This window comes from Pholis gunnellus (genome assembly GCF_910591455.1).
Source record: "Pholis gunnellus genome assembly, chromosome: 8".
In the NCBI taxonomy this organism is placed as follows: Eukaryota; Metazoa; Chordata; class Actinopteri; order Perciformes; family Pholidae; genus Pholis; species Pholis gunnellus.
Window position 1 is genome coordinate 5,370,034 of NC_136534.1, and position 103,528 is coordinate 5,473,561.

Below are 103,528 nucleotides of genomic sequence, written 5' to 3' on the forward strand. Positions count from 1 at the left end.
GATGTCTTGCAGTGTTTATTTTATAAAACACACATCAGTCATACAAAGATGACATAGAATTTCATGCATTCTATTTCAAGCTGACTCAAACTCTTTTTTCCACACAGAAGACGAAATAATCGCTTCTTTATTAGTCTGCATTATAGATGACATGATAATAAGATGCAAAAGTAACCGTACTTGACCGCTAACACAGGAATTGACCTTGTTGTATTTCTTATGTCTGTTATTGCACTCTAGGCTTCGACCTCTCTGCTTTTGGACCAGGCCTTTGCTCTGCTTAAGGGAATGTATCGTCACATATTGTAGATAACTCACCTTAAATGACATTGATCAAATTAAATGACTCAAGTATTTTAGCCCAGGAACAGCATAATGTCTTCTCTGAAAGCATTTTCATAGGCGGCACATTTCAACACTTTGTATTCAAGATTCGGGGGTACGTTTTCTAACTTCCCTGTCAATCACATACCTCATTAAATTAATCACCACGGCAATTTCACCCGACTAACACCAAAACGTCCCCTTGTGAATCTCTGGCCCTGCCTGAGTTCCTTCTGTCATCCTCTCTCCTGTTTCAAAAAGCGGTTTCCTTTATGTTTGTTGTTGTTTTTGCTCGATATCATCTTCACGCATGGTGTGAGCCGACTGCCTGTAAAGCTAACATGTACTAAAGGTGGAGATGGGTAAGGCCACTGCTTGTGTACACTAGGTCATGAGCTAATCCAATAGTTGTGTTACATGTATAATAGTGTGGGCTGGCAACAGTGTCAGTATTACATGGATGATAAGAGGTAATTGCCCTGTCATAACAGCTGCACCAAAGGAGGAGGCGTCACGGTGGGATTGTCTTGGGAAAACCACACCTAGCCAAATGTAGTCATGTGGTTGTTTTTTTTGTTGCGTTTATTGTTGCATGTGACATAGTCATGATGACTTGACAGATTATCTCATAGTTAAACACATCCTGAAGTTGGCGGTGTCAGAGTCTTTCAGTGTAGAAGCAAGTCAGGTTGAACTGTCAGGAGTCGGCACGATACAAACAGATGTTTCTTTCGACCCTCTACAGTAACAAGGTAATGTTAGTAATAGAGAAAATAGAATGTTCTGTTGTCAATAAAGTTGTCTTAATTTGAATCACTTTAATACAGTTATAGGGTTCGCACTGTTGTTGTTAAATGTTTGAAATAATTGAAAATAGAAAGTTAAATTTAATATTCTTTATTAAGATAAAGGACATCAAATGTTTTTAATCACATATTAACAAGGACATATTTAATAAAAACAAGAATAATACAAATGAGTGATAATGAGTCGTACTCATTATTACCTAACCAAATGTAAACACAGAAAACAATGCACCAAGTCAATGTTTCACTCTCAAGGCTGTTGCTATGATGCTTGCTGCTCTTTCTGGCTGTTAGCTGTTGTGCCGAAGAGAAAGTGTGTCTTTCATCCATGAGGCTCAATCCTTCCTTTGTAAAGTACCCGGCAACAGTGTTGCCACTTTAGAATGCCAGTTTCCAGCCCCAAAAACAGCCCAAATCATAACTTTTTCTTCATACCCATACAAAGCTTCACATCTGCATCAAATGACCAGAGTTGTTAGATAAATAGGCAATCAAAACCCACAAAGAGTGCAGACAACCAAATACACAAATTCCCATGTCAATGTCAGTGATGATGACCTCAAGGAAAGTAAGTCGTCCCTTATCCCTGACGACGATTAAATACAACTCATGAAAATCAAATGTTTCTCAGATTAAATGAGATTCCATTATATTAACTTTACTTACGTTTCTCCAGCGCTGTTCAGCGGACAAAAGGACTTCCTGGAGCATCCAGATGTTTCATGACTATAATCCTTCATCCGGTTAAAATATATGGTTAGAAATACAAAGCATTTTAACTTGAGCGTCCAGAGGAAGAAATTCTTGAGAAGGTGGAGCTGTGTAAGCAGATAATTACTGACAATAGTAGAACCAGGAGGACAGTATAACACAGTTGTAATAATATCAAATATGTCTATTTGTTATGAGTTAGAATTGTTGACAAAAACGTAACATTTGTGTGAACTTAAAATGTTCTTGTAGCTGCGTACTACATTCAAATGTAAAGTGTTACCGTCTGATGAACAACAGAAACTGGCAAATGTCATGTAACTAATTCCGAGGGTTACTGCGTCTGTCTTAATGTCCAGCCTAAAATCCTTGTATGAATGGGATGGTGTTTGTAAGATGACATTTGGCGTGCTTTTTTATTTGGTGTGTTTGAAAACTTAGTCACAACTGATTATTCTTTCATTAAATTGTTCCAGGCACGTTTTTTCTTCAAATACAAAGTGTTAAAGTAGGAGTTTATCCTGAAGTATGATGCTGCTAATAATTCATCTTTCTTCAAAATTATCTTAATTCACTATACTTTGTGAAGTTGTTTTATAAACATAGTAATATGGCACAATAGTTGTTTTGTACAATTCTTGGCCAGCTAAGGCAGCGCCATCACACTAGTCAGGCAATTTACTGTTTTTTCTTCAATGAGATTGCAAAAGTCTCATTACCAAAGATACATCTTAGTGTTTCAAACAAATGGGAATATCAGCTGTAAGTATGTGTTATACAATGCTGTTTCAGATCTTTTGTAAGATAGTTAGCAAAGAAATTCGTGGTAGTAACGCAGTGTTAAAACCATACCTAGTCTCCACACACTTGCGGAGAGGCGCATTATTCAGCAGAGCTGCACTATGCGCGCTCTCGCGAAGCTCGTGCACTGCTCAGTGGGCAGGCAGTGTACGCCCTGCTCTGACGTGTCAAAACATTTTTTGGATTTATAAATTAGATTCATTCGCATTTGTTTTAGAAATAATTACATACATTGACTGTCGTATGTGTGCTGTACATTTTGGCGGTTGCCTCTTGATATACAAAAAAAGTATTTGTTGTAATTTATTTTACGCGGGAGGTCAAAGGTTACTAACAAAATGGCTGCACTCACTGGAGCCGCGAACACAATTCCATCAGCAGCCGGATAGTGAGGGGATATTTGGATGTTTTGATCCACGGCGACCGCAGCACTCATTATTAGGACATTATCTGTTTTGTACTATCGACTGCTTGTCATGGCCGACTTATATTTATGGATACGTCCATTGTGTTTGCAATAAAAACACCGTACAGCAATCTCCGGGTGAAACGACCGAATATAAAGCAGTCATTACAGAGGGTCGGACGTTAGTATAGTTACAGTGCCGGTTTTTTAATTTGTCTGCGAGCCTCGGTATTCCGTTAACGTCTCATGAAGCTAACGTTTTTGTTAGTTTCGCTTTACCTTGGAACGCAACTTTTTTCTTTTTAACTTTGTTGTACTCGGAGCTTGCTGAATCTTGGCAAAGTAACGTTAAACCAACACGACTGCTGAGAGGAAAGCATCGCGGAGCGGTGTTGTGCCATGTTGAAACTACAGTCAAGACGCAACAACACGCAACGAGGATGAACAGGAAGAAGGATAAAGCGTTTGAGAGCCCTCGCCCCTATAAATTATGAGTATTCGTTGTACAATATACTATAAACATTTACTTCATAAACCTAAAGATTCTCAGTAAATGAGCCAAAATCCAATGTCATACTGTAATCCCCTGTTGAAATACCCCAACCACCACTATTATCACCAGAGGCATCCATACTGTACCTGCAGCAGACCGTGAGAGTGTTACTCTGGGAAGGATGGAGGGACATTTATATACTAAGTGGGAGTGTGGGGCAGAGACAGAGACATGTAGAGAGAAAAATTCACACGCCGCCGTTCAGTTCTGCTTGAAAGAAAAGCATATAGAATATTGGTGGGCTTGTGTTTGTTGTGTGGGCTGGTTATTGAAATAAAGGCGAGCTTGGGAGCGGCCGCGGCCCGAGGTGATGGGTTTGATCGTGTCACTCAGACAACAAAAGTCATGTCTTCAAATTGTCAAGCTGTCATGCTCGTCCCTCGTCCTCCCATCCTCTGTCCTCTCTTGATGTCTTGCAGTGTTTATTTTATAAAACACACATCAGTCATACAAAGATGACATAGAATTTCATGCATTCTATTTCAAGCTGACTCAAACTCTTTTTTCCACACAGAAGACGAAATAATCGCTTCTTTATTAGTCTGCATTATAGATGACATGATAATAAGATGCAAAAGTAACCGTACTTGACCGCTAACACAGGAATTGACCTTGTTGTATTTCTTATGTCTGTTATTGCACTCTAGGCTTCGACCTCTCTGCTTTTGGACCAGGCCTTTGCTCTGCTTAAGGGAATGTATCGTCACATATTGTAGATAACTCACCTTAAATGACATTGATCAAATTAAATGACTCAAGTATTTTAGCCCAGGAACAGCATAATGTCTTCTCTGAAAGCATTTTCATCGGTGGCACATTTCAACACTTTGTATTCAAGATTCGGGGGTACGTTTTCTAACGTCCCTGTCAATCACATACCTCATTAAATTAATCACCACGGCAATTTCACCCGACTAACACCAAAACGTCCCCTTGTGAATCTCTGGCCCTGCCTGAGTTCCTTCTGTCATCCTCTCTCCTGTTTCAAAAAGCGGTTTCCTTTATGTTTGTTGTTGTTTTTGCTCGATATCATCTTCACGCATGGTGTGAGCCGACTGCCTGTAAAGCTAACATGTACTAAAGGTGGAGATGGGTAAAGCCACTGCTTGTGTACACTAGGTCATGAGCTAATCCAATAGTTGTGTTACATGTATAATAGTGTGGGCTGGCAACAGTGTCAGTATTACATGGATGATAAGAGATAATTGCCCTGTCATAACAGCTGCACCAAAGGAGGAGGCGTCACGGTGGGATTGTCTTGGGAAAACCACACCTAGCCAAATGTAGTCATGTGGTTGTTTTTTTTGTTGCGTTTATTGTCGCATGTGACATAGTCATGATGACTTGACAGATTATCTCATAGTTAAACACATCCTGAAGTTGGCGGTGTCAGAGTCTTTCAGTGTAGAAGCAAGTCAGGTTGAACTGTCAGGAGTCGGCACGATACAAACAGATGTTTCTTTCGACCCTCTACAGTAACAAGGTAATGTTAGTAATAGAGAAAATAGAATGTTCTGTTGTCAATAAAGTTGTCTTAATTTGAATCACTTTAATACAGTTATAGGGTTCGCACTGTTGTTGTTAAATGTTTGAAATAATTGAAAATTGAAAGTTAAATTTAATATTCTTTATTAAGATAAAGGACATCAAATGTTTTTAATCACATATTAACAAGGACATATTTAATAAAAACAAGAATAATACAAATGAGTGATAATTAGTCGTACTCATTATTACCTAACCAAATGTAAACACAGAAAACAATGCACCAAGTCAATGTTTCACTCTCAAGGCTGTTGCTATGATGCTTGCTGCTCTTTCTGGCTGTTAGCTGTTGTGCCGAAGAGAAAGTGTGTCTTTCATCCATGAGGCTCAATCCTTCCTTTGTAAAGTACCCGGCAACAGTGTTGCCACTTTAGAATGCCAGTTTCCAGCCCCAAAAACAGCCCAAATCATAACTTTTTCTTCATACCCATACAAAGCTTCATATCTGCATCAAATGACCAGAGTTGTTAGATAAATAGGCAATCAAAACCCACAAAGAGTGCAGACAACCAAATACACAAATTCCCATGTCAATGTCAGTGATGATGACCTCAAGGAAAGTAAGTCGTCCCTTATCCCTGACGACGATTAAATACAACTCATGAAAATCAAATGTTTCTCAGATTAAATGAGATTCCATTATATTAACTTTACTTACGTTTCTCCAGCGCTGTTCAGCGGACAAAAGGACTTCCTGGAGCATCCAGAAGTTTCATGACTATAATCCTTCATCCGGTTAAAATATATGGTTAGAAATACAAAGCATTTTAACTTGAGCGTCCAGAGGAAGAAATTCTTGAGAAGGTGGAGCTGTGTAAGCAGATAATTACTGACAATAGTAGAACCAGGAGGACAGTATAACACAGTTGTAATAATATCAAATATGTCTATTTGTTATGAGTTAGAATTGTTGACAAAAACGTAACATTTGTGTGAACTTAAAATGTTCTTGTAGCTGCGTACTACATTCAAATGTAAAGTGTTACCGTCTTATGAACAACAGAAACTGGCAAATGTCATGTAACTAATTCCGAGGGTTACTGCGTCTGTCTTGATGTCCAGCCTAAAATCCTTGTATGAATGGGATGGTGTTTGTAAGATGACATTTGGCGTGCTTTTTATTTGGTGTGTTTGAAAACTTAATCACAACTGATTATTCTTTCATTAAATTGTTCCAGGCACATTTTTTCTTCAAATACAAAGTGTTAAAGTAGGAGTTTATCCTGAAGTATGATGCTGCTAATAATTCATCTTTCTTCAAAATTATCTTAATTCACTATACTTTGTGAAGTTGTTTTATAAACAAAGTAATATGGCACAATAGTTGTTTTGTACAATTCTTGGCCAGCTAAGGCAGCGCCATCACACTAGTCAGGCAATTTACTGTTTTTTCTTCAATGAGATTGCAAAAGTCTCATTACCAAAGATACATCTTAGTGTTTCAAACAAATGGGAATATCAGCTGTAAGTATGTGTTATACAATGCTGTTTCAGATCTTTTGTAAGATAGTTAGCAAAGATATTCGTGGTAGTAACTGTTGAGGGGAGACCTTTTCAGGGGAGAGACAGGCCGCTGGACTTCTGCTGCTACTAACTTTCTGCAGCAAAGTCACACCAAAAATGAACTGGATCAGGCTTACAATCAAAACGTATTTAATAAACAAGAGAAGCTAGAACAGTTGCAAACTGAATTACTCTATCGGTATCAATATGTCCCTTGGGGCAAAGTCCTCACTTGCCCCACCCAATCGGCCAGCTCAGCTGGTCAACCACAGAGTGGTGACGGTGCGAACAGAACCCAAAACTCTCTGGAACTATCCTATATTTAAAAGTCTCTGTCCGAAAGTTTAAATGTCCAGTATCAGCCTCTGTGATTGGCCGAAATACAATAAACCCCTAATGGCTTTGGCTGTTATCAGCTCAGTGTTTGGTTGAAGTCGTCCGGACTCGTCCTGCTCTGTTGGTCATCTGTCCAGCTCCTCTGTGTCCCCTTTGATGTCCATGGTAATGTCTCTGGTTCTTGACTTATTCCCTTATATGGTCGTGAAGAGCCTGTCCTCTGCATTCCTCACTGACCCTATCTCCCCTGATCTCTCTGCCTCATGGCTCAGAACCCCCATACCTATGTGACTGTACTTTGGTTCAATACTTCCAATGATTATGTTTAAGACTCCTTCAAGTAAACTTATTGCAAACCTATAATATCTTCCATAAGTAAATATATTGTGACTCTTAACATAATTTACATTCTTATCATTGTGACAATTTTATTCACCACTAGGGGTGTTATTAATTCTACTAAATAATGCTTTTAATACTTAAATTCTTCACATAACGCAGTGTTAAAACCATAACTAGTCTCCACACACTTGCGGAGAGGCGCATTATTCAGCAGAGCTGCACTATGCGCGCTCTCGCGAAGCTCGTGCACTGCTCAGTGGGCAGGCAGTGTACGCCCTGCTCTGACGTGTCAAAACATTTTTGGGATTTATAAATTAGATTCATTCGCATTTGTTTTAGAAATAATTACATACATTGACTGTCGTATGTGTGCTGTACATTTTGGCGGTTGCCTCTTGATATACAAAAAAAGTATTTGTTGTAATTTATTTTACGCGGGAGGTCAAAGGTTACTAACAAAATGGCTGCACTCACTGGAGCCGCGAACACAATTCCATCAGCAGCCGGATAGTGAGGGGATATTTGGATGTTTTGATCCACGGCGACCGCAGCACTCATTATTAGGACATTATCTGTTTTGTACTATCGACTGCTTGTCATGGCCGACTTATATTTATGGAAATGTGCTTCAAATGTGTGTTTTAGCCCTATTAAGATAAAGGCTCCTCTAGTCTGTCCTGCGTTTGAGCAGTGGCAGCAGCTGCGGCAGGCAGAAATGGGTCACCTGAGGACGGGACAAAGTACGATGTTGGGCGTATTCCAAAATGTCTGAATAAGCCAATCAAAAGTGAAGAATGTCTATAGAAACAGACTAAAAGGTTAAAACCTGTAATGGTAAAAAATATATATCAGTATCATGAAATGGTTTAGAAACATTACGGCTTAGAAGAACAGAGGTAGAGATATTTAGCTCTGTGTAAACATGGTTTAGAAACAGACCAGGTACTAAGTGTTTACTTTAGAGGGCCATAAAGACAGACACAGGAAGGTGAGCAAGGGTTCACATTGGGGGTTCTTCCCATTCTGGGGATGTTTAGGGTCACGTAAATGTATCTGACAATGAGATAAAGGGAAAATGGAAGACTGATAAGCCAGCGTGAGACATCCTTGACTGATCTAAAAGCGGAGACTGTTTCTGCTTTAGTATATAGTATGTGAAGATTTGAACTGATGTTGAAGAATGCTTCCAGCAGACTCTGTGTGAAGAGCTGTGTTGGGTATTCTCCCTCTTGCAAGAGAATAAATGGAACAAGACAACTTTGAATGATTTGGAGACTTGGATTATTTTGATTTGCGAATAACACTCTCTTCTCCCGATTAACAAAGAAATATTCTACGACAAACCCCATGGTATTCCATTTACAAAACAGTTGGGTCTCCATGGTGGAGCACATTGGTACAGTAATTCTAATACCTTGAATTGTGTCTGATTTAATGACAGCTATCATAACAGAATACCAAGGATGTCCACTTTGCTGCGCCGGTTCCCAACCTGGGGATCCTGACCCCTACTAAGAGTCGCCAAAGCTTCACAGGGGGTTGCGAGGCTTTCTTGATTTTTTAAAGAACTTTTTTCATTAACTATACAGTTGGCCTATCACTGTCATGTCTGTGAGAAAAACTCAATGAAATTGTTATTTTTACAGTTGTACAATGGCCAATTAAGTGTGTATGATTGTTATATACATAAATAATACAAAGTAACAGAGAATTGTATAAAACATTTCCAAAAATAACGGTAAAACTCTGTAAAAAGCTGTAATGCCACATTCACAGAAAACAATCTGCAGTTATTACATTCACTAAGTTCACAGTTGTTCTGTACGGTTATTGTTACACATTGAATACAATGTGAAATATCTATTTAATATGTAACCTAGTCACAATGAAAGAATAAGGGCTCCCTGCTGCATTTACTACCAGTGCATTGCACTACTTTCCTGAATTTAGTTCATCTTCAACACTGCTACTGTGTGTTCAGGGACATCTAGTGGCCATTACTGGAAAATACAAGGACAGGCAAAATATGACTGCATTACATCAGACCCGAAGTTAATAACAATTTAGTTGATGTCATTCGGTTTTCTGTTGAGATTAAACATTGCTGAGATGATGTTTCACAACTGAGTAAGAGGTGTGCGAATGATGCAGATGTGGAGACCAACAGTCCTACAGACCTGCATCACGCTGCATGTGAATTAAATCTCTCTTAAATATTCCGCTAAAAAACGTGTCACATTAAAGAAGACAAAGCTGGAAGCTGCTGTTTCACTGCGACTTCAAACACATCAATGTGTTGGGGCTGTGCTTAACGTTAAAGTAAAAGCAGATGTTTGGAGAAAAGGAATCACACCATTACACATTTGGCTTGTGTAGAAATAATCAATACAGACCATAACAACAGTGATATAGGGTTCCTTTTTAGCATCCCGAACTACATGCAGGCACATCATCATTTAAACCCATCACTTGGTCACTGGAAACCCACCTCGTGCATGTAGGGATCGACGAGGATTTCAAAGGGCCCCACGGCCAGGGAGATGTTGGGGGCCGCGGTGGGGATGGGGAGGACATAGTGGAAAGTCTTCTTCCTCATGTCATGGGTGTAGATGGTCTCGACCAGGTCGCCGCACGACACGGCCACCATAGAAGCGTCCACGGTGAACTCCAGCTTCCACGTACACAGCTCTGAGTAGGAGTCCACACAGGGGAACCAGAATCTGGGGCAGCGGACAATATGATGAGCTTTGAGCACATGCACGTAAATGAATGCACCAACCACTGCTATTATGGGCTTTAATGGTAGACTGTGATGGTCAGCTATTAAATGAGAGAGTGGACAAGAGTGTAGGAAATGTCCAAAGAGAAAAGGAGTGAAGATACTGAGCTTAGAGTTGTTACATGACGCACTACAAGGCTTTATTATAGTGTACTTAAGGTGTGTCATTATTTGACTCAACTACTGTAAGTCAATGTTAGAAACTGTTTGTAGACCTGGTGGAGTTCTGGTATCCAAAGGAGAACACATGAGCTCCTCTCTCCGCCATGCTGCCTTCCACATCAGGAACAACGAAGTGGAGACCTCCTTTTGGCTGGTCCAGGGAAAACTCAATATACACCTTTAAGACTTTCAAATCTGGAGACACAAAAACACAGATATATTGGTGTATCGGTCACATTCTCACGGCTCCTTTCTTGTCAATAATCCAAGATTAATTTCATTTGGAATTTCATTTCTTTATAGAAATCTGGTGAAGATGATGGCATTTTAAAAAGGGACAGTAAGTTATGAATTAAGTTATGTTAGTCTTGGTTTGGCAAAAAAAGAAAACACTTCTGAATCCTCAACTTTTTTAATTTTTGTTTGTCTTACCATCTCCTTGTTTCCAGATTTTTTCCTTGATGACCAGCTCCCCGTGTCCTGCATCGGGGTCTACAGCACTCACTGCTGTGGTGTATGCGCTGGAGAAATAGTTGAGATACACACAAAATGTACACAAAATGGTCATATTGCCACCACGGTTTCTCATAAACTAGCCAGAAAATAATATTGGTAATAATCCTGTAAATCCAATTTGCCAGTTTACAAAGTATAGTGTCTAGTGTCTAGTGTCTAGTGTACACATCATCATATCGCCCAAACCTAAAGGCAAAAGGACTAGTAAATAAATTCACTATTACTAGTTATTCAGGCATGAATATTTGGAACATGGTTCGGTGCCTTGGAGCTGATGAGGCAGAAATATAAAGAGAGCTATTGTGCTGCTTTAAATCTGTATAAAGGTTCGTCATAGTCTCAGTCAATTACTTTTATCTGGTGTTCTCTGCCTTCACTTATCCATACAACTAGCTAACGTTGTTACCATTGTTTACTTACTTGTAAAGTAAGTACACAAAGTAGATTTGACAGTATCTATTGCAACACAGAAGGATTTCACTTGTAGAATAACAATTCAAACAGGGTTCACTGTTTTCTAAAGGTTATTTTCCAGGTCATTTTCAGTGATGATCTAGCTGATGTGACAGACCGACTACCACGTTCCTCTCTCATGGAAGTCTGATTAAAAACAAGTGCAGTCTATGGATATAACTTCTCTATAAAATCATCTCTGACATGCTTAGAAATGATGACAAATTGATTATAAACTGATGCAAACACACCTGCAGATGTACTGCACTTCACTTTGTTGTGAAGCTACCTCTACAAAAGTTCAATATTTCACGATAAGGTTTATTTAACATTAACTTTGCATTTGAAGAGACGATGCAAGCAATATAAAAAAGTACCATTAGCCAGTTTTAGGCGATGATTTGGACTCCCATTCATTGTTTTGACCTCTGATTCCCATTCATTATAATCAAACTCTCTCAACAATGCCCAACTCACATGTGAAACCATTGCTCCGAGCCACAGTTGAATCACAAACCTTAAAACATTTACGAGCCAAAAAATCTAGCAAGCATGTCAACTTTAGCAACTGAACAAAACATGCTAATCAATTTAACAATATTCAACTGTTCAAAGCAACTTTATGTGAAGCCATCCAACCTGCATGTGCTACCATGGGACGTGTGTTCACAGCGTTTCCACAACATAGCAGCCTGTTCAAAGCACTCTCATCCATAAAGTACCATTTGAACGTTAATATGATCCTGAACATAACTCAGCCCTTTCAGATGGCAGTGTTATCCGTTTTGGGGAGCTCTGATAGATTGCCTACAGTTCATTCTCAGGTGAAGGAAAATAGGACAATGTTAAAATAATCTTCCAAGATAACAAAAGATTTCCCAGGACAATTTTACTTTTTGTTTCATTTTCCATGATTTTTCAATGACAATTGGTCAACTGGTTTCCATGAAAAGTAGAAACCTGACGAAGCCCATGACACAAATTACAAGCCAATGTTTTCGGAACTCCGTACAATCCGAACACTGAAATGTGCACCGACATACTCACTGCTTGGACTCATGCACTGCAAAAACTCCTGCTCTAACCAAGACATATAATCTTATATCCAGCCAAAAAGTCTTATTGATCTTATTTTGAGAATAATATACCAGGCAAGAGCAGATTGTGTAAGATAATTTAGCTTATTTTAGGAATATTTTTCCTTTCTTTTCTTACTTAGTTAGTATATCTTAAAGTTAGTTATTTTTTATGTACATCAAGCAGAATTACTGTTAGAGACAGCATTTGAGGTATTTTAAGAGGATTTATAGCTGTTAGACTCGTTTCAAGACCAATTCAATATTGTATTTATTCCAAATACTGCTGTTGTGTCAACAACACATTTATTTACAAGCCGTAACAAATCATTTCATCAGTATCAAGTCACCACACACCTTACAAAACTTACAGTATGGTTATTCCTTTCCAGTTTTAAGTGCAATTACATCATCAAGGTTATATTTTGTCAAAACATACAAATTGTTTTTAAAAGTGATTGCATAATATGATGTATAATCAACTAGCTTTTCAGCATCTTGGAACTCTGTGGCCTGTGCAAGATTAGGTACAGCAACTTCAAATGCCAAAAGATATCTATTCCAACCCAGAGTCTCGTAAAGGCGATATTCAAAACAATACAATAAACTGTCTATCACATAAATGTTTTTAATAAGTCCAAAAACAGGTACTGTCTCATTTGCATTAGTAATTATCAAAGACTGTTCACGGATGTACTTGTTACCATTGAGAATCAGCCACTTTACACTGACTGCATGTTGTATGCCATCGATCCCCAAAAAATCTCTTGTCTTTTCTGTGATGTAATCCATATTTGTCACTTCTGAGACAGGACCCAATTCTCTCTCATGAACAAAAATTGGGTGCTCAGTGCCCATTTCATTTTGACAACATTCAAAAAGCTGATTATGGTTAACAAGTGACTTACAGACATTTTTAAAGTTCGATTTTGACACCATTATACAGCAACTGTAAGTCTTCATACATTTTTTGCAAAACAACATCAACACTGCACTCATCAATATTAGTAGCTTTTGCTATAGCAAGGAGTCTGATTGCAGCAAGCTTTGACCTAAACTTGGAGTCTATCTTTCCTAAAGTATAATAAACCATCAGTAATTTATTCATTTCAAATTTTCACTTCCTGGCGGGCACGAGTGGCCTTGCTCATTGGCTTGGTCGATACCAAAGGAGAAGTAGGGGGGGTCATTCTAAGACACAGTGTAATTTACATATATATTTATGCAATTCGGCGATGAAAAAGCGGATTTGAATCACATATATATCTTACAACATATGTTTGATTTGTTTGATTATCATTTTGTCATATTTTCATTTAAACTGATATATTACGCACATATGTCCCCTCTACTCCCGTGGTCACGTCTGTCGTCTGTTACGTTGGAAGAAACCGCCACTTTGGATTAAATCCTGCCACTATGAGCCAACTTCTCCTACAACCTGGCACGAGACAAGGTATGCTTTTTCATTAAAAATATATTTAATTTGAGTTATTACGAAAGCAGCACCCTGGTGCAGCGATACTTAAGCTAGCTAGCAGCTAGTGCTGCACAATGCAGGGAGAAATGTTGCTAATGCTAATTAGCAAAATGTGCTATGCTAATTGCTATGCTAATTTAACGCATGGCCAGCTATATTCACTTGGCTAACACTAGCTCTCCTAAACTTATATTGCAACAGTTTTAAGAGAAAACGTTACTCAAGCTCTCTGGATAACTGCCTTACATTAGTGACCAAACACCGTTTTTTTTCTTCAGTCTGACTTTGACTTTGTGCCATGCCAAACGTCCTGAGTAAAAAAAAAAAAGAAAGAACATTCTGTCCCTTGCTGAACTGTGATGTGAAACAACAACATATTTGTTAATAGCCTCTCTAACGTTACATCAATTCAGCTGGCAGACTGCATTCAATGTGCATTTTTTTCAGTTTAATTCACATTTTTTGAATGCACCATTGCATGTGGCAGACACCGCGGCCATTGATGTAGGCTAATATGTTGTTTTCATTCTTATTAATGTTATAACTGTTACTTTCTTGCAGACGTGCATGCACTTAATCATTAGGGTTTGCGTCTTTGTGGTGCTATACACATGCATTGAATTAACCAGGTTATTATGTAGATACATTCATAAATAATTTGTATTTTGATAGCACTTTTAAAATTAGGTCCTTACCTGCAAAATCGTATCTGAGCTTGTCGTTTTGTAGAAATAAGCAGGTTTTTTTCATGGTTGTATAATATATTGTCTTATTAAGTTATGATTTTCTTCCCCACCAGATAAAGGAGCTAGCAGAGGGACCGAAAGAGAGGGGACAATCATGGATAAACTGGATGATGTCACAGCATCAATTTTAAATGGTATGCTATGTCTAGGTGTTAAAAGCTGCTTAATAATGTGTGTTGTCAGATAAGTAATTAAATACACTGATCTCAAAACAAAATTATTGTAAACTTTCTACAAATGTCACCAAAACATCAAATGTCTAAATTGTATTCAATTTACTCTTAGGCATGGACAAGATATACTAGAGGATTTAGAACGTATACTTTCACCTGTCATGTTAAATACCAGTAAATTTATCATTTTAAAAATTATTTTTTTTATTTATAAAAGCTTTTAATGATTGTACTGTCTTGTAGCTGCCAATATTGACGAGGCCTTGCTCCACACCCTCAGTCGTGATGATTTGAGAGACCTTTTTCCTGGGCCGGAACACTTTCTCAGGAGGAAACGAGTTTGGGCTCTTATTAACCCAGAGGTAGCTGGTTACCTACTTTGCTCTAAAATATCTAGCACAACATGTGGTTTCTAACTGAGTCTGTTGTTTAACTTTTGTACGTTGTACTTTTTGTTTTTCTCTTGTAGAATGGGAATGTCCCCTTAACAGACAAATCTGGCCCTGGTGAAGCAGGAACAGTGTCTTCACCTAGAGGAGTGCCTCCAATCTGCCCCCAGACATCTTCTCCTTTGGTGATGAAAAGTCCAAAGAAGACCCTACAGCTTCCCAGTCCTCCAGAATATGTGGTCTATACAGACAGTGAGTTGGAACAAGCTCGCAAGCACTACTTTGAGATGGCCCGCACTGGCAGAGAAGGGGACTGTGTCATGTCCAAAGAGCTGAGATGCAGACTGGTGAGGAACACCGTCACCAGCATGATTTCCATCTTGAGAGCCAGTGAGCAAGGAAAGGAGGTCCGGTACCCTTCCAAGCATGAAGTCACTTCAATGGCTAAAAGACTTGGTGAATATTACCCAATGCTACAGGATAAAGACAAAACTATGAAGCATGTAAGTGATTTAAATTTGTGGTAAATATGTTTGTTTATTTATTTATTTTGACTGACATGGTTTATCTGTAACATAAAAAGAAGGCATCTAATTATAACAAAAATGTTTTTGTTTTTTTAACCACAGGTGAGCATTTACAACAATCTTCACAAGAGGCTGCAGAATGTGAAGTCCCCACAAAAGAGGCAGGGGCCCACACCAGAGAGGGGCCAGCCAAAGAAAAGGTGTCGCATTGACTTCTCATCGAGTGACCGAGAAGAAACTGATGCAGACTCAAGTGGTGCATCAACGATTATTTTGCATCAAACATCTGGGAGCAGTTCTGATGACGGCCACAGCTCACGTAAGTTGGAATTGTGTAATTTTGACAATAATATTGGGCATGAAGACTAGGAAATGTTCTGACAGTTTTGGCTATCATGGTATAATACAGACACTGATATTTTTTGTTTAACTCTGATTTGATATATTTAGCTGTTACAGATGATTTCTCATTTGATTTCATCCATTTGGCTCTCTAAAAAGCAGAAAGGGCATATGTTGCTTAATGTATAACATGCATAACATTGCTTTGTGTCTGGTGGGGATTTACAGTAAGGTGGTTTTGTTTATCAATATATTTTGCACTTTAAATGAGAGATGCAGTGATTGCAATTTCTTAGGAAGCAAGTCTGACCTGCTGATTTAGATTTCCTTTCTAAGAACTATAATTGACAGCACACAAACATTGTTTTACTTTTCTTTATTGGAGAAATGTATTGTATGTTATCAATAAAACATAACTAATTAAATCACTTAACTAATTTTCTTCAAAATTGCATTAGGATATAGGTCATTCAGTCAAAATAAATGTCCTACACAGATATCAATGGGTTACCTGTCATGACTGGTTGTGCTAAAAATAAAACAGCCAATTCCAGTCACCTGCCAAACGATTGGTGCATCTCTAATTTGGTTAATTGTTACACTTGCTGACTGAAACCTATATTATCATTCAGATTGACATGTTTGATACCCATTACTGATTTGTGTTCTCCATTTTAGCTGAAAAAGACAGTCTGATCATGCAGGCCAGACATTATAAAACTCTGCAGGAGATGTTCAAGAAAACAAAACCCAACAAACATGCGGTCAACCAAATCCTTGACCTCGAGTTTGAAGCAAGAAGAGCCTTCATCGACAGTGATGTCATGAAAGAAGAGGACAGGCCAACAAAGATCCTCGATGCCTACCCGTGTTTTAAGGATCTTCATCACGTAAGCAATTAATTTGTTATTTTAGCTCATCAAAAAAACAATAATTGTTGCAGGTTTTAACACTTATTGCATTACAGGTGATGAGTGAGCTGCGACGAATCCTGGATAAGGACAACAGCACATACATAGATGAAGTAAAGAAGAGATGGGAAGACTTCTGTGCCAAGGTGCAATTTTACGGTGTTTCGAAGAAAGTGATGAAGTCGCCCATGAACCTGGATGCAGGTACGGCATTTTGCTGTGTCTCTAATATACTGTGTAGCTTTTTCCATGGGTGTGATAAGGAAAAAATCATAGATTTGGAGTGCTTTTTGAAACTAGTATAGATATTTTTCTAGATGGGTGCGCTAGATATTGTGTATGTTGCCAATATGTTATGCTGAATAAATAAACCCAAAATGATAATACTCTTCATGGTAACAAAATAACAATGTGACCAAGATGAATCTCATAATAGCCATGATTACAAAGGGGAATTTTGAGAAAATTTGTATTTGTTCTGTTCTAGTGGAATATGCCATAGCTCTGTTCAGGGCACTTCCCACCCTCTTTCCTTCACCAACTGCACCACCGAAGAAGTTGGGAAATGCCAGTGAGGCATTGCTTCATGTCCTTCAGGTGAGAGTTTGTTCACAACAATTGTTGAACAATCAAGGGGCGTGTCCACAAAAAGGGCTTTTTGAGCCACCACTAGGAGCGCTAGTCTTTCCAGAGCCATTATTTGATTTCATTGACAGATATGCTTTGGCTTTTTCTTTTGGGCCTGTATTTAAAACAGAAGGTTTGCTTTCATATACCACCATAGTTGTGTCTTATGGTTTTTCTGTTGTACCCTTAAAGAAATTTCTCAGGTTTTTATTCTTTCTTCTTTTGATTAGCCAACAGAAGATCCCACCATCTACCTTCAGAAGAGACCACTCTCCACCCTTGTTTTGCTCTTTGATGGGTCCCGCTGTCTTGTCACATTTGGAACCACTCCCATCACCACATTTGCCAAGGAAGACCTTTGTGAAGGTTTGCTTCATCTGATGGCTTACTACTACACTCTGCATCTTACCTATCCAAAGTGTGTGGCAACCCTCCTCTCTGTCATTCAGACAGAAATATTACAGGACTCTATTCATGAGCAAGACATGACGACCTCATACAAAAAAGCCATGGCAGAATGGCAAGATTTTATTGGGAAGTAGAGGTGTTCAAGGTGTTAAAATACAACTGGCACCAACAGTTTCACTGCCCTGGTACTTTAAAATCTAGTGTATGAGGGTGAGGGGTAGTAGTGTGTATTGGAGAGTTTGTCAAGAGAAAATTCTTCCTTTTTGTTCAAGTATTCACATGATTGCCTTTTTCTGTTTCTTTAATCATCAAAGCATGTTTTGTGCCGCAAATGTTGCACTAAAAAGTGTTGTTGAATGTTACTAGATGCCAATGACGGTTAACTAGGTTTACAAACGTTACAAGTGGTGGTATGAACACAAAAGTTGAAACTGTTACAATACTTTTTTCTGTATCGGAGTATCAGGTAATCATATTCAGTGTTCAGTAACGATGACACAATGAATAATGTAACAACACATAGCCATAATTACCTCAAGGTTATATCCAATGTTTTCTGTTGCAATGCCTTCGTAATTGTGAATACGTACTATTTTGAAAAGCAACAAGTGTGTTAAAAGGCACTGTTTCAAAACCAAATCTAAATAAATTGTTGTTGACAATGATCTGTGTGCTTTATTTTATTTATGCTTGGTCTCATTTTAAGCTGGACAAGCTAATAATGAACAGTCTTGAATTAAGAGAAATCATCTTGTTTAGTGGTTCTGTTTTTAAGAACTTTTCACTAAAATTAAGAAAGGAAAAAACACTGAAAGAAGAATTGACATCTTATTTTGAGTTTATTTGACTGCTTGAAATGAGTGTTTTACCACTCATTTCAAGAGATTTATCACCTTTCTAATGCCTAGATAATTTTTCTCATTTCAAGAAATCTTACCAAGTGTAATTATCTTACTGCACTGGCAGATAATTTCACTTGTTTTTAGTCTTTAACTTCTCAAATTAGGTGTTTTTTTACTTGTATTTAGATGGTTCATTTTTGCAGTGTGGTGGCACACCTCCAGTGTGGGGTCGTTGTAAATGAATGGGGCTTCGAGTTCATTGACCCGGACCCTGTAGATGCGGCACTGTTTACTGTTGAGCTTGATCCTGTTCAGGTTGACCACTGTGGGGAAGATGGTCAGCTCAACAAAGCCCTAAGGGAGGCAAGAGAGAAGAAGAAGTTGGTTTAAACAGTTGTCATTAGCAGCTGAAGTGATTTTCGGTGTCTGGATTAAAACCCCAAGATGTACAACGTTAAACCCCCAAAATGTCCTAAACACCAGTATCTGTGCTGGCTTTATCACAGCAGCAAAGTCTCTCCAAGCCCTTGTGACTTTGGTTTCTCATAATTATGGAGGACTGTAACACAGTAACAGGCGCCTAAATAATATCTAGCAAATACAAATTATGAACCATTATTTAAAAACACGAGTTATCAGTGTAATACGTTTTTAATAGATGAAGTAATTCTTTGTAATTGCAGTTCATAATTGTCCCGGTTGGAATGAGTGTAAATAGGAGTAAAGTTAGGCGGACAACAAGAGGGAACACTACATTGTTGAGCAGTTATCTCTAACAATAAGCTATAGTATAACAAGGGCTGCAGTAACATTAACTGGATAGATTGAAACTTGGTTTTATATTAACAACTGTTGTCTCTCACCACAGCAGAATGACTGAACGAATTAGACTGCAGAGGCTTTTTACACAGTTTTCGGTGTAGCGTAAGTTAACTCGTGTACTCACAATGACAGACTTCCTCTGGAAGTTGAGGCTGAATGAGGCTTTTCGGTTCCTCGAAGCAAGTTTGGAAAAATCACCATAGCAACACATCCATAAGCTTGAACCTGCTCCAGAGCTGGCTTGAGCTAGATCAGCTGGATAAGCTGCCACTCCCCCGGAAAAAAAGTGTCAGCTCCCTTCCTCAGAGATCCCATCGATGAGGAAGCGATATTAGTCAGATTAGCGCTTTATAGGGAGAGTTCTTCGAGATCGCCAAGATCCGTTATCACATCATGATGACTTCCTGTACAAGTGCTATCGATTCTGCCGACAAGGAATCATTTCTTTAAAGACCTTCTCGAGCCAGACATTGAACACCACACGCTGCAGCCGAGCATTGATTGTCTCACAGACTGGATGCAGCCTCGCGCTGTTTTGCGAGTGGTTCAGGTTTGTACAGTGTCGGTGATGAGAACATCGGGAAAGCCGCTGCATGCCGTGTTGTTCATAAAGTTTATTTAGCGCTTAAGGAACTTATGGATGTGTTCATTACATTACCATGGCACATGTTGTATTGACTCACCATTCTGAATATTTTTTCTGTGCTTAGTGTTTACTTGCTCCCGTGTCCTCTTGATGGCTGGTTGAACTACATGATGGTTGAAAGCACTCATAATGATATGACAGTATTATTAGTACACCATAGCATAGTGTAATGTTCCACTTACGAGTTGGAGACAGAGTGAAGTCCTTGCAAGAGGTTTATTAACACAAACCGTAACAATAGTGCCGAGCAGCTCCAGCCAACATTATCCGTCTTTTCAGTCTAACAACACACTCTGGAACCTAAAGTCTCACTCTTAACTATTTCCCATCCCAGATGGAACAACAAAGTCTCTGAACCGTCCCGGCGGCCTTCTCTGTCTTCGCGGCCGGCCCGCCTGGGGGGTTGTGTCCAATGGGCCAGGGGGAGAGAAAGGGAGCGACTCAGATTCTGGTGGGCAGCTTCTGCCCTGGGGGTCAGGGAACCCAGACGTGGGTGTTGTGAGGTTCCTGAGTGCTGGTGACACAGACGCCGAAGCCCCCTGCGTTATCCCAGGGGCGCTGTCCGGGGAGTGGGCAGGGGGAAGAGGCTGCGGAGGAGGTCCACGTGCCCCCGATGCCAGTGGGGAAGAGACCCCTCTGTAAGGGGTGAGCCTGTCTCTATGGATCACCACTCTCCTTCCCCTAGGAGGTAGCTGCACCCTGTAGACGACCTCGCCCACCCTCTCCAATACCCTGCAGGGGCCGGCCCATTGACTGTCAAGCTTTGGGCACCGGCCCTTCTTTCGCTGGGGGTTGTAGACCCAAACCAGGTCTCCCGCCTCAAGGTGCTTTCCTTTTTCCCTCACGTCGTAGTTGCGTTTTTGTCTCACGCCAGCACTCAGCTGCTGTTTCCGGGCAAAAACGTGGGCTGACTCGAGGCGGTCCTGCAGCCTCCGGGCATACTCGGGACCGGGGGACGTGTCTGGGGACTCAGGTGGCCGTCCAAAGGCCATTTCTGCGGGGGTGCGGAGCTCTCTCCCCAGCATGAGGAGGGCGAGTGTACAGGATGAGGACTCCTGTACCGCAGAGCGACACGCCATTAGCACCAAAGGCAAATGCCTGTCCCAGTCACGCTGGTGCTGAGAGGTGAGGATGGCAAGCTGCTGGCCCATTGTGCGATGGAATCTTTCCACCAGACCGTCACTCTGGGGCCGCAGGGGGGAGGTGCGAGTCTTGTGCATGCCCAATCTTTCACACATGGCCGCAAACACCCGAGACTCGAAGTTCCTTCCTTGGTCGCTGTGTATGTTCTCCGGCACTCCGAAATGGCTGAACATGCCTCCCACCAGGGCCTCCACGACTGTCTCTGCCTCCTGGTCTGGGATGGCGTACGCCTCTGGCCATTTCGTGAAGTAGTCTATGGCGGTGAAGATGTAGCAGTTGCCTCCGTCTGAGCGAGGCAGCGGACCCACCACATCCACCCTTTCCATCGGTGCCCCCACTGGAAACTGCTGCAGTGGAGCGTGGGAGCAACCTGGGGGACCCTTTCTTGCCATACAGGGGTCACAGCGGCGGCAATAGTCCTCCACGTCCCTCCTGCACTGTCCCCAGTAGAAGCCTTGACGGAGGCGACGGAGTGTTTTAGAAACACCAAAATGTTCAGACCCTGCAGCTCCATGCATGGCTTCCAGCACCGCCTCCCACAGGTCCTTGGGGACCACCATCTGCCACCTTTCCTCCCCTGTTGCTGGTTCCTCCCACGCCTGCTGCAGCAGGCCCTGACTCAGGCGCAGAGATCCAAACTGAGACCAAAACCCTTTGGTTGCTTTGGAGGACACTGCCACCTCTTCCCACGGTGGCCGCCGCTGTGCCTCCACCCACTGCAATACCGGCTGTAAGTCTGCATCCTGCACCTGGTGTTGTTTCCACTCTGCCCAGTCCACTGTCTGCAGCTCCCGGCATATGAACTCCTCCACCCGTCGAACTGCTGCACAGCCTGCTTTCTCTTCGCACAGTTCTTTCTCGCGGGTCTCCCTCCGCTCGCAGTAGTGGCACCCGTCTGCGGCACATGGGCGGTGTGAGAGTGCGTCTGCATTAGTGTGGCGTGCTCCTGCCCGGTGCTCCACGTTGAAGTCGAAAGCCTGGAGGTCCTCCAACCACCTGGCCACCTGCCCCTCCGGCTCCTTGAATGTCATGAGCCACTGCAGAGCAGAGTGGTCCGTCCTCACCGTGAATGGCAGGCCACACAGATAGTACTTGAAGTGCCTGATTGACAGCACCACTGCCAAGAGCTCCCTGCGGGTGACGCAGTAGCGCCGCTCAGCTTTGTTGAATCCCCGGCTGAAGTACGCCACCACTCGCTCTCCCTCGGGTCCCGCCTGGGACAGCACTCCTCCGACGCCCACCCCGCTAGCATCCGTGTCCAGTGTGAAGGGCAAGCTGGGGTCGGCTGGGGCAAGCACTGGAGCCTCACTCAGGGCGCATCGAATGCTGCTGAACGCCGTCTGGCATTGCTCCGTCCACGAAAAGTCTCTGTCCTTCTGCAGCAGCTGAAACAGGGGCGCAGCAGTGCAAGCAAACCCTCGTACAAACCTCCTGTAGTACGAAGCCTGAAAAAAAACAACTCTTCACCTGTTTTTGGTTGGTGGGAATGGGCCAGTCGGCGACTGCCTGCACCTTTTCCTGCATGGTGCCGATGCCTTCACCCCCTACCCGGTGTCCCAAAAAAGATACCTCTCTCTGCATGAAGTGGCACTTATCCGGGTGCAGCTTCAGACCTGCTGCTCTGATCTTTCCCAGCACCACCCGTAGCTATGCCAGTGCATGCTCGAATATGTTACCATGAACCAGGATGTCGTCCAGGTAAACCAGGCACTGCTGACGGGGGACCCCTTCCAACACCTTGTCCATCAACCTCGCGAAGGTGGCAGGGGCATTACAAAGTCCAAAACTAAGGACATTGAACTGCCACAGTCCCCGTCCGGTGCAGAAAGCTGTTTTGGGGCGGGCGTCCGGGGCAAGTGGCACCTGGTAATACCCACTGCGGAGGTCCAAGGAGGAGAACCAAGAGGACCCAGAGACCAGGTCCAGAGACTCGTCAATGCGGGGTAGTGGGTAGGAATCCTTCTTAGTTACTCCATTTACAGGCCTGTAGTCAGAGCAGAGTCGCCAGCCGCTGATTTTTTTTGGAATCATGACAACTGCTGCTGCCCAGGGGCTATCAGAAGGCTCGATGAATCCCACCCGCAGCATGCTCTCGACCGCTTCATCACAAGCCTGCTGGCAAGCCAGCGGGAGGCGGCGTGGGCGGCACTTGATAGGTCGCGCGTCCCCTGTGTCAATCTCGTGCTGTACTAGATGAGTTTGCCCTACCTCGTCCTCACTCCTGGCGAAACTGCCTTGAAACTCTCGCAGAAGCTGCCACAGCTGTTCCTGCTGCTGAACTCCTGAGACTGCTACTGGGTGCCGGGCGCCGCCATTGTTATTTCCATTGTCCGGAGAAACGGCAGGAAACGTTGATGAGGGAGCCATCCCAGCGCCTCTAGCCATCCTCACAGCAGACTCGCTCAGGCGATCCCTCACCTCACTTGAAGCTCTTGTGAACTCTCTGGCTATGTCCTCCGACCACCCGCACGCTCCCTCCTCCTCCATGTGTCTCCTTTCCTTCTTCACCTCCGTCCTACCGACACCATCCATGACCAAAAGCAAGCTAACTGGCTAGCTCACGAACGAAGCTAGGTTAGCTCACGAACGGATTTGGCGTTATGTCTACGTCGCTTCCCCCTTTTGAAGTAGGACGGGCACGCGCAAGGATCCTGATGACTGACGTCTGGTTCGAATTAACGAGACTGTTTGAGCGCGGATCAGCGTTTGAGGAACCGAGATAGCCTGATGTCAATCATCGAGTTAATTTAAGCTGGATAATATGACATTTGATCTGACACCAGTGTAATGTTCCACTTACGAGTCGGAGACAGAGTGAAGTCCTTGCAAGAGGTTTATTAACACAAACCGTAACAATAGTGCCGAGCAGCTCCAGCCAACATTATCCGTCTTTTCAGTCTAACAACACACTCTTCTTCGTTGGTTCCGGTCTAACGACCTTGCTAGCTCCCGACACAGAACAGGTAACAACAGCAACAGGTTACTAACTGTAACAGGGTCGCTACAATATCATTGTTGTAGAAAATGATTAAGGTGGACTCATGATAAGAATAGAGAGAATTACACACAATTTATTTTTACTGCTTATTATGAATAATACATACACACGTCCGCCCATACACAGATTCGCACACGCATATTCAAACTCCTATTCTATATAATCTACACATACATGTATATACACATATATATATATATATATATATATATATATATATATATATATATATATATATATATATATAGTACATGATACATAAGCGCATACAGTACATCCTCATAAGTATCTATTAATTCGTATCAATTAGATACTCTTTGGGCTTGTTTTTATCTACTTATTCTGAAAGAGTTGAGATCATTTTTTTCGCTATAGATCTCATTGGATGATGCATTCCATTAAGCCTACTGCCAGCAGGCACATTTAAAGAAATATCATCTGATTGATTGGGGTGATGAGGCACTTAAAATTAACCTATACATTTTCCCAACACTTGCGCATTTAACGACGTCTGCGATATTTTGCCATGCTTCTTGTCTAGCCCTCGCAGCGTTAGATTTCGCCATGATTATGGTCTTGAATTCCTCGTATGTGTTCATGATCATCTCCTGCTCGTCAGCGGAGAAAAAATAGGCTCTTTCTTTGAGTTTATTTGCCGTTGTACTGTTAGAAAATCATGGTTTCGGTGATCGACGCTTCCCCCTTTTGAAGTAGGACGGGCACGCGCAAGGATCCTGATGACTGACGTCTGGTTCGAATTAACGAGACTGTTTGAGCGCGGATCAGCCTTTGAGGAACAGAGATAGCCTGATGTCAATCATCGAGTTAATTTAAGCTGGATAATAGGACATTTGATCGACTTAGTTGAACCACGTACGAGGAATAGGGCCCAGGTGGGGTGTAAAAGCAACGACAGAAAAACAATGTCAACATGCGATATGAACTCAACTAGATACTACCTCTCACTCAACAAGCAGAGAACTGTTTGTACTTGAAATAACGTCACTGCCTGCAACAGTTAACGTATGCAAATGCTACTAATGTTAAGATAGCGTTACGTTAGCTTTACGTTACTGTAGTTTAGCTTATTTTACCGGCCTTCTTGGCCACTTTTTGCAGGATGTAAAGGGTTCTGACTCGCGTAGACTACCATGTGCTCTTGCAGGCTAAACTTTTCTTATTAGCTGTCCAATGATGAGGCTCGTAGCTCGTAGTTAAAAGTAGTTTTATTCCATGTAAAAAAATAAACAAATTCCTTATGCAATAACTGGAGTACCAAAACTTTGACCTTCTGCTGGCTATAACTAAAAAGTCTATAATCTGCAGAAAAATTGTTGCTCCACATCCTGCTCCATCAAAGCCTAACTAGCACTGAACCCTACTGAAGACATTTTGTCACTGTATTCATCTCATTCTGTCTGAACTTAAAGTTGTTGGCTTTGTTTTTCAGTACCAACCTGCTCCACAGCGCTATGATCAGACCAGACACCGCTGACTCGCCCTGTCTGGCCCAGAAAAAAAAAGAAGAAAATCCATTATCGAGCTCTGTGAATGAGCTGGCGAGCTGGCTCAGCAGTTCTTTGGCTGTTTCATCTCCAGGATGTCATGGTGAGACTCAACACAGTGAGGCGTAAACAGCATTGAATTCATTCATCTAAAAATAAGGCCTTAATTAGTCAGAAGTCAGAAGTAGGCTTTCATAAATTGTTTTTCTGATATTGCAATATAAAATGTGACACAGTGACAAAACACCAATCAAACAAGTGTACGAGACTTATTCCAACAATTCCTGCCCACACGTTTGCATGCACACGATGGCCTACATCAGCTGTTGGTCTTAAATTTGATTCCGCGTGGCATAAAAGAAGTCTAAATAGGTGTTAAATCTAACTTGCCTTAACATTTTTCTTCTTTTATTTGAAACACAAGTGACAACACTTGAGTTATAAACAAAACATTTAAAACCGTAAAACTAAAACGCTTTCAAAATGGAAGCTTCAAGGTTCCTCAGAACAATGTGTTCAATGTTGAAAGTGGTGCGAATAAATCGCAGCCTGACTTCGGTAAGTGCAATATAAACAATTTAGAGAACCCCACTAAAGACATGTTTTAAATTACATTCTTTGGCTTTTTGTCTCTTGTATTATATTATTAGTGGGCAAATACATCGGATGTGCATGCACAATGTTAATTCTGACAAAAAGTAAAGTAGATCTATAATCTTTTTTTTATCAAGAAAATCCTGAATGAGTTTGATCTCTAAATAAAACATTTCTCATCGACAGTTTGACGCAGATTAAATACAGTTTCTAATTTAGTTGCACCTTCCTTCAGCTACTAGATATAGTCAACAGTTAGTCTCAGTTATTATGTAATCATTGTAGCTGTGTGACACTGCGACCTGATAGCCGAGTAGTTGGGGCGCAAATGCCCTGAGCAGCGGGTCTCAGGTTCAGACTGTTTGCTGCATATCACTCCCCTACTGTCTTTCCCCACACGTCTGTCTCAACTATCACTATCAAATATAGGATTTAGATGCACAAGAAACAATCTTAGAATAATCATTAAAAGTCTTATATTAAAAAAAGGTCACCACGGTTGCTGAAAATGTTTGTTTAGACGCGTGCCCAGGAACGAATTCCACTTCCAATATAAGCAATTTATTTTCTATATAAACAGAGTTCATGCCTTTCTCTGCTGTAATCCATTTTCCTTTACATAAACCAAAATCATAACATTTATATTCATTCAATGTGGAACGGTCAAAAACTGTTTGCTTCCTTCAGTTCAGCAACACCTGTATGCAATGACCACCTGATCATATACCTGGCTGTGCCCCCATTCACACCAGAACTACGCCCCCATGTGGTGGGAGGTTGTACAAAAACAAAAACAACAAAATGGCTCTTACACACCAGCCCCTAATTGGTTCTGGCAGCAGACAAAACAATTATGTATACGTTTTAAGCAGTGGCGGGCCGTCAGGGCCTGCAAAGCCTTCTCTGCTGGCCTAAACAGAATCACAAAGTTATAGCTATTTTATAATTTAATATTTTTTCTTAAATACATTTAATTTTTTCTTATATGTCTTATAATTTATAAAAATATTTTCCCCATTATCTTATTTTCTCATTGCACAGCTATGTGCTCCTCAGTTGCTCTGCTTCCAGTGCAGCTTGTTTTAAGTAGAGCTTTTATCCAATCAGGTTTCACCTCTGTGTCTCTAGTAAGAAGAGAGGCCCCAGCCTGCAGACTCACCCAGTGCTTCCATGTGCAGTTTAAGTTGAATGGGGACGATATTGTTGATTGACATAGTCTTCAACCAATCAGATCTTTAGTTTAAGATTCATAGACGCACCAGAGCGGTTTGCAGGCGTACAGTTACGTCAGCATTACTGCAGCTCAGAGTCCAGATGCCTCTCTTCCTTAAGGTGCAGAGTGTGCTGTGATTGGTCAGTGGGCGGGCACGTGACTATGTGCGCGCAAGACATAATGCTTGCTAGCAGAGCTTTGGTTGTAGCAGACAGAGTTTAAGTGGGAATATTTGAAAGACATTTTACCTAGCTTTGTTTTTTTAAGTGATTTTCTGCCAAATGTGTAAATCTGTGGGATTCCACAATCACTTTTTAACGAGAAGAACAGGATTAGCTACTGTAAAAACTAAAAAATATATATGAAGAGTGAAAATTGTGGAGTCGAATGCAAAAGACAAATATTTTTTTCACAAGAATCTGAAGCTGCTCTTCACTCTAGCGGTGACATCACACACTCTAAGCTGCGCAATACACACCCATTATAACGGCAGAAAAGGACTGAAAAAATCATAAAAGTTAAAATGGGACAGTTCAAAAAGTATAAAAGATATAAAAAAGGTTATAACATACAATAATAGCTTAATATTTTCTCTGTATTTTAAAGTTGAAATGGTGTCTGTAGCTGAAAGTATGATGATGTAGAAGGATTTGAAAGTTGAAGAATTATTTGAAGTATTTGAAAATATTCTCCATAGAAACCCATTCAAAAAAAAGTTGCAAAAAGCTTAATAATTCAAAAAGTTTAAAGATTAGAAATATGAAGAGATATAGCATAAATGTCCTTAAAGAGCTGAACATTTTAATAGTTGAACGGTTTCTGTAGCTTAAAAAATGAAGAAGAAGAAGCGTTTCAAAAAACAGGGGACGGAAGAAATATAATAAACGGAGGAATAAAGAATAGGATAACAATAGTTGGAATGCTTAACAGCATTCCAACAATAAAGAGAAACAGGATAACAATACTTGGAATGCTTAAAAGCATTCCAACAATTCAAGACTTAGTCTCAGTTGTGATAGCTAAGAAAACGGCACCATTTTGTACCTTAATTTTTTCAGTAATAATAATAAAACAATTACATTTAAGTCAAATCAAAGCAGAAGTTATTTTGAGACACATATCATATAGAGCAAGTCTAAATAATAATACATACACATATATATATATATATATATATATATAAAATACCAATTTAGAGAAACCCAACATTCCCTCATGAGCAAGCACTGGGGCAACAGTGGCAAGAAAAAACCTAGAGAGAAGCCTTGGGCAGAACCTGGCTCTGGGTGAGTGGTCATCTGCCTCGACCGGTTGGGTTGAAAGAGATAAAGAGATAGAGACAGAGAGATACACAGAGACAAAATATAAAACAATAAATAAAATAAGGAACATTAATTTGTACAAATGCAACTCTGTAATCCCCAATTTCAAGTATCTTAATGACCTGCGTTTTACAGTATATATATTTTATTAATATATAACAATCGTAATGTTGTGTTAATGTTTATATTATTATTATTGTGTAATTAAAAATGTTGATACTGTGGCAATACTGTTAAAACATTCATGCCAATACAGCCACATTAATTGACAGAGAGGGACAGAGTTTAAATACATACAATTTGGCATATTATAGTAACTAAATGTCAACATAGAAAACATACTAAGTTCACACAAATTATTACAGTAAAAATCAGAATCCATGACTTTGCTGTCAGGCATTGCAAACCACAGAGAACCACTGTGGTGCATCCAGGTGGTTGGAGTAGAGGGGCGTTTGGGAATAGTGCAGTCATCTTGCTTTTTTTCTGAAAACTGAATAGCACTGTCTTAAATATAAATATCCATGCACTTGCCAAAACAGGAAAAAAAAGACCCAAAAAATGAAATGCCAGTTTTCAGTTATATTAGCTAGTGTTACCTCAGTGTGTTGTGTTGGGATGCAGCTTCTTCTGTAGTCCTCTCAAAAGCTGCTGTTTCTTGGGTTCTCACTGATGATGCTCTTGTCCCTCACTGGAATTGCTGCTGTCCTCATTGCTGTCACCCTGTATTCTTCTGGTTTGTAAAAGATACAAAATGGCATAATCAACTTCCATTTTTCAATTATATGCCTTGAAAAACAAATCCAAGTAGTGGCAAGACTATTTCCTCTTATTTTAGGAATTTTACCTCAAGTCTTGGGTTTAAGAGCTGCTGTTGTCATCACTTGGGTTGTCATTTCTACTTCTGCTGTCCAATGATGTAGTCTGGATGATTCCTCTTGATCATGTGGTTTCTAGTGTGAGAAAGACAATTTTCTGATGCTAGATATCTTAAGCAACTATTAAGAAGAACATCTAATCAAAAGAAATGCAACTCTTCAGTAATATTTAAGATGATACCTCAAGCTTTGCATTAGAACGCTGATTCTTCACTGGAGATGGAACTGCTGCTATCTTTACTGAAGTCCTCACTGAAAATCCTGCTTTGGTTCTCTGGAGCTGCTGTCATCCTTGTTTGGGTCATTCACCTGGTTTCTGATATATGAAAATAAAGAGAAAGTAATTTATAACATAGGAATTGAGTCATTTATAAACTCACTTTGGTCACTGTTGTGGTTATTGTTTTCTATAGTAAACGGAAAGAAAAAAAAACAGTGAACAGCAAATCCCAGTTCTTTATTATTCCTAGGAGTTCTATTATGGTCGAGAAAAAAGAGCACTTAGCTTTACGCTGTTGTTCTCCTTCTGCATGCAACCATGATGGTTCCTTCTCTGGGCTGCATCTTCCTGACTCGAACTGCTGTCCCTATTCTGTCTGCATCTGCATCCCTGGAACTGTAGTCTATCCTCACTGTAGGTAATGCTGTTGTCCTCAGTAGAGCTGCTTCTGCCATGTCTCTTCTTTACCTCACTTTGTTTTAATTCCTTCTTACATAGGCATGCTCATATTTGTTTTCAATGTCCTTACAAATGCATGATCATTTTTTAGAACAGTTACAGAGAATGTTCCAGTCAGTAATGGGGGCATAATTAAACAGAGTTGCTTTGTTAAAAAAGCAACTTTGTTCATTTCCAGCCAATACATACCACTGTGACACCATAGACCATTTGCATTGCACCCAGAGAAATGCCACATTTTGAGTGTAACGGTGAACTCAAAATGTAAAATAAAATAAATAAACATTTTACTGGTTTGTAAATGCGCCTTTGTCAGCCAATACAATAACCAGATAAACAGCTCAGAGACAAAACATTAATCATTGTAAGTGGCTGGAGCCACTGCAATAAACATGATTTGAAATGCACCCACAGAAATGACACCTTTATAATATTTTGGCACTTTTAACAACATAATCAGTAGTATGCATTGGCTGGTAAGGTGATCACAGATTTAGAACACAGTAAACTGGGCTGTGATAACTGTAATAGGTTTGCAATACACCTGATTGGAGGCAGGTATGGGGTTGGGATATGTAAATGTGATCAATCAGTGTCTGCTTTTCAGTTGTTGTAGCTGTGACAAGTTGGCTATAGCCTCTGGACTGAAACAACTCTTGGATAGCCTTTTTCCCTTTACAGAGAAGATCCTCATTAAAGTCCCCACAAACGATGACAGGCTGCTGATTCATCATGTCCAGAGTGTCCAAGAGGCTTTGCATGTTTGGTAAAAACTTGTCAAGACTGAAATTTGGTGGTCTATACACTGCTGCAATCACTGCTCTGACTGGGGCCCCAACTTTGACAACTACAAACTCAAGGTCAGTCACATTGTGCATGTACCGCCGAAGCTCTGCTTGAATATGGCTCTTACAGTACACTGCAACTCCACCTCCAGCTTTTGTTGCCATGTCTGGATAGTTTGTGTAGGAAACATGCCTGCTCCGTGTAAACATGTTGTATCCTTCCAGCTGGAACGTTGGAGCAACAATGCATCCGGACAAATGTGTTTCCGTTATGCATAACACATCGGCAAGTCTGAGTTCATGGTGACACTTTATGTCCTCAATGTGAGTCTGAAGTCCTTGTGTGTTGTGGTGAATAACTGTCAAACTTTGGGCCGTTTGCTCTGCTGATTGCACGTGTTGCAAGAGCGGTCTTGAACTTTCAAATGACGCTTGTCTCATATTTTGCAGTGCAGCTGAGATTTGAGGATCAGCGTAGATTTTCTTGTCAACAAAGTCTGTGATGTACAGTCCTTGAAGAGAGGTTGTGCGGCTGTACGACATTCCAGGCTCAAACACGCTCTTCAAGCACACCACTGCTGATTGCATTATCATGCTTTGCACTTTGTGAGCTGTACATGCAAAGGCCAGCTTCATTGGAAACTGCCTTCGAACCACTCCTTTCTTCATGTTTTCTTCACTCCGCTCTATGTACACCAAGTTGTCTGTGGCCCCTTGTATCTTTTTGCGGAATCTCTGTCCTGCAGTTGGACTGTCTGACTGAAGAACAATCAGCTTCAATGTCATTCGTCCATTTTGCTCGGCTGTCACGATGTTGGCAATCATTCCAAAAGTCCCATTAACGATGCCATCCTCCACATCCAGGTTTCTGATCATCATAACACGTACTCCCTGTGCGGCTTGTATACAATCAGGTAAATGCATCCTAGCCGCATTATTTCCCCTGTAGTCGGGTCTTTTGTGTAGTCCTCTGCCTCAACTTTTACAAAGTCAGAGTGGAGGGCAGCTACGGTTGCAGAGTTGTGCGCATCAACCTCTTTGTTTGTTGCAAATATATGAAGGACATTGAGTAGAGAGTCTTTGATGTCAATGACAGCCTGGGTGAGCAAAGCTCTGTCATTGTCGCTGAGTGCATCGGTCTTTTGCTTTACCCTCATCCTGTTCAGGAGTTCTGCGAAAGCAAGATAATCTTTCTGGCGCATGATCTTTCAGGTTGACCATTTGAAAGTAGTCTTTCCAAAGGTCAGAACTTTTACATAAACCTGATAAAAAAGGTTTCTATGTTGTTGGGCTTGATCAGAAGAAGGCCTTTGATTACATCTCCAGAGATTACCTCTGGGCTGTGATGAAGTCATACGGCTTCCCCGATGCCTTTATTCACATAGTAAAATATCTGTACGTTAAGTCAAATATCTGTGTAAATGTAAATGGAGTTTTAACTGAAGTCTTCTAGTATAGAGAGGAGTGAAGCAGGGCTGTCCTCTAAGTGCTGCTTTATACATCCTCGCCATAAATCCTCTCATTAAAAAAATTAATTCGGATCATCTAATCTCAGGTTTAAGTGTAGGTCTATGCCCAAAGTTACAGCCATTGCATACGCTGACGACATTACTGTCATCATAAAAAAACAGTTGGAGATGGATGCTTTAATAAACTGTTAAAGTTGTCAAGACATAGATTTGTTTTGTATTTCCCTTTGTGCTCACTAATATGCAAGAATTAGCTGGTACAGCGACCATCCTGTAGATGGAACAGCTGCTGCCACTGTCCACCGTTTGTTAGCAGCAGGCATCGATCTCACAATAAAGTTCTGTAAACTACAAGTGTGGCTGAAGTTTTGTCCTCTTTAGACTTTTTAGCCTGACTTGATGGCTAGATGGCTGGTGGTATTTATGCAAAAACCAACAAGTAAATGATCCTACTATCAGGGTTACTCTGGTATCTAAAGGTTTCTGCATAACTGTTCATAATACTGTGAGACAGGGTTTTGAAATTCTTGAAAGTTATGGTGATATCCATATGTAAGTCAGACACAAACACATTGTTGGTTTTGGTCTTTTCATGGGATTTGTGCGCTCTAAGAAAAATACAGGAAATCACCGGAGTGATCCTTCAACATCTATGTATTAGATTTTGTTCAAACACGACTGTTTTTGTCTGACAATCAGATGAACAACTTATTATTCCACATATTGTGCTGTTGCTTTACTGAAGGCAGTGTGTAGACTGTAAAAGTGTTCACCCTCTCTACCACTAGATGGCAGTATACGTGTGTTTAAACCATAGATGTATTCATATATACCTGTGCCTTTGTTAATTATCTAGGTTATTGATACAGATGTATTTATTGCTGATTATTTCATCTGATATTTGGTGTTTAGGGTTCATTTTCAACCTAGTAGTACACATGTATTTACTTGTTGTTTTCATGTCATGGAAGAGTGAGCATGTGTAGTTCATGAAGCAATAAATAATGACAATTGAAAAATAAAGAGACGTTTGGTTCAATCGTATTAAATACTAAGCATAATTTACCTGTCCTTCACTCTGGAAGACACATTCAGGGAGATGGACGAGTTCCAGGAAGACCCACCTCTCTTCTTGGAGGAGAACAGCTGGGAGGGGGAGGACTCAGAGTTCACTGACCCTGCTCAACCATGAACACTTCAAGGTCTGCAGAGCCTCAGTTTAGTCCCTGATTCATTTATTACAGGGCCAAGCACAGAAGCAAAGTAACAGATAGCAGGCGTTCTTGTTTCTGTCTTGTTTTATATTTTATGTCTATGGCAGCTAATAAAAGCAAATGTCAAGAAATGTAGGTTCACATTTTCAGTTCTATAAAACAGTCTAAACTTGATGGTAAAAATGTGAAAAGAGGAAGTAAACAGTCTATCTGTGTTGCTTTATAACACGATGAGGCATGGGATTAGTCAGAAGTAAATAAATTAACAATGTACCTGTGTGCACAATTACAATAGTTTCCCTATCAAATTCCTGGGGCTCCACATTACTAAAGACCTCACTTGGTCCCTGACTTCTGACTAATTAAGGCCTTATTTTAAATGAATGAATTCAATGCTGTTTACGCCTCACTGTGTTGAGTCTCACCATAACATCCTGGAGATGAAACAGCCAAAGAACTGCTGAGCCAAGGCCTGGGCCAGACAGGGCGAGTCAGCGGTGTCTGGTCTGATCATAGCGCTGTGGAGCAGGTTGGTACTGAAAAACAAAACCAACAACTTTAAGTTCAGACAGAATGAGATGAATACAGTGACAAAATGTCTTCAGTAGGGTTCAGTGCTAGTTAGGCTTTGATGGAGCAGGATGTGGAGGAACAATTTTTCTGACCGCAGATTATAGACTTTTTAGTTATAGCCAGCAGAAGGTCAAAGTTTTGGTACTCCAGTTATTGCATAAGGAATTTGTTTATTTTTTGTTTACATGGAATAAAACTATTTTTAACTACGAGCTACGAGCCTCATCATTGGACAGCTAAGTTTAGCCTTCAAGAGCACATGGTAGACTACGCGAGTCAGAACCCTTTATATCAGGGGTCTCAAACTCAAGGCCCGCCATGTCATTTTATGTGGCCCGCGAATCCGCCAGCAAAAAAAGTACAAAAAAATAAAATAATTAAAAGTTAGACTTGATAATGAAAATATCCCCATAGTCGAAATTATGAGATAGAAAGTAAAAGTTATGAGATAGAAAGTCATAATTATGAGATACGTAAACACACAGTCATAGAAGCAGCTCTTTGGCTGGTTACCCTACATTTGAAATGGAAATGTATTGTGAGTACATTGAAGACGACTTTAAACGTGGCTTTACAACACATGAAATACTTCACGTGGGATTGTGCAAACACACCCTTGAAAGGATTTTAAGCATTGAACAAAGTTATTATAATAACTTGTGTTTGATATTTGTCTTTGCTATTTTCTTTAAAAGTTTGATCGAGTAATGTGGGTTTCTTAAACCTAAATTAAAAGGATTTAAGTTATAATAACAGAAATGTGCTTAAATATATTTTTACATTTATATAACTGCATGTACAATATTGAATAAACAATAATCAAATGCAGAGACAGTTATTTACCAATATGTTAGGAGTAGTTACATTTACACGGTCTTACATTTACAACCGGCCCTTTGAGGTGATGCCCCATGATGCTGATGTGGCCCAGAGTGAAAGTGAGTTTGAGACCCCTGCTGTAAAGCGTCGAAAGAAACATCTGTTTGTATCGTGCCGACTCCTGACAGTTCAACCTGACTTGCTTCTACACTGAAAGACTCTGACACCGCCAACTTCAGGATGTGTTTAACTATGAGATAATCTGTCAAGTCATCATATGTCACATGCAACAATAAACGCAACAAAAAAAACAACCACATGACTACATTTGGCTAGGTGTGGTTTTCCCAAGACAATCCCACCGTGACGCCTCCTCCTTTGGTGCAGCTGTTATGACAGGGCAATTATCTCTTATCATCCATGTAATACTGACACTGTTGCCAGCCCACACTATTATACATGTAACACAACTATTGGATTAGCTCATGACCTAGTGTACACAAGCAGTGGCCTTACCCATCTCCACCTTTTGTACATGTTAGCTTTACAGGCAGTCGGCTCACACCATGCGTGAAGATGATATCGAGCAAAATCAACAACAAACATAAAGGAAACCGCTTTTTGAAACAGGAGAGAGGATGACAGAAGGAACTCGGGCAGGGCCAAAGATTCACAAGGGGACGTTTTGGTGTTAGTCGGGTGAAATTGCCGTGGTGATTAATTTAATGAGGTATGTGATTGACAGGGACGTTAGAAAACGTACCCCCGAATCTTGAATACAAAGTGTTGAAATGTGCCGCCTATGAAAATGCTTTCAGAGAAGACATTATGCTGTTCCTGGGCTAAAATACTTGAGTCATTTAATTTGATCAATGTCATTTAAGTTGAGTTATCTACAATATGTGACGATACATTCCCTTAAGCAGAGCAAAGGCCTGGTCCAAAAGCAGAGAGGTCGAAGCCTAGAGTGCAATAACAGACATAAGAAATACAACAAGGTCAATTCCTGTGTTAGCGGTCAAGTACGGTTACTTTTGCATCTTATTATCATGTCATCTATAATGCAGACTAATAAAGAAGCGATTATTTCGTCTTCTGTGTGGAAAAAAGAGTTTGAGCCAGCTTGAAATAGAATGCATGAAATTCTATGTCATCTTTGTATGACTGATGTGTACATTATAAAATAAACACTGCAAGACATCAAGAGAGGACAGAGGATGGGAGGACGAGGGACGAGCATGACAGCTTGACAATTTGAAGACATGACTTTTGTTGTCTGAGTGACACGATCAAACCCATCACATCGGGCCGCGGCCGCACCAAAGCTCGCCTTTATTCCAATAACCAGCCCACACAACAAACACAAGCCCACCAATATTCAATATGCTTTTCTTTCAAGCAGAACTGAACGGCGGCGTGTGATTGTTTCTGTCTCTGCCCCACACTCCCACTTCGTATATAAATGTCCCTCCATCCTTCCCAGGTTAACACTCTCACGGTCTGCTGCAGGTACAGTATGGATGCCTCTGGTGATAATAGTGGTGGTTGGGGTATTTCAACAGGGGATTACAGTATGACATTGGATTTTGGCTCATTTACTGAGAATCTTTAGGTTTATGAAGTAAATGTTTATAGTATATGAAGTAATAGAGTCCCCAGAAACTATGACTGTGGGTGATGAAATGCAGTTCATCGCTATCTGTCTACTACAGGTAGTTTCTCAACAAACAAAGATATATGGTTGTTTAGCTTTGATGTTTTAAGCTTGCTAACTTTGTCCTAAAAGCATGGAAAAAAATATTATTTCTCCATTATTTTGACTACACAGTGCAGGTTTTGTTAGTACTAAAATCAGCAGTAGACATGAGCATCTGAAAATGGAATCGTGAGCGTTCTTTATAATTATTTTTCTTTGTCTTTGGATGTTTTGTGAAATGTTTCAGGATGTATTTGCAGTATTCTAGACCTGGCATGTATTCATTTGCAGTACCCTGTAAACCAATAAGGGCTGGGTACAGTTGTATTAAAGATAAAATAATACAAATTTCAATCATTTCTTTAAGAATAGCCTACGCATTTCAACTGCAGGGCCTTACTTTACCAATACAATACATATATCAACAGTCAAGGCTGCAGTCACAGCTGACTGTCAAATGTTTTAAATAATTGCTTGTAGTGACATCTCATACTTTATTACAGATTCATAGGCGCCATCAGGTAACCTTAGTGCATGTTTTTGTTCACATTGTTACTGTAAAGCAGGGGTATTCAATTAAAATTCAACGAGGTCCAGTTAGAGAGACTTTCCTCATGCAAAAGTCTGGAACATCACAGTAATGTCTAACTTGTGCTATGATTTAGTCCCATATGTATTGAAGTAGCCAACAGTTGTAATAACGTCTGTCAAATCAAAAATCAAATAAAGAAAGTTCAATTGAATAATATCTCAACAATATTAATTGTTTAACTGGATAAATTATAAATAATACATAATCTAATAATAAATTAATGTTCTTCTCTCGTTTCAAGTAAAATAAGGGATGCATTTAAGATGAAACCACATAAAAGAAAGGTTTGAGTACTTCATTTAAGAAAAATGAATTGAACTGAATTGCCCTGCAGCTTTAAATTCAATTCATGAAGCGTGAAGTGATGTCACCCAAAAAAGCAACGATATGATATTCTTCTCATCTTCTAAAAAGAGAAATTTGTTTGCAGAGACTTTATCTGTGGTTATTGAAACCACTTGTTTCAGCTCTATTCCTCTCTGTTAACACCATTGTTGGGAAGTGAATGAATGTAGTAGGACTCTGATCATATTGGGCTCTTAGATTTATTTTCTGTTCTTTCATTTTGGATGTGAGTGGGTACGTTTGCTGAAAATATGTGTGCTTTGTCTCATAGTGGCGTTTCACATTACAGCTTTAAATAATCGTTCAATAATTTGAACATATGAGACATACTGTTTTGAACTGTCCGTTGGAAGAATGAACATACAAGAGTCTGTCCATTCTTGGTTCAGGACTCTGGTCTCTGTCCACATTTCTCTTTTTGGAGAACGTCATGAGAAATGACTTCTGACTCACGCACTATTCTCCAACTACTCGGTCTCTCGCCCCGTCTCCCCGTGTGTGTAAATCTCACTGGAGTCGGGAAACTTATCGTAACACATATTTGATTGGCTGAGCAGCATCACGTGATGTGATTTACAACGCATGTAATTGGTCAGTTTGTTTCCTGGACCGCTGAACGAGTACCGTAAAAGCTGGAAAAGCCAGTTAAAATAGAAGCGCTCCATCAAAATGTAATAATTCTCAATTATCTATCGGTTGTAGGTCCAGGTCCAGATGCTACGGCGTCTGGGTCCGGACTCGGACCGCGGTCCGCCTATTAGTGACCCCTGTTGTAGAAACTTCTGTCTGCTTCTCTCTCCGAATGAAACTTCTTCCGTGTGTGCAGTTAGTGACAGTGTGGGCTCCATGGTAGCTTTGACAGCTTGACGGAGCAGTAGCAGAAGTAGATGCTAACATCAATCTGATTCTTAGCGTGATATTGAAATGCTTCTGGATCATGTTTACAGTAGTCCATTACAGCAGTCTTGGGACCTGCTTTATGCAAACTAAATCGAATTGAATTTTATCTGCTGCCATTAGCATACTCAGTGCTTGAGTCCTCATTATGTAATATTATGTGTTTTGGTTTGAAATGTATTTTTACCATTGTATATGTCTCTCTTTCTCTATCAGCTATGGAAATAAAGCCTCTCTCGGTGTGTTTGGCTGTCTGTGCGGCACTGTTGGCAGGTATTACAGTGGGGAGGCTGGCAATATTAAGGCTCGCTCTTTAGTCATGCTTTATTTAACTAATGCTTCTCTTCTCTCTTCTCCAGTATGTCATGGTTGTTCTACAGGAAAGGAGTTCATCACCACATTTCTTCCTAACTTCCAGGATTCCAAACTCAAAGATCAAAGGCTCCACTTGGTCCTGACTGCTCAGGGCTCTGAAGCCAATGTTCACATACAGGTTAGAATCCTCTTAATTTAAGGAAGGGCAAGAAGAGCCAATCTGTTTTAATATGGCTCATGAATGTTTAACCAATCCAGACCTATTGATCTGCAGGTAGCTTCAGTGAAATTCAACGAACAGCTGAGACTCTCTGCAGGTGAAACCCGCTGGGTTTCTGTGCCAGGTGGAGCCGAACTGCGGAAGCAATTTGTCAATGCCAACTCGGCGGTTCGAATCTCATCTAGTGCCGCGATCTCTGTGGTCTCTTTCAATCGTGGCTTTGCCACAGGAGATGGCGCGGTGGTTTCCCCACTCGAAGAGCTGGGTACTGACTACATTGTGTTCACACCCAAACCATATAGGGTCCTGGACAGTCTCTTTGCTATCGTTAATGGCAATAAACAGAACCAGATCAAAATCAAACCAACTTTCCTTGTGAAGCTAAGAGGCGGGACTAAGTGGCAGCCTGGGGAGACGGTGACCATTAACCTGGCACCCTACGCGTCCTACCTTGCACGAGGTAGAACAACTTTGACAGGCACGCGGATCGGGTCCCAGCATCCTGTAGCTGTCTTAGCAGGCCACCAGTGTATGTCGTTGGGTTTTAGCTGTGAACACGTGTATGAACAGCTCCCCACTGTGGCAAACCTGGGTAAAGAATACATGGTACCCACTTCCAGCAGCTCTGAGGCCATCAACTCTGCAGCGATAGTAGCGGTTGAAGACAACACCGTGGTGACACTGCACACACAGAAACAGTTGAGTTCAATATTAATCATTGTAATATACTGTTGAAGCTACAGCCAAGGCTATTATTGTCTGTCTTTCTGTCCATCTTTCCATCCAATGCTATCTCCTAAAAAATTACGTTTCCATACAACTAAACTGCATTCCTAACCACATTTTGAGGCAAATGTATTTAATCCTGATTACAGTCCCAGTTTTAACTTTAACACTTAGTTAATATTTTTAATGAAGACAAAACGTTTCAGAAGACTACTAAGCGACTGGGTTATGTTTAAGCAACACAACTACGAGGTTAGGTTTAGTAAAATATCATGGTTTGGCTTAAGATGAGTACGCTATGGACGTAAATTTAAATAAGTCAACATTGACTTTAACAAGGGGACACAAACTGCAGCCTCCTGGGTGTGAGTCCTGTGTTGACCCATCCAATCCTTTCACGCCAATCTCCTTTCTGTGCAGACTTCTGTCAACTATGATTGGAAACGTATATTTGATATGTCAAACAGACACTAAATTCGGAAGAAGATACCTGTCCCTTGAAACACAATTGCTTGTAGGCCTATGTGTTGCCAAAATGGTGACGTTTTTAGCTTTATTTTGTCTGTTTGGTCTGTGTATCACGCCATCATTCAATTATTTCATTCAATCTGGGAAAAAAACCGGGTCAGAATCCTTTTTTGGGGGGTTTGGTTGGATTTAAAAAAGAAAAATGACAGCGTCTTTTCTTGTTATTGTCTTTTTGGATGGAGTCTCTCAGTTCTCATGAAGATGGTTCAGTTGTTAATCACTTCATCTTAACATTTTCTGTTGTTTGGTGAGCACATATTTGACCACCTGTTATCACAGGATCAAAATGCCATAGTTGGGTCAACTCCATGACAACTGAGCAAACTTCATCACATGTGATGAAGGTCACAGCAAAATTTCCAGTAAGTTTGTCACAATGACAATGACACAACAAATGACCCTCCCCTAAGTCCTGCCCCTTGAACGCAGACTGGCCAATCATAGCGTAGCATTACAGAGCTTGATTAAGTGTTGCAATATATATTTATATCATTTTAAACAGAGAATCAGCTCAGGCCAGGCTATCGGGAGTTCTTCCACTGCTCCCGATGGATTCTGGCCTTGTCAGTGAGTGCAGTTAGTGACAGTGTGGGCTCCATGGTAGCTCTGACAGCTTCACGGAGCAGCAGTGCAGGGCGTGGCTTAGCAAATGGTCAATTATTTGATATGTTCCATCTTGTACTGACTATATTATAAAAGACATATCAATATGTTATGAATGTTTTTCCTCAGTTCAAAACTTGAACGACACTTATCTAACTAAGTAAACATATCTCCACCAACAGGGAGCTGAGTAAAGTTGGGTTCTTCACCATCACTAGACTGACCTCAAAACAGCCACTGGTTGTCAAGAGCAACAAGAAGGTTATGGTGCTGCTTCTCAGCGATAACGCGCCGAATGACCCTTTTCTAATAACGCTGACCCCTACCTCCAAGCTTGCCACCAATTGGGCTGTGGAGACAATGGATGGACTTCAAAGCACTATTGCTATTCTGTCAGAGACGGAGGGGGCCGGCAGTGTGAAGGTGTGTGTGAAGAAGGGACGGTGCCAGTCACCTAAGTGGAGCACGATCTCGTCAGACAAGAAGTGGGTGTGGTCCAACGTTCCAGTGGGGACAAAGCAGAGTCATGTGACTGTGGAAGGGGACGCCCGTATGGCAGTCTACGCCTATGGCGGGAAAGTACGCCATGCATATGGCATTGCTGGAGTTTGTTCTGAAGGTACACACACATTTAGATCCCTTTACACACACACACACACACACACACACACACACACACACACACACACACACACACACACAATAGAACGGAAGAAGTATAGGGCCACATGGAAAGTTTTTTTTTTACTTAAGTGTTTAAAGTCAGAATTCTAAAAACTAAACTCAGAAATCATTTACACTTTTCACATGTTGGACTAATCTTCTTCCGTACAGTGTATTTATGGCTGAAAGTGAAGAGATATAGTAATACATTTAATGATGACACAATAACATGTATCTGCTTTGGTGTTGCATGTATTTCTATATGAGGTGTTTGTATTTCCTGTAGACACCGTCCCTCCTCCACCTCCCAAGGATCCCTGTGAAGAGGTGAAATGTCGTGTGAAGGAACAATGTGTGAAGGGAAAATGCGTCCATGTTTCTACGGCAACCTGCCATGCAACCGGTGACCCCCACTACTTGACATATGATGGCCGACGCTTTGACTTCCAGGTAGGATTGGGACGGCTTTACCAATCATCACCAGCTATTCACTATAGATTATATCTCTATTTTGACTTGTTACATTCTATTGAGGCCGACAGGGACACACTGGACAGAGACCAACTCTCATGAGCTGAACTTCAACGAGGAGTATCCACATAAAATGTGGCGTAACTCATCTTTGAAAACTCCGCTGTAGAAGCAGTGTTTCTTAACTAGCAAACAAAAGCACAACTGAATTAGGCTTCTAAAGTGTCATTTAGGAGTAGGACAATATGACATGTACAGTGAGCTGATTTATAGGCCAGTAGATGGAGGTGCTGCTAAAGCACACACCACACCTAGAAACCAATCAGTTGCAGTACGGCATGAAAGTATGAACAATACAATGGCCGACGCCCAAATACACATCACTGTGTAGATGTATCTGTGGTGCAGTTTTTGTACACATACACATTCATCTCTGACAACACTATAGTCAAAGCTTTTCTAAACAAAATGTTCAAGTGATTATGAGAATGATTATGAGATTAAGGACGTGTGCACACCAGCCTTGTTTAGTCAAGGTTGAACTGAACCCTGGAGCGTTTACCCCTTTGGTGCGGTTTGTTTGGGTTGGTGTGAACGACAGACTCAAACTCTGGTGCGGAACAAACAACCACTCTCTGGTCCGCCTCGACGGGTGGTCTTGGACCCCTGTCAAAGTGAACTCTGAATATCCGCTGTGAACACCATTTGAACCAATCACAGCAAGCGTACCATTTATGTGTCATTACATTGGATAAAAAGGTTTTCCTTTTCCTGTTTTGGTGACTGTTGAATTGTAGCCTATTTTCGTTTGTGCTACCAGTGTTATGGAAGTGAGTCAGGAAGTGTAATAACACTACTCGTTACTTGGGAATAATATTACAGTGCCAAACACTGTTTACTAACTATGAATGTGGTGAATATACTGTTTCTCAGACCACAGACGAGACAATAGTTTGTTAGCTAGCGCATCCCCGAGGTTCTGCCGCCTCACTCTCCGCTGCTAGGAGACTACTTCGATGCCAGCGAAGCAACTCTTTTAGAGGGATCCCTGCCGCTGGCCACCAAACAGCTCATTTTCTCTAACCGGTGTAGCACAAAAGCATGGTGGAATTAGCAAGCTAGCTAACAAGCTAAGCGCTCAATGAGTAGAATGTAACATCTTTGCTTCAACCACTAACCCGTCACAGCGTAGGAAAGCACATCACACGCGTCAAGGCAACTCTTGAGCCGTACGATGAGCAGACATCTCCATCATGACATTTGTTAAGAATTTCTGGACCGTTTGAGTTTTGCCTTTGTGAACACAAACCATACCAGTTGGAAAATTTAAAGAATGTATTATGATTGCATTGGCACGATTCAGGAACCGGACTTTAATGTCATGTCATAGCGATACATCGCCTAATCGGACATGCGTCAAAACATACATCACACCGTGTGGAACCTTTTTTAAACTGTGTGACATTCAAAGAACTTTCAAGATTACTGTTACTGCATTGAGCAAAATGCCTTTAATCGGCACTGTATCAGGTTTTGTTTTATAAATGTCGTCCTTTTTTCTTTGTGATAGGTGCCAAAAATATTTATAATTGGACTTTGCTTCAGTTGGCCAATCACATTCATCTTTTTTTCAGGGTACCTGCACTTACATTATGACAACAGTTTCAAAGTCGGCATCTGGCCTTCAGCCTTTCACTGTGACGACCACAAACAACCACCGAGGTAACAGTCGAGTTTCATACGTGAGGACCGTAGCTGTCAGTGTTCACGAGCAGACCATTACCATCTCCAGTCAAAGAGGACAAGTACAGGTAACAGATCTGCTGTCATCTACTGTAACAAGCAGTGAATGTAATAATCAATGTTCAAATATTAAGGCAATCACTATACTATAACAAACTATACTACATATTCATACAAAACAACCTTATTAGTCAGATATTTCACATTTAAGGGTAAATTCATTAGTAGAGTTCTGCTCAGTCAGATTACTGAATATGTGTCCAACAAAAGACTTTCATCAGCATTTTAGAACATCTGGCTCGAGAAATTGTAGATAATAAAAAGGAAACTAACTAACTAAGTTATGTTTTTGTTTTAATAATAATTTCTTATTGCAATTTTGAACACACAAAGTCAATGGGATTCTATAGAGAGCTGAAGTCCAGCCATCCTCAGAACTAGCGTCTGTTTCATTTGCTACACAATCCTTTACTTGTTTTGGGGACAGTTCTCCCCAAAATTAAAAATACGTATTGTTCCTCTTACTTGTAATGCTATTTATCAATCTAGATACTTTTCATGCGACTTTCATAGTTTTGAAGATATCGGCCCTAGTGATGTCTACCTTCACTTCTCTTTTCAACTTTGTGCATATTATATTCTATAATTCTATTCTATTATATTGTGCATATGCTTCTGACAAGTTTCCCCCTGGGAATGAATAAAGTATCTATCTATCTATCTATCTATCTATCTATCTATCATATGCAGTGTTACAGACAGTTTGTTCTATTTAGTGTTTTGTTATTATTTTCAGGTGAATGGAGAACTTCAGTACTTGCCTGTCAGTTTGTTGGGCGGCAAGGTCTCTGTAAAGCAGAGTGGAACCTACGCTGTACTCACCACTGACTTTGGCCTGACTGTAAAATATGACTGGAACACAAGGCTGTACATCACAGTGCCATCTTCCTACTATCAACACCTCGGAGGCCTCTGTGGAAACTACAATGGAGACAGGAGCGATGACCTGCCTGAACCAAAAGGTGAGGACGGGGACATAAAGGGATAATACTGTAGGAGGAGAGATGGTTGGGTGCAACAAGTTGTCTCATGTGGCCAAAATGTAATTGCCAATATCTAATAGAGGTGGAATGTACACTTTCTTCCGAAAAGTGTTGAATTGGTGAACAGTGCCAGGTAGCATGGGAGGGAGTGATGGAGGAAGCTGCATCAAGAAACTCTGGCTGTCATGATAGACTGTAGATAAAAAGGGGAAGTAGTCACTGGGACGTCATTCATTGGTTTGTGGACTGGATCCTCCGGTTTGCCATTTTGGCTGTCGCTATCTGCTTCTTTGGCCGTCGCAATCTGGAATCTGGATGCGCCAACTTGGTTTTTGGCCATTAACCACTTGGATTTTGGCCTCGTCATCTTGGATTTTTGGCAGTTGCCATCATGGTATTTCGCCGTATCAACTTGTTTTTAGGCCACCACCATCTTATTTTTTTGAGTACAACCGAACGCTAAATGAGGCGTATTAATGTTACAATTAACTTTCGTAAACTGAAAACACACTGAAAGGGTTAAAGATCAAGGACAAAAACTCGTACAGCTCCCAGACTGGACAACGCAGACCTGTCAATCACAAGGTAGCCACGCCTTACTTTAATCTAAATGAGAACATAATCTACTCAATGAACATCATGCCTCCGCGACGGTGTTATTAGTTGTAACCTCCATATGAGCGCAGTGCAGCGCCGGCCATGAGCTAGCCAGTGGGGCAAGCTCATACGCACTAACATGCACTAACAGCACGCATGGCTGGCTACGTAAACAAAGCAAGGAGAAACTCATTTTACAACTCACACAGAGATAGAGTGACTTCATTCTCTACTCAGGTAGACATTACTCCACTATATATTTTTATTTTTTTTAGATACTTTATTGATGAGAATGCACATTATGACATACAAGAAAAAAGTATTTTCATTTTTTGTGTATGTTAGTGAGTTTACAATAGTAAAGAAGAAAATAACAGTAAAGTAAAGCAAACAAACGGAAATAAATAAAGTAAAATAAGATAAGATTAAAAAAACAAATTAAATCAAAACACCCACCCACACTTATGGCCTTCACGTTCGTTTACATAAAGTTTGTGTAGTACAGTACTGTAAAACTATAGTTAAGTAGTTAAGTTAAGTTACAGTTAATCAGACAGATAATCACTATATCTTTCCATAGATAATAAAGTGGTTTGATGTTATATTAATGCTCTGAATATTGCATAGAAACCTTTAAAAGACGTTATGCCAAAATAATTTAGATCCAAAGGTCTGAGTTCGGCTGAACGCCAGTCATTAAATTGCTCACTCACCCGGAAGTCCAAATTTGAATTTATTTACATGCTTTTCTGCATGTTGCTTTCTGTTTTCTTGCAGGCTCCAGTCTCTCTGCTGTGCTGAAGATGATCCAGAACTGGAAGACCGATACCTCCGATCGGTTCTGTAATGATAACTGTGGCGGTCACTGTCCCACTTGTTCAAAAGATCAGCAGGCCCACTTCAGCAGGCCCAACCTCTGTGGGATTCTGACAAAGTCAGATGGGCCATTTTCAGCCTGCTACAATAAGGTCGACCCCTCTATGTACCTGGAGAACTGTGTCTACGATGTCTGTGTTAATAAAGGTGAGCCAATATTTGAAGATGTTTTCGGGGCAGAATGCACACTAAAAATGTAACATTAAAAAATGCAAATTGATTGAAGCCATGCTGTCATGTTGTCATGAGTTCCTGTGATGTTAATGTGTCTGTGTGTTTGTCCAGGTGCCAAACAGATTCTCTGTGATAACCTGAAGAGTTATGCTGATGCCTGCCTGTCAGAGGAAGTGAAAGTCAACCCTCAGTGGAGAATGGTTACCAAATGCCGTAAGTTGCCAAGCTAAATATTTTTCCTTTGAAGTGCTTTATTAATTTATCATGAACCATTCAGTGAGGTTGTGGCAGAGTGTGGCAGTGGAAAGCTACATCAAAAGGAGTGAGTGACTGCACGTTGCCTATATGGATGAAAGAAGAAATGGAGATAAAAATGTTGATGTGGTGTCATGAATACAATTAATGTTAATCTAAATGTTAACATGGCACACAGATTAAAAAGAACATTTAAAAATGGCACTTCATATCAAAAAGGATGGCGATCCCGTCAGCCCCCAGACAATCTAATATTTACCTCAAGACATTATCTGAAAATATTGAAGTATGACACCTATACAGAAAGTTATATTTATTTTACCCGAGGTTGGTGCTGGAGGAAATGGGGTCTTTCAAATCGGGCTTTTGTGTCGCAATGATAATGTTTTTCCCACCTCCTCCAGCTGTGCTGATGTTCAAACTAGATTATGGAAACACAAACTACAGGTTGGGGACATAAATGTGATTGAAGATTGATCTGTTGAATAATTAAAGTGTTCATATCACTAAAAATCTGTTAAACTAACGTAAAAATATTGACATTGTTAAATAATTGTTAGGTGTTGTGTTATTGGTTTAGACAGAGTATTGGTTCTCACAGATAAGAACATTGATCTCCAACCCCCCCCCCCCCAGTCCTTTCTTGCCCCAAAGGTAGCCATTATGAGGCGTGTGGTTCCCCCTGCTCTGCCTCCTGCATGTTCCCAGAAATCGAGAAGCTGTGCAAAGGCCCCTGTGTGGAGGGGTGCCAGTGTGATAAAGGACTGGTGCTAAGTGGAGACAGGTAACAAACAGGCAGCCTTTAGTTATTTAATATTTGGTGAATTGTATGCATGAATAACAACATTTGGCCAGGTTATGTTATGCTATTCAATATTCATACCAAGACCAATATTCATTGGTTTGAGTAGTTTTGAGTAATCATAATCTACTCATTGATTAACCAAAACAGGCCTTTCCAAAAGAAACAGGCTCTTTGTGTTCTTGACATAATCTAAAATGTCTTCCAGTTCTTTGGAAACCAGCCAGAAGGAGGCTGGCCTCCCAAAAATTACGCTCACATACAACTTAATTGCATTGTCAATTGCGGTTTGAGGGAAATGTATTTTCTCCCTGATTACGTTTGTTTTATACATATCACAAATACATTTCTAAGAACACAGGACTTAGCTTAAATAACCTAACAAACATACTTATTTTAAGTCAAACCGTGTATTTTTACTAAACCTAACCATGTGATGCGCTTTGTGTCGTTCACAACGTTAAGCATACGTTTAAAAACGGCAAACGTTGGACAGAAAATAACGCCCATGTGACATTTCAAGGACTCTGGGTGTTAATGCTTCACAATAAAACACGGCTTGTTAGTCTACTCAGGAGAACAACCTGCCTGATATCAACAATAACATTTCAGTAAAAATATAATAAATAATATTTGTGACACCAAGTGAAGTGTGCTAATTAGCAACACTGAACCATAGAAGACAAGAACACGGGCAAGGTTTCATGTGTACGTATGTGCCGTTCATTTAATAATTGTGTGTGTATGCTTCAGATGTGTTCCTGTGCATAGCTGTGGATGTCAGTATGAAGGCAGATATTACCCACCAGCCACCACTTTCTGGGGTGATAACACCTGCACCACTAAGTGTAAATGCCATGAAGGGAAAGCCAAGGTTGGTGTGTGTGTGTGTGTGTGTGTGTGTGTGTGTGTGTGTGTGTGTGTGTGTGTGTGTGTGTGTGTGTGTGTTACTCAAGAACCCTGTGTCATCACAATTACTGTGTGCTGTTCTTGTTTTCGTCTCTTTCACTGTGATCTGATATTCTGTTATCTCATTCTGCTGAAGTGTCAACGAGTCACCTGTAAGAAGACTGAGCACTGTGCCTTGAAGCGCGGTGTCCGGGACTGCTACCCAACATCCCATGCGACATGCAAGGGCTCCGGAGACCCTCACTACCAAAACTTTGATGGACGCCGGTTTGATTTCCAGGGCACTTGCACCTACATCCTGTCTCAACTCACCAAGGGATCAGACCAGGACCTGGAGCCGTTCCAAGTGCTGGTCCAAAATGAGAACCGAGGCCGCAACAAGGCTGTGGCCTACACCAAGTCCGTCTCTCTCACTGTATTTGGTAACTTCACTGTCAGCATGAGTCGTGCCAGTGTGGGGGAAATGCTGGTAAGATTGGTCTGTCCACAGTACTTACCCTAGTCCTCCTCACCAATCACTCTGTAGTGTAGTTACAGTAGACCACTGTAGTATGGGACAGCCCAGACAAAGCATTTGACATTTGAAATCAATTCAAGATTTTTCTAATTCTAGCCCATGCCAACCTCCCGTATCCAAACCATGATTTGTGAGGTCTGAACTCATTTAAAATGAATCCTAAAAAAAGGAGATGTTATGCTTACACTCAACCGTCTGCTGCGAACGTTTTCTTCATTACCGCATTGCATTGTGGGATATGTGTAGTTTCCATTGTTGGCATTCTGTAATATTTTACTGGACGTAGTATGCAATTCACATACTATTGGTTTCTATGCTAAGATTTCAGACAGATTAGAAAACAGCATGGTAATATGGAATTTCAGACGCAGCGCATGTCAATTTTCATGTTCTTAATCAATAACTTGTCATTTCTGGGCTGTAAATATTATCTAAAGCGAAGCACATTTAAAAACAACAAATGCTCTTATTCACCTTCGTACACAACACAAACACAAGCCATTATATAGCTTATATATCTTTTTATATATATATATAATTACATGTACACAGTGATTCTGTACATGTGTCCATGCTCTGCCCTTAGGTGAACAGTCAGTCAGTGAACCTGCCTTACTCCACTGAAGACGGCAAGCTCTCCTTGTTCCGGCGTGGCTACTTCGGCTTTGTTAGGACATATTTTGGTTTGACGCTCAGGTTCAACTGGAAGGCCTACGTCGGCTTGACTCTACCCAGTTCATACTCTTCTGCTACAGGCGGTAAGTTAGGGGGTTGTTTGGTTAACTCAAATATGTTTCAGCAATCAACACGTGACGGCAGCACTTTGGTTATAAAGCAAACAAGGCAATGTGGTTCCGATTGAGCCGATTCATACGGTTACCCAAGAAATACGGTTCATGGCAGTTTATGGCAGCAGTTTAATCACTGGGGCCTGTATCAAGAAGCCCAGGGTAGATCACCAGGGCAGCCGGGTTGAGTCAGCATGGTAACCTATGCTGCATGGCTAACCTGTTAACCTGCTTTCAAAAACTGTCAACATACCAAATACTGCCTTATACTGAAGGCATTTACATGCGTATTCCATCAGTGCATCTCAGGCCGCTATGTGTCGATTGTTGGAAATAAAAGTATACCTATACGCTCCAACAGCGTCCTACTCTTAACTATTCTAAATGCTCTAACTGTGACTGCTGTGGTTGTTGCTTGTTTCTCTGTATCAGGCTTGTGTGGAAATTACAATGGAAAACCTGGCGATGACTTACTGAAACCTGATGGCACCCAGGCTAAAAACGTGAACGCCTTCGGAGACAGCTGGAAGGTGAGAATGGGGATCTTTGTGAGAAAAATCGACCTGAAGAACACAGTTAGAAGCAGAAAGTGGGCACAGTTGTACACATTGTGTGTGCGGCTCCATCTCCAGCTCAATACAGCAGATCCAATAGTGTCTGCACATCTGGTGGACTGCTGGGAAGGAGAACAAAGTCACTCCTCAGTAATCTAACCGCCTCTTGCTAATAGCCTACCAATTAATACAAGAAGAAAGACATCTCATCATAAAAACACATCCGGCCCCATGTACAGGCATTGTCAAAACAGACTTGAAAAATGGGAGCCTATTCTTTAAACATCAAATAGTATTTTTATGTTGTTAGTAGTTTATTCATTTTTCAAGCTGAGTAACACTTTTGCATGTCTTTGACCCAGGCAGGAGGAGACTTTGGCTGCACTAGTGACTGTCCTGGTGGTAAATGTCCAGAGTGTGAGCCTGCGATGATAACACGTTACCAACAGCCGCGCTACTGTGGCATCATCGCCGATAAGCTGGGACCGTTTGGGTAGGTACTGCATGCTGCTGAGCTGGGAAATAAACAATTTATACTTCTGCTTAGTATTAAAGAAAAACTAGATGAGGCCAGGTATGATTAATGTCCAGTGGAATGAATCCAGGGTTGTTAAAAATGTATATTTCTTTTGTTTATTAAATGGTGTCTATACATACTGTGCCCTTCTCTGTCTCTGCCCACACAGAAAGTGTCACAGTAAACTGGACCACTCCTCCTTCCTCAAAGACTGTGTTTTCGATTTGTGCGTGTACCGAGGCCACGCCTCCGCCCTATGCAACAGCCTATCAGCTTTCAGCACCTCTTGTCAGGATGCGGGAGCGAAAGTGGGGAGCTGGAGAACCGAACAATTTTGTCGTAAGACACGCACACACTCAACCACAGTCTCTGCGAAAATCAAGAACTACACTGCCCATCCATCCATCCAAGAGTAACTTGTTCGGAATTCAGACTATGCACTAACCTGGCAACCTCACAATAAGGACAGGAATTGTGGGGTGTTGCCTGCAGTCTCTGGGCCCTACTGATGTTGATAAAGACAAATCCTTCTAAAAATAAGTGTATTAGGGCCATTGTAGGTAAAAAGGGTCAAAAGACAATGTTTATGACCTTCGCCTCGTTCAGAGGACATCAGTCAGAGAGGACAAACTCTTTATTTTATCTTTTTTTATCCGATTATCCATTAAAATAAAAACTTACAACAGGTCTAACATTAGGATTAAGTACAATTCATACCGATGTACTGTATCTTTCAGGACCTTCGCCTCCCTCAGAGTCCATCCTAACCATAATAACACTTTCTTTAGATGCAAAGAAATTCAGACGGCGGCTGGTGATAGGAAAGTTTGCCACTTTAATCTTCAATCTTTTTTTAATCTTTAATCTTGTTTTCTCTAAATATCACCCCCTGTCGTGCTTTCTGGACTGGATGCAGGCCTATAGAGATAAATCAGATGTTGATCTTCTCAACTGATTCTGCGAGAGATGGCAAACAAGCATACTTCCCTAAATGTCACTGAAATGTTCTCGGTTAGTGAGTGGTTATCCAAAAGTCCCAATGAGGTCCCAAGCATGTTTGTAATGTTTGTGAGCTGCATAATTGCATCAACTTCATCCTGATCAACTTGTGCATCTCTCTGCCAGCTCCATTGTGTGGCGCGAACAGTCACTACGAGATGTGTGCCCCCCCCTGCCAGCTGACCTGCAGCGGCCCGACACCCCTACTGGACTGTGACGACAAGGCGCTCTGCATAGAAGGCTGCGTGTGTGACGACGGATTCATGCTGAGCCACGACAAGTGTGTACCTCTAGCAGAGTGCGGCTGTCAGTACGAAGGACAGTATTATAAAAATGGACAGGTACTACAGCTGCAACAGTGTCAAATGAAGCTCCACAGCTTCTGTTTTTAACACCGTTACTTCTTCTTCTGCCACCACTGTTACTACCGCTGATATGTCTGGTCGGCTCTCTGCTCTTTTTCTCAGGTGTTCTATCCTGGAGTGTCATGTGATTCCCGTTGCGCGTGTTCAGACGGTGGACAAGTACAGTGTGATACGAAATTCCGCTGTTCGGCCAATGAGATGTGTGTTGTGAAAGGGGGCGCGGCCTCCTGTTCACCCAGGAGCATTGGTTCCTGCTCTGTGAGCGGGGTCAGGATCATCAGGTCCTTTGACGGACAGGTAAACAACATTTACACTTACACAACGTGTCTAATCTATTTGATCTTTTTCAAAAAATATTTGATTGTTGAAATAGATGATTTTATAGAGAAAACTTTTTATATTTTTAATTATCATTATTTTCTATTTAAATAATGACAAAAAATAAAGTACACGTTTAATGTCGGTCCTCCATCATCACAGTTGGTCAGAGATGTCATGACAACTCTTTCTATGTTTAAAAATACTGTATATCCAAATCTAACGGTGGCGAGTCATGGTTTTGTCTTCGACACTTCCTTTGGTTGTTTTACAAGAAAGGTGTACCACATCATTTTAAAACACATATGGGAAATTTTGTTCGGAATATATCAGCTGATATAAGCTTATTGCAGATATATATATATATATATATATATATATATATATATATATATATATATATATATATATATCAGTATTCAGGCTGCTCTCGTTCACTGTTCGTACTTAAACTTACAAAAAGTAATGGACTGTAAATCATACATAAACCATGTAATCATGAGCAAGGATGTGCAGAGCTGCCGAAGAATAAAGAGTGACAAAGTCCGCAGATGGGGGAGATTGGGGGGGATGGGCAGGTCAAACAATCTCAGGACGTTCACCAATGAGACCGCTGATAGTGTCCCATGTGAAACCAAGTCCACGATGACTTATTTTACCCTACTTTTGTTAAGCAACTTAAAGACGTAACTAACGCCGCCTACATAAGTTATGAAACAAACTTACTTATTTTACATAACAAACATACTTATTCAAACACAAACCACAATCTTTCCCTAAACCACAACCAAGTAGTTTTGTAGCCTACACAGGTTCTGCACTGATTGCTCGTATTGCTGGACATTCGTACGCACGAAGAATGAAAAATAACTTTTGAATGGTCGTACGAGGATACGTTGCGTCATTAGAGTATTAGATTTCAACCAAGTGGCAACCCCCATAACTGGAGTCATACGTATGTCAAAGTTTTTACAACAATGTATCAAATGCCAATGTGAAAGGTGTCGCGAACATCCACAGACAGTTTATTAGTTCAGATTGTGTTATTGACATTTCCGTTTTATAATCTATGTCCAGAGACTGCTCTCAGGAACTATAGGTCACTTAATGGTTGAACTCTCAATATACCATGTGTCTGGACAGAGTCAGGTAAGACTTGGGGTCAATCTTGACCCTACAATGTTTCATGCTCCAACCTTTCCAGTTGAGCAGAAAGACACAGAGACATGTCCAATTGTACTTCAACGACTTAAAGAAGAAAAGTTTTGACGCAACATGATATGTTATGCCCAGCTAACTTATGTTTAGCAATAGGAAGAGTTCCTTGACATATGGGTTTTGAACTTCCTGTTGACCTCTCTCCATTCTACTGACTTTCAGCTCACTGTTTCGCTGTCTGACCCTAAACTTTACCTTTCTGATTCACTCTCACCGCTCCTCTCGCGTCGACAATCACTGTGCAAGTTCTGACGAAACCTTGAATATCTTCTGTTTCATCCTCTAGGCTTATCCTCTGTGGGGAAACTGTTTGTTCAAATTGGCAGAAGTGCAAGAGCAGGAAGGAGGGATGGACGCCTTCTCTGTGTTTGTACGGCAGCAAACCAGTAAGGATGGCAAAGTCTCTCGCAGTGTGGAGCTCAAGGTTTACGACATGAAAATCACTATGGAGACCGGGGTTGTTTGGGAAATCAAGGTATGACTGACCAGTATTAGATCACACTGTCCAGCAATATGCCATGGTACTACATTTGTCTGATAACATTAAACCTCATCTGGTAACTTTGTCAACATAATGTTCTGGCCTTAATGGAAAAATAGCTACGTCTTATTCATTTTTTAGTCCATTTGGTTGAAATGTAGATCTTTCTAATGATGCAGCATCTACTGAGGTGGGACAGAGCTAATGTGATGAAATAATTTGTACCCATCTATGTCTCAGGTCGATGACATCAGAGTCTCCCTTCCTGTATCACTGGCTGATGGACAAGTGCGAGCATATCAAAATGGCATCAACATCATCATTGAAACTGACTTTGCTCTGAAGCTGACCTACGACAGTGTTGCGGGAGTGTTCCTACAAATCCCGTCCACCTATAGCGGCTCGCCACGTGGTCTCTGCGGCAACTATAACGGTAAGCCGACTGACGACCTGACATTAACAGCAGGCAAGAAGCCAACAGACACATCAGCAGCCTGGGTCGTAACGGAGGACAACACTTCTTGTGACACGGGCTGTGGTGCCAGTTCCTGCCCTGGGTCAGGTGGACAGAAGAGCCCAGAAGCTGAAAAGGCCTGTGACATCATCAAAGCCCAGCAGGGCCCATTTGCAGGTTGCCACTCAACAGTGACGCCAACTCCCGACTACAATGCTTGTGTCAGGCAAGGAAATATCTCTAATGTCTCTAAGTGTTGCATTGTACACATTAAAGGGCATTACACACCAGGGGCATTTTTTTCATCCGATTAATTCCCTTCACTATAAGTTTTAGTTTAATTTTTTTCACACAGGACACAAATATTACGGGGCGAAAAAGCACCCATTTTTTCCAGTGCAAGGTTTTTTTCTGAGCCTTCCCGCCGCAAATAAAGGCATCAACCAATCACGTTGTGTGGTACTGACACATCCAAAACCTACCTCGTGTTCAACAACACAGAGGCTCCGTAGTCCGAACCAAGACGGTAAACTCTATATCTCCTATTAACCTTGACAAAGGCAACGCAGACCAGCTCCTTCTATACCTTTCACAATAAAAGCCCTCAACATATACAGCTGTTTCCCAGGGGGAACTAAAATTCCCTCCGAGCATTTCGCTAAAAGAAAACTCAACAAAATAGCTTACAGTAGCTCCGGTTATACAACTATTTAGCTCAGACAGACTGCGAGACGCTACTCTGACCCTGGTAGTTGGTCCTTTGCCTGCAAGAAATGAAAATTGAATTTGCATCGCTGCTGGTATGAATAGTTTCAATGCAAAGTATTTGCAGGAGAGTATTTTGCATTGTTGTGTTGTTTCTTTGCCTCGCCCCCGATGTGTAAAAGCCTCAACTGTGTTTCCAGCTTGACGTTACTGTGACTCAGCATGATGTCTTTGTTTCTAGTTCCCAGACTCTAAACACTCCTTTAGCCCTTTTTCACGGCAGGAACGTAAAAACCAGTAATCTCACTGTAGCATCCCCAGTGTTGTTGTTGCTTATATTTGCAGATTTCATATTGCATTCTTAACACCGGCCTGACACTCTGGGCCAATCAGTGGGCCAGGCCACCGAGAATTATTGAATACTAAACAATTCCGTACATTTCTGTACCACACTGTTTTCCAACATGGGATTATTAACAACATTTCAGGCGCACTGACTTTCACTTTTACCTGCTATCAAAGTGGTTTAGTTATTCTGGATAAGCTATTTGCTGTCTGATCATATGACTTTTGACTTTGTTTCTTGACCCCTCCAAGAATTGTAGCGGTTAGGGTTATTATTATGATAGAAATGGGAGACAAAACTGCAAAAATTAGATCCAAAATCAGAATTATCACCAAAAAAAGATTTTTCTGATACGACCGTTTCTGGTGTTTCCTGTAATTAAATGAAAGTTTGTTTCCAGGGAGATGTCCACAGACAAAGGGGGCGCGGACATCCTGTGTCGTCACATCCAGAATTATGTTACAGCTTGTCAACTTGCTGGCTCCAAGATAAGCAAATGGAGGAGCGACACTTTCTGCCGTAAGTCTGATCTGATTGGCTGATGCTCGCTGTTCCTAAATGTGACTTATCTTATTGTTTGCATGTGTTTATTCTCCCATGCTGCATTGCACGGTGGACATGAGATGCAAAGTACAACAACATTGGATGAAATACTTTGTGGAATGTGTTTTCTTTTGTTAATTTGTTATCTTGTCTTTTTTTTAAATGTTGTGTTTTCTGTCTTCTTCTTGTCACTCTCAGTGTCTTTAATACATAAACCCTCGTTTAAGGAGTACTACTAGATTATTTTTAAAGTGGAAGTCTGAAGTGTAGATTGTGAAGAGGAGAGGGGCCAGTACAGTTCCTTGAGGTGCTCCGATGTTGCTTATCACCACCTTGGAGGCACAGCCATGCTCTCCGACATACTGTGGCCGGCCAGTGAGGTAGTCCGTGGTCCAGTAAGCAGTGTCAGGGAGCAGTTGAATCGAGAGAAACTTTCCCATCAGAAGGGGCGGGGCTGGATGGCGTTGAAAGCACCGGAAAATGTGGGAGGCTGGCTTGCTGCAGCCTGTGACGCGTTTCATCTGCTAATCTAATACTTATCATATCTACTAATACAATGGCACATGACTAAATGTGCCAAATTACAACCTTCAACTTGCGGATTATTAAAAACCAGAACTCTGCTACAATTTATGAATTTTAGGCAACAGAAATCCTAATAAACCTCCTCAATACTGAGCCTCCGGACCTTGTTTTTTTCTTCTTCTTGCAGCTGTGAAGTGTCCAGCAGGAAGTCACTATGAGCTGTGCACCTCTTCCTGCTCCTCCACCTGCTTCTCTCTGCAGGAGTCCGGGCCCTGCCCAGTGTGCCAGGAGGGCTGCCAGTGTGACGGCGACCTCATGTCCGATGGAGTCCGCTGTGTTCCAGTAGAGGAATGTGGCTGCGTGGCGGATGGACGTTATTACGGGGTAATCACCGTTGTCCACGTCAGCTTCTTCATCGTAACGCTTCTTCAGCACAATATAGTAGCTCACTAATATCTAGTCTGTTGTCAGTCCTGGCCAACAGTGCTCCTGAATTCAGTGATTCCACCACATAGCTGGGTGTGGGTCAAATATTTGGGTGATTAAAATGAATATTTCAAATGAAATGTTCTACACAGCTCACCATTATTACCATGTGTCAGTGACATGAGGTGAGGTGAACAGGGTAGGTACTGCGTTTAGAAAGCAAGTACCACTACTACAGAAAAACAAGGTCCAATGATCCCGGGTTAATACGATTATTGATCTGCACGTTTATCTTAATAAGATCTTCTAGCATACCAGTGGCCATTTATTCTATCTAATGCATAAGTGACTCTTTTCAGACGGGTAAATCAGTATTACTGGAGGACTGTTCAAAGCTCTGTGTCTGCCACTCTGGACAATTCAACTGCAGCTCCACAAGCTGCCAGGAGGCCGAGGAGTGTCGCAACAGGGATGGAACCGTTGGCTGCTACTCTACAGGTCAAATACTTGCTGAGTGACTGTGATCTTTTAAAGCTGGGGTTGGCAGTCGTCTTCAAAAACTATTTTGTCCGACAGCAATCAATATTCAATAAATGCTCTGACAAAAAGAAACACATGAAAAATCGGAAATCTGTGGCTTTCCTCTAAGTGTAGCGCTATTTATCAATCTAGATTGTTTTGGTGTGAGTTGCAGAGTGTTGGAGTTAACTGCAGAAGAGATGTCTGCCCCCTCTCCAATATAATGGATTCATTCTTTTGGCTTGTAATGCTCACCACAAGCCAAGATAAATGATCTTTCCAGAAATCATGACCAGGTTACTCACAGTCATTATTTCTGGAAAGAGACATTGCTGTTGAGTTTTTCCATTGTACTTTTTGGGTGCTTTGAACACCACAAGCCGAGTGCCACATCGCCCCGTTACACCGGAGAGAAAGCAGACATTCTCCAAAACTAGTCAACTCACACCAAAACAATCTAGAATCTAGATTGATAAATAGCACTACAGGTAAGAGGAAAAATATGTAGTTTTGATTCTGGGGCCAACTGTCAATTTAAGTTACTCTTTAAGATAAAAATCCACGACCTACCCAGCCACCTACTTTCATTTGCAACTGTTCTGCTTTAGCAATTTATGTTCCATGGGAATGTTCAATGCCACTGTGGGAAGTAGTGCGATCCTCACATTTTCAATTGGAACAAAAGCAGGGTGAAAAGCCTGCTGTCGTTGAGAGGGACAACATTTGTTGAGTCATTCAAATGGAGATAACAGTGCAAACTTTTAGATTCTCCAGAGACAAAAACGTGTTGTTGTTTTTTAAACATCTTCCAAGAGCCAAGACCCTTTTGTTTTGTTCACCCATGTATGTTAAAATGTAAAACCAATATTTCTCTCAACTTGAGTTATACATTTTTAGACTCATAATAATAATTGATTAATGCTGATACTGTATGTGTTCCAGACCCTTGTGCGGAAGTTAAGTGCAGGGTGAAGGAGCGCTGTGAGGTGACAGAGGGCCAAGGAGTGTGTGTTCCTGTTTCCAAGGCCTCATGCTGGAGTTTCGGCGACCCGCACTACAAATCGTTTGACGACTTGAACTACTCGTTCCAGGGAACCTGCACCTACGTCCTCGTCAACACCACAGGTTCGCAGTTGCCTTAACACAGAGATATCTATTTGTTTGCTCTGCTCGGGGTTCACGCAGCACAATAGTTTGCAGCGCGTCTTGCGAGGAGGGAGTTGCCAGATATTTCTCAATACATTGTATTCCAGAACCTCAGTATATACAGTATGTACGTGATTTGCAACTTATTCATTTAAAGGAAATGAAAGGGCCTCATCATTACAAACAAACAGAGACCAGGTCACACACTTGATCCTTTTTAGCTTCGACGTTGACGTCACCTCTTGGATCCACTGAGAAATGAGAGGTTTTCTAAAGGGACTCTGGCGCTTTGAGACACTACCCCTTTTGTCCGCAGGGACCGCCAAAATCAACACGAAAAGAAAGTTCCCCGTAGTAGCTTTAAATGTCCCGGTTATCGTCAATACACGTATAAAGTGACACCCAAACCTGCAGCCCAGTGCAGCAGCTATGCGTAATTTCACGGGCGTTTTTGCATTCAAATTACGACAAAATTAACATGTATCATTGCTTGATTTTATTATCGCCCCATTGTGTTCCCTTGAATGGTCTACTACACACACACACAAACACATGAATAATTAACTTTTACACTTTTTGTTAACTAGGAGGCTACTTAAAAGATTGTTGATTTTTTTAGATTGGTCAAAGAAAAAAACAATGTTAGAAGTATAGTTTCAGCGACCGTTATTTGTTATAGCAGAGATTTATATGACGCATTCGCTGGAAACAGGAATTGCACGAGCACCATTTGATTTCCTGTTACAGAAATGCCCATTTATCTGTTAAGGTAGCAGTTTCTTTACGTCAAGATGGAAGGGATGCTGATGTAGTGTTGCGTAATGAATATTTCCAATCAACCAGCCAACATTTGCGAACTAAAAGACTGCATCTCACATTAAGCAGTTGTTATAAAGTTGACACGCTGTCTTGCTAGCGTTAACATGAATTATTCTGACTTTCTCAGGTCTTGACCCCACCCTGCCATCAGTAACTGTGACCACCAAGAATGAGCTCCGTGGGAACCCTGAAGGCTCCTTTGTGCGTTCAGCCATGGTGGAGATGTTGGGCCACCAGATAACCCTCCCAAACACCGACAGAGGCTTCATATTGGTGGGTCTTACTTCAAAACATGGCCTGTGTCAACACCACCAACCTTTCATGCACAATTCTTAGTTACACTGGAAATCAATCGGATTCAATCTTTTTCATTGACACAATTATATTATTATATTATTTGTCATATTAAATGTTTTTTAAACCTATTTTGGTTGTGCCAGCCATCATTGCAGTAAGTAATGATGGCATTGTACTTTCTAAAATACAGTTTCTTGTAATCGTTGGGAATACAACAACTCACGTTAGGCGTGACGTTGGGTTGACAGCTAGTGAATTCGAGATGAACAAGGGTTGCATGTTTGGAAAGTAAAACATGTAGGTGGCTGTTTGTTAACACAGCATTCAGAATTCTCCACTCCTCTCCAGCTAAACGAGTGAGGGAGATCGAGAGATAGAGTGTTAAAGGTAGTTGAGCGAGCTAGAGAGTGAATGGAGAGAGGGACAGCATTCGTGAGAACAAAGCCGCAAATCAGAAGAATAAAAACCTTATTTTCTGATGAGGAAGTAAACACATCCATATTGACTCACAAACCTGTGGGAAGGTGCCGGATTTTAAATGAATGCAGCCCAAGGCACGCTTTATCTTGCTGTGGCCAGTCTGCTCTTTCTGTGCCCGTCAAATCATTTTGCAGATATTCACATGTAAAGTTTCAACTGGATGTTTTTTCCAAATAAAAAAATGTGCTTTGTCTGATGGGATACCATATTTCACCACCTTATATACGATTGGTTTAATAACTGCCTTGAGTATATTTTAAGCCAGCTCTTTGAGGCGTAAAATGCCCATTTTAACTTTTATTTTAGTTCTTTGACAACCAATTCCCAATTTGCTGTTGATGATATTTCAATTAATGAAATACTTTAGTTTTATTGACATTTACTTTTAAGGATGGCAGAATATTTTGTACATGCCCAAAGTCCTTTAGTAGGTGGCAGCAGCGCTAAATCATCATCATCCAATAAACATTTGATTTCATCACCACCGTGTCTCTCCCTCTCTCTCCAGGTGGACGGTATAAGGACGGAGCTTCCTGTCATTCTTGAACAAGGCAGCATCTCCATAACAAAAGCTGGAATTAGAGGCACACTCCGGAGTGATATTGGCGTCGAAGTTACTTTTGATTGGTCCACACTTGTCATGGTGTCCCTCAGCAGCAGCTACTATGGTAATGTCGCTGGGCTCTGTGGCAACTACAACGGCAACAAGGAGGATGACCAGACAACCCTTGACGGCAGGCCAGCTGTTAACGTGACACATTGGGCAGAGACATGGAGCATCGAAGACTACGACCCATTCTGTTACCATTACTGTGAGGACGTGTGTCCTCAGTGCTCGGAGAAGGACCGCATAAAGTAATGTTATAGTAACATTGAGTTTTACAGTAACTTAAAGGTCTCATTTTGTTGAAAACGAGATTTCCAGGTCTTTTTGGATTGTCTTTTGGACACACAGACAGTATTCAGAAAGTGTGCCAATGAGAGCAGACTGGTGTTTTTGGAGGGTGGCTTAAAGAGACGGGCGCTAAAACAGAGATTTTCAGACAGAGGGTGAATACCGGTATATTCAGACAGACGGAATGAGAAAAATAAGGTGTTTTTTTAAACATTAAAGCATGTAAACATGCTCTAGTAGAACCCCAACATACAAGTATGAACCTGAAGATTAGCATATGTCTCCTTTCAATAACCAGTATTCTTTTTATAGATGTCCCTGTTGTGTTAAACTGATTATAACACAATATTTTTGGGGAATATATGATGAAGGGCTATGTGTAGATTTTTAAAATTTAGACTACGTCAAAAGATTATCTGCTACTTTCACTTAACATCTGATAATTAGCACTAAACCCAAAGCACAGTCAAAGTCCTGCATTCCAAATAATACTTAGTACATGCGTTTTAGCATCAAAATATACTTTAAGTAACAAAAGTAAGTCATTATGCAGAATGTTAATAAGTGATACATTAAAGCTACAGTTGGTAACTTCATTAAAACATTGTTTTTAACCGTCACTATATCCTGACAGTAGTACATGAGACGGATAATGGATGTAGTGGAGTAGAAGATTACAGTAGCATTAAAATGGAAATTCTCAAGTACATGTACCTCAAAATTGTACTTAAGTACAGAACTTGAGTAAATGCACTAATTATCACATGTACTTTCATATGAGTGAGCTGACGATAAACCCCTTTGCTCCTCCTCAGGTACACTGGTCCAGAGTACTGTGGGATCCTGAGCGACAAGAAGGGGCCTTTCTCTGGGTGCCATGGTAGCGTGCCTATAGCAGAGGCTGTGTCAGACTGTTTGTATGACGTCTGCATCAATGACGGACAGAGAGAAGTACTGTGTGAGGCCCTGAGCAGCTACATGGCAGGGTGCCAGGAGGCGGGAGCGTCTGTGTTGCCATGGAGACAACTGGGCAACTGCCGTGAGTTTACACAATACACACAATACATGTATGTAGACTGAAACACGACACTCACCTCAATGTTGTAAATGAAAACTATATATACTGTATATCTTTATTGACTAGAGGTCCTCACAGGTGCTTTCAGTTGACCCGGCACAAAAGTCAAGATTTGTCCAAATTATATTTAGTCTAATAAAATTGTTATATTAAGGGCCCCATTGTATAGCTGCAGGTCTGTGGTCTGTATAGCAATATGACTGATACCCATGTGGATCCAAGCTGATTCTGCATCCTTCCATCCTGTTCTCTGGTCCTTTTCAGATGAGGTTGTTTTTTTTAATTCGTGAGCATCCGTTACAGGTTGTCCATTGGTTTCCAATGGTTTGGTGCTGAGATATTTAGAAATGAATAGGATTCTGGATTAATGCATGGCATAAATAAATCTGCATGAATCTACAATCTAAAAAGGTCAAAACTTGGATAGAATAGTTTTAAATGGTGTTTTGAATGTGCTTCGGCTCGAGAGGTCCCCGTGTGGGGATAGCCCCACGCTCCTTCTCTCTGTCCGTCCATCTCCTAAACTCTTGTTGTTGTGCCTCCAGCTGTTGCGTGTCCAGCCCACAGCCAATACAAGCTGTGCGGCCCGGCGTGTCCCCCCAGCTGTGGTGCTCAGCCAGACGTTTGCCCTGAGATCTGTGTGGAAGGCTGTTTCTGTGACCCGGGATATGTGCAGAGTGGTGAAAAGTGAGTATAATGTCCCCCCGTTCCTGACTAATGTCTTCCGTACTGACCTCGTCCCTGCGCTCAGATTGACATCCTTTTGTTCCGGATGTCTTTGCTTCTGTCAGGTGTGTTATCAGGGAGACGGGTTGCGGCTGTAGCCACGACGGCCGTTACTACCAACCGGGTGCGACGTTCTGGGCCGACTCGTTGTGTGAGGAAAAATGTGTGTGTGACGCAGCGACACAAAAGGTGAAATGTGAGCGGACCAGCTGTCGAACCGGAGAGAAGTGCGGCGTCGTGAACGGGGTCCAAGACTGCTACCCAGTCAGCTTTAAGACTTGCAGCGCACACGGAGATCCGCACTTCTCCTCCTTCGATGGACGCAAGTTCGACTTCCAGGGCAACTGTGTCTACAGGCTGGCCAGTGTGCGTGCAGACACCAAGGGTCTGACGCACTTTGAGGTGAGCTGAGCACCAAACAGTACAGTGCACCATGAAGTTCTCCACCACACGTCCACTGGGCCGCTTCTTTACATTTACACAATAGATTGTACAAATCGAAATCAACATGGAAACAGGAGTTTGGTTTGGGAAAATAATAATAATAATTTATTTATATAGCACTTTGACAGACAATGCAGCAAAAGCAAGGCAATAATAACAATAACAGAAAGCTCAGTGAGACAGTCGATACGATACAAATCAATTGAAAAATAAATACAATAAATAATAATTATAATAATTTAGTAAAATAATTTAGTAAAATCAACAAATAAAAATAAAACAGAAAAGCTACGACACCACATAAAAGCCAGGCTATAAAAATGTGTTTTATAAAGGGATTTAAAAGAGATTCTTCAAGATAAGATTTCTTTCTTCAATAACTGGCATATCACTGACACACTTTAAAGTACATTTTTATGATGATGCTTTTGTACTTTTTAGTGATATTTTACATGTAGGAATTTTCCTTGTAACGGAGTATTTTTAAATGGGTTAAATAACATTTCTGCTTTTACTTTCGTTAAAGATCTGAGAAAAGACTCCTGTCTTGTACATCGATGTCAAAAGAACAAAGATTTGCATCATATATCCTAACTAAATCCTCCATTGGATTTGTTTCGTTTTCCTCCTATCTGTCCTCTCTACTCCTCTTTCGGTGAATTGCAGGTCATCCTGGAGAATAACAACCGTGGCAACAAGAGAGTGTCATACGCTAAAGTGGTGACTGTTAATGTCTATGGCAACACGTACACGCTGTCAGTGGACTACCCAGGCAGAGTGCTGGTGAGGGACACACACACACACACACACACACACACACACACCTTCTCTGAGGGGTGCAGTGTGAATCAAACATGGCGTACATTTTTGCCTGACGTTGCTCTTGCGATTTGTTTTGACTGTGTGGTTGGGACGTTTCTGTCTGTGCCGCTGTGTGCCCACATAAACTATCATGCGGCGCATGTGTGACCTGCAAAAACATGGCCGTACAAGGCCGATCAGCTGAATTCCCTCATGTTTACCGAGGTAATAAATCAAGTGAGAAGTAGGGTCATTTTCTCATAGACTTCTATAGAATCAGACTTCTTTTTGCAACAAGAGGAGTCGCCCCCTGATGGCCAGTAGAAAGAATGCAAGTTTCAGGCACTGCAGCATTGTTCACTTTTTGGACCTGGAGGTTGCTGCCTGGTACTGACAGGGATATTTAAAAACAGTTGGTACTGCCCTCTGTTGGACAAACAATGTCATGATGACAATGTTTCCAAATCACCTGAAACATACTGTATCTGTGGCATTTCTCTACTGACATTTCCTGTTACTTACCAATAAGCTAATATTGCCCCCAGCATGGGAAGCAGAAGTACAAATACAACCCATAACCCAGTGTGTGTGTGTGTGTGTGTGTATTTTCTGCAGGTTAACGGGCTTGAAGACAACCTACCTTTCACCAATTCATCCAATCAGTTATTGGTCCAGGTTTATAGGAGACACAGACTGGCTATCCTTGAGACCAACTTTCTGAAGGTATAAACACCAAAGCATACGCCGCCATTTATAAAGTATCTATCAAACTTTTTAGTCAACCTTTGTCTTAACTTTAATGTGATTAGGGCCATCAAAGCATATTGCATTGTTACAAGTACCGTGAGTACCTCGGCTGCATGCGTAGCGTAAAAACAGTAGGTCAACACTTCTAGTATTAAGAACAATTTAGTTGTGAACACATTTTGGATTGTAGCACGTTCTCTTATAGTCCAAGTGAAACGGATGTTAGAGCGTCTTCAGCTTCTGTATTGTGACCTATGACCCAGTGAACACTGTATTTGAGTGGTGTTCAGTCACAAGAGGGAATTACATCATATCCTTTGCATTTGATTGGACCGTTTCAAAGTGGGCGGGCTTAGAATGTACGGAGCTACAGAGGACTGTGGCTCCTCAGACACCTCCTTGGTGCTAAAAATTGCAGGTTGATTGATGGACGAGTGTCATGATATTATTGAAGAAATGGAAGAAAAGATTAATGGATTTTTATTTAAAAATACACTAAGAAAATATTTTTCGATAATTTTTTTGCATACAGTACGGGGATGTGATCTTGATGGACTAAAAGGGCAGAACACAAGGCCTCTAAAAGTAATGTCATAATTTACCCTGTTACAAGACATTTTAATACGATAAGGAAATTATTTCCAAAGGTATGGATGATGAGGACTTATAAATGAATGTGTTTATATAATCTTATGAACATGAGTTCTTAAATATTTTCAAATCGCTCATTTAGGTGCTTAAAGGGAAAGTTTGTTGATTTTTAATCAGCTTTGTATCTTTAAGAATGTGTAATACATGCAAATGAACAGTGTCTAACTCCCCTCCAGATTAAAATTTGAAAAATGTTAGAGACCTCCTTAACGGCATTCATAGTTCACTGCTGTTGGTCCACTGTCTGTTTCAGTGATGTGTAGTGGTACTCTTAATGCTACCTGCCAATATGTCTCAGCTTGAACTTTGATCTAATTTTCCTTTTATATTCACATTGTTAAAGGTCTCCTTTGACTTTGCGAGTGCAGTGAGGGTGGACCTGGCGACTAGTTATCACAAGGCAACCTACGGCCTTTGTGGAAACTTCAATGGTGACGCTGCTGATGACCTAATGTTGCCTAATGGGAAGTTGGCTTCCAACGCCAATGAGTTTGGACAGAGCCAGTGGGTGGCGGACGTGAAGGGCTGCTCCCGTGACTGTAAGCAGCTGATGCTGTGCTATTTATCTTCACTATTGTGCTCTGCATCTTTAAGGCCTTTTTTAGGGCCATTGTAGGTAAACAAAATAATTATTATGGAGTTGGGGGAGGAGGTCATATTTGGAGAAATTACCGAGATTAAATTAGTTAATTTTGAAACACCTGATGCTGAAATGAAAGAGAAACACCTTTGTTTAGTCAAAGACAGAAGTTGTAGAGGAATATTGGTATTTATTTATGTTCATGAAAGAACATGAAAGAAAACGTGTATATTTATCTTTCAGGAACTTTCCTATTAACCATGGACTGTATTTCAGAAGATATTAACACCTACTTTAGGAGCAAAGAAATTCTGTTTCTTTTCATACATTTATGAATTTATAATCTTGCAAAGTTTGTCCCGTAAAATTGCCACTATAATCTCAGAGAATGCCCACATTTCTTTTTTTATTAAGTTTTGTTTACACAGAATATATCCCCCTTTACCCCGTCATACTCACAGACATGCACCTCTTCATGAAAATATATGCCAATTTTACACATCGGTGTCATATCAAGTCACGATGGCAATCTTACTCGGGTGGAGCTGGTTGGAGGGGCACTAAGGGTGCACAAATGATCTGCACTGCCGTTCACACTATGAATGGATTCAGTTATAAGGTTAAAAAAGCATTCTGCAAATAAACAAATTTTACACAATCATTAGCCATTTCAGCTATCATTAGTTATCATTTATGTAAAGATTAGCATGGTGCTCACCGACCTCATTCATTGCATACGGACTTCATCAATGGCAGATGATATCAGCTGTTTGAGTGACATGTCATGTGACCATGTCTCTATTGATGCCTTTGTGCTGCCAGGTAAAGACTGCGCTCAGCCGCTCCCCCCCAACTTCAAACCACCCGCCTACACGTCGGTCTGTGATGTCATAACAGCAAAGGACGGACCCTTGGCTGACTGCGTAGGCCGAGTAGATTCCAAGCAGTACCACGACGACTGCGTCTATGACATGGTGCTTAATGAAGGCCAACAGGACGCGGCCTGCAACATCATCAGTGACTACGTGGGGGAGTGTCAGAGAAACGGAGGCTGCGTGAAGTCATGGCGGACGAGGCGCTTCTGCTGTAAGCGCTCTGTGACAGATGATGTGACTGTTCTTGTATTTGTGTGTTCGTGATCTGAGTGCTATTCTGTGTGTGTGTGTGTGTCACAGGGATGCAGTGTCCAGCTGAAAGTATGTATAGTGTCGCTGCTACTGGATGTCCGGTCAGCTGCATCTCTCGATCTCCACCTGCCAAGTGTGAGGCCCCGCCCAGCGAGGGCTGCATGTGTAACCCCGGTTACCTGCTGAGTCAGGTAATCCTCTACACTGCCCGGCCTTCTTCAATTACAGTGACACACGACTTTCATCAAAGAAGGAAAGACCAAGGTTCTCTTCTGGCAAAAAAAGTTTAAAAGACTTGAATCAGATTGCTGTTTCGTGGATAAAATGCTAAAATTCACAGTAAGCCTGCCCTAAAGCATACCCTGCTTTATGGTCTATTTGACTCTAAATGGACCATCATTTACTCAATGAACATCATGCTGTATTATTAAAGAAGACTTGAAACTAGAGATTGAGACCATAAACTCATGTTTACAATGTTTCAGTGAATTAATAACAGAAGTGCATAAGTGGATAGTGACTCGACCAAAACATATGACCCGGGAAACATTGACATTTAGGACGTTTTGGGGCAAGATTAAGATATATCTTGGCTAATTTATCATTGGAGTCATGTAACCAATGTACTATTTGGAACCGAATTATACTGTGTGCAATACAGAAAAAGAGGTGCGAATACGCAAAGTTGTATCTTCCAAAACTTCTCCCAGAATAGTTTCTCCAATATCCATTCCTCAGATAGCTTTAGTTTGATCCCATGTATACCGGATCCTTTTTTGAATTACATCTTGTGTTTTGGATATTGCACCCTTACTATAAGGGTCAACATAGAGAACTGAGTACGTTAAGTCTTTTGGAAGACTGCTGGGACAGCATGTAAAATAAATGTACAGGTAAAGCTGTGGACTTAAAATAATGAGATTTGGCAAACTGCGGTCCTGGCACAGAGATGCAAAACTGTTTCAACAAAGATTCAGCGACTACATTTAAATTTAAAGTCTGGGTTTTGATATTCCACGGCGGTCAAAAATGAAATTGGGGTTTAACTTCATATTTGCCAATACCTAAGTCTGGCAATGTAGGCTGCCCGATAGTTGCATTCAGAAGGGCCTTGTAACACAGTGACAGTGTACTGACTGAACTTTGACCTTCCAGGATCGCTGCGTGCCACTGGCTCAGTGCGGCTGCAACTTCAACGGTCAGTACATTGTGTCTGGTGAGAAGTTCTACGCTGACTCTGACTGCCAGTACCAGTGTATCTGCGTCGGTGGGATGGTGGTCTGTAAGCCCAAACCCTGCAATGGAAATAAAAGCTGTGGAGTGCAGAAGGGAGTGAGGGGTTGCTACACCGCAGGATAGAACGGGAACCAACGTAGAACTTCATCTTCTCTTCATCTAAGAATATATCCAGCAATGTTGTGTTTATACTGTAAGCTATCTTTATAATTCTAACAGCTATATTCAGGTACACAAGCTACAGATAATCTAGTTATTCTGGCAAAATTCTTCTATCTATATTCTTCATAGGCCATTTTATATCTGGCTCACAATATAGCACGTTTTCTGCAGTAATTCACTAAGCAGTCTAAATGAAATAACCGCCTGCTAAAGCCTATTTTTTAAAGTGCAATCAAATAATCAAGTATTTTTAAATTATTGTTCCTAAAACAGTTTTGACAAAAACTGAACATTCATGTAGGAATAGGGGTGTATGGTATGCAACAGTGATTGTTGTAACTGTGGATGATTACAGTATGTAATGTTTGTAAGTCACTTCTAACACATATACAGTACATTTCAGTCTTTACTAATCAATTGTTTTCTAATGATCATTAAACGCATGTCCGCAACTTCCCCGTCTGTTGTGTCTGTGATTGACCCACATGCATATTGACCATCACCTTGCATCATTTCTACTCTATTCTAAACATGATACGCTGATACTGATCACTGAGCAGGTCCACTGTTATGATGAAGACACCTGCAGTGCTGGTCCTGAGTACTACAAGTTACACGCTACTTTATACATGTGCTTTACTACATTTTAGAGGGAAATGTACTTGCCACTGCTATATTTGACATGATGCATTTTTTTTAATCGAATAAAGGCCAAATACGTTAATTCCACATTAAAGCGGACAAGTCATGAGAACTCAATTATTCCCATTAGGCTAGCAATGAAATGTATTTTAAAATTATTTCATGGATTTCCTCATCTTTAGAGGCAAGATTCCTGCTGTATTTTCAGTGCCAAACTATGTTTTGTATTAGATACAATAATTTCTGAAAGTGAAGGAATTTTAGTCTGTGCTGGAGATTGGAACACAATTCTAAACTACTCTATAGATACGACAAGTACAAAAAGACATAAGTCCTATTGGTCAAAAGACCTCAATATTTTAATTAAAGAGACGGGTATGTTCGATTTTTGGAGGAACCTCCATGCACTAGAAAAAGACTTTACTCACTACTCAGCTACTCATCAAGTGCATTCCAGATAAGACTAGTTCCTAATGAACACTACAGACAGACACAGGGTGAAGGAGTGCTCAACAGGATCAGCAGACGTGTCAGATCACAATGCAATTTACAAACTATTTACTTGAATAACAGACCGTAGAGTACATTATGGAGACTAAATATTAGTATTTTAAATAATGAGACTGTTGTAAAGGAGATTAAGAAAGAAATTAGTGACCGCATAAAAGATAACAAGAATGGCCTGGTAGGCCCAACCATCGTATGGGACACGGTTAAAGCAATAATGAGAGGGAGACTAATTTCAAGAACAGCATACTTAAATAAGATGAAGAGGACAAAATAAAATTAGAGAAAACATTGAGAAGACTAGAGAAACAACAACAAAAAGATGGGGACAAAGGATTGTCAAACCAGATAAAAGAACTAAAAACATCTTGAATGACGAATTAGAAAATAAACTGAGATTCACAAATCAAACTTCTTATGAATCGGGCCCGAAAGCAACAAAAAAACTTAGCCAGACGCCTCAGGAAACAACAAATTATATATTCAATACACAAGATCAGAGACCCCTTAACTAATAAGATAACCTACGAACCAGAAGAAATTCATAAAACTTTTAAAGATTACTATGAAACCTTATACTTACAGCCTAAGATTGTCAATGACGATAACATTAAACAATACTTGTTGTAATACAATACTACATTTGTAAGGTGGAGAGAAAAATGAATAACGGCGGTATGTACACTCATAGAGGGAAACATTTTTAAAACTTTTGAAAAACTCAAAGGAGAATTTAATTTAGCAAATGGGGACCTGTTCAGATATTTACAGCAAAGACATTTCTATGATACATAAATTAAAAAAGGAATGTCAGCAGATTGAAGTGTTGACAGGTGCATACAAACAAACCCCCTCAAAGATTGTTTCCAAACTGTACAGGAGTTTACAAAAGCGAAACGGAAGAAACACACGATATGTAAAACTGAAATGGGAACTAGAATTGAACATGAGTGATTGGCATTCCATGTGTAGAACGCAACAAACTTCCACTAGCTCTAAAAGATGGAGGGAATTCGGTTGGAAGAATTTAATCCACATTTTTATTACACCCCATATAAAACATAAACAACTGGGTAAAGAGCAGCCATGCTGGAGACAGTGTGGCAGATGAATGCCAATCACTCACATATTTTCTGGTCATGTATAATGTTGAGGCTGAAACTGGTGGAGGAAGCGCAAGGCCGCTGCTGTGTTTACTTCTTTCTGCGCAGGCGCATCATAAAGTAACTCGATCCGGTCCAAATTCAAAACAGTATTTAATTAAACAATGACGACTGTAAACTGATGATGACAATTATAATCTATAATACACTATCGATAGTATGCATCTCGAGAGCAGAGACCACGTGCAACTCCCCTCACAGGCCCGACCAAGTCGGATCCTGCAAAGCGAACTACCATGGCCCGGCGCACGTCCTCGCAAACAGTCCTTTTATGTCCTTTGATGGTCGGAAAGTGTCCCAAATCTGTCGTAAAACACAAAGGCCGTCTTCTGGGGTCAGTGATTGGCTTCCAATCGCTCTGACGCCTCCTTCATCGATCCACTGCTCATCTCAATGGCTAGACCTTGTGACATCACCTCTGACATCACCTCTGACCTGGGACCGCATGGTGTTACCCAGGAGTGCTCTCTGTTTTATGGCCGTCTGCTTCCCTTCAGTTGTCTCCGGTTCTCCTCCTCCTTCCTTGGCCATTTGTCCAGCACCTCTGTGTCCCCTTTGATCTCTCTGCCTCATGGCTCAGAACCCCCATAACGATGTGACTGTACTTTGGTTCAACACTTCCAATGATTATGTTAAAAGACTCCTACAAGTAAACTTATTGCAAACATATAATATCTTCTATAAGTAAACATCCTGTAAACCTATATTACATTCCATAAGTAAATATATTGTGACTCTTAACATAATTTACATTCTCATCATTGTGACAATTTCATTCGCCACTAGGGGTGCTATAAATTCTACTAAATAATGCTTTTAATTCTTAAATTCTCCACAATAACAATAAACATTCTTGGACAGAGTTATTCAGATTCTTGAGGAGATGTTATGCTACAAGATTCCCAGGGACCCCCGGATTGTATACCTGGGATTGATACCTGGCGACGTAATTCAAAAGAAGGACATCTATCTCTTTAAAATTCTGATACTCGCAAGTAAAAAGGCCATCACAAGGAGTTGGTTGAAAAGTGACCCTCCAAGTCCAGGACAGTGGCTGGACATTGTAGAGGAAATATACTCTATGGAAAAATGTACTCATTATCTAAGGTTCAAAGCAGGGATCCATGATCAACGTTGGGGAAAATGGACTGAATACAAGAGAAAAGATGGGTAGTGTTCTCTGCTGGTCTGAAAAGAACGGATCAAAGGTTGTAAAGAGTGAATGGTGACCCCCTTTTACTTTTATGTCGATTTTTATTTTTGTCATTAAGGATGTGTTTTTCAGTGAAACAGCAACTGAAAAAAAATAAAAAGTAAAAAAAAACAACTATGATTTGTAGTTGCTGTAATGTGGACTTTATCACATAAATTGGCCAACATGATCCTAAATCAAGGATCATATTCACAGGGACGTCTGTACTGTGTTTTTGTGAGGTGATGTTTTATCCAAAGTCTTGCATGGACATTTGTCCTGGATGAGGTAATAGATGGGTCCCACCTGCAGCCAGGTCTCTAAATCTTCCTCTCTCTTGCCCAAATCAATAGAAATCCTCAAGCTCTGCTTGGTGTAGTCCTGAGATTTACGAGATGATCTGCAATCCGGAATTGAGACTGTTTTGGTCAGAAACCAAAGACGTTGTGGAAGAGATGGAGAGAGAATCCCCGGACATCTAAGGGCATCACAGACCTGTTATTGCTGAATCTCGTGAGGCTGAACGCCACTTGTCCCTCTAAGCGTGCATCACACCAAATGCATCACACCAAACGCGATCGCCGGGGACTATTTGTGTTCACGCGATGAACGCGGATGAACACAAATAGTCCCAGGCGATACCGGCGGCGCAAATGACGCGATGAACGCGATTCGCGCTGCGTTTGGTGTGAACACACCTTAAGAAGCTGGACGCCGACCGCACGAGGCCGCGTAACTAGTCAGCATGCCGGAGTCTCGTTCGTTATCGGAATGAACCAGACAAATCGCTCCACCGACTAAGAACGGCCATGCACCACCACCCACAGAATGGAGAAAGAGCATCAATCTGCCAATCCTCTCCATGTCCGGGCCGGGTGAGGTTTCCCCGGCCGTCCCTCTTAATCATGGCCCCAGTTCAGAGAAAAACCCACAAAATAGAACCTGTAGCCACACTGGTCATGAGAGAGTCCACGCTTCTTCCTGATGTTCACGTTTATTATTGTCCTCTCATGGAACACCGGGAACACTAGAGACACAAAACAGCTTCATGTACAAACAACAAAGAAACAAATACTCGTGTCTCTCATCACCTACAAGTATAACAGTACTTTAATGAGTGAACTGAATAAACGTCACCGTGTTCTGGTAGACCAGCAGTAGAATAACAGACGGGGAAGAAAAAGTTCGCTGTTTTCACCCGCCATTTCTCACCTTTCTGAGCTCCGCTTAACTTCCGGTTTAATGGTCACGTTACAAAAACAAAAGCTCGTCTATCATAAGTAAAACAACGGCAAAACGGTTACGAGTTTAACACAAGGTACCCAAAATGGCAGTAAATGTAATGTATTATAATTGCAGAAATAAACTAAAAATAATACAAATCGCGTAAATCAATTTCTGGTGTTGTCATGGCAACGTTCATACGCCGGTCAGCGTCAGCTACAGAACCGGAGTCCTGTTCCGTTATTCCAGCTGCTGTGAACACTCACACATCTCCGCCACGTATTGAGTGGCGTAATAATCGCGCGACACAACGAATCGATAATGAAATTCGTTGCCAACTCTTTTAATAATCGATTTTTATCGATTTTATCGATTCGTTGTTGTAGCCCTAATATGAACCCAATAGAGTAGCTTAAATCACCATTCAATAGGCAGCTTGCACATTAAAGAGGACTTTATGTATGGAGTTCTGTGCTCTAAAACAGAAAAAATGGTTCCCGCTTGGACAGAATGACTGAAGTCCCCTCTTAACCTGAACATAATGACACTGGTCCCCTCTTAAATAGTATGGAGTGACGCTCACACTCCTACACTAGTACAGAAACAGACAATCTTTGTGTTGTCATGTGACACAGTTTGATAAAAAAACTAGCTCTTGATCACTTTTTGCTTTCGTAAAGATAATGGTTACTGCTCTGTCTTTGCAGATAGAAACAAATAATTTGCCAGAGAACCTTTATTGAATCGTTTACCTGCACACAGACATTTTGAAATAGGCAAGAATGCTTGCAGACTGCTGGTAACTGAATGCATGTTTGTGTGCATGCATACACAGTCTTTATCCATTGCCACTGACAAATAATGAATAAATAAAATAAAAACTCCGTCATTATAATGTTAACTCCTATTTCATTTAAACTGTACATGTTAAGGAAACATTTCTGACAATTATTTGATTCACATTAATATAGACTATTTTGTCTCGATAAATTCCAGCAATAAAAGATTGTATCCACACAGTGTGTGTTGTCCAGAGCATTTATACTATACACAATTTAGATTTGACTAGTAGGTCCCTTCTTGCACTGTTAAGACTGACAGAAGCAACATCGATATGCAATAATGGATTAATAAGAAGCAAATTAGCACAGCAAATTATCCGTATTAAAAAAAGAGTAAATCAGTATGTTTAATCTGACCTTGCTGACCTATTCATGAATTAATTTAAAATGAATGCCCTGAAGATGCCAAAACAGCAAGTAGTAGTCGACGCATGATTCAAAACCTGGCTACGACTGGCTTATTAAGAGCAAATACAAAATGAAATGTAATCCACAGGATGAAGGGAAGTCTTTAAAATGCATAATTTACCTTTCCAAACAGGTCATAAAAATGACCAACAATTCCACAACAGAAAATGAATTCCCTACAAAGAAAATTACACTTCCTCTTGTGATCAATTTTTAAATGTAACTTCAAAATGTTTTATATGATCAAATATTGATTCAAAATGATTTGAAGCTTCTCATGTCATGGTTGAGAAGACAACTTTATGTCACCTCTAATCCTCTCTGTCACTCATGTAAAATGTCACTGTAGCTGAACACTAAGGTGTTAACATACATTCATGCTGATTTGACACTTAACTTTGAGATCATAAAACCTGCCTACGTTTGGGTTTTTAAAAGCCATTACAAAATGAAATCTAATCCACAGGAGGAAGGGAACCCCTTTAAAGTGCATAATTCACCATTCCAATGTGGAGAATTACAGTATTAAGAAGCATTATTTAGTAGAATTTATAGCACCCCTAGTGGTGAATAAAATTGTCACAATGATGAGAATGTAAATTATGTTAAGAGTCACAATATATTTACTTATGGAATGTAATATAGGTTTACAGGATGTTTACTTATAGAAGATATTATATGTTTGCAATAAGTTTACTTGTAGGAGTCTTAAACATAATCATTGGAAGTGTTGAACCAAAGTACAGTCACATAGGTATGGGGGTTCTGAGCCATGAGGCAGAGAGATCAAAGGGGAGATAGGGTCAGTGAGGAATGCAGAGGACAGGCTCTTCACGACCATATAAGGGAATAGGTCGAGGACCAGAGACATCAAAGGAGACATCAAAGGGGACACAGAGGTGCTGGACAAATGACCAACAAAGGAGGAGGAGAACCGGAGACAACTGATGGGAAGCAGACGGCCATAAAATAACAGAGAGGACTTCTGGGTAACACCATGCGGCCGCAGGACAGAGGGCAGGTCAGAGGTGATGTCACAAGGAGACAGTGTTGAGGCTGAAACTGGTGGAGGAAGCGCAAGGCCGCTGCTGTGTTTACTTCTTTCTGCGCAGGCGCATCATAAAGTAACTCGATCCGGTCCAAATTCAAAACAGTATTTAATTAAACAATGACGACTGTAAACTGATGATGACAATTATAATCTATAATACACTATCGATAGTATGCATCTCGAGAGCAGAGACCACGTGCAACTCCCCTCACAGGCCCGACCAAGTCGGATCCTGCAAAGCGAACTACCATGGCCCGGCGCACGTCCTCGCAAACAGTCCTTTTATGTCCTTTGATGGTCGGAAAGTGTCCCACGCTGTCGCAAAACACAAAGGCCGTCTTCTGGGGTCAGTGATTGGCTTCCAATCGCTCTGACGCCTCCTTCATCGATCCACTGCTCATCTCAATGGCTAGCCCCCTTGTGACATCACCTCTGACATCACCTCTGACCTGGGACCGCATGGTCTTACCCAGGAGTGCTCTCTGTTTTATGGCCGTCTGCTTCCCTCCGTCGTCTCCGGTTCTCCTCCTCCTTCCTTGGCCATTTGTCCAGCACCTCTGTGTCCCCTTTGATGTCTCTGCCTCATGGCTCAGAACCCCCATAACGATGTGACTGTACTTTGGTTCAACACTTCCAATGATTATGTTAAAGACTCCTACAAGTAAACTTATTGCAAACATATAATATCTTCTATAAGTAAACATCCTGTAAACCTATATTACATTCCATAAGTAAATATATTGTGACTCTTAACTTAATTTACATTCTCATCATTGTGACAATTTCATTCACCACTAGGGGTGCTATAAATTCTACTAAATAATGCTTTTAATTCTTAAATTCTCCACAAATCCCCCCTAATTCGCTGTTCACAGCGAATTAATCAATTCCCTGGAATAACACAATCCCTCACAATTGAACATTAAACAGTTGTATCCATCAATGCATCATCAACTCATAACTGGTTGCCCTGTATATCTGTTTCACTAATTGTCGATCTATCTCTGCAGGAATCCACTTGAACATCTGCATTAACAATTCTTGAGGCTAATACATTCTAAAGCATTTCTAACAGTTCTCGTGTAGCATTTCTAAAATAAGTACAAGCTGTGTAGGGAAAAGGATCATTCTTTACACAGGTGTCATGATGTGTAAGCAGAATAGGTGTTACAATTTACATGCTGAAAACAGTAGACAACACATTGTGCCTCTAAGGCCACATAGTTCCAGGTGTTTCATCGTCGTCCAACGGTGGTGAATTTGCTTTTCACTCGTGTCAATTTAGTGATACATCAAAATTATAACCTGCACTGTACAGTTACCAAAATAAAAGTATAAGATTCAATCTCCTTCCATGTCCTATCTTCTATATTCCTAAAGTCCTATCACTGAGTTAAAAGACTTGGATTTTAGCTCTAATTTAATTCAAAGGTTGCGATTTTTCATGACGTTACCAAATACAAAATGTGGATCTATCTTTACAACAAAATCAAAAATGACATTACATACCCCCCTTTGCCACACTATCTCTGCTGTAAACTAATTTAGCGTAACAATGGAAGCGATCATGTGGCAATTGTCTAGGCTTATTCATTCACAATTTTATAATAATTGAATATCACACGTAAGGAATATTTTTGCAGGCACACTTAAGGCACAATTCTACAGGCATCAGCTGCAGAAATTCCTGTTCAAGAGAAACAAATCTGTTATGCATCTCCATCTTTATTACTGTTGTTTATCAAGATCCTTTGTGCTTTTGAAGTCAGTGTATTGAGTCTGACTTGCTGCCAGTCAGACATCACAGCATTCCTCGGCCTCGTAACAGAACACTTGTTGAATCTCCCCCTCTTACAACTCAGATTGTGTGGGAGACAGAGAAACAGAGACACAGCAGTACTTTTTGTCCAATACACAAATTTTAACCATTATAACATAACCTTTCCACTTCTCTAAGTCATACTTCTTCTAACCTTCCTCTAGTTCACGTAACATATGTGCTGTGCAGTGAAGTGAATCAGCCTGCATGTGACATTCCAAACATCTTTACCTTAATAGTTAACGTGACTTGTTTTAACTTTCCAAATCCTTCAATTTCATTCGAATACATGCGCTATGTGGATATGAGTGTTGTTTGTCTAGTTTCTAATGTGTGTATTAAATGTACGAGTTTGTTATTTAAGAATCTAAAGTTAACTCACCCTCTTTGTTGTATTGTGTGCATCACCATCACTAGGGGTCCACTCCGCTTGCCTGCTGCACCCCCCCAGTCTGATTGCTGATTGTCGATCCTTTCACCCACTCCTTGTTCATGGAGGATGAGCAGCCTCTTCTTTGATGTTCAAGCTGCCACTTTTATGGCACCCAAAGTCTTCAGTTGGTGTGTGTCAAAGTCTCAAAGTCTCCATCTTTCAGCTTCCTGTCATGGCCTCTCACCTTATCAGCTGAGCATCCTTGCATCTGTGCTGATGAAACTTCTCTGTCCATGTCACACAATTCTCTTATGTGATGTTTTCCAGGCTCATGGATGGCGGAAAGTCGTCGGTCAGGGCTGACACTGTAGATCTTGAATGAGTCTCGTTCATCTTCTTCATCCTCGGCATGTTGAGTGGTGTCGTCCATGTTGTTTGTGGGTGGGGAGCGTACGGCAGCGAAGTGGAATCCCAGATCAGGATTCACTCGACCATGTACCTCGACTAAAAAAAACAAACAAAACAAAAAACTACCCAAAGTTCAGCAGTAAAAGTTAGAATACATCACTAATCTGTAGTTGGCTACAATGTTGGGATCAAATTTAAAAATGACAATCCAATTCTTAGATTATCTGTGTGTGTGTGTGTGTGTGTGTGTGTGTGTGTGTGTGTGTGTGTGTGTGTGTGTGTGTGTGTGTGTGTGTGTGTGTGTGTGTGTGTGTGTGTGTGTGTGTGTGTGTGTGTGACCACTGCATTCGTCTCTCTCCACCTATGCTTTCCAGTTTACATTTCTTTCTTTCCCTCTTGGACATCAATATATTTGTATTTGCTTCACCTTTTTCTCTGCTCCAAGCACACTCAAAGTTGATCACAATTTTCCTTAGGCAAAAACTGCCTTTTCAAGGAACCCCAATTTGCTTCCCTCCCAATTATTTGATTATCGAAACATTATTATGAATATTACCAAAAATATTCTATGTCCCAATTCTGTGCACTTTTAAATCCCAATTTGACTCAAAAAACAAACAAACAAAATAAAACAAAACCCAAAACAAAACAAAACCCCAAAATGAACAAAACCCAAAATAAACAAACCAATTTTTTATCAGAGTCAATTTTCCAAATTTCAGTATCTCAAAGAAATCTGATTTCTGGCTTTAAATTAATTAAGCACCCCCCTTGGTACTCCTAAGTCATCTTGGCAAACTTGGCTATAAAATGAGCCTCTCGCCGAAGTTGATGTAAACATTATGCAGGCTAGGAGCGTTCAATAAACTCTCTACTCCGTCTACCCTCGAATCTCTATTCTGACTGTAGCCCTGACTGAGTGAAAAATTAAGTATTTTTCTATTTTTCATTACAATTAAAAATTGTAAAATTAAAAATTATGAAAATTAAAATTATGAATTAAAATAAAAAATTACAACTGCTGGAATCAAAGTCTAAATCAACTATGCAAGTTGAAATATGAATCAAAGTTAACAATTGTAGAATAAAATTGAATTAAAACTGAAAGTCAAAATATTGGATTAAAGCTAAACGTACCATCTGAAGTTAAATTATTGAATTGAAACTAATTTCCAATCGAACAAGTACATGTAAAATCATCTACGGTAGTCTAAAATGCTATATTGATACTAAGCAACAATTGAAGTCACTATGCAAGTTAAAAGATTATAGAGTCAAAAACAATGAATGCTACAAGTTTGTCATCAAAAACTTACTTTTGTAATCGATCTACCAATCTACTGGGTGGCGTATTGTAGTTAACTATTTTGCAGTTCTAAACAGATTTCATCTCTAGGTTTTCTGGGTAATGGAGTTTTCTGTAATCATCATGCAATTACTCATCCAAACCGCTAGTTGTGCAGAGTTCTCTTCTTCTTCTATGGTTTTTCAACCGGATGTGACCGGAAACAGCTTGTAGCTAATGCTAGCAGCTACCTCGCTTCGTCTTCTAACGAAACAAGCTAAGCTAACTGGCGAAAACGTTACACAAAGCACCATAGTTTGAACTCAATAACGTGCCGAATTCACACACTATATTTCTGCTAGACCGTGCTTTGACTTCTCCACATGCACCGGTTATTTTATAATCTCCTCGTTTATCCAACTATCTATAGTAAGCACCGGAGCAGGCCTTTAGCTCCCGGCTTCAAACAATTCATTCACACCGTACGTTACCCTTTCTTACAACACAACTTTCAACAACACTACAACATTTATCACAAAATACAGCCGTTACAAATCAATATTATGTACAATTCGCCCCATTCATTACCTATTACCAACCCCCAAATTAGATTCCCCTGAACTCAGTCATTATAGCGCTTTTTAAGCGATTGAGCCTCAGTCCAAAGTGCAAAATCCTTTAGCGAACTGGTCCCTAGAACTCAGTTATTATTGCGCTTTCGAGCGGCTAGCCTCCGTCCAGATAGCTAGCCCTCTGGCGAACTGTTCGTCTTAATCCCCTAGAACTCAGTTATTATAGCGCTTTTTAAGCGATTAAGCCTCAATCCAAAGTGCAAAATCCTTTAGCGAACTGGTCGTTTTAATTCCCTAGAACGCGTTATTATAGCGCTTTCGAGCGGCTAGCCTCCATCCAGATAGCTAGCCCTCTGGCGAACCGTTCGTTTCGGCTTCTTAAGCTCGTATACAATTTGTACCCTTCCCGTTAGAGTCGTCGTTTCATCAATCACACGACACACTCATGAGACAATGAAACAGCCGTCGCTAATTCCACGTAATCACTCGCAATACGTGCTCAAACTCAATTCACTCGACACTCAGAGCCGCTTATGCCACTCGTATTAGCCCGTAGCTATCTTAGCTTCTTCAAAGCTTGCGTTCTCTTGACGCTCCGTTCTCTTGACGGACCGTACTCTTGACGGACCTCACCGGTAGGATTTCGCAACAATATTTAGAGCCCGAAGCTCATAGCGTTAACAACACTAGTTAAATAAGTATTTCAGATTGCAAATGCACCTCATACAGTATTACAGTCACTCTAAATTTCTACTTTACCGGCTTGCGTTCCTCCTCGTGTCCAGCATTCAGGAGACATCAATCGTGGGACACTTTCGCCTAAGTTTCCTAGTCTACCTATGCAGATTTTTATTAAAACGGCTCTGCGTACCTTTAGTTCGTGCGCACTTCGAAAGTGTCCACCGATCCACGTCTCCTCAGCCTTCTCAGAATTCCATTTGCCCCACGTTGGGCGCCAAATTGTTGAGGCTGAAACTGGTGGAGGAAGCGCAAGGCCGCTGCTGTGTTTACTTCTTTCTGCGCAGGCGCATCATAAAGTAACTCGATCCGGTCCAAATTCAAAACAGTATTTAATTAAACAATGACGACTGTAAACTGATGATGACAATTATAATCTATAATACACTATCGATAGTATGCATCTCGAGAGCAGAGACCACGTGCAACTCCCCTCACAGGCCCGACCAAGTCGGATCCTGCAAAGCGAACTACCATGGCCCGGCGCACGTCCTCGCAAACAGTCCTTTTATGTCCTTTGATGGTCGGAAAGTGTCCCACGCTGTCGCAAAACACAAAGGCCGTCTTCTGGGGTCAGTGATTGGCTTCCAATCGCTCTGACGCCTCCTTCATCGATCCACTGCTCATCTCAATGGCTAGCCCCCTTGTGACATCACCTCTGACATCACCTCTGACCTGGGACCGCATGGTCTTACCCAGGAGTGCTCTCTGTTTTATGGCCGTCTGCTTCCCTCCGTCGTCTCCGGTTCTCCTCCTCCTTCCTTGGCCATTTGTCCAGCACCTCTGTGTCCCCTTTGATGTCTCTGCCTCATGGCTCAGAACCCCCATAACGATGTGACTGTACTTTGGTTCAACACTTCCAATGATTATGTTAAAGACTCCTACAAGTAAACTTATTGCAAACATATAATATCTTCTATAAGTAAACATCCTGTAAACCTATATTACATTCCATAAGTAAATATATTGTGACTCTTAACTTAATTTACATTCTCATCATTGTGACAATTTCATTCACCACTAGGGGTGCTATAAATTCTACTAAATAATGCTTTTAATTCTTAAATTCTCCACAACAGCCACTGAGATGAGCAGCGGATCGATAGAGGTGGGGTCAGATCAATCTGAAACCAATCACTGACCCCGGATAACGGCCTTTATGTTTTGCGACAGCGTGGGACGCTTTCCGCCCATCAAAGAACATAAAAAGAATGTTTGAGAGAGAAAGTTTCAGTTCTCGGCAATATTCGTTTTTCAGCTAACTGACCAGGTCGGATCTGTGAGTGAAATTGCACGTGGACTCTGTTCTCGAGAACATTACCATGCATGGTGTATTTCAGATTGCATTTGTAAAACATTAGGTTGCAATTGAGTGCATCATTTTGCATTGTTTACCTTCGTGGTTGCAGTTGTATCTGCTATCTTTTTATTAAATTACTATTTTTGATTTTTAATTGGATCCAGTTCGTTTTTGATTAGTCTCCGTTGCTGGAAGTCAGCAGCGGCGAAAGTTTGCAGCCTACCTCCTCTCGTGAAGTTCCAGCCTCAACAAATTTGGCGACCGCGGCAGGACATCAAGCAGACCTGGACTGGACTGAACGAGGACGTTGACGGCGATACCTTCCGGGCCCACATATAAACAGGTAAACAGAACCTTTTTAATAAAATCTGTGTAGGTAGTTATAGGAAAACTTAGGGAAGGTATCGTGGCCGGCGCCTTGGACAGCCAGACGAGAGGAGTTAAATTTAGAGTACTGTATGGATTACATCTGCAATCTGAAATACTTATTTAACTAGTGTTGTTAACACTATTAGCTTCGGGCTCTAAATATTGTTGCGAAATCCTACCGGTGAGGTCCGTCAAGAGAACGGTCCGTCAAGAGAACGGAGCGTCAAGAGAACGCAAGCTTTGAAGAAGCTAATATAGCTACGGGCTAATAGAGTGGCTTAAGCGGCTCTGAGTGTCGAGTGAACTTCGGTGAAACGACGACTCTTAACGGGAGGGTACAAATTGAATACGAGCTTAAGAAGCCGAAAACGAACGGTCCGCTATAGGGATGCACTTTGGACGGAGGCTAACCGCTTAAAAGCGCTGGTATGACTGAGTTCTAGAGAATTAAAACGAACGGTTCGCTAAAGGATTTTGCACTCTGGACGGAGGCTAATCGCTTAAAAGCGCTATAATGACTGAGTTCTGGGGAATCTGATCTTGGGGTTGGTAATAGGTAATGAATGGGGCGAATTGTACATAATATTGTTTTGTAACGGCTGTATTTTGTGATAAATGTTGTAGTGTTGTTGAAAGTTGTGTTGTAAGAAAGGGTAACGTACGGTGTGAATGAATTGTTTGAAGCCGGGAGCTAAAGGCCTGCTCCGGTGCTTACTATAGATATTTAGATAAACGAGGAGATTATAAAATAACCGGTGCATGTGGAGAAGTCAAAGCACGGTCTAGCAGAAATATGTGTGTGAACTCGGCATGCTATGAGAGTTAAAATACGGTGCTTTGTGCGTAAACTGGAGATACGTTGTTGCCGGTTAGCATAACTTGTAGCATTAGCCTATTGTTCTCTAGCTGCGAGCTGGTTCGAGACACATATTTTGAAAAACCATAGAAGAAGAATCCGTAAACATCGCCATCTAGCGGTTTGGATGAGTAATTGCATGATAATTACAGAAAACTCCATTACCCAGAGGCGAAGTTGATTTAGAACTGCAGAACTACGCCACCAGTGGTTGGAATGAGCTATTGTTTTGAAACTGAAAATAGTTGAAGGAAAGTACGCCATCTAGAGGATTGATAGATGAATTGCAATTAAGTGTTTCGGTGATAAACTTGCAGCATTCATTGTTTGTGACTCTATAATCTTTTAACTTGCATAGTGACTTCGACTTTGATTCCAACATTTGTAATTTTCTATTTTAATTCAGAATTTTTTATTTAATTTAATTCAGAATTTTAATTTTCATAATTTTTAAATTTTTAGAAAAAACTTGATTTTTCACTCAGTCAGGGCTACAGTCAGAATAGGAGATCCATAGGATAGAGATAGTTGAGAGGTAAGGGAACGCTCCTAGGCTGCATAATGTTTACATCAACTTCGGCCGCAGGGGTGTTGGAAAGACAAAGACAGGAAGTGCTGAGAGAGAAAAAGGAGGTGTATAGTGGAGCAGGAAGAGAGAGAGTATGAAAGGAATAGACAGAAAGAGGGAGAAGAATTAAGAAAACAAGAACGCGCCAGAAAAAATCTACGACTGCAGATAGAGGAAAGACATAGAGAGAGTAAAGAAGAGGGGAAAAGATGGAGTAACGGAGAGGAAGATCTGACTAAACTCATGCAGTGGCTGCTGAAAATGAAAATAGCGGAGGCCGATAGAGAAGCAAATCAAAGGAAACGGGCAAGGAAACAGATGGCAGTAGCCGAGGCTCAGGCCTCGCAACGGCCTCAACATCTAGCAGCACCCCCGACCCCATATCCAGCAGTCCCGCCCCCTACAGTGGTGTACAACCGACCACCTCCACAGTACAGTGGAAGAGGACTTCAGCAAGGGGTGTGTGAAAGACCCGCAAGTAAAGATACATGTTACATATGTGGAAAAGAAGGTAATTGGACAGGACTCTGCCCACATAAAAGGAGAGGAAGACAGTCCAATGCACCACCACGACGGGCTCCATTCCCACCACAACATCAGCAGTACTCAAGACCAGGGCCCTATTCCTCGTACGTGGTTGAACTAAGTCGATCAAATGTCCTATTATCCAGCTTAAATTAACTCGATGATTGACATCAGGCTATCTCGGTTCCTCAAAGGCTGATCTGCGCTCAAACAGTCTCGTTAATTTGAACCAGATGTCAGACAACAGGATCGTTGCGCGTGTCCGTCCTACTTCAAAAGGGGGAAGCGTCGATCACCAAAACCATGATTTTCTAACAGTACAACGGCAAATAAACGCAAAGAAAGAGCCTCTTTTTACTCCGTTGACGAGCAGGAGATGATCATGAACGCATATGAGGAATTCAAGACCATAATCATGGCGAAATCTAACGCTGCGAGGGCTAGACGAGAAGCATGGCAAAATATCGCAGACGTCGTTAAATGCGCAAGTGTTGGGAAAATGTATAGGTTAATTTTAAGTGCCTCATCACCCCAACCAATCAGATGATATTTCTTTAAATGTGCCTGCTGGCAGTAGGCTTAATGGAACGCATCATCCAATGAGATCTATAGCGAAAATAATTATATCAACTCTTTCAGAATAAGTAGATAAAAACAAGCCCAAAGAGGATCTAACTGATACGAATTAATAGATACTTATGAGGATATATGTAGGTGTATGCACGTATGTATCATGTACTATATATATATATGTGTGTATATACATGTATGTGTAGCATATAGAATAGGAGTTTGAATATGTGTGTGCGAATCTGTGTATGGGCGGATCAGTGTGTGTGTATTATTCATAATAAGCAGTAAAAATAAATTGTGTAATTCTCTCTGTTCTTATCATGAGTCCACCTTAATCATGTTCTACAACAATGATATCTATGGTGTACTAATAATACTGTCATATCATTATGAGTGCTTTCAACCATCATGTAGTTGCAACCCAGCCATCAAGAGGACACGGGAGCAAGTAAACACTAAGCACAAAAACATTATTTAGAATGGTGATCAATACAACATGTGCCATGGTAATGTAATGAACACATCCATAAGTTTCTTAATCGCCAAATAAACTTTATGAACAGCACGGCATGCAGTGGCTTTCCCGATGTTCTCCGCATCACCGACACTGTACAAACATGAACCACTCGCAAAAAAGCGCGAGGCTGTGATACAGTCCGTGAGACAGTAGATGGCGTGTGGTGTTCAATGTACGGCTCGAGAAGGTCTGTAAATAAATGATTCCTTGTCGGCAGAATCGATAGCGCTCGTACAGGAAGTCATCATGATGTGATAACGGATCTTGGCGATCTCGAAGAACTCTCTCCCTATAAAACGCTAATCTGACTAATATCGCTTCCTCATCGATGGATCTCTGAGGAAGGGAGCTGACACTTGTTTCCGGGGGAGTGGCAGCTTATCCAGCGGATCTAGCTCAAGCCTGCTCTGGAGCAGGTTCAGGCTTATGGATGTGTTGCTATGGTGATTTTTCCAAACTTGCTTCGAGGAACCGAAAAGCCTCACTTATGTAATCTCATCCTGGAAATTATCCGGCTAACTCAGTTAGCCACGTACGAGGAATAGGGCCCAGGTCCGCCAGGACTACCTGTACCTCCCATCATCAACAGACGCCCAAGCTGCCACCAAGGCGTTGGGACGGCGCTGACCAATAAGATGAACTAGAGCGCTAATTAACATGAGTCAAGTTTTGTTTTCACAGGTGGCGAACACAGAGGTAGCCACTGATGGGAGAAAGCAGGCTCCTGTTCTATTAAGGTACCGAGTCGAACCATCGCAGAGACTCGATTGAACATCGCACAATCAATATTTTGAATCTGAAAGCATACAAGCAGAGGGGTTAGATGGCACTAGAAATGATGCCTCCCCCACAGCTTAAACAATGACATCCATTCAGAAACCTAGATTCAGTGGGTTATGGAAGTCTGTTATTATTTTTTAAGTTCAGTAGCAGTAGTTTCAAACTTAGTGTGAGAAGCTAGAAATAACAAACAGAACCATAGATCCAATGTTGCCTAGTAATTGGACAGGCACATGTGCATTTGTGCAACTTATATTGCCATTTTATATTTTACCTGTAAATGACACGACTTATGAAGAATTAATTTCCTCAAGCACACAGGTCAACAGAAGATCCAAAGAGATGCTGAAAGCCCGAGAGGCTCATTTTACAGCCAAGTTTACATTGATGACTTATGAGCACCAAGGGAGGTGCTTAATTAATTTAAAGCCAGAAATCAGATTTCTTCTGAAGGGTCTCAATCAACAAAAATGTCGATTGGATTAATTACATATAATATAACCAACAGCGTTTTGTAAACTTCACTAGTGACGCCATATTAGGACTTTACGCACAGCTAGAGAAAACTAGTTTAATGGCCTTGCAGAATAGGACGGCATTAGAATATGATTCTAGCAGAGTTTGCAGAATGTTTGGATCTGCCTGTTGTACTTCCATTCCAAACAACACAGCGCCTGATCATCTTCACTGGGATCTAAAGGACCTGATTCAGTCCAGAAAGACTTCTAAAACATCCGGTGAGATACTGAAATTTGGGAAATTTACTCTGAGAAATTGTTTTGTTTATGTTTTGTTTTGATGTCAAATTGAGATTTAAAATTGCAAGGAATTAGAAAATAGAATTTTTGTAAAAAGAGCAGACAAAGCTTCTCAGAAATCTCCTTCTCTATCCCTCACTTTACAGGATGGATCCTGACCTCGACGCATGTCCTCCACCTGGTCCAGCAGCACAGCAAGGACCACCCACACCAAGCCAGCCTGCCTTCAACCCATCTCCAACCAGCCCTCCTGCCAGCAACCTCACAATCTCCTCCATCGCCAACCTCATGCACACGCCATGTCCCAACTAGGCAGCCCAGATAGTCCTTGTCCTTCGTGGATGCTGTTCCATCCCTTGCATCCGTGGACTTCTACAGAGGCTTATTGATACTGCGCTCAGTGAGACAAACATGTAGGGCAATCAGTTAGGTGTATAAGATGAGGATGAATTTGAATTGTTGATGGCTACTGTTTAGTTAAGGGAACACACCCTCGGACCATAAAGGACCACCTAGAGAGGGATTGTGTAATTCCAGGGAATTGATTAATTCGCTGTGAACAGCGAATTAGGGGGGATTTGTGGAGAATTACAGTATTAAGAAGCATTATTTAGTAGAATTTATAGCACCCCTAGTGGTGAATAAAATTGTCACAATGATGAGAATGTAAATTATGTTAAGAGTCACAATATATTTACTTATGGAATGTAATATAGGTTTACAGGATGTTTACTTATAGAAAATATTATATGTTTGCAATAAGTTTACTTGTAGGAGTCTTAAACATAATCATTGGAAGTGTTGAACCAAAGTACAGTCACATAGGTATGGGGGTTCTGAGCCATGAGGCAGAGAGATCAAAGGGGAGATAGGGTCAGTGAGGAATGCAGAGGACAGGCTCTTCACGACCATATAAGGGAATAGGTCGAGGACCAGAGACATCAAAGGAGACATCAAAGGGGACACAGAGGTGCTGGACAAATGACCAACAAAGGAGGAGGAGAACCGGAGACAACTGATGGGAAGCAGACGGCCATAAAATAACAGAGAGGACTCCTGGGTAACACCATGCGGCCGCAGGACAGAGGGCAGGTCAGAGGCGATGTCAGAGGTGATGTCACAAGGAGACAGCCACTGAGATGAGCAGCGGATCGATAGAGGTGGGGTCAGATCAATCTGAAACCAATCACTGACCCCGGATAACGGCCTTTATGTTTTGCGACAGCGTGGGACGCTTTCCGCCCATCAAAGAACATAAAAAGAATGTTTGAGAGAGAAAGTTTCAGTTCTCGGCAATATTCGTTTTTCAGCTAACTGACCAGGTCGGATCTGTGAGTGAAATTGCATGGACTCTGTTCTCGAGAACATTACCATGCATGGTGTATTTCAGATTGCATTTGTAAAACATTAGGTTGCAATTGAGTGCATCATTTTGCATTGTTTACCTTCGTGGTTGCAGTTGTATCTGCTATCTTTTTATTAAATTACTATTTTTGATTTTTAATTGGATCCAGTTCATTTTTGATTAGTCTCCGTTGCTGGAAGTCAGCAGCGGCGAAAGTTTGCAGCCTACCTCCTCTCGTGAAGTTCCAGCCTCAACACCAAACATAAAAATGACTAACAATTCGATCGCAAAATATGAATTCCCCAAGGAGAAAATTACACGTAATGTACACTTGTGATCAACCTTTAAAATGTAACTTCAAAATGTTTTATATGATTAAAGATTAGAAAAAGTAAACTTGTTACTAATACTGCAGTCTGTGATATAAGTGCATGCATCCAATTTACTTTTGATTGTAGTTAAAACATAATTCTCATTTAAAGTTGCCATGATTATTTTTATAATATTGGTATCACAGAGAAATGTTTAAATACTAATAACATTAAAGTTTACTATCCATTTTTTAAAGAAACAGTTTTTGTGGTTAAAAAAAGACTCATTAGGTGAAATAATAGGTGCATGCAGCTCCACTATATAGTGAAGTCCCCTCTTTGATAGGTAGACATCACTCAAAGATGCAAGTCCCCTCTTAGCAATTTCTTTAAAAAAAATTAAAAAGTAATATACTGGTTAAAGACCTTAAAAGTAAATTTGCTATTCCATTTTAGTATTTTTAAAATGACCAAAAACACAAGTTCCCCGACAGTCCACTGTTGGTAAGGTACGCGTGTATTGGTGTGTGCGCGTGTGTTTGCAGAGCCAACAAGAGCTGATGTGCGTGTTCTGGATCAGATGACAGTAACTAACATATCGGACCAGGAGGCTCTGGATGACTTCCTCAACTCCACTGGATCATCACTGACCTCAGGTAACCCCGACTCATGCAGCTGTAGGGATGGATATTGTTCGGGTTTTATTAATACCACTAGTATTATCGAAGAGAGTCAAGATTTAGTTACTCAGTGAAATAAGAGTTTTCTTCTCCAACAGGTCCAGACCACGAGTCCTGCTCCTCTGAATCTTCGAGAAGCCAATCAACCCGAGCCCCTCCCACAACCAGCCAAGCATCCAACCAGGACGCGGAGTGGGAGCAGGACAAGGAAGCGGCCAGTGAGGAGAGTGATGAGCCTCTGGTGCAGTCGGACGAAGAGGAGGTCCAGCCGGACATGTCGTTGGTCGGCTTACAGGATGTTGGTGCAAGAAGGGGCTCCGACGAGAGCGACCCTGCAGGGGACCTGTAACCTAGCAACCAGGCCCTTGAATACTGGGTAAACACTAACTGCCGTTACCCCTCTGGTGCCCTCTTGATTTGACTTGACACGGCTCCCATCTCCAGCCAACATGAGCAGCACTTCACTGCTCCTTTCCTCTGAGGTTTCAAACGAAATCGTGCCCTCTAACACAAATGCTGTGTTCAGATGTTAGGGACAGTTGTGCTGAGCTGTCACTCAGTAATGCTCACTAACTGAGACATCGTCCATTCACTGTTTACTCAAAGAAATTGATAAAAAAAAAATAGAGATGTACCGATACCATTTTTTCCTTTTCGATTCTGATACCTGAACCTACGTGTCAGTCGATACCGAGTACTGCTCAGATACCAGTGCGTAAATATCCAAAAAAGTGAAACAGCTCATAATTCCCTCTCAAATACATATTTGTGAAAACATCTCCTACAAACAACTGTCTTTATTCAATTTCTAGTCAAAAACTACATTTTACATTTTGAACACATCATACTTACGTTATTACATTTGCCCAAATCTAATTTCTGAATAGAGCTTGAACGCATCATGATGTTACTCAATGCAACCTCCGATCAGCTAACGTGTATTAGCTCTCCTCCTGCCGAGTTCAACACAGATTTATTGTTCACAATGTAGCATTATCAGAGAAAACATAGAGCGCACCAGTGTTTAACCAAAGGTGTGAAGTACTAGTTTGCACTTGTGCAGTACTGATAAGGATGTACACATCTGTAGCGATTGACATGTGTTGTTGTTTCTCTGTAGCTTGAATGAGCTGATAACGGGTCATCTGATTGGTGCATAGTGTTACGTACACACCAATACCTGATCCAACATTTTAGGCTCTATAGGAGACATTTCTGAGACTGGTATTAAAATTGAACATGACAGTTGCCACAGTGTCGAGACGTTATTTGAGTTGTCGAAGGCCTCAATCTGGCTGTATAACACCACAGTATTCACATGTACAGTAACCTCTCATCTGTTTTAGGTTCAGGCTAGTGCTGTGCGGTGTGACCAAAAGTGTATATCGCGGTATTTTACAGAATTCTGGCGGTACCACGGTATTTTTCCTCTCACATCAACGCATGATTCATAGAGCGTTTACTTATTGTTGGAATGCTGTTAAGCGTTCCAACTATTGTTATCCTGTTTCTCTTTATTTTTGGAATGATTTTAAACATTCCAACTATTGTTATCCTGTTTCTCATTATTGTTAGAATGCTGTTAAGCATTCCAACGACTTTTCCCTTTTTTAAGCTACAGAAACCGTTCAAATATCAAAATGTTAAGCTCTTTCAGGAGAGGAGTGATATGACTTTTCATATTTATAATCTTTAAACTTTTAATTATTCAGCTTTTTGCAATCTTTTGGATATCTATGGAGAAAAATCTTCAAATCCTCTTAAACTTCTTCAACTTTCAACGCCTTCTTCTTACTCATACTTTCAGCTACAGACACCATAGTTCAACATTTCAACTAGAAGGGTTTTCAGCAGTGCAGTGTAAATGCTTTCAGGCTAAAACATTTTTCAGACAGGTAGTCTCCCATTTCTGTATTTTCAGCAATTTGTAATCTTTAAACTTTTTGAATTATTAAGATTTTTGCAATTTGTTTTTGAATTGGATATCTATTTTCAGCAATGTTTTTGCAATTAATTTCAGCTTTCAACTACTACTACAACAAATATCACTACTGCTGATATTTTTTAAACCACAGAAACCGTTCAAATATTAAAATGTTCAGCTCTTTCAGGAGAAGGGTGATGCTGACTTTTCATATTTGTAATCTTTAAAGTTTTTGAATTATTAAGCTTTTTGCAATTTTTTTTTAATTGGACATCTATTTTCAGCAATGTTTTTGCAATTCATTTCAACTTTCAGCATTCCAACGCATTTTCAGCAGGAAATGCATTTTCTAGTTCAACTATTTCTTCCGTACACTTCATTGAAACGCTTCTGCTTCTTCATTTTTTAAGCTACAGAAACTGTTCAACTATCAAAATGTTCAGCTCTTTAAGGACCTTTATGCTATGATTTTTAATATTTCTAATCTTTAAACTTTTTGAATTATTAAGCTTTTTGCAACTTTTCTTTGAACGGGTTTCTATGGAGAATATTTTCAAATATTTCAAATAATTCTTCAACTTTCAAATCCTTCAACTTCCTCATACTTTCAGCTACAGACATCATTTAAACTTTAAACTGTTGAGAAAAACCTGATCTATTGCTGCATAATTCAGCTTTTTGATATCTTTTATAATTTTTGAACTGTCCCATTTTAACTTTTATGATTTTTTCAGTCCTTTTCTGCCTTTATAATGGGTGTGTATTGCGCAGCTTAGAGTGCGTGATGTCACCGCTAGAGTGAAGAGCAGCTTCAGATTCTTGTGAAAAAAATATTTGTCTTTTGCCTTCGACTCCACAATTTTCACTCTTCACATATATTTTTTTTGTTTTTACAGTAGCTAATCCCGTTCTTCTCGTTAAAAAGTGATTGTGGAATCCCACAGATTTACACATTTGGCAGAAAATCACTTAATTGAGAGGAAAACCAACTTTCTGCTCCATAGAGAGCAATGTTAAATCTGACCACTCATTTCTCAAAGAAAGCAGACGGTACCAGTTTTGTATATTGCGCTGGAGCTCACATTTTTAACACCACAAACATAAAAAACACATCAGCGCGTTCGGCAGAGTCTTATCTTATCCATATTTTATTGATAAGTCTCATGGTTTTGGTATAAAGGGCATATGTTCAACAGGTAGTTTTGTTGAAAATCACTGTTCACTCTAATCTCTCACACAGGTGCTCCAATCACCAACCAGGACACACATCCACCCAAGCACACAGGTGTTTCTATGAGCTCATTAGTGATGTTTATAAACACACAGAGGCACTGAGACACACACGCACACACGACTTGGAGATATGCGTGATGCAGCTCAGCCAATCAAATATGGGTATTCTGACAAGTTTCCTTATTCCAGTGAAATGTACACACACCATGACACAAGTGGGCGAGACGAGGAAAGACTTGACAGAGCAGGTCTCTCAGTCTGTCACTCTCTCCCTCTGTCTGTCTGTGTCTCACTCTCTCTGTCTGTCTCTCTATGCACATGACTTGGAGGGATTGTTAGACGTCCTTTCTGTCTGTCTGTCTTTCTCTCTCTCTCCCACTCAATCAGTCCATCTAACTGTCTGTCTCTCTCTCCCACTCACTCAGTCCATCTAACTGCCTGTCTCTCTCTCCCACTCAGTCCATCTAACTGCCTGTCTCTCTCTCCCACTCACTCAGTCCATCTAACTCTGCCTGTCTGTCTCTCTTTCCCACTCACTCAGTCCATCTAACTGTCTGCCTGTCTGTCTCTCTCTCACACTCATTCACTCAGTCTCTCCCTCTATCTTTCTGTCTCTCTCTCTCTCTCTCTCTCTCAAACAGTCATTCAGGTGTTAGAGATTTTGACAGGACTTTTCGGAAAGGGGTGATATGACTTTTCATATTTGTAATCTTTAAATCTTTTGAATTATTCAGCTCTTTGCAATTTTTTTTAATTGGATATCTATGGAGAAAATCTTCAAACCCTGTCAAACTTCTTCAACTTTCAAAGCCTTCTTCTTCCTCATACTTTCAGCTACAGACACTATAGTTAAACATTTCAACTAGAAGGGTTTTCAGCAGTGCAGTTTAAATTCTCTTGGGCTTCAACATTTTTCAGACAGGTAGTCTCCTATTTCTGTATTTTCAGCAATTTTTAATCTTTAAACTTTTTGAATTATTAAGCTTATTTGAATTCTTTTTTAATTGGATATCTATTTTCAGCAATGTTTTTGCAATTCATTTTAGCTTTCAGCATTCCAATGCATTTTCAGCAGGAAATGCATTTTCTAGTTCCACTATTCCTTCCGTACATATTTTGGCACTTATCTCCTTCAACATTTTTTAAGCTACAGAAACTTTTCAAATATCAAAATGTTCAGCTTTTTCAGCTTATTTCTGCTATGACTTTTCATATTTCCAATCTTTAAACTTTTTGAATTATTAAGCTTTTTGCAACTTTTTTTTTAATGGGTTTCTACGGAGAATCCTTCAAATACTTCTTCAAGTTTCAAATCCTTCAACTTCCTCATACTTTCAGCTACAGACACCATTTCAACTGTCTCTACGCACATGACTTGGAGGGATTGTTAGACCTCCTGTCTGTCTGTCTCTCTCTCCCACTCACTCAATCCATCTAACTGTCTGTCTGCCTGTCTCTTTCTCACTCTCTCACACTCATTCGCTCAGTCTCTCCCTCTAGCTTTCTGTCTGTGTCTCTCTCTCTCTCTCTCTCTCTCTCTCTGTGTGTGTCTCTCTCTCATACAGTCATTCAGGTCTTTTCCCCTTTTTAAGCTACAGAAACCGTTCGACTATCAAAATGTTCAGCTCTTTCAGGAGAGGGGTGATATGACTTTTCATATTTGTAATCTTGAAATCTTTTGTATTATTCAGCTTTTTGCAATTGTTTTCAATGGGATATCTATGGAGAAAATCTTCAAATCCTGTTAAACTTCTTCAACTTTCAAAGCCTTCTTCTTCCTCATACTTTCAGCTACAGACGCCATAGTTAGACATTTCAACTAGAAGGGTTTTGCTTATTTGAATTCGATACCTATTTTCAGCAATGTTTTTGCAATTCATTTCAGCTTTCAGCATTCCAATGCATTTTCAGCAGAAAATGCGTTTTCTAGTCAACAAACACTGTTAACAGAATTCTTGTAGCATAGGTTAAGGATTGTGGTATTATTGCCAGTTAGAAACTTTAATAAAACACTACAGATGTTAGACTTTCACACCTATCATTTCATGCGTTCTGCTCCATGAAGTCTTTCTTTGTCTCTCCCCCCTGTGTCACGGTGTGGGTACATCGCACTGGAATCAGGAAACGTATCAGAATACCCTTATTTGATTGGTTAAACTGCATCACGTGACGTGATTTACAACGGATTGGCCTGTGTTTTTCCTGCACCGCTGAACAAGTGCCGTAAATGCTGGAAAGGAGCGTGAATAACTCCGCTGCTTTAAGGCAAAGGCCCGCTACCCACTGAAAACGGGTCCGCGACTACCCACCAGTTGAGAATCTGTTCTACAGGATCGTGACGAGCGGTGAACAGCTGTTTGTGTGGCGTGTCTTCCGTCCCTCCAAGTACAGCTTCGTATCACCCTCTACGTACCAACGTACATTTATAACAAATACCACACATATTACACGTAATCAGCGTTGCATATGTGTCAAACTCTATCGGTGCATCTCCGGTCTGTCTATGTTTATCCTGCATCGCTGTTCTGTAATGTAACGTTACTGGAGGACGGAGCCTTTCCCAGCTGTTAGCAGACTGTTGTGCTAGCAGGCGAGTGAGCTGTACCCAGCATGCAGTTCGGCGGTGAAATTTTATAAATGTACAATTATTAGTGTTACAAATTGTTTATGTGTCACAGACTTTTGTGTTGTGGTGTTTTGCTCTGTTAAAGAGCGTTAGTTGTGGGTTGTTAATTGTTATAAAGTTATGACCATGACTAGGGGTCCGTCTCAATACAGATAAGATAAGTAGCTCCACCGCCACTGGAAACGAAAGAACGTCATCTATAACAGCCTATTGAAGTCAGTCAGCGGTGTTGTGGCTATGCATCGGTATGTGGAAATTCATATAGTACGTGAAATTGAAACCGGCATACCGCCCAGCACTAATGGTCAGCATAACTTATTTCTGGTGTTGTAATATTGAGTTTTACAATATTGGAATAAGTACTTACAGAGTATGTCGTTACCGTGAAGCATCGTCTTCAACGTTTACTAACACATTTTGCTAACGCTACTCGCTAACATGCTAACGCTAGCTAGCTGTCTCGCCCGCATGGTCAGCATAACTTATTTTTGGTATTGTAATGATATTTAGGTTTACAGTATTGGAATAAAGTAGTTAAAGTACTTACAGAGTATGTCGTTAGCGTGAAGCATCGTTTATTCCGTCAGCTCGTTCACTTCACTCATCAACTCAGTAGGAGCTGCTCAAATCGTGGCGTGTCTCCAGACTTATCTTCTCTAACAAAAATAAACAGAGTCCGTGCGCATGTGTGTTACAGCCGAAAACACAGACTTATTTTGCACGAACATACAAGACAGAATGTGCTCTTCTCTCATTACGACGTCCTGGGAGCTTCTTGTTGACAGCACAGAGTCTATAGTTCCATATTTATGACGTTTTATATGAAACATTAAATGTGTTGAAATCACGTCTTCCTGTAGACCACATATCAACGGACAGCGTAATATCATTTTGGAGAAATATGTTTAAAGTAACCAAAATCGCGTCTCTTTCAACCTACAACTGAACAAACCATCAATATTTTAAAAGAAATTGGTGTTTTGTGACACGTTGATATTGTAACCGTAATTTAGCCGGTTGAAATTACGGTGAAAATAGGTCTAAGACGTTCAGACCCGATTTAAACGCGATTTAAACCAGATGTCAACGTTGAAATCCGGGTTAGTGCTCACTGGGACTATTGTGCTAGCAGGCAAGTGAGCTGTACCCAGCATGCAGTTCGGCGGGGACATTTTATAAATGTACAATACATGTATTATTAATGATTAGTTAAAGAGCGTTAGTTGTGGGTTGTTAATTGTTATAACGTTATGACCATGACTAGGGATTCCTTTCAATCCTCCTAGCGCACTCCCTGGCACTTTCTAGGTGCCCCGATAGCTCGTCCTCAGTTTTACCACTGAAGGTCACCCACAGGAAGGAATAATGCAGGTCGTACAACGGTAGGAAGTCCTCCTAGAAAAAATAAACAAAAAAAATAAGAGCAGCTGGCTCTTGATTGGCTGTATGTATTTGGTAAAAATAGGTAACGGGACAGCCAAGTGAAAATAATAAAAACACACAAATTCACATATGACAGCCAAATGCTATTAGTGATCAGAGTTGTGTTCATGAGCTAAATGAATCAACTGACATGACATGAATCAACTGACATGACCACATGTCCATGACCACATGACCACACTTGCGTCAACCCACATTTTTTTTTAGGCACATGAAAAGAGAAGTAACAAGTCAATAAGAATAAGATTCACATCAAATGATGATGGTGCTAGTGAGAGATAAATGGATTTTGGACTAACTCATTTTATATTGTAACGTGTGTTATAGTTAAAACAGCCAGCAGGTGTCACCATCTCACCACTGTTGTCTGTGCATAGTATTCACGCTTCATTGCAAAGTTTCTCAGAAGAAGAACAGCAAGAGAAGAGTGTAACGTGCAGTGATTTTCAACCGCTGCTGAGAGATCGCCAGGTGTGCCGTGGGAAAATGTCCAATTAATTAATGTCCACTTAATGAGTCAAAACAAAAATAGTATTTAGTTGTTGCAAATACTTTGCCAATATTGTGGCTGGCTAAGTAATAATACTCTTCCATGCCAGTGGGGGGCAGTAGGTAGCGCAATAATGACCTTGTTAATTTGAACCGGTAGAATGAACCGCCGGGAGAGGTTGTGGTGACAAGACGAACAGCGACGGAGAAAGATTTGAAAAGGAAAAATGCAGACTCTGAACTGGGCCCTGGACAAAATAACCCAGATGAAAAGCCTCGTAAGGATCAACGCATTGAGAGACTTGTCATTAAATTGTCAGCATATATCCGGCCCTCGGTACCACGGCCCGCCAGAAAATATCATTGTTTATCATAACTGGCCCGCCACACCACAGAGCTCCGGGACGAAACGTGGCGATGTTAGCTTGCTTTTTGTGCAACATAACGAAGCAGCTCACTGCGCTAAACCTCCAGCTTCAGGGACGGGTGTAATGCAGTAAAAGTCTCCACCGCTGTGTTACCGACTGCGCATTTTGCTGATAACTGGGCGCACTTAGCACGGTGTGGGAGCCATATTCTATTTGATGTTGCATGTTTGCTTGTGTTTGCATGTTTAACTTTGGTCGCATCTGTTTCTGCATTGAATGTTACAGGGATGTTATAGTTTGTTATGGGAGGTATGCGTGGGTGTCAGTCTGCCATAACTTTGGTGACACTTGGCGACCGTTAGTGACGGTTGGTTTTAAAGTGGACAGTGTCTCCGCCTGTCACGCGGTAGACCCGAGTTCGATTCCCCGACGGGGAGCCGACTTGGCGACCGTTAGTGGCGTTATTGTTGGTTGGTAGTGGGGGAATGACAACAGTTAGTAACGTTTGGGGAGTTTTGGTAGTATCTGAAGAAGAATGGAGCGGCACAGTTTTCCGACCGTGTCGGAATGTCGACCGTGTGTGACGGAATGTCACCGTCACCTTCCACGTTGATGAAGGTGGATGAACCTGTGGATCCTGTGCGAGGTAATCGGGATAACTTTAGGAATAAAGGAAGTTGTTCTCTAACATATATGGATTGGATCAATAAAACACGTATTGCTTTCCTCTACGAGCGGTATCTGTCTGAGATTTGTGTTTAGGACCAAAAACACGCGTCAACTGAAAGTTTACATTCTGAGAAGGTTTGGATACTACACACGGGTTTCACTCAGCAATTTGCCAACATTGCAGCTCAGAATTTTAAATTTGAACTGCTCAGCAATCTGTTTATAGTTGAAGTGGAAAGAGCACCTGTGCACATCCAAATGGAGCTGATAGGCCTCCAGTGTAATGACACTCTCAAGGCAAAGTGTGACTATGTGGGCGCTGCACAGTTTCCAAGCTTCATCCCCGAAACGATAACTTAACTCCGCCTACATGCTGCTCAAATATTCTGCATGATTGGAAGCACATACCTGTGTGAGCAGCTTTTCTCTGTGATGAAGATGAACAAAAATCCACACAGGAGTTGTCTCACTGATGCACAACTTCACTCCACATTGAGGGTTTCCACAGAACCTAACCCCAGATATTAAATAAAATATGCCAAACATCTGGCTCTGGTACGTATGCACACGAAATAATGTAGCCTACCTAAACATGTATTCTTTGTCCAGTAACCCTTCTATCCTGTTTATTAAATGGTGACTCTATTTGACCCTCAACGTAGTCCCAATTTTTAGTTTTGGCCCTCTCTGAGATTGAGTTTGACACCATGGCATATATGTTGTATTATATGATAAAAGGTGTCATTTTGTAACGTTTTTGGTTATTGGTGTGCCGCGGGATCTTTTTAATGTATAAAGTGTGCCGCGGCTCAGAAATGGTTGAAAAACTCTGACGTAGAGAACTGGCACCCTCATTAAAACATTTGTTTAAACTGTATTCAAGGTGTCTGCTGCTGTTCTGTGGTGCGCCCATGATGACGGGAGGGCAACAGGGAAACTATTGTAATCGTGCACACAGGTACATTGTTAATTTATTTACTTCTGACTAATCCCATGCCTCGTTGTGCAATAAAGCAACACAGATAGACTGTTTACTTCCTCTTTTTACATTTTTACCATCAAGTTTAGACTGTTTTATAGAACTGAAAATGTGAACCTACATTTCTTGACATTTGCTTTTATTAGCTGCCATAGACATAAAATGTAAAACAAGACAGAAACAAGAACGCCTGCTATCTGTTACTTTGCTTCTGTGCTTGGCCCTGTAATAAATGAATCAGTGAATAAACTGAGGCTCTGCAGACCTTGAAGTGTTCATGGTTGAGCAGGGTCAGTGAACTCTGAGTCCTCCCCCTCCCAGCTGTTCTCCTCCAAGAAGAGAGGTGGGCCTTCCTGGAACTCGTCCATCTCCCTGAATGTGTCTTCCAGAGTGAAGGACAGGTAAATTATGCTTAGTATTTAATACGATTGAACCAAACGTCTCTTTATTTTTCAATTGTCATTATTTATTGCTTCATGAACTACACATGCTCACTCTTCCATGACATGAAAACAACAAGTAAATACATGTGTACTACTAGGTTGCAAATTAACCCTAAACACCAAATATCAGATGAAATAATCAGCATTAAATACATCTGTATCAATAACCTAGATAATTAACAAAGGCACAGGTATATATGAATACATCTATGGTTTAAATACATGTATACTGCCATCTAGTGGTAGAGAGGGTGAACACTTTTACAGTCTACACTCTGCCTTCAGCAACAGCACAATATGTGGAATAATAACTTGTTCATCTGATTGTCAGACAAAAACAGTCGTGTTTGAACAAAATCTAATACATAGATGTTGAAGGATCACTCCAGTGATTTCCTGTATTTTTCTTAGAGCGCACAAATCCCATGAAAAGACCAAAACCAACAATGTGTTTGTGTCTGAATTGCATATGGATATCACCATAACTTTCAAGAATTTCAAAACCCTGTCTCACAGTATTATGAACAGTTATGCAGAAACCTTTAGATACCAGAGGAACCCTGAAAACAACTCTTGCACAGACAATGCTTGATAGTAGGATCATTTACTTGTTGGTCTTTGCGTAAATACCACCAGCCATGACCATTAGATCAAGTCAGGCACAAAAGAAAAAAGTCTAAAGAGGACAAAACTTCAGCCACACTTGTAGTTTACAGAACTTTATTGTGAGATCGATGCCTGCTGCTAACAAACGGTGGACAGTGGCAGCAGCTGTTCCATCTACAGGATGGTCGCTGTACCAGCTAATTCTTGCATATTAGTGAGCACAAAGGGAAATACAAAACAAATCTATGTCTTGACGACTTTAACAGTTTATTAAGGTCACTTCCTATATACAGAATTTCTCACAGATTGGCCCGAACTACTGCTGGGTGGTATACCGTCCCCGTACGATATGAATTTCTCATATACCGTCATACCGGTGCACTGTCGAATCAACAACTGTCATTCTACAACAGGTGGCAATAATAGGCCTACATTGTTCGCCACAGATGGTACTAACGTCAGAGCTAGTTGTATTAACTGTATTGAGAGGGACCCTTGATTATAACTTTAAAACACAACAATTAATAACCCACAACTAACGCTATTAAACAGGGCAAAACACCACGACACAACAGTTTGTGACACATAAACAATTTGTAATACTAATAATTGTACATTTATAAAATTACACCGCCGAACTGCATGCTGGGTACAGCTTGCCAGCTAGCTAGCACAACCTTCTATTAACAGCTTGAAGAAGCTCCGTCATTACAGTAAGGCTGCATTAAAGAACAGAAATGTGCGATGCAGGAGGAACAACGAGAGACTGGAGATGCACCGATACAATTTGTGCCCAAGAGAGGAGCTGTGTCTGCTGTTTGGAGGTTTTTCGGGTTTGAAAAATCCGACGTAGATCAAAAGACGATACATTGCAAACTTTGCCGAGCCGCTGTCGCTGCCTCTGGTGGCAACACTAGCAATTTATTTCATCACCTCACCCGAAAGCATGTGTTGGAATACGAAGAGTGTATGCGGTTACGGTCGTCAGATTTGAGGCCGTCAACCAGTAATATCAGTGCGAGTGAATCAGTGAAGCCAAAGGGTTAGACATCCCTTCACGAGGCATTTGCTCGAGGCACTGCTTATGACAAAAAAGCAAGTGGTGGCGTGACATTACAGACGTTATTAGATCCACCTCTGTAAGGACATGGTCCCGCTACAGAAAGTCGATAAAGACGGGTTCAGAGCAATGGTTAAAACTCTGGATCCAAGGTATGTGTTACCGGGGCGAAAGTACTTCAGCCAAACTGCGATCCCAAATTTATACGAGCAACACCGAAGCAAGCTGGACGCGGAGCTACGTACAGTCGCCTACTTTTCCACAACAGCGGACCTGTGGTCAAGTCGCACAATGGAGCCATACCTCAGCATTACGGTGCACTTCATCAGTGATGACTGGGAGTTGCGCAACCACTGTTTGCAAACGTCGTATTTCCCGGACGACCACACCGGATTGATAATTGCACAAGGCTTGAGAGAGGCGCTTGATTCCTGGAGACTGAAAGAGGAGAGGCAGGTGGCCTTAACAACTGACAGTGGAGCAAACATCGTGAAGGCAGTCCAGCTGAATGATTGGAGAAGACTCCAATGCTTTGGACACAGGCTTCACCTTGCCATAGGTAAATATGAATATTTGTATTAATTAAACAATTAGTTTTTTTGAAGGAATTATATTATTAATAGCCTAAAAGTAGTAAATATTTAAAATGGTGTGATTTTTTCAAAAATGGATGGTGTTTTTATTAACGTTTGAATTAGCAGAATATAATATTTCTTAAACATTGTGTTTGTTGGTTTTACAGAGAGAAGTGTAAAAGATGCCCGCATAGAACTTGCAGTCGGTGTGTGCAAACAAATTGTTGCTGCCTTCTCGTACTCCTGGAAGAGGAAGAGGGACCTGGCCATTGCTCAGGCTGAACTTGGCCTGCCAAAGCACCAGCTCAAAACAGAGATGCCTACTAGGTGGGGATTGCGACAAAAGATGATCGAAAGAGTGACTGAACAGGAGAGAGCGATAAATCAGGTGTTGAAAGCTGACAAGAAAACAAGGCACTTGGTGCCCAGCTGGCAGGACATGGATGTGCTGGAGCCAGTAAACAAGGTGTTGAGCCCACTTCAGGAGTTCACAGATGCCTTGTCTGGTGAACGCTATGTTAGTGTCTCATACCTCAAGCCAGTACTCCATCTCTTCAATGAAACCATTCTTGCTGAGGGAGAAAATGACACTCAACTGACCAAGGACATGAAGACAACCATTCTAACCTACTTGAATGAAAAGTACTCAGATCCTGGCACAGATGACCTGCTAGACATGGCTTCGCTTCTTGATCCCCGCTTCAAAACTACCTACATCAAGATTGAAAAGGTTGATGAAATCAAAGCTAGAGCAGTAGATGAGATCAAGTCACTGCTGACAGAGCAACAGGCAGACACCACTGGCACTTCATCAGCTCTCCCAAAGGCTGTAGCAGCAGCAGCTGAACCTGAGGTCAAAAGAAAAAAGAGTTTGGCCAGCTTTTTCAAAAAGCAGGGCAGCAGCACAGCTCAGAGCAGAGCAACTCTCTCAGACGAGGAGATCAAAGTGGAGCTGAGAAGCTACCTGAAG

General features: G+C 41.0%; 3 protein-coding genes across 3 annotated transcripts in view; 2 read left to right on the top strand and 1 right to left on the bottom strand.

Annotated features, from left to right (window-relative positions):
• Nucleotides 1–7,994: 7,994 nt before the first annotated feature.
• On the bottom strand, nucleotides 7,995–10,836 carry LOC306700384 (transcription initiation factor TFIID subunit 2-like; the record flags this gene model as incomplete). The annotated part of the gene is made up of 4 exons (XM_079165392.1): nucleotides 7,995–8,051; nucleotides 9,816–10,047; nucleotides 10,322–10,463; nucleotides 10,701–10,836. 4 exons carry the CDS (start codon nucleotides 10,834–10,836, stop codon nucleotides 7,995–7,997), a joined length of 567 nt encoding a protein of 188 aa, XP_079021518.1.
• A 26,084-nt stretch (nucleotides 10,837–36,920) lies between these two features.
• On the top strand, nucleotides 36,921–69,799 carry LOC306699672 (IgGFc-binding protein-like). Its single transcript, XM_079164369.1, has 36 exons — nucleotides 36,921–36,927; nucleotides 39,165–39,221; nucleotides 39,308–39,441; nucleotides 39,538–40,181; nucleotides 41,523–41,959; nucleotides 42,290–42,453; nucleotides 44,109–44,285; nucleotides 45,014–45,239; nucleotides 46,635–46,880; nucleotides 47,019–47,120; nucleotides 47,799–47,946; nucleotides 48,718–48,838; nucleotides 49,010–49,342; nucleotides 49,977–50,148; nucleotides 50,611–50,708; nucleotides 51,095–51,225; nucleotides 51,419–51,588; nucleotides 52,375–52,589; nucleotides 52,716–52,910; nucleotides 54,436–54,624; nucleotides 54,871–55,310; nucleotides 56,536–56,654; nucleotides 57,391–57,587; nucleotides 57,989–58,127; nucleotides 59,091–59,273; nucleotides 60,241–60,386; nucleotides 61,399–61,745; nucleotides 62,601–62,824; nucleotides 63,409–63,550; nucleotides 63,655–63,991; nucleotides 64,700–64,816; nucleotides 65,450–65,557; nucleotides 66,576–66,771; nucleotides 67,635–67,898; nucleotides 67,988–68,130; nucleotides 69,095–69,799. Exons 2-36 carry the CDS (start codon nucleotides 39,167–39,169, stop codon nucleotides 69,296–69,298), a joined length of 7,263 nt encoding a protein of 2,420 aa, XP_079020495.1. The 5' UTR covers nucleotides 36,921–36,927; nucleotides 39,165–39,166; the 3' UTR covers nucleotides 69,299–69,799.
• Nucleotides 69,800–102,070: 32,271 nt separating this feature from the next.
• LOC306700387 (E3 SUMO-protein ligase ZBED1-like) overlaps nucleotides 102,071–103,528 on the top strand; it is a gene marked incomplete at its 5' end in the record, with an annotated part of 2,012 nt that continues 554 nt past the window's right edge. Inside the window, 2 exons of the mRNA XM_079165396.1 lie at nucleotides 102,071–102,542; nucleotides 102,726–103,528. The exon at nucleotides 102,726–103,528 is cut by the window's right edge and continues 554 nt beyond it. Of these exons, the coding sequence (XP_079021522.1) occupies nucleotides 102,071–102,542; nucleotides 102,726–103,528 (1,275 nt within the window). The remainder of the gene's footprint in view (nucleotides 102,543–102,725) is intronic.

What these genes read in the sequence shown, in the direction of transcription:
- LOC306699672 (XM_079164369.1), top strand. Translation starts at nt 39,167, where the DNA reads ATGGAAATAAAGCCTCTCTCGGTGTGTTTGGCTGTCTGTGCGGCACTG. An exon ending in GTCAAAGAGGACAAGTACAG is followed by an intron (nt 44,286 to 45,013) that starts GTAACAGATCTG and finishes TATTATTTTCAG; the next exon opens with GTGAATGGAGAACTTCAGTA. An exon ending in AGTATTATAAAAATGGACAG is followed by an intron (nt 52,590 to 52,715) that starts GTACTACAGCTG and finishes TCTTTTTCTCAG; the next exon opens with GTGTTCTATCCTGGAGTGTC.